The 144,179-nt window shown below is 36.3% G+C and overlaps 2 protein-coding genes across 5 annotated transcripts; one reads left to right on the forward strand and one right to left on the reverse strand.

Moving 5' to 3' along the window:
- Positions 1-768: 768 nt before the first annotated feature.
- On the forward strand, positions 769-14,641 carry LOC149076973 (mitochondrial amidoxime reducing component 2-like). The gene is made up of 8 exons (XM_089244703.1): positions 769-1,242; positions 2,681-2,906; positions 4,804-4,983; positions 7,554-7,725; positions 7,877-8,017; positions 9,938-10,002; positions 11,508-11,579; positions 13,621-14,641. Exons 2-8 carry the CDS (start codon positions 2,689-2,691, stop codon positions 13,775-13,777), a joined length of 1,005 nt encoding a protein of 334 aa, XP_089100829.1. The 5' UTR covers positions 769-1,242; positions 2,681-2,688; the 3' UTR covers positions 13,778-14,641.
- A 5,072-nt stretch (positions 14,642-19,713) lies between these two features.
- On the reverse strand, positions 19,714-80,088 carry LOC149076974 (uncharacterized). 4 transcript variants are annotated; one of them, XM_089244701.1, is made up of 16 exons: positions 78,838-80,088; positions 39,332-39,568; positions 39,094-39,159; positions 37,676-37,731; positions 35,485-35,560; positions 32,685-32,846; positions 32,456-32,588; positions 32,051-32,336; positions 31,764-31,922; positions 30,958-31,078; positions 28,416-28,938; positions 26,149-26,525; positions 24,163-24,562; positions 22,323-22,473; positions 22,075-22,213; positions 19,714-21,065 (listed from the first exon to the last, which is right to left on the reverse strand). In XM_089244701.1, exons 1-16 carry the CDS (start codon positions 78,914-78,916, stop codon positions 20,293-20,295), a joined length of 3,738 nt encoding a protein of 1,245 aa, XP_089100827.1. In that variant the 5' UTR covers positions 78,917-80,088; the 3' UTR covers positions 19,714-20,292. The 4 variants fall into 4 exon arrangements, with proteins under 4 accessions (XP_089100827.1, XP_089100826.1, XP_089100825.1 ...); XM_089244700.1 differs by having other exon boundaries at positions 20,202-21,065; positions 30,958-31,081; positions 39,332-39,565; positions 78,838-78,999; XM_089244699.1 differs by having other exon boundaries at positions 20,202-21,065; positions 30,958-31,081; positions 78,838-78,999.
- Positions 80,089-144,179: the final 64,091 nt, after the last annotated feature.

The following is a 144,179-nucleotide window of genomic DNA, read 5'->3' on the forward strand; positions in this document are numbered from 1 at the left end:
AACATTCATCTTTCTGTCAGATATTTGTCATTTTAAACGTTTTATTTCGTTGAATTTCATTTTAAACCACTGAAATCTGCTACAGTGCTTCATTTCCCGTCATTGAAGATATTCATGTTATAATAGCAATAGTTGGCAACTTCGCGAACTTTTCACGTCATTTTTGGCGATAATTGGTTATGTCCCGCATTGGAAACCCAAATATCCCATATTTCTCTCGGAAAATATGGTCAATATAGATGATGAAAATTACGTGGAAAAATTCCAGACCTATAGTCAGTCTAGCTTTAGGTGACCATACGTCCCGTATTTCCCGGGACAGACCCGGTATTTTCTGTTTTTTTTGGCCCTCCCGACTTTTTGGCAAAAGTGTCCTAGTTTTTCCCGTATTTCACACGAAGCCTACTTGAATTTTTATTCCTTATTGAAGTCAAAGATTGAAATTATTTTTCAACTCATAAATTATTTTATGATAATTACAACTATATATGGGAATATTAATCTCCCATATTTGCCTTGGTAAACTTTTTTATTTTCGTGGAATACATTTTAATCCACTGCAATTTGAAAGTAATGCATCATTTCCCGCCATTTGTGATTTTTCCGTAATTTCAACAATATTTGGCAACGGTGTTTGGTTTTGGCGATAATTGGCAATTTCCCGTATTTTCCCGTATTTGGAATCCCGGTGTCCCGTATTTCTCTTGAGAAAATATGGTCAGCTAATGCTAGCTGAACACCCAACAACAACAACTAAAATAATTCAATGATGATAAACAAACCGATTTTGAAAATTGGCAAAAGTCCTTGAGGTTGATAATGAGAGGACAGAGGAAAACACTTGATGGAAGCGTCGATAGAAATCGGCTTCTATCAAGAGTGTATTTCATTTGCTTATCTGTTGGTGAAGGAGAAGAAGAATAAAAAATTGATATCAAGGACATCTTGAATTAACATTTCTACTTCAAAGTTTAATTTGTTTTGTTGTTGATCTATGATCGCACCAATGATGTAAAGTATTGATCTACGCGTGCTGTACAAGTTATATTTGTGCAATTAATTACGAATACATGATGTAAAACTCAAGTGAAATGCTAGCAGCACACGTACTTGTCATTGTGTATTGCTCAAACATTAATAAGGAGTCTCTGAAGAAAGAACAAAAAACAACGTCCTTCTCTGTGGAAATTTGTTGATTGTTGTAAACATTGTTGTAAAATCCATCGTTAAAAAAAATAGCAGGTTGGTTGTTGCAAGCTCTGTTGTTAAAAGAGACAAAAAAAATATCATTATCATTGTTGTAAGCATTATTGCAAAATCCATTGTCAAAAGAAACATTGTTAGAAGAAGAGCAGTTTGACTGTTTTAAGCATCATTGTTGAAAGCAACAATGGTGGGGTAGGTGCCATTGTTGTTGCACCTACCCCACTATGATCACTCAACTACCACAGTGGTAGTCTGATCCACTGTAATCCACAAAAGTTCACAAATTTCATTCACCAATGATAAAATATTAAGAAATGGTCATGAGGTTAATTGAGATTGTTTAGAAGAGGGTGGAATGAACTTTGGCTTTCCTCACCCCCCCCCCCCCATATTCAAAAAGACCCTGTATTCCTTTATCGTCTACCAAACGATGTTGTGGTTGTAAAATTCATTGTTGAAAGAGGTTAGAAAAATAACAGGATTGTAGAAAAATAATTTCGTTGTTGTATGCTCTGTTGTTGAAAGAGGCAGAAAAATATTGGTGATTGTTGTAAGCATTATTATAAAATGCATTGTGTCAAAAGGGACATTGTTAGAAACCCATCAGGTTCACTGTAGCAAACATTGTTAAAAAAAACGAAGTTGATTGTATTAAGCTCGGTTGTTGAAAGAGACGTTAGAAAATATGAAGTTTATTGTTGCAAAAATTGGTATAAAATCTATTGTTGAAGAGACATTGTTAGAAAAATATGCGGTTGATTGTTGTGAGCTTTTACACATTCCTCTACAGAATTCCTAACAAATTTCTACATGGCAGAATGTGTGTGTACTTGGTGTGAACTTCACAATATGTGAATTTTGTTTCTGTGTAATGCTTGTTATGTGTAGTGCTGCCATAAATTTTTATAACCATGAGTGATGATCAGTTTGCACTGTTGTGGTGCCTGTTGTCCTCTGTAATGAGAATTTTTAACAGGGAGATCAGCTCGCATTTGACCTCGAAGTTGGGAACCACAGAAAACCAACTTCAGCCAACCCACCACTGTGGCAACAGTGGGTTCGAACCCGGGTCCTCGCTATCCAAGTCACTATGACCACCACTCAACTACCACAGTAGTGGTCTGATCCACTGTAATCCATGAAAATTCACAAATTTCTTTCATCAATAATGAAATATTAAGAAATGGATGATTGGTCATGAGGTTAATTGAGGTTGTTTAGAAGAGGGTGGAATGAACTTTGGCTTTTCTTATTGTGATGGTCCTTATTGTGTCCTTATTGGTCATTATTGTGATCCCTCCTCCCCCACATTCAAAAAGACCCTGTATTCCTTTATTGTCTACCAAACAAGCATGATCTTTTTAGGAATCTTACGCCAAATTAAACCACATCAGTGTTTTCATTCATGTTTCGAATAGGTATTTGTATGAGTAACACTTTTTTTTTCTTATTTGTGTACATTTAAATGTTGCAGGATCCATAATGGCTCACCGGACAGTCATTATTGTTTTAGCTGGTGCTGGAGCTCTATCCCTTGCTGCCACTGCCATTTACTTTCTGACAAGGAAGAAGAAAGTCTATGTGAAAGCTGCCAGAGTGAAGAAATTATATATTCATCCAATAAAGTCGATGAAAGGAATCGAAGTTCAAGAACTGAAGTGCGTTGCCATGGGTGTTGAAGCGAATGGCTGGTTTGATAGGTAATAGATATGATCTGCTCTCTTATTCTACAACAATTGTTTCCTTTCAATAAATTCAATGGTAAAAACTGTGAAACCTCACATAGTGATATTCTGTGGGCCCAGAAAAAATATTGTTGTGGAGAGGGATTATTGTTATATCGAGAGGCAACAGTGCCACCAAATTTATGCTTTTGTTGGTATCTTTCCTAAATCTGCATTGTTAGTACCATCAGAAAATGTGCTTTAAAGTATTTATTTGTGGTGAAAACGAATTAATTAGTTGATCAATGAAATTCATTCAAATGCATTGCTCCTGTAAAGAAAACATTTCACTTTTGTGTCTTTTAGAGAAAGTGGCGGCGCCAACACCTTCATCAACAACAATCACATGTGGTGCAAAACACTGACATTAGAGGCTCTTGGGGGAATGAAAACAAGTTGATGAGAAGTTAAAATTTAATTTAAGACGATTCGGAGCAGAATATAGAAAAATATTGTAGTGGTTTCACAATCTCTAAAAATACCATTATAGATGTATTCCTCGTAGTAGAGGATATTGTATCGAGTAACATTGTAGCAAGGTTTCACTGTATTATTCATTGGAACATACACTATCTACCATTAATTATTGGGATTTACACTTGTCAGCAGTGGGTAGTTTTTGTCTGAGGTGTTTTCTACTGGTCAGGGACTGCTGCGATGAGTACCCCTCTCCATATTTGCCTGTTGTCTATTTATCTCCAATCATAGTAGTATGAACCAAATGCAATGATCTAAGGCTGTTCCAGCCGAAAGTGTCGAAGGCAGATGACAGCATCCTCAGAAACTAACATAATGTTAGGTATAGAGCACATACACAACACAATGCAGTGTGCATTAGTTGATTAGAAGTTCCCGGTAAGTATGATATATTGGTTGTTACGCATGATCGACAATCGTCTCAGTAAGTCTGATAAATTTATCACTTTTACTGGCGGTTATGCATAATACCCCAAGCATTATCAGTAAATTTGGTAAATACTAAAAAAATATATTACTTTTATCATTGATTATGCATAATAACGAGGTATTATTGGTTGATTTGATAAATATGAAAAAAGTTTCCAAATGAGTCTCAGTCATACATTTGATAAATGCAGTCAAACTTCGATGTTACAAGCTCTCATTTAATGAATTTCACGATTTAACAACTTTTTTCAAATCCCATCCCTGTGTGAATCTGTTAAATGAGAACTTGTGAAAATTCATTAAATCACTTTCTTTTTTTTTAAATTTGTGGAATAGGAGTTTGTTGTGTCGAGGTCTGATTGTATGATTTGTCAAATAAAAGACATTATAGTTGGGCCCAATTGTAGAATTCAATAAGTATGAGTTTCTTATGGTGTCTGATTGTATATGAACAAAAACTTGTAAAAGTTTGGTTAATCAAATAAGTTGTTAAATGAGAGTTTGTTATATCAGGGTGTAACAGTAAAATTTGTTGAATAAGAGTTCATTAGATTGCGGTCCAATTTTAGAATATGTGAAGCAGGAGTTAATTGTGGGTTATTTTGGGGATGTTCAGAATAATTCGTTAAATCTGAGTTCGTATTTTATCCAGTTCAGACTCTGATTCACATGTAAGGGTCATCTAAATAATAAATCTTATGGCAATGGGATCAACTTATGCAAATTCTTGAACAGGGCACAGGAATGGCTAGTTACGGCACTGCATATACAGCAAAACCATGTTTTTATAAATTAAACAGGACTTTTTCATTCATTCTTGTAATATATATTGGCTTATATATTGAGGAAAACAGTTGACTTCGGGTTCTACTATATTATGCAAAAAAGTGTTTTTATATCAGAATTTTTTCACCCCCAGTTTAACGTTTGATTATGATTAATGTTATTTTTAAAATATGTGTTATAGGTCATTCATGTTGGTGTCCGATGAAAATGTCTTGGTGTCGCTGAGACAAGAGCCTAGTCTTATTAACATTGATGTATCATTTTCCGGTAAAGAACTTGTTTTATCTCACAGCTCATTGGAGCCATTGAAGATTGTCAAGAAAGCCCATGTTTCACCAGACGATGAAATTAGAACCTGCAGGTCAGTTGATTTTTCCTTCTGCTTCTTACAAGTTTATGATAGTATGTTAATGCAGTATATGAATAAGCGTGACTTAACCTGCATTTACCTTTATCACTGCCTATCAGATAAGCAGTTTGCAAAAAAAACCTTCAGCCTGCTGACGTTAATGCAGCATCTGAAAGAGTTTCATTCTGCCCATAAACATGTGTCTTCTAATATGGAAGCCAGATGGCAGCACCACCACTCTGACATGAAACACATAATACCTACCTACCATCACCAGAGTCCTCACTTGGTCAATAACAATCTCATTTCTGTATGTTGAGGTTCTACCAGAATATGCTTCATTTTCCATTGATGTCTGGCCATTGTTGGAGTTGTTGTACTATTCCTTTTTCTGGTGTAGGTGCCCATATCTTCATCTGCAAAGGTCTGTTGAATCTTGTGGATTGTTTCCACTTGGGAATTACCAAACCTCATACAAAATTTTATGCAGTAACATTGTTAAAGTTTTTCCTGCCATTTTGTCGAAAACAAAACATGACGACACTCGCACTTCTTCACTCATCGACTGTCTGCCAGCAATTGGTGGCTTTTACAGGCAGGTAAAAATTCAAGCATGAGCATTAGGATTGCCTACATACGTGCACCAAACAACAACTCCTTAGCTTCATTGGTTTAACAGACAAAAAATTATCATCAGATACTTTTTTAACAAGCCAGAAATGACAAAAACTGCTGTCCCTGAGATGCTGTCCTTGGCTGTATCATCAATATATACATATATATACACTAGCCTATTATCCCAAAAATATCAGGAGCAGTCCCTGCAATAAGATCGGATAGCCATTCAAGTATTTAGTATTTAGGCCATTCTAAACCCGCTGTCTGAAACGCAATGGCCAGAAGGATCAGGAGTATACTTGTATCTCACCCATCAATACCCATCTCCTGGGTAAAGGCCCACAACGACCAGTGGAAAAAAGAGCTACAGGGCCATCATTTAAACTTTTTCCGGGGGGAGGGGGCAAAGCACATGTACTCAATGTATGTATATATATATTTGTATATATATATATATACCATTTTTAGTGTATTTTCGAAAGTCAGCCCCCCCCCCCGCCCCCCTAAATGATGGGCCTGAAGAGCTAGCAGATGCGATGGCCAAGGAAGCGACCAATACCAGTATTTTGCTACAAACATTTATATACAGCTTCTTACGCCAAATCACTCCTCTGGAAGGACATGATAGCAAATTGGCAACTGAATTGGGATATGCCAGAGGCATCCGGAAGATCATCTCATGAAGTTATAAAGAAAGTATATACTAGGAGCAGGGGCTGATCACACGGGCTCTTCTTATTTGTCACTGGTCATGGGCATTTCCCAGCAACATTACATCGCTTTAAAGTAATTGCCAGCAATAAATGCTGTTGTTTTGGGCCTAGCATGCCCCTGCGCTACATCACATGCTGTCCAGAAACGATGCCCTTTCACTTCCGTTCGCCAGCTGCCCATTTACACAGACCATGGATGCTTGGCATACTACATCAAGAGGAATCAAAAGTAAAGGTAAGAAAAATGGTGAAATTTTCCTTGAAGAACATCCTGAGAAGATAAGGGATCCATCTCCTGCAGCTCCTGTAACTCTGGTATCAGCGCCTCCATTAAGGAGATTGCTGCGTCTCCACTCTGACAGTGTGCTGGTAGCACTGTTAGCAAGCGAGGATAAGAATGAATCCCAAACCTAATTAAGTCCCGGAGAAATTTTCAAGATCTTTAACAGTGATCAAGAATAAATTATACTGTTTGGATTAAACTGTCTCAGCGCAGTGGGGTGCTCTGCCCTTCTGTCATACAATCCTTGATCAATAAAACTTCTGATTGTGCATTTTGCAATATGATTTTATACAACTTTCTATAATTGTTTATTGTCAGTGCGCGTTACACTTTGACTTTAACTTCATTGATTTTATTCTTTGATTTACATAATTTTAATTACAATGCACTACATGTAATCTTTGACGTATTAATGAATTCTAGTTTTGCCAGAGATGCCCTGGTCCCCCCTGGGGGCGAGCAAAGTGCTTGTGTTGCTTCTTGCAACAGAGCCTGGGTGTCTCGCGGTTTCTCCAGGAGCAGTCCCTACACTGACCAGAAGTAGTCCATTCATCTTGTCAGAAACACTGTATATAACATTTATGAAATAGTATTAAATCTATTCATCCAATGGAAAAGATTTAGCAATTTTATTTATCACCAGATTTATTTATAATTTGAATAATTCATTAAATTTAATTTTTTTATTATACTGGAATCTCTTCCCCCCCCCCCCCCCAATTACAATCTTATCCACTAAATTCAACTCACTTTGCATGATTTCATCTTATGTGATTATTTTGCAGAACCGATTAATTGCATAAAGGATGCCTGTATTTGAGGTTTTGACATTCAATCCCTGGTTTAACCTCACCAACCCTGGGTTTAGTAATTGGTATATTTTGACATTACTCTGTAAATTCTAGAAGAGCAATGAATGTGAGGAAATTTATAAGTTTTATTAATGAAATATATTTTTGATTTTTAAGAGTGCATAAGAATGATGTGAAAGGTATCGATTGTGGAAATGAAATAGCTGAATGGTTTCAAAAATACTTGAATCGTGCTGATGTACGTTTAGTAGAATTTTTACCAGAACTGGGAGGAAGGAAATATGCATACCAAGATCCAAATTTTGTCAAAGCTACTAAAAACCATAAGGTACTTTTATCATTTGGGAGATTGAAATTTATGCAATGAACAGTAGGAACGAACGTTTTGTAGTTTTTACATTAATCATATTTAATCTGTGTGTGCCATAAAACTACTTTTTTTCTTCGAAAATTGTTGGAATTTATTTAAATTCACACAGATAGCTTTCCAAGATGAGTCTGCAGTCCACCTGCTTTCAGAATCATCTGTGAAAGAGCTGAATGAAAAATTAGAAGAGAAGGTCTCGGCATTGAATTTCAGGCCGTCTATATATGTAGAAGAATGTTCAGCATTCGAAGAAGTAATTATTGTTATTTTAAGTGTGATTTGATGAGATAATTTAATTTTCACATATATTTTTCTTCTGGTTGTGAGCGGAAATATCATTTATACATGGGCCTCCAGGGACCACCAGAAAAATGAGATCTGGTATTATGATTACTGAGAGTATAGTGGACGGTGAATAATTCGGCCGTGATCAGTAATCTGACATTTTTATGCCGGTTTTCTTTGCGAATAGATGAGGAAAATATGTCACTGCACTGTCAGGAAGTAAGCCCCAGAACATCATCTTTTCTCAGAGGCCCATGATGCTGTTAAGATGACCCTGGGTGTGAGAAAAATAGTACATTGTTCGCCATTGCGCTTTTAGCTGCTGTTGTCGTACTGTGCCATAAATGTATGCAGTGCAAAAATTAACCTTTTAAAAAAATCTCTTGACAAGACTACATTTTCTGTTTGCATTGAAGATGCTTGAATTCAGCATGAAGATCTTACACATCCATTAGCAACTACTTGTGAAACTCTGGGGCCAATGGCCGCATTTTGGAAACCACTGACTTTTCAGTGGTGGCTTCAGGGCTATGCGATTCACATGGTCACACCTTGTGCTGCTATAGAAGAGGGTGCCAAATAAGTGCTGAAAAAAAAATAATTGTAATTGTAGGAAATATTAAAACATTTTTGTCTGTAAAAATTTTAACTACAAATTTGTGTTAGATTCGTAGAGTAAACTAATTTTCTATGCATATCATCTTGTTGGAGGTTTTAATGGTCATTTCTTACTGATGCGGCTTATACAGGGTAATTCAGAAAAGATGGGAAAAACTTTAAGAGGTAATAGTACACACCAATACAAACAATTGTCATAGAAGAATTCATGGTCTAACATGAAATGCAAACACACTAGCACATTTCAAAATGATCGCTCTGCAAACATTAAAGCAGCATTCCTTTTGAAATTTATCAGGAGAAAAAGAACACCATGCATGCAAATGTAACCTGGGGAAGAAGAAAAACTATATGCAAATCTGTGTCACAGTGAATAAGCACGGACACCAGCCCTGTGAAATTATTCTGGCATGCTACTGTTCTAACAGTTGTAACATACGGGATAATATATGGCGCACTGTAGTAATGCTGAAAAAGCAGAGATGCATTTCATTTACGCAGCTGCAAAGGGAAGTACCACAGAGGCAACTTTTTTTGTGTGTGTGTGTACTACCACCTCTTAAAGTTTTTCTCATCTTTTCTGAATCACCCTGTATGTCAAAGGAATGCTGAAACTATGTCTTGAGCCTATATTTATTTTTATGTCCGTAGGGTTCAAAGAAGATAAACTCCTCCCGAGAAAAAAATTGTGAATAATTTTTCTTATGATATGTATCATTTTGCTTTTATTTTCATGTCCAAGAGGGAAAGTTGGAAATTCTCATTTGGAGCTTAATCTTAATGTTAATCCAATAAGATGCATTTTGTTCCAAGAAAATGTGGCAGCTGTGCAGAGGTTACACTTGTTCGAAGGTGACCGTTATGGGAGGTTTCACTGTATATGATTTATACTAAAAATGCTCATTGGGCATATATTTTCTTCCCAGTGATATTTGTATTTTTTTTGTCTTTGTAATTTTACCCTGTTTCCAGGTACAAGGCCCAATGTTGCACCTTGGAACATTTTAGCCCGCTCTTAAATCCATATCTCATGGGTATAGTAGAATATGAAGGTAATTTGAGTATCACCCGATATGTCTCATTCACTAGTACACAGATACTAAAAATTAATTTAGTGAAATTTTATGGTAATAATTGAGATACTTTTGAAAAATAATGTTCCAAAGTACAACTCTCCCCTACATAAGCCTAATTCCTTTCAAAAATAATTTAGGCTATGTATGTATTTATACATTTAATTGTATTAAGATTCCTTTTCAATATTTACTAGGATGATTGGCAATTCATACGCTTTCAGAGTGGAGCAGAAATTGCAACTGTATATCCATGTGGAAGGTAATTGTGAATTGTGTTACTGAAATTCCTGAACATACACACTAATAGTTTTATTGTTATTGAAAAACACAGGGTGTTTCAAAAAGAATCGTCCAATTTAAAAAAATTATAATTCAGGTTTTAATCCATTTTGATCGAATAATGTATAGGTGGAAAGAGGGAAATCTAGAGTTTCACGCAGTTGCCGATAGGTAGCGCTAACGCTCTTTCTTTGGCCGCCACTTCAGCGTTTGTCAAGATGGCGACTGCACAACAGAAATTGTTTTGTGTTCTAAGCTCTGCAAAGTGTGATTCCATAACAACTGTTCATCATGCTTTTCGTCGACAATATCCTGGTATTGAACTTCCTACTGCTCAGAGCATTAGACAATGGTATGAACAATTCTGAGATACAGGTTGTCTGTGTAAAGGGAATTTTCTGGCCATCTCCGCATGTCAGACGAACATGTGGAGTGCATCCGGCAGAGTTTTCCACGTAGTCCACAGAAATCCACTCGCAGTGGATGCAAACATGCTTGCAAAAGTTTGGAACGAATTCGACTACCGTATATAGACATATGCCGTGCATTCCAAGGTAGACATATTGAGCACCTTTGATTTGGTTTGTAAAAAAACTTTATGATCAGCCATGTAACATAAAATTAATGTTGAGTGTCTATGTTCAATATTTTTCATAATGTACACATTTCGAATCGAGCAATTCTTTTTAAAACACGTTGTATATTGAGAACTGTATCTAACTTATTTGCAAATCATGAAACAGTGTGATAAATAAATACGATTGTCTGAGGCTAAGACACTGTCATAAATGTGAGTTGCAACTAGGCATTTTACCAAGGGTTTGGCATCATCAGAACAACTGCAATGAACAGATGAGAATTGAAACTATTATTGCTTCCTTTGCAGATTCAATCATGGAGAAATGCTGCTGTTTTTAGGCTGACTCAGCTCGATTTTCTGGGATTTGGTCATTTACCATGTGTGCAGAATGCTCCTAATGGTTGGCAGTAGCAGTCATTTAATGTTAATGTTATGCAATCATTTAGTTTTAATGTTGTGTTACATTTAGTACCAATATGAAATCTTGATAAATAGAATAGGTTGCTGGTCACATTCTAATTCATCTATTTGTGATCTATTTATGAAAGAATGTTTTGTGAATTATTTATAATATTATATATATAGTAAAACCTCTTTAAAACAAACATTGTATGAAATGGAAACCTGTCTTAATCGAAATCAAAATATAGTTTGTTCAATGGTTAGTGCTTTTATTTGCACCTTTATGAATAGAAAAATCTGTCTTAAAACAGAATAATATTTCAGTCTATTGGCATTCATGCAGGTTTCACTGTATATTCATTTTTATTCCATCTATCAGAATGAAAACTTCAGATAGTAAGCAGTGATCTATAATCCACACCAAGAAATCTGGATGTTTTCTTCATTGTATAATAATCTGCTCATTATAGGCAAGAAATTATGGTTTTCTTTTCTTTCATTAGATGTGTCTTGACCACAGTCAACCCTATAAATGGAGTGAAAACCAATAAAGAGCCTTTGAACACTCTGAGAAAGTAAGAAATAGTTTTATGTTCATTTACTTTTCAGAAACCTAAAGTACAAACATGATTTCCTTTACCCTACATGCTAGGATAGTATAACACAGATGCGCATTTTGAATGAATTTTCACTGAGAAGCAATGTCATCACAGTTTTGTAGAACCATGTACAGCTGGCGTTCGTTGTGATGACACATCCTATTCTTCTTCCATGGAAAACGGAGGTTATTGTATCAAACATTTGAAAAAAATATTATCTTCTTAAGGCAATTCATATTCGAACTTGAATAAAACTATTATATTATTTATTTTGTTTTAAGCAGTTGAAATTAAAGTGCACCACAGGTTAGAGAATGGTAATGAAATTGTAATAATCACATGCATGAACCTCTGTCTTAAATTATCCAATATCAAAGGTCAAGGTTGAACACTAATCTGGCAAACGAAAAACACATTTTGAACATTTCTTTTCAAAAAAGAAGCTTGGAAGAGCTAAGTTTGGATGTTGCATTGGATTTAATGGTCTTTGTAGATCCTTACATTGGATGAATAAGAAAAAATTTGGGACTTATCATGCAGATTGTTATAATGAAATGGTCTCAATAACGCAGGGTCATTATAACCAGTGTCAACTGTATTAGTGAAATAGATAAATACAAATGCAGAAAGAATTAGCCTGCCACTTCTATTCTATGGCCAACTTTTTTTGCAAAAACTTTTTCTTGGAACGGACAATAGGCTCCATAACATGAAAACCACTCCTATTCTATGGCAACTTCAACATGCAGTCGATGGGCAACATGTCCATGACCATTTCTCGTAAATAAGAGAAGAAAAAACAAGTTTTTGTGCAATTATTATTATTTTTGTTATGCATTAAGACTTGATAGTTCTCCTTCATAACCTTTTTATCTAGCCTTATAATCTTTATACATCAACTTGAATACCTGTTAGGGTCAATCAGGTTTTCTGTTTGTGTGTGACACTATCACATCGAAAACATTTGTGAATAAGATGACAAAGGCTAATGCTATATGCTTAATTCTAGCTAATAACAGAGTGTAAAAAATTTGCTCCTGGGGTTGGGGAAGAAAGAGACTGGGTAAACTTATGATTTCCATTGAATAGGTGAAGGATGAAATTTTGGCTTTGTGGAAACTTTCATCACTTTTGAGCACATACAGTAAAATAGCAGTTAGAGAGTAAAAGAATGTGAGGAAAGAACATATACAGTGCTTACTAAAAGTAAAGAACATGTCTCTGATGGAAAGTTGCCCTTATGCAGGGTTCTCCAACTTTTTCCACACCCAGTTCCCCTTTCCCTGCTCAATGCTTATCCATAGCTCCCCAGAACAGTTTAACAAAGCATCTCTTTGAAAAAACCTTTGTCAGGATCACTGTTCCTTGGCATCCCTGACAAAGGTTGGTAGTTTACCAGGGCACCACAGTGCACAGTTTGAGAACCTCTGCCCTAATTTCTGGTATATACCTGGATCCCATTTATAATACGAGTATTAGTAAGTTCAGACTCTACAAAAATAAGTTGTACTAAGCGCAGGAAAACATTCTAAGTTGGAATGTTATAAACAGAATGCACTTTTTTTTTGGGGGGATGGGGGTTGTAAATAAATTGAGCGTAATATTTTAAGATATTGAAAACCATTATTTTTTGACAGAGACACCCCCTCCCAAATGTTTTCTTTCCCTTGTCTACCAGCGTAAAACTTCTATTCAGCAGTCACATCCACAGACGGCCACTTTTTTATGTAACACAGAGAGGCCATCTTAGAGAAGTTTCACTGTATGCCAAACTTTAACTAGAGAGAGTCATTTCATAAGTTTTTAGCAGCTTTTGAAAACTGATTATAAGGTTGCAGAATATTCTTACAAGTTATCAAGGTGCGTGTAGTTGTAAAAGTTGCTTCATGAACTTATATTTGGTGATTTAAATACCAATACCATTCACTTATGGTGAAATGAAATATGGTAGACAAATTATTTTCTTATTGCTATTATTATTATATTATTCTAATTGCCCATGTTCTTTATTTTGCAGGTTTAGAGTGGCCAAGGATCAGAATCTTGCGAAGGATATGAGTTATAGTCCATGCTTTGGCATTATTTGTAGAGTTGACAGAATTGGAATTATACGAGTTGGAGATGATGTTTCTGCTGTAGTGAAAAAAGGACAATATTGTATCAGCAAGAAATAATAAGGTTGAATTTGTTCAGATATATTTGGAAATAATTTGAATATAAGCAATATGTGTGAAAATATATTATTTTTTATGTAAAATATATTAGTGCCAAAGCCTGAAGTTTGCTACTTCGCAAACTGGCCAGTGTCCCAAATTCAGGATTTTGCTGGCTTCTATATATGGATCACTTTGATATGGGGTCATTTCTGCATTGGCATATTTTTTTGGGGGATAATTATGGTCATTTATAATTATGGTTAGCTATGACAACTTTTATGATCAAATTAGTCTGAATATGGATATCTTAGTGATCTACATGTAGGGATAGACATATATGGGCTGAGCAAAGCCTGGTGAAAGCCTGAATTTCGGACATTGGCCAGATTAACTGGACCGGCTGGTTTTCTAAGTGGCAAACTTTGGCTTTGGTAGAAACATATATAAAATGTTAAGGTAAAAATAATTTAGTGCTGTTATAAGGTTGGATGTGTGTACTTTCTCACCTCTTAACACGAGACGTGAATGTGTTCATGCTTTAAACCAGCGTTTTTTCAACCTTTTTTATCGTGCAGTACACGTGAACTTCCAGGCTACACGTAATACAAGATTTTTTTTTAAAGTAATTTTGATGATTTAATTATTACCAATCAATAAAATTATTGTAAAAAATAATTGAAGTTATTGAAACAAAATTTAATTATATATCTGAGCTGGCAAAATTTGTAGAATGTTTTTCTTTTTTGGACAGGAGCACTCTTAAACCTTCTTCCAAAGATTCTAACCATGCTCGGTTTTTATTTTCAATTTTCTTCATTGCAGAAAAACTGATTTCACAGTAATATGATGTCAAGAACAGGATTATTGCTCTTTTTTTTTTTTTTTTTTTTTTTTTTTTTTATAAAATTTCAAAATTTGTCATTAATCAATTCCCAAATCTATTACTTACCAAATTAAATCAAAATTTAATTGCTATTTTGAATGTTTTCATTCTGATCTGCTATCTCTCTCAGAATTTATTTTTACTGTAACCGCTTTCCATTTTCTGTAAAATTTTAATCTGCTGATACTTGCAAGGAATCTATGGTTCTCAGACCTTTTGACTCTTGAAGTCCTTCTTAAGAAAAAAATCCCTATATTGGAATCTCTTGGGCGTCTTTTTAATTTTTTCACTGAATTTATTGATAATTTTCATTTTACTGGAGTGACCACAGCTAATTCATTCAAGGGGCTCCATAGAGCACAGGTCGGGAACCACTCCTTTTTTAAATAAAATGTCTTGCCCAGTGTGGGCAAAATACTCATATATGTTGGCTGAAGCTGCATAAAAATACTTTTCCAAAATTTTGTGCAATAAATCAAACCTCTGAAAAATGTGTTTAATGAAGATCTCATCGACTTTACACCTCTGTGGTTCAAATGTTTCTATTGCATTTCTCTATTTTAACTCGCTTTCTCCAACAAATTTGATAGTCTCATCTAGGACTTGTTTTTAAATTGAGGCACTGTTGACACTTCTTTTTGTAGAAAGCAATGTGCGTAGAAACATTCTTCAGATTTTTATTTCTTGTTTTTTCATTTTTATTATGAAATCATATTACTTGTGTATAGTATCTCAATTTTGGTTGCTTTAGGAAACCACACTTACGATCCACTCAATGCACACTGGTGTGGCATACCAGTTAAAAAACTATGTTTTAAATTGTGAGTTTCAATATTATTAGCTCTCACGTAAATGTAAAATATATTAATAATATCTGAAGTCTTCCATGTATTTGTACAAGGTCCATCCTCAATAAAATAAATTAGACAAAATAATAATATGACTGATTACGAAGCATAACAGCGATCTCAAAATATTTTATTGGCACAAAATGATTCACGATGTACACATACTGAAAAAAAAGAAAGCAGCGATGAAAGATGAATGTTTTATGATATTTTGAACAAAGCTTTCATGAAAAAGAGAAAGAGAAAAAACAATGTATAGTTTTAGTATCAAATGCTAGCAACTCAACATAACTTTTAAGAAGCCAGAGTATAACAATGTAAATTAAGTAACGAGATTAACAATCATAGTGAATGTCAAACACATCATAGAAAATGGTAATAAAATTGTATTTGTGAGCTGCAAAAATTCAGCATTGTATCTTTCTTGTATTCTCTTGCAAATATTTTTGACACTACATGATAAAAAAAAAAAGGGGGGAATATATAGAGATGTTTTATCAGATCGAGCCTCTGACCACAGGCTCAGCTTTTTACCTATATAATTATCATGCTAGCTAATTCATTCATTCATTTTACTGAAGAAAAGAACAGAACTGATAATATATTAGAGGTACCCATAAGTAGTGTAGTTCTCCAAAGCAGAATGCACTTTGCATTGCTCTACAATGAACCCTCAGCTTACTGGAAATGTTCTGCAGTGAAAATTCACATAAGTGTTTTCTTAACTTTCACTTTTTCCAAGACTTTTTTTTAAAGTTTTTCCAGATTGTTCTGTGATGTGCGTCACAGATTTTGGCATATTCTGCTTTAGGGGGTGAAATTCTTGTGGGTATGTACTTTTGGGCTGTTTCTTAGCTTATTCCAGTTTTGCTTGTTGAGGTTTGCATGTGTTGTGCTTTCAGTTGAGACCTTTTAGTGTGATAAATACCATTTACAAATGAAGCAAAGCTAAGCTTGGAGAAACTCGTATGAAGCAATTTTTCTACAAATCACCAAGAAAAATAACAGAGTATCAACTGTGCCATCATGGGAAATAGATTCATCCCTCTGTATTTGCGGGAGATTATGCTCCATGGGATCAAAGTGGTGATGAAAAATCTGTGAATAACAGAAACCATAAAGTTTTGTTTCTTAGGCATCTAAACACAACACTTTCTACATGAGAGCTGTCTGGATCCAGGGCTTTAATTTTGAAAACACTAATGTTTCTTAAGTATTTCACCCGCACGATCGATCATGCTTGATCTTAAAGGGATATAGTAGCAGGTGAAGTTTCAGCAACGACAGATAGAATTTCAAGTTCTTTTTTCTTGATATCTGTTTGTAGATTCATTGGTGTCATAATAACAGGGAACTGCAACAATGAAGCCAACTGCTGTCAATATTTCAAATTTTTCTTTTAAAGTTCTCATTTCCAGGAACATTTAAACAACAGTCTTTTAGGCCGGTATTACACTATAAAAGTTTCATAAAACTTCATTTATAAAACGTGAAAAATTCAATCAATAAGGCTATCAGTTGCATTTTCTCAAATATAACTGACAACCTTATCGGTTAAATTATTCTTATTTTATAAATTAACTTTTATGAAACTTTTATACTGTAATCCCGGTCTTAGAAACATTTCCACAGAAGCACTAAAAGAACCTTTAAGAGAGGCTTTTTTAAAACATTTAACAAGCAAGTACAGTTTATATTTTGTTCCGATATGAGAATTGGCAGTGCAACAGTGTTTTCCACAAAACTGGGAAAGAGATCGCAATTGTGAAAACCGCAAAAATGAAATTTGTTAGTACTAGGGATAGACTGGAATAGAAAGCTATGATGGGTGCACTAAATTAAATGTATCTTCTTTTTTTAAATATATAAAATTTTCACAGAAGACGACAGAATATTACATTATTCATGGGTACCTCTTATACAAAAAAAGAGAAGGAGGAAGAATAATAAAAACTTTTTATAGAAACAATATAGAATCGACTGACTAAAGATGGAATTTTATTTCGTCGGTAGATTGACTTTGATTTGGGTTTTCAATCGTATATTTTTATTCAGTTTATTTGATAAAAAAAACAACCTAATAGATCAAAAGGGGAAAAAACAACTTATTAAACTATGAAGAAATCAATGAAAATTTACAGGAAAATAATTTTCTTCTTTATACACATAGAACACTCTTATACACATTTCTTTAAAGAATATAGTAAATCTATGAATTAAATATTATTTTCGAGCAAACAACACAAATAAATTAAATATGCAGTAATCGCATTCTCTGGAACAAAAATTTTTTTTTGTCTAAAACTGACGGAAAATAACTATCATTTAGACGACAATTAAAAGAAATCAAAATCTTTCCGACCTATCGCTAAGTCTACATTTATGCTGATGCAAAATACAAATGCTTTTTTTCACAATTGAAACAAACTTGCATGTTACATTTTAATTTACATATGGCAGAGTCATCCTAAGTTAGTTAATAGATACAAAATATTTCTAGGCACAACCACATACATATATTATATATAATAAATTACAAATCATTTGGTCATAGTAATGAAAAAAATGTGATCATGATACACATTTTTGTAAATGTTCAAGCTTATTCGAGTGATGAAATACTTATTGAGAATGAAAAAATATCTACTTTCAGACCGAGGAGTTTTTCCCAATATACAATTTTGAATATGCTATAGGAAAAAAAAGTACATCAGATACCATAATCATGGATGGTTCTTAGAGGCAGGGTTGGGTTTTTGACTTGACAAGCATCAAAAACTGGTTTAAACCATCAAAAACCTAGACGATGATTTTGGACTATATTTTGAACACAATAGGTTGATAACAAGATGAGTAACTTAATTTTTTGTGTATTACAGATTTTATTTTTAAACAATAATTTGTTCAAAATATTAATTATAATTTCCAATTTTGTATTTTTCGACAGAGTCTAGAGCAAATAATATATAATTTTATGGTCCATTTTATCTAAACTACTGATTTCCTGTGTTCAATTTAATAAGCGAAATAGAGTTGTTTATTCAAAATATGTGTGACCGGAGACCACAGGGTTAGGTTTCTTACCTCAGAAACTTAATCAGTATTAAAACAGTCAAAAACTTAATGTCAATGTTGTCAGTCTTACTTTTTCACTTAGAATAAGTTATAGGAGCTTTTCTTAAGCATCATATGCAATCAGCACTGCCAAATTAAAGGACATTTTAGTCCTACAATTTAATATTTTGATTGCTGGCTATATTCTAATGTTATGCATAATAAAGGTATCATTTTAAGTATCAGTGATTATTTAGATAATTTAATACTAACAGAAATCAACATTACATTTTTGGCATAAGAGAATTTTTAAACACCTATCTGTGATGAAAGGAGTACAGCAGATGTTATATCAATACACATACATAAGCAGTTGAAGAAATTTTTGAAGATCTAGAATCTGATCTTGAATTGAGGAATATCAAATAGTTCCAGCAGTGTTTCTCAATTGCTGGGCCACGGCCTGGTACTGGGCCCACGCATCATTCATACCGGGCAGCGAGTGATGGTCATTTAATTTCCCCTCATTCATTTGCCGTTAGTCGTGTGTTACCGGGCCTACTAACAAAAATAAATGAAGCTGGGCCACGGGCTTCCAAATGTTGAGAGCCACTGTTTTACATTATGTTCTATTCAAAGTGTATATTTTACATAAAAAAATAAACATATATTGACCAAAATAATTCTATAGAGAGCAGAAAATTATTTTATAATCATATTAAGTATTTTTTCTTTGTATAACATAGTCAATTTTAAACATTACATGTAATCAATGTGTATTTTCAACGGGAATTTTTATATTTAAAAGCAATGTTTAAGGTTTTTGAAAATTTTTGACAGAGGTTTGTGACGTGACAGTTTTAAACCATCACCAAACTGCCATGTATCAAAAACCTGCCAACCCTGTTAGAGGTAATTGATTTTTACGATATCACTTGAATTAGCGAAACAAAGACATGTCAAAAATTGTAAAATTATTTGGCCCAACACACGGAAACGTGTTAGCGAACACGTTCGATAACGACAGCATGAATGAAACTCACATAGATGCGTTAAAATCATGGTCTTCATGGCATGAAATCATGCGGCTGAAAATCTCAACAAAATAAAGTTCAATAAATTTCATTGATGCCAGAAAAAACACCTTTAAAAACTTTTTTTTTTTTTTTCAAAATGCATATTTATAAATTTCAATGCAGATAAATGTTCGAACAGGTACTTTACAGTCTAAACATACAAACATATAACATAAGGCACGATAATATATTTGTATATACACAAAAAAACACAAGAAATGGCTTCAGTCTTAACAATCCCTTGGGAGCGAAAGGGCTAAATTATGCATTACATACCAAAAACAGACATACAATGCCATTTTAAAATACTAGTCAAAAGCATATATATATATAAATATAATGCTTAATGGCAATATACGGACGTACACATGATATTACTCAATGCAACAAAATGAAAAATACAGTGGGAAACACAATACTTTTATTTATTCTCCGCCTCTTCTCCACCAACTCTGGTTGTGTTGTCAACCTTGGTCCATTATCTCCTAAGTTATGCAAGGATTATACTCTAAAAATACAACACGCATCCCGACACAACTTAGGAGGGAATCCTTGCTGGTCCTCTCCTTATTTCTGGATGATATGCTTCCGTTTCTAAAGGTTTGTCTTCTGCGAGACAAATTAGCCATAAATACATACAAAATCAAATGCCTACGCAAAAGTACAAATAGGCTATGTGGCGAAATCTACTTTCTCCCACGAAAGTATACTAGAATCACTAGGCTTAAAATCCATATCTTCTACGCTAAACAAATCTAATGAATCGTGAGTATTGGCCATGTTAGAAAACATCGGGTCATTGTCATTAGATATGCTATAAGAAGGGTTGTGGTAACTCGAATGGGAAGTGGCGCAAGAATTCACCTCATTACCGTTATTCTCGCCCAATAGTTCTAGCCACTCCAAGATGTCGGTGTCAACACCTCTAGTGCCGTAGTCTATCGAACCACTAGAGAGTAAATGGTTCGTGTTAACACTCGCCATGTTACTAGATTCCAAACTGTTTGTATGCTTCATCGTTTGCTTGGAGATTGGTTCGATAGGCGGAGATACGTTGTTGTGTTCACTGTTTGCGATGCCGCCAAAGTCCATCACGTCAATATCTTCCATATCGAGATGAAAGTCAAAGTCGAGGGACGGTGGTGTACTACTGCTGGTTTTGTTTGGCTCACCGAATCCCGCTGACGACGGCGGAGTCATATCGAGCACAGACTGCAACGAACTCATGTGGGCATTTAGGGAGTCCTGCTGGTCACTCTCACACGAGGAAGAGACTGGCGTGATTGTGGAGAATACTGGTGATGTGATATTTGTCATCATGGTGACAGCTGCTGGGGGTGATGAAGCCAGTGAGTTCTGATATGGAGGAAGTGACGTAAGTTCAGTTTTTGGTGTCACTGGCGCCGTGGGTGTCTGTGGTTCTTGTGCCGCACTTGGTGGTAATTCTATTGCGCAAAAGGAAAATTATACGATGAACAAAATTAAAATCAATCAAGTCTCAAAGTTGAAAAAATATATATATATTTGATTTCGTTCTCATTTTTAAAAGAAAAGTAATATATTCAGGGCCCTCATTTCAACTTTTTCCAGGGGGAGGCAAACATTTTCCAGGGGGGGGTGGGCAAAGCACATGTACTCAATGTATATATATATTTTTAGTATATTTTCAAAAGCCGGGGGGGGGGGGGCAACGGCCCCCATGCCCCCCCCCCCCCAAATGACGGGCCTGAATAAATTAATGAATTACTACATTAACAAAATTCAAGATGCAGCAACGGTGCTCAACATTTAAGAGAGTGCGGTCGTCTAAGTGTTTTGAAACTGTGCCGCGGGTCATTCAAGTGATCTGTAAATATATCGCAGCCACTTGAGGGATTTGATACTATATCACGGGTAACTTATATAGTGTGGAACTCTGTACACGTCACTTAAGTGATCTGTATATGGGACGCGGGTGCGCGCTTCTGTGCTAATGAACTGTCCCAACTATATATAAATAGGCCACAACTTAACTTCAAGAGATCTATAAATGTGCCTCTTGGTTCATTTTTACAAAATTACTTTTGATGTCGTGGGCCACATAAGATGATTCCGAGGGCCATGGGTTGAGCGCATTTGCTCTATAGAGGACGTTACGAAAACTCTAGATTGAATTTTTTTTTAATTTAATCATCTTTTAGCTCCCGCTTTTCAACAAATTTTTAGCTCCTCCCTTCTTAAACCAACCCACAGGGCTCTGTATCGAATGTGATCCTACTGCCCTCTTGATTTGTTCCAGTAATACGAAGCATATTTACGTCTTACCTTCCTAAAAGTATGCGCACCCCTGGTAAAGAACCCATAATCGTACCATTTCGTAATGAGAGGTGCATGAAATTCCATGGTTTTTACGCATTTTCAAGCTAGGAAAATAATTAAACAAGAAACTATGTGAAACGTTATATATATACGCACCTCCGTTTTTGATCAAGATCTCCAGCACATCATCAACATCCTGACATTTGACAGATGACTTGCGCTTCTTCACTTGATGTGTATTGTTGGTGTTGTTGCTGCTGCCGCCACCGTTGAAATCATGTGCTTGCAAGAATTGCTATAAAATCGGAACGAAAAGTCAGTTTTCCTCTCGCAGACATTGAAATCATGAGATAGGTAGGAATTCCGTTTTCACGAGCTTTGCACATTCAATTATTTCCACTTACCTGCTTAATTTTGCTCATCTGGCGAGTTGCTTCGTTATAGTTAGGTGGTGGTCGTGCCACTATGAATTGTGGGTCTGTATTACTTCTAACAGTCAGAAGCTTGTTATTATTATTATTAACGAGGGCAGAAAAACTGGGGAGTGAAGAGGTCCTAAAAAAAAGAATGTATGTTCAAGCGAGTGAAAAAATACTAGTCATACACATGATGATAAATTGAAACTAACTTCAGTAATGATGATAATTCTAACCACCACAGTGGATAACACATTGCAATCGAGTCACAAATCCAGCAACGTTTTGTTTGCGTGAGAGAGAGATGCGCTTTCTACCGTCACGTTTATGCAAGACGGAGCAATTAGTCCACTGATACTCCGGTCAAGGCACTCCTGATACAGACGTTCGGGGAAAACAAAATCATTAGCAGGTTCCTATGGCTTCCAGATTTGACACCGGCAGACTTCTGGTTATATGGATATTTGAAATCCCGTTTGTATCGATCCGGTCCATCCAATCTGTAGGAACTGAAAGATACGTTGCTGGATTTGTAACTCGCCTGCAATGTATTATCCTTTGTGGTGGTGGTGGTGGTAAAGTGGAACACAACTGCTGTAATAAACGATTTGAAGGCATTCTGTTCGTTATTTGCGTATATTTTGTTTGACTTGTGTACGTCAGCGCCACCTATCGGTGTTTTTTTAATTAATTTTTTTTTCCGTCTTAAAAAAATTCTCGTGACCTTTACGGATGCTAACCCTGCAAACCGTTTTTTATTTCGGTTCTTTTCCCGGTTTTTATGAATTTTTATATTTTCTACGGACTTTTTTGCCCACCCTGTATAAGATCGCATTTGCACGAATTTTAGGTCATAAAAATCTGAGCCCTGATAATATTATGTTAAAAGTATTTGTCACTGAAATACAATTTATTTACTTTATTGATCTTCCCTCAGAAAAAAAAAAATCTTATTTTAATTTAGTAAATGTGTCATCATATTAATAATGCACAGGGTGTCCCACAAATTCGTAAATAGTTTGAAAATTCATAAAAATTGAAAGAATTGGTATACAGTAAAAACCCTTTTAACGGTCACCCCTCTTTTGCGGTCAAATAATTTTCTATTGTATAAGGAAAGTTTGAATTTGAAACGCCTGATCAACGGTCACTCCTCTTTTACGGAAGAGCTTTTCTGTCCCGTTGGTGTCCGTGAAAGAGAGATTCCGCTGTATGTGAATGTGGTTTGCGAAAAGTAATTTATTTTCACGAAGAGGGATCGTTTCTTGGTACAGAAAAAAAGAGTGCAAAATTAAAATTAGTCCACATTTTTTGTCAATGAAGGGCGCTGCACGAGAGCAAATCACTAAAAATACGCAAATAAAAGCAATATAAAATGCAGGGCGTACAGTTAACAGCTCATTGCTGAATTTCCCTGTTACTGGCGCTTACAAAGGGTTTTAACTGTATACCGATTTCATTGTAATGTTGGCATTTGTGGATAAATCACTATTAAAAGTTGTTTTTGCTAAGCAATAAATTGGCGGCTAAAGCTTCACGAACGTTTCGGACACAGAAGATATTGAAGAAAGCTTTAGGTCACTACTGCCGGATTGGTTTAAAGTGCCCTCAATCGACCAAAATTTGAACTATTTTCTTTTTTACAAAAAGAAAAAATTCTTTTCGTTAGAATAATACCGATTTCTTCAATTTTTTATGAACTTTTGATTTATTTACTAATTCATGGGACATCTTGTATTCAATAAGAATAGAAACATTTAAAATGTTTCAAATACTTTAAATTGGCGATACTCGATTATACATAAGGAAGAAAAGTTATGATACTGACCTATTAGCAGCTGTCCTCGTTGATGTCAAATTCTTTGGAGCTTTGTTTTGATTAGCTGATTGAACTGGGGTCGCAGTCACCGCATCCATCAAAATTGGCTCCACTCCTGGAAATGGTTCATCTCCAGAAGTGACAACAGTAGGATATGTCTTCATGAAGTCGGCTGATGCGCAAGTCTTGCTCGTACTGCTGCTCTTCTTTTCAACTGCTTCGGGTAATACTATAGAATGGTACATGGTTGACGTTGAAACAGCTGTAGGTGCTGGTGAAGAAATGGACTTTGATGCTATGCCAAGATTTATCTCTACTGGAGGTCTTACTGGTTGACTCTCGAGGAGTGCAGTCAGTGTTGCATTTGATATGGCTGCAGATACTGAGGCAGTATTTTCATTTGATTGGCCTGGGGGAAAAAAATGGTATTTTTAATTGATTTATATCATGTTTATGGTCTAGATGTGTGTGCAGGGCCGGATTAACGTTCGATGGTGTCCTAGGTAATTGTGGGTAATGTGGACCGTTATACGTCCGACTAGAGCTGTCCTTATCCAAAAAATAACATTATGAGGCCATCTACCTACCTCGGGGCACTAGGCTGCAGCCTGTCTAGCCTATAAGGAAATCCCGTACTGTGTGTGTGGTGAATGTGAATGAAAAAATACAGGTTGTACTACTCTCTCCTGGACACATTTTAGAAATTTATAACAACCCAACCGATTGACATAAAAAAGGTGTGGTTTGCATTAAAATACTTATTATGGCCTAGTTTTTCTTTTAAATGTGAATTTAAAACAGTTCCAAATTCCATTCACAGGTGGCTCTGTAAAACGAAAAACTTAACATAGCACATAAAATGCAACGCAAGCAGTGTATTGCTAATGTTTTTGGCACTTTGGGTTACATGAAACTGGATAACATGCTACATTTAAATTTCAAAAATTTTTAAATTTAAAATTCAATTTTAAATAGGATTGAGTCAATGAAATCTCAACCTTTTGCTTCTCATTTGATGAACTGAACAGTCTCCTTTATTTTGAATCAATTTTTATTCAATTGCATTATGTCACGGTATTTTATCATGCGTGTAAGCTGTTTTTAATGCTTTTTTTTGGAAATTTACAAAAAAATTTCAAGTGTCAGAGATATGTAAAATTTTACACTGGCACATGAAATCAAGAGCATGCGTAAAAAATTTGAAATAAAGCAATGGTTAAATAATATTTCTAATGAGAGAGAGAAATATTTCTATATTAGGGCAATAAATAGTTTTCACCACATGCTAAAGGTATCAACTCCCCTTGAGCGTAGTTAGTTATATCTCACGAGAAAGTTTGTTCACACTGCTCGTATTAAATAATAAGGGATATAATAATGGAAGAGAAGCAAATATGTACACGGTGTCTCAGCACTAGGTTTACAAACTTCTAGGAGGATATAGGGTGCATCCGGACGACTCGGAATAACGTGATGCGGGGTCGGAAATGCTTTCCTGACGTGTTAGATGGCGTTGTACGAGAACGATGGTTCCGGGCGTTTGGTACATTGGCTTGCTGGATCGCCGGATCTATTGTGCCGGGGTCTCCAGACTGGAGTAACATCAAAACATTGGTGTATGACACCCCTGTGGACAGCACTGAGGAAATTATTGCCTACATTGCAGGGAAGTCCCAGACCCCCGGAATGTTCAGGATTCAATGCACCTGAGATGTGAGACCTGCATTACAGCTCATGGATGGCACTTTGAACACCTTTGACCTCTGTTACTTTTTTCGAAGCGCATTTATTATTAAAACCCGCGTTTTCACTTACGTAGGGTCCTTTCACTTCTTATGTTTTCTGTGTAACCTATCGCATCAGAAAAGCATTTCCAACCATGTATTGCTATGTGACTCCGAGCCATCTAGGCGTACCCTACCCCTCCTAGAAGTTTGTAGACCTGATGCTGAGACAACCTGTATATAGTAGTATAATTCTAATAGCTATACATACTTTGCTGTTGCAACTTTTTCAATTTTTGTTGTTGGGCTTGTTGACTCTGCTGATGGATTTTTTTATGCAGCTGTTGATAAATTAGTTGGCGTTGGTGGTATTTTTCTTCATTTGTTATTTGAGATGAAGAGGACGAAGACGAAGTTCTGGTGTGAATGATTTCCGATGATGGTGGTGGTGGTGGTGGAGGTGCTGCGGCTGCTGCTATTACAGCTTCTGTAGTTGCGCAAGATGTCTCTGGCGGGACTGGGGATGGCGGTGAGTTAGTGGTTGTCATCGGTTGGCAAGCCACAGGAATGGTTAGGTCAGCATCCATTGCAGCAGTTTCACTTGGAGTCTGCTGACCAATGTATGTTTGTTGAAGTTGAAGCTGCGACCTGAACAATTATGGAATAAATGATATTTAATTAATATAATTTATTTGAATCACCAAATCGCTAAATGCAAGTTTTTTATCAAAACAAGTTAAAATATTTTTCTTTTGCTGAAAATTTTGTCATAATGTATTAGTATTTTTGTTATGAATATTTAGTACATAGGCAGGCAGTAAACATTTCTGTGAATTTCTTTCGTTTTATAGAGATCTTATAAAATATTCACAGTTCTAAGCTTTTCCCTGTAGAGTATCAAAATATATTTACATAATCGCCCACCCCCACTTCTCAGAAATATTTCTTATCCATCGCCTCTCTGCTAAAGCTAGGACCACACTCGTGTCCAGCCTGGCTCAAGAGTCATTCGCAAATATTTGCTTCCAATATTTGCCCCCGCCCCACCACCGCCGCAATGAAGCATCAGCCCAGCCTGACCAAATGTTCCTTGGCGAATTTGCTTTCAAAACAATTTACTACGCCACCGCGTGTCGTGACTGTTGGCGTTCTTCGACCAATGTGTGGCCAGACTGACTAGACAGTCTAAAAGGAAAGCAGCTTTTTTTGATTTGGGCTGGAGGCCGGAAGGTCTTGGTCTTACGAGCCTTCTAGCCTCTAACATTTGACGATCATTGCCAATAGCGAAAAACGGCCTCAATACTCGCCCCTTACCAACCTTGTAATGTATTGAACCAGTCTGGGCACGCGTGTCGCCCAGCTTTAGCCACAATGCAAAAGATCCTATTTTATGTGTATATGAAGGTCCCCGTTGGAGGCACAGTGGTAGTCAGTTGAAGTTGGTTTTCGGCGGTTTTCCAAATTCGATGTGCAAATCTGAGCGTCTCACAGTTGAAAAAGTGTCTCGGCTGAAAGCAGGCAGACCTTCAACACGATACCTACATATTATGAAAATTCAAGCATTCACCATCTTCACTTCAAAATATTTAAGGCAGATTGCAGCACTAGCAAGAACATGAAAAAAAAGCACACCTCCGACAACATAAATACGTTGGGGCCACACATACACTCGGAAGTCACAGTCTGACATGTTTAAAAAACTGATGGCAGATGGCACTACTACACGTAACAAGAAGTACACAGAAACAAACAAACGTTAGGTTCATAACACATACACGCACAGCTTCCACCCTCCTGCAAGTGGTCTTCTTCGACCAAGTCTGTAGCGAGGGGGGACTTGGGGGTGTGGTCCCCCCGAAATGTGAGAAAATGACCGAAAAAAAACGGGAAAAGATGGCCAAATCTATTGTTCTATCACTTTGGTGCCCCACCCTCCCGAAATGAACGTGCCCACCCGAACGAAACTTCTGGCTACGGGCCTTTCTTCGATCACCTGCTTATATCCCTTCAATGAGACGGAGCGGCTGGCTATGATCTGGTTAAAAGGAGGAGTGGAGCAAAAATGTTTTTTTCTTCTTACAATGATGTATGAAAAATTCCCCCGAAAAGTTGGAAATCCCTGCTCTACAGCAATTTCGTAAAGAATTTTCTATGGATGCACACAAATACAGTCACTAGCATGTTTTCTGAAAAAAAAAAATCAAATGCTTAACCTGTGTATTTGAAATTTGTGAAAATATGCACTCACTTATCTGTTTCAATATCCTTAAGGCAGCAAAAAAACGGGGGGGGGGGGGAAATAATAAAATAAAAGAATTTATTTCCCAATAAAATTGTATAACTATTGAAAATCAAATAGTTGTGACATATCGGGAGGAAGCGATGGAAAATATATAAAATGGTTTGGATCTCTTTTCGAATGTCAGAAGTTAATTAGTTCTACTGGACGAGGTCAATTGTTTTCTTTGTTATAATTTAAAAAAAATAATAATAATCAGCATATATCACACACAACTACGAAAAGAAAATTGTATTTACTTTTGCAGCTCCATTTGCAGTTTCTCGATGCAACGCTGCTGCAGTTGAACAATCTCCTCGTTGGAAAATACAGCTGCAGAACTGTCGGAAACATCTGCACAGATGCCTATGTTCACAGAATCCACATCCATCGGTACCGTTGTAGCTGGTGTGGGTTGCGGCTGCTGCATTAGGGACGACGTCTGTTGATTTCCATTTTCTAAGTCACTCAGAAGTCCCATCACGCCGTCGCTGCTGATGTCAGCATCAGAGACATCGTTTAAATCTAGAGATGGCACTTCGATGTTGTTTTGAGTTGGAATGGTAGGTAAAGAGTCTAAGAGGGTATCTCCCAAATTCGCAGGCAACATATTGTTCGACGTAACTGAAGTAGCTTTTGTAGGAACAGTCAACGTGACCGTACTTGTCGTAGTTGGCTTGTTCTGTGAAGACTCTGCGTATGATTTGAGTCTCTCGATGAGCACCGGTTTCGGACCAGAAACGGGAAGGTTGCGTTTCTTGAGTTCAGCTTTCAAATCGCTGACTGAAAATGGAAAGATCGATTGTGTTATTAAATATTTAGTTGAATGAAAATAGTGCAGCATATTTTTTGAGCAAAAATAAGATAATTACCGTATTTCCCAGCATCAGCCAACATGCCGGGAATACACGGATTGTCTGGTATGCCAGGAAATTCGATTCCGGAAAATTCTTTAACATTTATACTTTAAGAATCGATTAAATTGGCTGATTTGAAGCTTGTGTAAAATGATTTCTTCATTTTAGGATCATCTCTGTTTTACGCACTACGTTAAAGATGATTCGAATTTTAAGTTTGCTTTTGCTACCATAAATCTTGGTTTATTGCAAATATTGGATACTAAACATATTCGTTCTCACAAATTAGAAAAAATTAGTTAGTAGACTTTGAAGTAATTTTATATTCTTTGATCATTTGTTTAAGATTTGAATTCGCAGAGCAAAAAATGTGAAAGAATTGCACTGCAAAACATGATACTGTAATACAAAAGTAAGAGCATATTTCTTCGATCTCTGAACATCCAAAAAAAAAAAAAAAAAAAAAAACACCATGTAAAATACAGTATGTGTATTTCGTATTAGGCTAACGATAATTAGGTTAGAGTGGTAAGTAAATGCATAATTTCCATTGTTATCGAATTACAGACAAAACACGTTTGCTACAGTGAAAACTATTATTTTCTCCGTTTCACGTATTCGTTCAGAATTTAATATATATTAATATCGGTCTTATATATGAATGTATAAAATGAACCTTATTGAACCTCGTTTTTCCCGGCGTGTCGGGAATCGACCAGACTCCATCATTCAAAAATCTGGTGTCCCTCCGATTTTTATGAGATGCTGGCTAATGCGCAGGAAATTACGGTGTATGCTGATTACTACACTTACTCATTGCTATTGACGTAATTTATATGTATAAATATTCTATATGACCTGTTATTTTATTTTTCAATATTATTCACTACTCCAATGTTTCTCACTCATCTTTTTTTTTTGCCAAAACACTCATTTATCCGGTCCCTCCACTCTCGCCTCATCCAGGACCGAAACACTTACTACTAAAATTTAATTTTTTTTCCATTAAATTTATAGTGAACAGAAATTTTATAAAGTTGGTTTCCGGACCCTTTAACTGGAATTCAGCGAGCTTTCAAAATTACTCTTGTTCTGGTTGTATGCAAGGCCGTTTCAAAATTATGGGATGAATGATGTTTTGGATTCATTAGGAAGTAACCAAAACCATAGTAATAGATCACATCGTGTGGATTTCTCGTATGGGCACGAGGTCCCTAGGCCATGCCGGGATGGGTTTCCATGCATTAGGATAGCCCGTTTTATATGGGCAGATGTGTCTGTATGGAAACTTCGATCCCCTACAATGGTTCTTTTTTTACTTTACACCTATGAAACCCATTAGAATATTCTAGCTTCCAGTTGGTAACCATTCCTCTAGGCCACTGGTATTTATTTATTACCGTTGCGGCTTTATTTTTTCACATCTAAATTATTTTTACAGCTCTCTGTGCCCCACCTCTCAACCACCTGTCATGGCTACCAAATAAGAATATGCCAGGACTACAAAACGGGGTGGGACATGAACCCATTGAGAACTGCACTACTCACTATTCATTTTTAGTATTATTATAATTCAGTAATTGTTTTTTTTTTTTCCCAATGCTTAGTAAACACAGCATTTCGTGAGTTATCTTCGACGTAAGTGTTAGACTTATTATTTTGGTTAGCAATGTTTTTTAATGTGATGTTCTTCCTCATCATAACTTAACAGCTCATTTTTTTCTTTTTCTTTGAAATGAAGAAGCGAATCCACAATAAACTTGTAAATTTTACAACATTTCTAGGAGGTAGAAAATAATAGTCTTGAATGGAAGATAAGTACTAAAGAGGTGCACACGAAGAGTCTTGGTTGATGCCTTTGGACCCGCAGTTGCTAAAAATTACTTTGGTTAAGCAGTAGCAGTTTCAAATTTATGTTTTTACAAAAACACTAAATTGTGTGTACCTTTCAAATCCTCCAACTTTGTGATGACTTTCTGCGGAGATGGAGGTGATTCAAAATTTGTGGTTTGACTCGGTGTATTCATTACAGGATTAGTATGAGTTGATTGGTCCCCAGCAGGCATCTGCTGATGAGAAACAAGAGGTTTATTTGCGATGTTTTACAGAATCCAACTGCTCTAATATAACATCTTGTTATGAAATGCATTGTACAGGGTGTCCCATAAATTTGTAAGTAGTTCAAAAATTCATAATAGCTGAAGGAATCGGTATATACTTTATAATGAGATTTGAGAAAAAGTTAATTCTCATGAACGGTTTTCTTTCGTACAGAAAGAAATTTAGTTCAAACATTTGTCGATGGAGGGCACTACACGAACATAAATCACTGGAAATATATGCAAATTATAGCTCTATAAAATACAGGGTGTACGCATGATTAACAGCCCATTTCTGAATATTCCTGTTATTGACACTTACATAAGATTTTCATTGTGGTTCTGACATTGGTGGATAAAGCACTATTGGTGAAGTTATTTTACCTCAGCCCCGAATCGTCGATTGAAGCTTTACGAACGTTTCAGACTCAGAAGAGATTGCAGAAAGGTTCTGCGAAGGAATTCTATGATTTACTTTCTTGCAGTGCTCGACAAACATTTGAACTTTTTCTGTACTGAAAAAATTCCCTTTCGTGAGCATTCCTTTTTCGCAAATCGCATTCAAACATACCGATTCTTTGAATTTTTATAAATTTTCAAATTATTTCCAAACATATGGGACACTCTGCATATGAAAGTTTCATCACACTACCTGCGTGTTTGTCGGCAACACACTCTGTGGATATTTTTGTTGCCATTCCAATTGCCACTGCAGGAAAAGTTGCTGCTGCTGTAATAACAAGTCATAGGATGTCTCTGTTGGAGCTGTACTCGAAGATGATTGGGCATTTTTTTGAGCATTCGGTGGACCCTGTGGAAAAATGCACGTGAATTACAATATTTATCAGGCTAAAAGAAAGTGAAATAAATTCCGTAAATCTATGTGTAGCAGCCCTAAATTAATTTTTTAGAATGGCCAAAAAGAAAAACTTAACGCACCTTGTATTCATGGAATTTTATTGTCCTCGCTTTGGGCTGTGTTTTTGGCTTTGATTTTTTCCGGTTCTTCGTGGGAGTCTCTTTGCTGTGTAAGATTAAGCCATTCAACACCAGATCAGGCACTTGGTCGGATTGAGTCTGAGGAGATACGACAGAAGGAATCACAGACAAAGGTGAAGATACCGAACTCGGAGGGGACATTGAAAACGAAGTCCTGGCTGAACTCGGAGAGCCATGGTTATTATTAGTGATGGGAGATGGCTCGCTGGCTTCCAAAGATGGAACACTAGCGTGAGAAACAATAAAATAGCGGAATAGTCAACCATTTATCTGATCTACTAAATACATATAAACATATATAAGATAAAGACCTTAAATACTATATCAAGAAAAAACAATTCGTACCTGCCCTGGGAATGTTCACTAAAGTTGAATGATGGTGAAGGTGATGCACCTTCACTGCAACTATCATCCTCTGGAGGGATTCTGGTTGCAGGCGATGGTACGTCACAAGAGTTTCGAAATGGTATGGAACCTTCTGAAATATATATTGTAAAATTACAAAATTTTCACTGTGAAGTGCACATGAATGACCTAAAGACAAAATAATTTGTTTCTTTTGATCGTTCCTTACCTTTCATAGCTTGAGCAATGAACTCGTCAGCCTGTAGCAAAGCCCCTTTCACAATATCCAAAGAACCGGGTCGATGAGAAATTTGGCTGCTTAAAACGTCTGCTATACGCGCTTTTTTCAGTTGCCTCTGTTTCTCCTGTAGATTCAGGTCTGAACTCACATCTGAATGAAGGAAGAAAAGATATAAAAAATTATATACATGAAGAAAATTACCCTTGCAAGAAACTAATCTTCATTTGCATCTGAAAGCTATACCCCCCCCCCTTTCCCTGCTCGTCGTTGCGTTATATTAACTATCAGCAGATTGTGTCAATTTAGAGCGAGCCAATTTAAATTTGACACTCATTTACACGTGTCACTACTTATTAAGAATTTAATTTGAGTAAATTCTCATACAAAAAGTGGTAGAACGTAGTACTCCTTGAAAGACGCCATCTTTTATTGGTATTTGGTTGGGAAAAAACGAAAATCGATTCAAACATCACTCTGATTCAATCATTTTTAGTCTAACACACCGCTAAGCGAAGGGCTTGACAAATCAAAAGAGAAATCTAGGCGCCAGAAAATTTTTTGATGAGCTAAAAACAATTTTTATCGAGAAAAACAGGTCAGAAAATAATGTTTTTCTAAACTTTTCTAGGACATAACAACCCCTAACAAGTTGGTGTGGTTACGCTTATATCAATTTCAAAAACTGTGTTGACCTGACTCAAATTTAGTAACGACATATAGAAAATTTTAGGAGCCAATTCCAATATTTTAATCATCATGGCGACCAGATGACTGGGATTTGTCACGCCCTCTGCTAAGCTAATTTTTTGTTATCTTACGATCAAATTTGAGCGTTGAGAACATATCACTCTGCCACCAACAGTCAATAGCAGGTACACGTTTGAGATATTATACTTAATTGCCCTACATAAAAGTTGAATATTCCGCTTTCACGAGTATGGGAAAAAGACTGCTATACCATGGAACATTATTTTTCAAACTTGTTTTTTTCAAATCAGTTTTTACCGTAGAATTTCATTAAATTCATTTTATGATTATTGATATAAAGTAACAATAATGGAATTAGGAACGTATTTATGTCGATGGAATGCATAACTATTCTACAATATAGTTGTAGAAAGGAAAATTAAACGCTTTTTAACCTTTGGCTCTGTCCGTTCTTTTGATGATAGGTGATTTTATTAGCGATACAACATCCGCGATCTCGCTATATATTGATGAACAATAAAATTTTTTCTCACTTCTTCTAAGGAAATTCACTTGGTAAAAGTTTTTGTTGAACGCATCCCGCACTGTAAACTTTTCCCAACAAATTTGACAAGGAAATGACCAAAGATGAATGGAAGAGAAGAAATGAGGTATATAATAATAGCTGAATATAAAAATAAGTTTTTTTTCAAGAAGTTTTTGTAGAAGTATAGAACTAAAATTTTTAAAAGCATAAATTGTATTTAAACGTTTGAAGAAAAAAATTAGTGTAAATTCAGTATTCCAAGCTAAACTAGGAGGATTTCAAGTTACAATGTACACGATCTTTTTTGTTTCAAGGTACACGAAGTTCCACCATTTGTTGAAAATATTAATAACTGTATCAACAGTGCTCGGTATGATAAAGCACTTGGGGTATGGTGAGCAGGTGTTTGCATAGATTATAATTACTAAATATAGCTCATTAAACTTGCAGTGTCGAGGAGAAACACTGCAAAAACAAGCAAACAATTTTGTTACTAAAACGTGCCACCTAGCAAAATCTATGTCATGGTCACAGACAAAGAACTGAATTACATTCCTTTGAGAGGTTATGCATTTTTAATCTCTTGCAATCCAGAAAGATCAGGTAGAGTGCAATACTATTGAAACTATTTCAAGTGTTTCAGGTTTACTATGCTCAAGATACAACAGTCTCCCTACCTCTGTTTTAGATCAGTGACAGTCGTAGGATTTTCGACGAGCCCCAGGTAACTATTTTTCGTGAGACTAACTATTATTTTAAGAGTGACTATTTGCTATCCCTGAAATGACGGCATCCGAAAGTGTATTTCTATCCTATTGTGTTCGAATTCGTCTTGTCTATTATTGACTTGATGCGATTTTTTCAGACCTATGTTTTCGTGCGCTGTTAACAGCTGATCTTTTCTCAGTTTTAACAAATTACTTATGGACATGAAAATACTGCATCACAGAGAAGAAAGATCCAACTATGACGTATAAAAGGAGTAAAAAAAATCGATTGTGTGGCTTAATATCGGAGTAACGAAAATTTTCGTTTTATTACAACCGCGAGACCAAGATGATGTTTTCGTAGTGTTAAAGACACTACTGATTGCAATGTATCAAGTCAGATCTTGTTTTACACATTACCGAGCGTATTTCACAGGTCAAGATAGATAAATGCGCTTGAAGAGCTTCCAATTAATAATACAAGAGAAATTTGATCTGGTATGCGAGGCCACGTGTTTCTATATTTGGTCTTCCTTCTATAACCGCACCAGTACATTAAATTAAAATTTTTTGGACAAGTCACTGTATGTTGATTCAAAGATTTTAATGTCGAATTACGGAAACTTGAATGTACTATTTCGTTCAATAGCGTGCAGTAGATTGAATACTCAAGGACCCTATTGGCCCTTCGTCGATCATCATATGCTTGTCAATTACTTTCTCACTGCACACAGTTCCCTTTCCCTTGAAGCACTCGTTGTTCTCCCTTCGAAAGAAATTTCTGGCTTCCGCCCTGGTAAAATCATATGTATAGAAGAAAACCATAAAAATGAAATTATATATATACCTTCCAAGGTATGCTGTTGAATGAGGGCTTGTCTGTCTGGTCGTTTTTGAATTTTACTCTTCAGTAGATCGCCCATCTGAGAAACATGAAAAAACATCCGAATCATATATAGGAATAATAACATTTTTATGCAAGAGAATTTTATTTTCACGTAAATAATCAATGCTATAAAAGTTTATCCTAAAAGAACATTTGAACCTATTTGATTATGCACATGAAAGGACTGGACAAATCTCAAAAAATTTGCATGCCCGGTCGAGCACGTAACTTGTAATAATAGATACCCGAATCAATATTTCTTCGGGTGCCTGAAAAATACCATTACTGGATTTACTTTGAAAATTTTAAAAACAAATTGATTTATTTACATAACAAATATCGAAAGGGTGTAATTTTTTTAAATCGAAATTTTGTAAGAAATAAAAAAAAATTCAAACTCACTGATTTAAAATCTTAAATCAGTCAAATCGCTAATTATAATTTTCCCTCGCTGTTGGCATAGGTCATCAGGTTACTATTCGCCTCGTTTATAGAATCAATCGATTTACGGCCCGGCCAGCAGACGCGGGCCTAAGATAGTTTGACAGGATCATGCGACTGAGAAACCGGGACAAATTATGATGAAAACCGAGATAACTTGAAGAAAAAAAAATTCAGATGGCATTAGTGTTGAATTGTACGGCAATGGAAGCCTGTTCCTGGTATGGTTATAAATGGGAGAAATAACTTGCTAAACGGTGAAAAGAAATTGAAATTAAATTTCCCAACCTTCCGACTTATTATATTTCATATTTTTATGCTTTGATATTATAAATACGAGAAACAACTTCAAGCCCGGACTTCTGCTGTCATCTATTGCATAAAATCAAAACTATCAGTTATAATCTTGAAAATGAAATCGCTGTTGGTTTTGAACTGATGTGCAGAATGAAGATGAACAAAATGTAGTATAAAGTGACTTGTTTGTTTTCGTGTACCAAAATACCGGTTACTATATTTTTAGAGTTTACAAATAATGATTGAGTCGCAAACAGATACATATTAACCGGTATTTTGGTGCATAAAATGTACACCGATATGCAGGATAAAAACAAATATTAAAAAGTACCACTGCATATTTTGTCCGTTTTCATGCTGCATATCGGAACCAAAAACCAACTTTACTCAAGTATAAGAGATGGTTCAATTTTTATTTGATAGGTGGCAGCAGGAACTTCGCATTTTGGTGATGTGTAGATATTTTTCCCGACATTTTTGTGTTAGAAACGGCATCAATATATTTTCTATAATTTTAGAAAAAAAAAACTCCAGAACTTTTAACCCTCACTTTATATGCTGTATCATAGAAAAAATATATTTTTACATTTCTATGCAAACTCTAAGAGTTTTAAGTTTTTCCCCTTCTTCTGACCATATAATATAATATTTCGCTGGAAGTGAAGTTTTCCAAAACAGCCCAGTTGCAGTATATGAGAGCCCTTAATCGTTCCGGGATATTACATTTTAGGGCTGTGAAAATAAATCAAAATACGTTGACTACAGAATTGCATCAGGGCTGCCAAAATAAGCATTCTGTGAAATTTCACGCATGTGTGAAGGAACGCTTCATCATCGAAGTTGAAAAAAATTAAAAAAACGAATATATATATATATATATATATATATATTCAAATTTTGTCTCTCTCTCTTTCTCTCTCTCTCTCACACACACACATATATATATATACGTATATATATATATGTCCGTGTCAAGCATGTGGTCGAAAAATAAATACGTGCCCTTTCAAAATTTTTCATGTCCTGAGCATGTCGGGCAATAGATTTGCCCAGCCCGGACCCATGATCAATTAATTTTCATATATAACGAGAAAATGTGAATAATCCGTAGCCTTCAGGGAAATTTGTTACGGCCCGTAACTTCGAACATCAATTCGATCATTTCTAATAAAAATTTGCACTAATAATGCTAATGTTTGGCCTCCCTCCATTATAATTCCTGACGTGGATGTAACACAACGGATCTTTCTCCCTCTCTGTGTTATCTGTGTTAGAAGTTGTGTCGAAATCCAACGACGATAGGTCCCATGAAACATTCAAAATCATGGGCTATTTCATTTTATTGTGGCCCATTACTGCCCTAAAAGGTTGATCACCTTCGTATATATACTCTACAATCACTACATTTACTTACTTTGGACCTTTCCAACTTCTGCCGTTGCTCATGGAATGCTGGTGGCGATCTCAGAGCTGTGAAGAAAAATCTAAATTAACGAATTTCATAGGATATATTTATATTATTACATTATATATCATAACCATGTTTATGTAGTTCAATATTTAAAAAATTATCGCTTTCACTAAAAAAAATCCAAAATAAAGTTTTCTGATGTTAATACACCGTAAACTGGGATGACATGGTGACTGGCGGGATGATTTGGGTACATACTCTAATTTCTTATTTCAGATGACGTTATAGCCATCGTAAATGAAATAGGGAGGTGATTCCAAGTCTAGCCGCCATAGTAAGCCCCCATGATTATATATATATAAAAACGGTTTCCAAATCTTTCATAATTATCTCGCCTACTTTTATCATAATCGTGTTTTAAGTTTTCATGAAATCATTTCAAAAAATTTGCTTACAGTGCTTAGTGGTTACATTTTATAGTGTTAATAGAGAAGTTTGCTTTTGTAAGTATACTTACTGTTTTAATCGAGGATGATAATTAATCTGATTAAATCAAATTTTTAAAATACTGATTGCTTTATTAGTGAAATTTATAATGTTTGACGGGTAAAGGACAATATTTTATATTCGTTACTGGCACACACACAAACACAGTTATACAGATGAGACGTACATATAAGAAAATGCCAAACTCCAGGCTCTACAGAAATTACATAGAAATCAGATAAATTTTTTAATTAATTCGAGAGATTAATACCACATTAAAGATCAACACAAAAACAGGCATCTTTGACTAGGCAGATTTATTTATATTCTAGATTAAAAGGATAATTCCTTGTATTTATGTTTGTAATAAAAACCAAATTTATGTATTTATACTTATTTTGTTTGTCCTTAATTAATTATTTACATCTGAGTGAGATGGAAACACGTGCTTCAAAAAGCGAAATATCAAGGCACTAGAGTAGTCAACGGGTAACGGCATTGCTTTTATTTTTCTCCATTGTATAATGATCTACAAACAATTTTCCTTGCGTAAACAAATAACTAAAAACGTCTTTTCTCGTGGTGCATTATGTTTATTTCTAAGACCACGATTGCACTATAAAAGTTCTTTTATAAAAATTGAAAATAAGTGCCAATGAGCCTATTGGTTATATTCGTTCGAACGCAACCGATACACTTATTAGTTGCATTTTTCAAGTTTTATAAAATAATTTTCATTAAACTTTTATAGTGTAATCCCGGTCTAAAGGAGATAATTCAAAAACTGTCCAAAATCTGTACCAAAGTCACCCAAGTTTACGGTGCTCGAGTTCGTTAATGCTTTGCGGTCATCACACAGTTTTTTTTTTTGGCTATTATAATACTGATCATGCAAGCAACAAGTTTTGTATAAGCAAAGCAATAATAATTCTTACGTGGTAAAATTCCCTGTTCTAAAAGCTCGTTAATTGGCCTACGGAGCATCAGTTTTACTTTCAGAGCTAAAGAAACAAAGAGAAGCAAAGCGTTGAATCACACACACACACAAAAACACATCATGCACCAGCAGCCGCAAAGCGCATTCTTGAATTAAATGAACTTAGCGAAGAGATTTCGGGAGACCCAGAGGAAAATGCGAAGAACGTTATGTATTATTTTATATGAGAAACTCACATTCTTTGCTCTTGTCCACGGGTTTGTCTTGCTGCTGATCTTCACCATCGGTTTTCGTCGTGTCTGGCGTGAGAGGTATGATGGTCGGTTTCGGATGCTCCGGATCAGTTGCGTCACCAGACGCTGCCAAGTTCATGTTACAGTCTTTGAACCACTCCGGATATATACCGACGATTGTATCGAGGAGATCTTGGTCCAGTTGTATGCCCCAATACAAACGATTATCTCCGCTTGCTGCTGCAAAACAAACGAAATATCTTATTTTAATGGTGACATATTTTGATTGAGCTTCGCATGTATCGTTTACCGCACCGAGATTTTTGCCGCAATAACTTTCCTCTGATATTTATCAGGAAGTCAATATTTCTTTCATGGGCATGAAGTTCACATTATTACTGTACATTCGAGAGCAACCCGTTTCCTGCGAGTTACCTGACCCGAGGAAGAGAATTCGTCTCGTTCATGTATTAATTCATTCATACAGTAATACTCCGTCTTACGCTACATCGAGTTGCGAGATTTTCTGCGAAAAATTAACATTTCTGATGAAAATTTACGAATTGTGAAGCTCAATTGATTTCGACTCACGGGTGACAGTTGTTTTCTTCTCTTCAAACATAAAAAACTCTTTTCTTTCGATGTGTCAAGTTGTAACCACAATACATTTAACGCGTTTAAACACTTCATTTTCATTTGCATAGATTTATTTTAGGGGGAAACAACATCATTTAACTAACTTATGGTTCACCCCCCCCCCCCATAAAAACGCATTTACTTTTACTTTTTTTCTTACAAATGCGGATGTAAATTGGTGCTGTCAGCCAGCATATTTTTAATTAAAACAATACATCAACACAACAATTTGATAAATTAGAGTCAATTTTTTAATTAGTTACAATAGAAAATGAAGTGTAAAATATTTAGTTTGCTTTTATTTTACACTGTCATCTATAAATTCATAAAGCTTTGCTTGACGGATTGTTTACCTTGGATTTTATTTCTGATTTCCTCAGTTTCGTGTGATTTTATAAAACTCTGAACACGTAAAATTTCAGCAGATCTCAAAAAATGACACCAACAAGGAATCAACTCTTAAAAGATCATAACTACATAATTTAGTACTTATTAATAAATTATAGTGAATATATATATTCACAATAAAGTAGGTATTGAAGTTATTAGTAGCAAAGAACGATTTTGGAAAAATGTCCCAGCATTTTGATTTTAGAAGTGAGTTTGAAAACTAAGACGTATTTGTCCCGCTGTTTTGATGTCGTTGCCTGGTCATCCTATTCACGTTAGAACCCTGTCAGCCAAAGAAAAATGACACATGTTTAGTATAACTAATTAACAGACACATCAACATATCGTGGAGAGCCACGATAATTCTCTCTGTGGCCTTTAAATACCCGCGAGCCTGAAATCTACGACAATTCAGCGCCCATGATTCAGCACAGGGACTGTCTTTTGTAAATAACAATTCCCTTCCCACTTTTTCCAGACTTAGGACTGGCGCACGTACTTTCAAAATGCTTTGAAATGATTTTGAAAATCAGGTGTGGTTAGAACTTTCTGGCACAAATATGTCATCGTCATTAAAATGTATTAAAGATATCGAAGTTTTCGTGAGAGTACTACAGAGGCAATGAAGAGGATTTACATGATATTATAAATTATTTCGAAGACACCCGGATTGGGAGGTCAACACGAGGAAATCGTGCGACAGATCCAAAATTTGCTATAGAACTATGGAATCAGTTCGACGTCACTATTGACGGCTTTAGAACCAATAACGTTATTGAGGGCTGGCATACTTCGTTTAGTAGCACTATTGAAGTCCATTATAAGGGCTCTGTAGATAGAGGAGAAGATAAAACCGATATAAAATTATGGAATTGTTATTTACCAAACACAATCGCTGCGCTGAATTGTTCGGCGCCGAACTGTCGTAACACCGCGGGAATGTCCTGCTCCCAGAACTTCACGATAATTACAAAAATTTCACGCGAAGAATGTCGTTCAGAATTCCAGAACCCTGCATAAAACAGAACTCTATTTACAGAAAACGACCCAAAGTTCTAAATAATTTTTACCCGGGGTAGTCACGGAAATGAATAGGCTCATTTTCCAGACGGATAACTTCCGCAAAAAAACCGAACAAGCTTAAAACCAGATGGAAAATCACAATATAGATGTAACATAGATGTACAAGTTGGGGGGGGGGGGGGACAAACAAAAAATAAGAGCAAATGAGAGAAAACAAGTTTATATCAATACCTCTTTTATTCGAGTGACACCTAAAACAAGAGTTAACGAATAATTTTTTTTATTATTATTTTCTTGGCACCGGGTCTAAATTTAGACGCCATTTTCACGCGCGGTGGATCTCACACGTCGAGATAGGAAAAAAATAAATAAAAAGAAAAATGGCAACGACAAGCGTCTTTTTCAAAAAATATGAAGAAATAATTTCGAAAGTACGCGATAATGATTCATTTAAAAGTATCCTAAAGGCGGAAGAAGAAGAAGAACAAATGCCTTGTTCGAAAAATTTTATTTTTAAATTTTGTATACAATTTTTTTTTTTTTTTTTTTTTTGGTTTCTACCATTGGATTCCGCCACAGAGGACGAGGGATAATGAATGGTTAGGGTCTCTCTCTCTCTCTCTCTCTCCTCTTCAATTTAGTTTTTGTTTTTCCTTACTTACTTTTGGGGGGAAAACCTGGAAGTTTTGCCAACAGGTTGAGGAAGGAACCATTGGCAACAAGAAAAAAAGTTTAAGAGACACATAGGGATCACAAGCAGAAGAGAGCTGTAGCAATGACGGTGGTTGGTGCGGAGGTTCAGATTGAAACAGACAACAAACGTGGCGACAAACGCTTGTCCAAGTTCATGCCTTTTTCTCTCTATTTTTTTTATTTTAAATAAAATAAATAAACGTATTTCTCTATCTATCTCCCGCTGCTACTGAGAGAGAGAGAGAGAGACAGAGATGCTTCTCCTTTCCTACCACGGAAGCCAACAGAATTTTACTGATGGCAAGTTGCCCGTAGTTACGCGGTCCCGTCGGAGATATATACATGCTACACAGACCTACTATTTTGCTTCCTAGGCTGTAGTCACCTCTAAGTTCCGAGTCCGGGATGAGAACAGGACAGAACGGGCCGAGTACAGCCAGGCGCTGTCGCTTACGCGGTATAAACTCACTGTCCCGAAGGACGTGGTCGTTCTAAAGAAAATTCTGAGGTACAAGGAGGGAGAAAAATAACTGGGGGTCCAAATTTTTTTTGATAATTTGAATTTTAGGAATTAAAATTTAAACGTTAAAATTACCTGTTTAATTTGATCTTTTTTGATGTTTTGGATAACTCAAAGTTTGATTCAGTTATGTCATTTGCAAAATGTCTATTTTCTGAGAATTTCTGGCTGAATTTTCTGGTCATCTCTTTCTTTATTAAGTAGTTTACTGATCTTTTCCAGAGTCTAACATGTAGCCAACATCGAAAGAATATATCAACTAACTCGTAAACATTTTTGTTGTGACTAAGCAAAAAGTAAGAAGCAATGTTTTCGTTACCAGTTCTACACACTAGAGTTGGCTTTTCCGCGGGCAGCTGGAGTTTGACCAGTTCTCCAATAGCTTCATTAGTAGCCTATCTGCTGAGAGCAGATGCCAATGCTACTACTCAGGAAATGCGAAAGTTGATCTCTACACAGATGGAATGTTTAAAAGCTGGAGTGCGGAAATCCCACTCACTTGTCTGGTATAATGTGTTTGAGATTCATGACGCTCTAACTTTATTGTTTGCTAATTTTACAATGTACATGTCACAACCTAGTTCAATTCTAGGGGAAAAAAATATGGTTGACTAATGAATGCAGACATTGGTGAAGAAATATAGAATAAAGTGATATATTGAATCTCTTTTCTCATGAAGGACGGAAATGAATAATGAATATGAGGAAGCAACAGAGGTCTCTTCAACGCTTGCAGCAGCTACGGATATGTTAGAAAAATTACGGCTGTTCGAGTTCAAAAATTGAATCTCTCGTTTTAAATTCACTTGAAAATTTTGTGTAATGTTTAACAGCATCCAAGGAAAAAAATAGATGAAAATTACAAATGAAATAGTTTTCGTGATCGTTTACGTTTTATACAGGCGTAATAAATGATAGCATTCAATACACTTTTATAATTATTGAGAGGTATGATTTTTTTTTGTGAAAGATGAATTTGATAATTGGAATTTAGGATAATTCGAACAGTCCCCTCGACCTTTGAATTAGCCAAGTTCGGCTGTAATACAGACTTTCAAAAGTTGAGTTTACTACCGATATCAGAATCTACTCAAACTGAATTGATTACGGTTTGAGTCTCTTCAAGCGAGGTATTACGTTATCTATGCTTAGAATTCTAAATTTTTACATAAATACTCAAGACATTATGCCGAGATTATCTTAACGTTGTCCACTTTATCTCAAAGAGGATTTTTTTTTTCAATATTTCCTTTTCATATTTTTGCTCAAAACAAATTTATAATTGTATAGCAAATAAAATAGCGGATTCAGTAATAGTATGAGGTTTCATTTTATTAAATTTGATTTCCTGGATTTTTTTTCTAAGTGGAAGACGTTTGAATTATATCACCATCTTATTGTAATAATATACATCTTATTACTCGTATAATCAATAATGATCTCAATTTTGGTTCATGCACTTACCGTTATAAATTTTAACTTATTATGTTTTGGACTTTTTTTAGAAAATAAGTTGACTATTTTCGTTTGAAATTTTTCGCGGGACATCTGTTATCCCTTCACGACACACCGGTTGAAAAACCCTGAAAAAAAGTAGTTTTTGTTTGCATCTATAGCGAATAAGTGTGTTGTTGAAATGAACAAAATATATTTTTATAGCATCAAATTAACATTATACAATTACCGATGCGTTTGATATAAATAGTGAGCAATGGAAACATCCGATTTAAATTCGATTAAGAATTTTTCACCAACCAGTTAAAATTTTTTATCGATTCCAAGTCTTAATTTTTCATAATGTGCGTGATAATCAGTAGATATCAGATTGAAGTTTCTCAGTTCAATGATGATAATTATGTTGCTGTTCAAGCAGAATTCCACAGCCACTATGCGATTTTTTATTGCAATTTCAAACGACGCTCAATTTCTTTAAGTTTGTAAGTTTAAGTGCAGACCAGGGGGTGTACGTGCACACAAAACCTCCAGCCTGCAGGACAAATATACGAGGGTTTTTAACAGCTGGCAGATGCGAAGATATATTAAGGAAAGAGAGAAAATTCAACTGTCCCTGCGGGGAATCGAACCCACGCCATTTCACTTTCCGGGTGAATGCCCTAGATTACGGAGGCAACTGAATGTCTCAATCTTTACTTCGAGCTTGTGTGCACTGAACGGGACCGTACATGGACGGTCGGACAATTCAGAACCAATGCTCACAATTGCTGACACTGCCACCAGATGGCGACTTATCCGAGAATGATGTCACTCTCCGATATCCATACAAGGGTTTTAACAGCTGGCTGATGATATATGAAGGAAAGAAAGATATTATATATATATATATATATATATATATATATATATATAGAGAGAGAGAGAGAGAGAGATTGTATCATTTTATTATATTTATTATATTATATACGGAGACATCATCTAGGACAAATATAGTCCACCACGGGTGCCATCCCGGCTTGCGAAAGTTGTTCCGGTATAAAAGTATTGATACACACAACATGATAAATACCTAGGCTGACCATAGAATAAAATATAATAAATACCTTTTGTTCCATAAAAATACGGAATATCGCCAAAAAAGTTGTCAAGGCAAGTAAAGTTGCTAACAATAGCCGAAACATATTGTCAAAAGCAAGTAAATTTGGCAGTTACAACCAAAAAAAATCGTCGAAGGAAAATAAAGTTCCCAACTATCACTAAAATTGCTGAAAATTCGCAAATTGCGAAAAATGATAAGTATGTAATTCAAGCCAAAATCTGATTCACCAAAAAATCTTATATGTTTGACATATAAATGAGACGAATTGATTTATTTCACCCTAATTAATTATTATAAAGTCATAATTATCATAATATGATTCATATATAAGTCATGAAAACCATTTTAATTCTGGGCTTCAAAAATTTAACTGAGCTTCTTTGAAAAATAATAAAAAAAAACGTAGCATTATATTTTAAAAAAAAATTGCGGCGAAACCAAAATTACGGGAATATCCCGTAAAATAAAGGTCCTGAGACCATTCTTTATATACAAGTTTCTGCAGTGATGTCGTAATGTTGAAGGAGAGAGAGTAAAGGGTGAAATTGGTACACCCTTGAATCCGACGCCCAGGGAAACAGATCTGCCTGTCTCCTTCAGCTGTGGCCCTGGTCTGAGCACCCACTGAATTGATTCAGAAATCAAAATTTTCTACGTAAAGATCGAGATGGGCACCCACAATTTCCAAACACTTCACACGCCCCCGAGTTTCTGGCCCGCGAGAGGAGGCAGAAATAACGCAAATCTGGCCCTCGGACTGAAAACGTTGTGCAACCCTGGTACAGAGGCTTGGTAAAATATTCGAATGATCCAATAACTAATTAGTTGATGATGTATAATATATCAACGGCGTGAATGTCGGCTGGAAAGTCAAACGTTCAGAGTAATATTTTCACTAGAAATTATTTCGGTTAGAGATGACGGACTGGGGGTGGGGTCTTTTCAAGATCGTGTCCCTTGGCTAAGTTTAGGAACATCTTTTCCAGCCAGATGATGATTCATCGGAAGAGCAGTTGCCACGTGGGCTACCGAGTTTATGTGTGTATGCATGTAGCCAGACAAGACTCTGCAGGAGCGAGGAAAAGAGAAGCGAAAGGGGTGCCCACAACTTCAACAAGAAAAAAAGGGTTTAAAAGAAAATTAACTGGAGCAATTTCTCGTGCTCCGTGACATCTTCCAAGCGAATCACCAACCTCCATTTTTTTTCTCTCTCAACGTCTCTTCTCCATAAGAGTTTTGCCTCTTTTTAAGTGAAAAATTTATGAGGTTTTGACTTTGCCAGACACACTCAAACGGAAATCACGTTCGTACTTTTGAAGGTCAAGGTTCGACTTGGAAACATAAAAATGAATTCTGGAGCATCCACTAAATATGAGATCGAGCTTCCCTCGTAATTTTTTCAAGAAGGGTGCACGTCACCAGTAGCGTAGGAGAGAACATTTCGAATAGGAAACAGACTCGCCGTATAAATTAAGTACGTATTCCGCAATTTAAAAACAATAATAATAATAATAATAAATGAACAGGGAATCCCCCACGAAAAATCGTGAAAGACATCTAACCTAAAATCTCTAGCATATGCTTGTTTGATAGGAAGAATGCGGCTACTGTCGTTTCTCGCGTCAGTATTACAGCGAAAGTCCGTCATAACGAGTAAGGCCTATAACGAGAATTCTCGCTATCACGAATGATTTACAAGTGATTCCAAAGAGTTAACACTGAAGATACAAAAAAATATTCGTTTACAGTGAGTTGCGAATTGGGAAACGTCCGTTATAACGTCGAAAAATTTTAAAAACGGCAAAGCTTTTCCATTTCTAAATTTACCCTGAAATTTAAACTAAAATTTACCCTGTTGCTTAGGGGGATCTGGGTTCATTTTGGTGACCCCTCCCCACAATTTTTAATAAAAAAAAGAGTAAACTAACCCTTCTTCGTTCAGAGCCCGGGCACCAGACCTCCCCCCCTTTCCCGCTCTCCCTAAGTTGAAACCCTGGTCAACTTTTCGATAAATATCTTCAACTGTGTAATCAAATACTCTTAAAATTTCAGGACTTTTACCGGATGATTGATGCTGGGGAAAAAGCTTAAATTAAAAAAGTACTATTTGATCATTTTTTGTGATGCCACTTTTCGCTTGATGCCGTAAGCGCGTGCTTATTTCGCTTAATGGCTAATCCGGTCTTCGTTGTTAAACGCAGCATTGCCTTAATCGAATCCGGGAGAAATCCGTCTGGAGCTGGACAACCAAAAGGGTTCGCATTACGAGGAATAGCCAAACAGCAGCCACCTTCTTCCCCCAAAATATCATTCTGTGTATGAGTCTTCATTTCTTCTTTCTTCACTGAAGATATCATTCTGATTCAACACCAGTATTCTATTTTGTTATTCACAATTGAATCAGTGGTTGTATAAAGGGACATCAGTCACGTTTTTTTTTTAGAAAATTAGTTATGAGTGTCCTTACGTAATGCAGGCTTAGATACTGGCCGTTTTGTTTGCAAAGGACACCAATCCAATGCTCAGCATGGCTCTATTAAGCAACTGAATTTAGTTGGTTTTTTTTTTTTAAAAGGGCATCAGCTCATAATGTAAATATTTTTTCTCCCCCCGAAAAATTAGCTTTTGTGAACTCACGTCTTTTTCAAAAACACTGATTTAATTCGAGTCGGTGTTTAATCGCTGAAAGACATCTTTTTTTTTACCGAATGTACAAAGAGGCCCTTCGAACTCATCAAGGCAGCATCCGTTAAACGAAATTACGAAGTCAGATTTTTGTCTTCCACAAAGAGATACCCACTGTCATAAAGTTCTAAAGAAAATCATGCTTAAAAATGAGTCCCGCGGTAATCCGAAATTTTTGGCTAATCAAAAAAACCTCACTCCCAATTAGCTAGAAATTAGCGAGTTTATACTGTGCCACATAAATGCTCAACATTTTGTCCGCGGGGCAAATGTAGCCCTCGGAGTCATCTAATGTCACTCGCGACAACAAACCTAATTTCATAAATATGAACTAGGCGGCGCATTTCTAAATAACTTAAGTAACACGCGGTGCAGTTCTAAATCACTAAGGCCTAAGTGGTCTGCGGCACATTCCCAGATCACTTTTTTGGTCCATGGCATATTTACAAATCACCGCGGAACAATTGTAGATCACTCAAGCGCCTGCGGCGCATCCTCAGATCACTTAAGTGACTCGCGTCACAGGTCCAGATTACTTAAATGGACACACTTCCATCTTTCAGTTAACCATGGCATACCCGCAGATCACTGAAGTGACCCTCGGGCTATTAACAGGCCGCCTAATTAAGTGGCTCGCGAAACGTTTCAAAATTAATAAAGTGGCCCGTGCTCCCTTAAAGTTTGAAACAGAAAAACAGATATTATTCAAAATATGCCGTGCTCATTTTTCTCTCCATTACGCTCCAAGAGCTCACGATATCGACAATTAAACATATAATTGCTCTATATTCCAGAGACAATGCGGCCTCGTTGCACACTGTATTGAAAACATTAGAAGAGATAGGAACGTAAAATAAAAAAAAAAAAAACTGATGACAAGTGAAACTGAAGGTACAAATGAATGAAGAAGACAGAAGTGTCTTGAGTCAAACAAAGAAATCATCAAGGAGAAGACAGAACAAAAAAAAGGAGAAATAAGACAGTCGAAGAACAGATGGATCTAAGCAGCCACAAGACTTTAAAAAAAAAAAAGACCCTTAAAAATGAACAGCGTTTGAGAAAAAAAAAATACATATAAATATTTTTTTTTCCTTTTATTTGTTTTAATTTTGGCAAAGTTCCTGGGACACAAAAAAAAGGATAAGACATAAAAAAAAAGGGTCTTTTCCTGACTAAGGTGCTAAGAATGTGGTCGCATCGAGAGATGACTTGATGCACGTCACGGTCTCTTTTTTGCGCTCTTCTTCTTCCCACCTTATGGCAAACGTCCAGGATCCCTACATATATCCGATTTTTTTTTTTTTCACTGTTTTTTCATTTGTATATACAATTTTCTGTTCTTAACCCCGTTGCGAATGATGTTCAATTATCGTCATTATTTTCCCTACAAAAAAATAATAATAATCGTGAAAATTTTTCTTGTTTTATTGTTGAAATCACCTGGAGATATACACATTAAGGGGGGGGGTCTCCTATCTTATTAAAACTATGCTCTAGTAGAAATATCATTAAATATGTTTTTTTAAACAGATAATGTCAAAAATATACCTTGAAGTGTTCTAAAAAGAAGAAAAAAAATATCCATACTTAGATAAGACAACCGTAATTATACATATTTTTTTGCACATTGTATTATATTTTATCATGTATGTATAGTCTTTAGTTTTATAATTGCATTTACAATTGGGTTGCTGTATTATAGAAATACATGACATCCATATTTGTTATGGAAATTTTTTTTCAATCACCTCGATGAGCATTTTACCTGCTGTGGTCTTGTATTTGTATTTGCATATATATATCAACGAAAAATATGAAAAAAAAAGGTTTTTTCCAGAGTCTACTTCTTGGCTATATTTCCAAGATGAAGGTACGTAATTTGGCCAGTGAAGTTATCAACGTACATATCCCAGCAAAATGACAGTCATTTTCACGAGAACTTATTTATTTGAAAAGTTATTCAACGAAGAAAATTTTTAATTCAAAATTAGAAACAAAAAAATACCTTCGTCCAGAAAATAAATTTCGTGAGTTTTAATTAAATTGAAATAATGAATCAACAATTGAAAATTTTCAATTTAATTTAGACACTCATTCTTTTTGGGATAGATGAATCTTTTTTCTTCTTTCTTAGTGAATAAAAATTGGGGGTACTTGGTCGCACGTGAAATTTCTGACAAAACGTTATATTCGCTATTGGAATTTACATATATATGAGCAAATATTCTCTAAAAATTCGAATACAATGGCAAATATTCTAAAGAAACCTACATGACAAACAGAATTTCATACAGAGGAGAAATAATGGATGCAGTTGAAACAGCATTAAAATCTGCGCATGTGATGATTAATAAACTAAAGTTTTGGGGGGGGGGAACTAATGGAAGCTGAGAAGAAATACAAACACATCCTAAGCAAATATAACGTGATTTTCCGACACTTCCGGCACAATATGGCGAACTGACATGAAATTAAATAGCGCCCAAGCGAAAAACAAAATTAGATCAAGCGTCCTAATAAATAGTTACACAACATAAGGACATCAAATTACGAATTTCGTTCGAAATAACAAAAATACAGAAAGTCGGATATATTACCATCAGGCGCCCTTTTATGCTATCCTATGTCGATAGACTGATTTACATACCGCCGCTATTTATTTTCACCCAAATTAAAACATTATTAACACCTCGCCGCGTGATAAATGTGATTGAACATAATTGATTTCGTAAGAGAGAGTTTTGTAAGGAGAAATTATTTACAAGTAAAACTTCGATTAACCGTCAGTTTCTGCTATCTGTCATCGCCAAAAAAAACAAAAAAACAAACATACAGCCCCAGATTTGAAGGTCCGAAAAGAGCGGATCACTGCTATGGTCAGTGAAATGCCACCAGCAATCATAGTTTATCCCTGCTTGTAATTCGTAAATCCAAAACACCACGTGCTTTCAAAAATTTAAGTATGAGTAGCGCATTGTGTGCCTGTGAACCATTACGCCCCAAAAAAGTGCTTGGATGGACCATACATTTTTTTTTTTTCAGAATGTTTCCACAACGTTTTCGTGCCTCAAGTTAGAGCTCATATGGCCGAAAAGCAGTTGCTGGAGGAAGCACTGCTGTTAATGGACAATGCCCCAACACACTTCCCTTGTGAACTAAAAAGTGATGATGGCAAAATAGCACATGCCTCTTTTTCCCAGCGAATAAAACTCCACTTATCCAGTCTATGGACCAGATCATAATTGAAAATATAAAGCGGCGTTACAGAAAAGCTTTTATCAAAGGCTTGCTTTCATCTGATGATGTCATGACTGTCTAAGAATTTCGGAAGATATACAACATAATGGACGTTATTTTCAATGTCGCTACTGCCAGGGCTGACCCTATATTGAAAAAGGATTTTATTTTCATCCCAAGCCCGCAGTGGAATCACGTTACTGTACATATGCATTCAGCAATTCCCGACATGGCTGTTAACGCCCCATGTTCCAGGGGTGGTAGAAGCTACGGGTATGACGTAGGATTCTACAGTTTAGATTGCGTTGGGAGAAAAAAATTCCTGAAGGGGACGATGGGTAACAGTCAGTGGAAGATTTACATTTTTTTGATGATAAACTGCTAACCAAAATATGATACTTACAAATACTTGACTTATAAAAACTTAATTTTATTTCCAATTTTAAAAACTCGATTCTGAATAAAATGGAGTTAATGAAATTTCAGTCTTTTCATCATTTTGCGATAAGAACAGTTTTCATTATTTTGAATTAATTTTTATTCAATTACATTGATGTCGCGATTTTGGATGCGATTTGCAAAAAATTATTCTCACGAAGGGAGATTCTTTTATCGCACGAAAAAAATATGTAGTTCAAATTTTTGTGGATAGGGGACGCTGCACTAATGCAAATCACAAGAAATATACAAATCAATCATAAAATGCAGGGTATACGATTAACAGCTCATTTTGGAATTTTCCTGTTACTGTCGTTCAAATAAGGTTTTCATTGTAGCTTTCACGTGGGTGGATAAAGCACTATTGGGAAGTTGTTTTACTTCAGCCACGAATTGCCCGTTAAAGCTTTACGAACATTCCGGACACAGAATGTATTGAAGAAATGGAATTCTCCAACATGTAATTCTGTGATTTGCTTCCGCACAGTGTCATCTATCGACGAATATGTGAATTAATTTTTTTTCTTTACCACAACAAAAAAATCCCCATTCGTGAGAATAACTTACGCACACCGCATTCAAAATAACCAATTCTTTCCACTTTTATGAATTTTAAAAACTATTTATATAAGAATTTATGGGCTACTCTGTAGGTAAATTCTGCAGAGATCAGGGATGATATTTATCTAAAACACTCGAAATCCTTGTCCGCGGTGGAGTGCTGTTTGACAACCACTTCTGTATGGCCTTCAAACTCACAGGTTTACTCATTAAAGTTTTCGGTCTAAGCTTCAATTAAAGAGTTAGGATTAAAAGTATGAACAAATATTTTATAGTATTTTTATCCGATATCATTGTAATAAAAATGATTAAATTTCTTAAATTATTAGCTAGTCATTACTAGAAATCACAGTTATAAAATTAAGGTATAGAAAAGAGGCATATAAAATTGGTTCTTTGAATATACTCTCGCAGAGAGACGTCACGATAATATATGATTCTTTAAAAAGACTAGTTTTTTTAGTTTTCTTTTTAAGCCTTGAGTCAATCGTTTTCAATTAATGCCAACCTCGCAATTCGAAATATATCGGTAAGAGCGTAGGTGAAGGCCTCGTATATATCAAACAAGCCGTGCAATTTTCAAATTGCGCGTCCGTATATTTTAAACAGTACTGAGTCATAAAGTCGGTAAATATGTATATAAATATAAGGATTTAAAGGGTAATGGAGGGTGGGGCGGGGTTTATTGCGTTAATGAATCCCTACTAATTTAATCTTTAACCTTGTGATAAACGCTCGGTTTAAAATTCGATCCTGCGCTGGCAGGAAACCAAACTCCGAGCTGATGGTTCGCCAAGAGTCTGCAAAATAAGAAGAGAATTAGGACTCGCAAAGAAAAGATGCGCTCTTCGGGAAAAGTATATTTATTTCCAGCAATCCAACTCAGCGCTACTTTGAATACATTAGCTCATTCTGGTGCTACTGGGGATTTTCCAGGCCAGATAAGTAGGAGAAATGAGTCTCCTGCGTTCATTAATCCTGCGGTGGATTATAAGAGAATGATTTTGGAGGAATAACCCCTGCAAATCATCAAGGGGAAAAAACAGAATACTTTCATATAATCCATCTTTAATATCCGATTTTTCAATACATTGCAATTCAATTTATATTCAAAAATTTTTTTTTTTAAATATTGAAAATTTTAAAATGTGTTATATATGGTTTTTAGAGCATCAGACACGTCTCGGTCTGATCATTTTGAATTCTCACAAATGTTTGATAAGTAACGGTGAATGTGATAAATAGATTATTATGCACACTTACCAATCGCCTTCGTTAGTTGGATAAATTTATCACTTTTACCGGTGAATATGCATATTACCGAAGCGTCGTTGGTAAATTTGATAAATACTTAAAATTTCTCGCCTTTATTTGTGATTATGAATAATATTGAGTATATTCGGTGAATTACATAAATATGAAAAACATCACCAATGAGTCTAGTATATGTGATGAATATAGTCGGTCTCCGATATAATGATAACCCAAATTTTACGATCCCAATATAATGATACAATACAAATAAATACAAATACAACGCCACAACAGGCAAAATGCCCAACGAGGTGGCTGGGAAAAGATGCCCATAAAATATGGATGTCATATATTTCAAAAATACAGCAACCCAATTAAAATTGCAATTAACAAAAATTATAAAACAATATATACACATGATAAAATATTATACAATGCTCATAAAGAATATTATGGTTGTGTTATTCTAAGTATGGACAGCTTCTATAAAAATCAAAAAATAATAATAATTTGTCTGGCTCTAAAGTATAGATATTATTAAATTTATGAAGTTCCTAAGTAAGTGTTTCTTTCTCATGTCCATGCGAAAATCATGTCCAAGAAGAGAGGTGTGGAATAAAATTAATTAGATTGAAATGACAAGCTTTGACCGATATCCTACTTATAACGGAAGGGGGGGGGGAACTCATGATATGCAAAGAGGGTATGACATATCGGAATATAAATTACCGGCTGTTTTCATAAGCAATCGGCAACCCGTTCTGGAAGCAAAATGTCAAAAAGAGATCTTAAAAAGGTAAGAAAAACAAGCATGATGTGCAAAAACAATTTCACCCTAGGCAAGACATACTGATATTTCGGCACAATGTTCCATGACAATGCTAGAAATGTAACGAAATAATTTAATGTAAAATTCTAAAAAAAAAAAAATAATTTCTCTGGCTTGTATCATATGTAAGGAAATTGTTAAATATATGAGGTTCCTAAGCAAATGCTTCTTTTTTTCCATGAGAAAATCATGCCCGAGAAACAGAGTTTCTATCAAATACATCGGGGGTTCTCAAAGTTTTTCCACTCGCGGGGCCCAACGCTCATTCGCGGCTCCCCAGCGCAGTTTAACAAAGAATCTCTTCGACGAACCATTGTCATGGCCCCGCCCCTCGACAAACTTTGGCAGCACACAGTTTGAGAACATTGAAATACATTACTTAGATTGAAATGACACGTTTTGATTGATATCTCACGTATAATAGAAGAAAGGGGGGGGGGGGACTCATGTTGTACAAAAAGAGCATGACGTATCGGAATATAAATTACCGGGAATTTTTTCATAAACAATCGGAAAAGAAACGGCACCCGTTCTGGAAGCAAAATGCCAAAAAGAGATCTTAAAAAGATAAGAAAAACATCATTTTCAAAAGGACTCTCCCACGCGCGTATATAAAAGAAGGATCTGATGCCAAGAACGCGAATCGTGTCGTTCTTTTACGATTCATCTTCTTAGTCATTCTTCTCCTTCTTCTTAATTCTTTCTTTATTTATTTATTTTAAAACTTCATCTCAATTTATTATTTTTTTTCTCGTTGTTCGTATTTCTGCCAATGCGTCCGCGATTTCGGTTTCCGTTAAGAACTGAGAAGTCAGTCTTAACTCAAGAAGTGCTTCTTCTTCTTGTGATTCGACTCGAAGGTACCACACGCTCTGCTGGGCAATGTCACCCTAGTTTCGAGAACGAGGAAAAGGTTTTTTCCCAGGTTTTTTACTACTGAAGGTAAAACAAATATATCTGTACATTTTTTTTTTCTCTTTATTTTCCAATTCTGTTCCAGTCAGAACGAGAGTGGGGGAAAAAAATGCACACAAATGAACACAACAAGGTAACTCAGCTCGTCTCAAAGAAGCAGCTGCTGCTTCTTTAAGGTTATATTTAGAGGTAATGGCGATGATAATTTATTAACACTGACACGTAACTCTTGGTGTAAAACAAAAGCAACCGCTCAATGAAATTATATACGTGAGAAGTTGAGTGGAAAAAAAAAAAATTACATTCGGACGAAAGAAACAAGGGTAATGTATTGAACTATAAAAGTTTTTTGTGGGGACCGAGTTTACGCGGACTTACTCTGGAAGAGTTGGCAAGAGCTGTTCCGCCTTGGCATTAGTATTTTGTTGTCTTGCCTTTGCCACAATTACGTGCTGTTCTGCCCGTAGGCAGTGACTAAATCATTTGAATGCAAAATAATACGTCCTATGGTAATTGAAAGACAAATGTATCAGCAAATGTGCTCAACGCGTTATGCTCGTAAATTATAGAAATAAATTTCTTTGCGTGATATTTTTCCCCCTTATGTAATTTGAATCGGTGACTTTTTTGTATAAAAGTTGAATTTAATGGGAATGTGGTTTGAAGGGATGCAAATTTCTAGAATGTTTAGAGTTATTTGAAATACGAATTGATGTGCAACAGCTGTGGTGAAAAGCGTGTCGCAACTGAAATACCGTATTTACTCACGTGTAGGACGAGGTTTTTTTTTATTAAATTTTCATTAGTTCAGAAACCTAGACTGTCCTATATGCGCGAGCGAATATGTAAACAAAAAAAATGTCTCTGAAGGACTAAAAAAAAAATAATTAAAAATAGAAATTAATTTAAGAAATAACTATGGAATTAATGAAAAAAGTGTCAGTGTTAAAAATTTTTGGAATTATTGATATTGAAAATATAATAATTCAGAATTTATTGAAAATTCAATGTTGAAGAAAGTCAGAATCAAAGAGTAACATAATTTAAAATTAATTAATAAAATAATCGAAAACTAATAAGAAAAGAAGTTCCGGAATTAATGAAAATCCAGAATTTATGACAGATATAATTTTCAGAATTTTTGAATGGTTTCAATGCTTTTGGGTCCTCTGTTTGATTAAAGGGCCCTGAGCAAAACACAGGAATCCTTACAGTAGCTACGGAGCTTGGGACGTAGTGAGTACTGAAGCACCTACCCCATTTTGTAACACCATTCTGAGCGGTACAAAATGTTGTCAGAAATCCCATATATAATAATACTCGTCACCTTGCATTTATGTCATCTCGCCCTAAAAATCTTATGTTCACTTTTTTTCGTGATTAATTTTCTTATTTAATGACTGCGATTGAATGATTTTAGAGAAAGTTATATTAGATTGCTTTTTGTGCATAAAGTACGCGCGCAAACCTTTAAATACAAAATAAAGTTAATTCTAGCATCAATCCCATGCTTGATTGATCATTAAGCTATTTTATTTTTAGATATCTGAACTTTACGCGTAATGATAATCAAATTGCCTAAATAATGTCACTTTTCATGCTTTGTGCTCTTATAAAACTTTGCAGCACAGTTACGACTGGATTTTGTGGATTTTCTAATTTAAGAATCGACACGTGTTTACGAACCAGTCTCTGGCCCCGAACAATACATCATTTCTTCGAACTTTTTTTTCGAGGGGGGGGGGGGTCGTAATGTCTTTCACATTTACGACCCCTAATTGTTCCACTCTAGTTCGTCGAGCAGCGTGGTGATTCCATAAATCACCACTCCACGATGATTCCACAACTCCCTTGCCGCAGTTTACTGGAAAACCGTTGATTCCAGAGGTATACTTCAAAATCGGAAAAAGTATCCAAATAACGTGTAGGACTGAGATACGTCATTCACGTTGCAAGGGGTTGTATAGTTATTGAGATATAAAAATTAAACTCTTCATAAGGACATTCGGTCTCCAGAAACTCAGTTAGAAAGTTGTTGCCCTCTCTCTCCCCTGAGACCAACAAAAGCAATTCCACGTTTCTAAATGCATTATCCGCAGAGATATTTGGATTCGAAACTCGGAAGAAAGTTAGGAAAAAATAGCATAAAAACTAAAAAGGACAACGCTTCTTTTCCCGATTTTCATACTGTTCTTTCCCAGCTTCCCTCCTCTTTTTAAATTCAAATATTTCAGCGAATATTGCACTTACAAACGTGGGATTTTCTTTGTCAGCATCAGGAGAGACAGGGCAACAACTTTCTAATTGGGTTTTTGAGAACAGAGTGTCTGTGTAAAAAGCTTTTTTTTTTTCCAATATAACTATACAACCCCTTGCAACATGAATAGCGTATCTGAGGTATACACGTTATTTGGATACTTTTTCCTAATTGGAAGTATGCCTCTGGGATCAACAGTTCGCCAATAAAATGTGGTAATTAAGTAATCACCCTGCATATGTAGGTTTATTAAAAATAATGGGTTTTTTTTCAGAAATGAAAGTTACTGATGTGTGGCATTTTATCATACTAATTGATATATAATTTTATAGCATCGGGGAAAATTTAAAAGTGAACTAGATGTCCAGTATACATGTTATTAAAATTATTATTAATTTTTACTACTTTTATATTACTCATTACTAATTACTACTACTAATACTAATTACTAATTACTACTACTAATAACTAATTACTACTATAATACTAATTACTACTAATAATACTAATTACTAATTACTACTAATACTAATTACTAATTACTACTAATACTAATACTAATACTGATTACTACTACTACTAATTACTAATTACTACTACTACTAATTACTAATTACTACTACTAATACTAATTACTAATTACTACTACTTTTATATTATTAGGCCTATATACTACTACTACTATATTGTATATGCAATATTCTCCGAGTGATTTCTAATATCATATTATTAAATGCTAAATAATTTTCTGAAAATATTATCAAATTATTTAGAGAAAGATGTCTTCTCCATTTGTTAATGCAAGGTATACTAAAAATTGGCTATATGTATAGAGGTGCTAATTTGTTTTAAAGTAAATGTCCCCCGTGAAGAACGGAGATGAATTTTGCTTTCTAAAAATTCAGCATTTCTCTATATATAGTCAGTTTTCCGTTTTTCTTGTATTATCAAATTATTCTGAAAATTTTTTTAAATTATTCAGAACATTATATTCTGAGTTCATAGGGCAGGAGAGATCGCAAGGAGTTAAGAACTCTTTCACTAGATATTAAAGTAGACTCTGTGCTATCCGGCCTAATTTTGTGGAAGGACAAACTGGATGATAAGAAAGCCGGATAGGAAGGAGTTCTACAAGTGTTCTCACTTCCTACCCCACACCCATACACTTAAACACTACACTTTTTGTACCTAAGCCCGCTCTTATTCATATGCTCTGACCTCTTAGTACAGGCCAGTACTTTATAAATGCTTGTTATGTAGGCCTACTGTACGTTTTAAATATTTATTGCAGAAGAAAAGGAGATTTTAAGAATAAAATATTGTACATATTTTTTAAGATGTATTTGATACTGAAATGAATTTTTACAGAAATTTTTCCAAAAAAAACTATTTTATACATTTTGAGATAAGTTTATACTGATAAACTTTATAATGTGTCTGGTAATTAATTAATTACACTATATATTAATTATAATGTCTCTTAATTGCAGGAAACATGAAATCATGTCCACTGTACAGTATGAATGCATACACTTTTAATACTCAGCGACATTTTTACGAGGGGTATCTCACTTCCTTAAAATACTATTATTTTAGCATTAGCAAGCCCAGATATTTTGTACTTTGCACCTGCTGAAAATCTGATAAAAACCTACTTTGTTAAAAAGATATGATCATTATTTTCGACAAATCAATGCGATTTTAAAATATTAACGTAAAACGTAAGCTTAATCCTTACAGGAAATATTTTAACATATTTCATTCGTAAATGATTAACAAAATTGATTACACAAGCAATGCCTTTCACATACAAAGTATATTATTCACAACTTTATTACAGAGAATCATAACCATTTTTTAATTAGGCTGTAAAGTACGTAGGTTGATTAGTCGCGACAGGTTAATTTAGAGTCTACTATATATATAAAAATTAATAAGTTCCGCAATAGTTTAGAAATTAATAAAAATTTATGGAATTGATTTATTTGAATGTGATTTGTGTGCATTCAATTATAACTAAAAAGTTATTCTCGCAAAGGAGGATTTTCTTTTTGGTCGTACTGAAAAAAATCAGTTCAAACTTTTGTCAATAGAATGCGCTGCACGAGAGATTGTAAATGATACAATATTCTGGCCCTGAGTCTTTCTTTAATCTCTACTGTGTCCGACACGTTCGTGCAGCATCAACCGGCGATTCTGGACTCAGGGAAAACAAACTATACTACTGGTGCTTTATGTACTAATGTCAAAATCACAATAGAAACCTTATGTAAGCGCCAGCAACAGGAAAATTCAGACATAAGATGATAATCGTACATCCAGCATTTTAGAGGACTCTGATTTGCATATTCCAATGATTTTTTTCGTTCAGCGTCATCTATTCACAAAAGTTTTTTAATCTTGTCAATAGTCTAATTATTAACTATTAATTACTAATAACTAAGATAATCAATGATAAATGATTTGATAAATTGAATTGATAATTAATTAAAATAATTTTGAATTAGTTATAAATCAATCTTTATACTATTTTTTATTAGAATAATAATTTGAATAAAATTTCTTGGTACCGAGGAAAATTTCTATTGTAAAGAATGTAAATCACTGAACATGTATCATGGAAGGTGATCTTTTTAAGTCCATGCATTTATATTAGCGGAATTGATTAAAATAAAGACACTAATGTAATAGAAATGCTCTGAAAAGTTTTTTTGTAACTTTTCACCATAGTTTATTTTTGTGTAATATATTTGTTCAACCTCATTCATACCTGAAGAGGGTAATATTGATATGTAATATTAAAAAATCACCGACATTTGTTTTATAAGCAACCATTTTGCCATTGGCTGATCAATATCTCTACCTAACTAGCAAAAATAAAATTTCGCCGTCGTGAGAATAACTTTTCCGCAAACCGCATTTAAATATACCAATTCGAACATCTTTTTTAGAACTTTTAAACTATTGATACATTTATGGGACACCCTGCGCCGACCATAAACGCTGTACCAAATAACTTCTTTCATGTCGTTCAAAATTATTTACGCAGAGAATCATTCGGTAATTCAATATTGTCAAAACCGGTGAATCTCTTGCCTTCGAAAAAGCCAAATTCTATAAGGATGCAATTTTTTTTAACTGAAAAAAAAAGCTCAAAGTTGGGAAAATAAAATGAAGTGTACTTTAAAAAATGTAAGTGAAGTTTTCTAACTTCCATTCACCGTTAAAACTTACGAGACACACAATATTAGCACTTAAGTTTCTTGAAAACCAATAATTTTCCTCGTAGACGTAAGTGTTATAGCTCATAAAATTCGTTCTAAATTTATATCATGAGCATCGATGAGAAAAATCTTGAAATTCACGGAATAGGTCGCGGGTTATTCCTCGGATGAAGACGATGGCCTCCATAAAACATCGTCAATACTCTAACGATGATGGTTAGTGGTGATGACGATGAGCAAAGAGCAGGGATGTCGGACCAGATGGGGCTACTACTTTACTTCTTCCTTTAGAAAGGCAAGGCAGTTGTGTATGTTTCTCTCTGCTGCATCCCATCAAAACCTTTTCAGCAAGAGCTGCATTTTTCCTTCCAAGGAATCTACATCCTCTCCTCCCCATTTTTTTTCTTTTTTAGCTATTTATAGGAACAGTCCGGCAGCGTCTTTCGGGCAGCAGCTGACTCAGCATCAAAAGGCAAAAGAGAAAAGGCAGCCTAGACTGTATATGTATACAGTATTTTGAGAAGAGGAAAAAAAAAGACCTTTTTATTGCAAAGCGCGAATGAAATTCAAAGTAAAAGAACAGGAGATGGTTCAGATCATCGCGAGGACGAGACAACATCTCACGAAAAAAGAAAGAATGAAAATGATCATAAGGTTTTGATCATTATGATGGAGGTAGGATCGTCTTAACGAGTTCGAAGGCCTTTCTTGAGCTCCACTTAAAGGAAAAAAATAAAATAAGGAGGGGGGGGGAGGGGGAATTTATCTCGTGGCTCTTCGTTGGAACCCTAAAAGTGTCTTGACACACAGGCTGGGAATTATACCCCGTGACTACGATCTTTCCAAGTTCATCACTAAAATAAAGTGGTTCTCAAACTTTTGTTACGTGTGTCTTCCTTTCCTTAGTCAACGTCTATCCGCGTCTCCCCAGAATAGTCTGACAAAGAACCGCTTCAGAATAGCACACACGCTCACATCAATATGGACACGACAGTTCATCGTGACGCCCTGAGAAAATCGCTCCTAGGAGCTGTACCGCATACTTTAACGCGCAAAGCGTCTTCAACCTTTCCGACATTGCGGGCCAAATAAAGCTTCCCAAGAAGCCCGCGGGGTCACCTAGTCATACTACGGTATTCTCAATTATTAAATATGGTTTCCTCAAATTATTGAACTTCTTCATTTACTCTGAATTTATTTATTTCATTAAATTATAATTTTTATTCATAATTTTTAAATCATTGATTAATCATTTCTTTAAAAAAAATAATTCTTTTTTTATTAACTAATTCTTTTATTAAACCTGAAATTTGCCCGATTATTCTGAATATATTTTTCGTTAATTTTAAATTACCATTAATTATGGTAATATTTTTTTTTCCCGAAAATTCTTAATATTTTTCATGAATAAATATTACTTTTAAATATTCTGAAATTACTCTTATTAATTCTAAAAATTGCTCTCAATAATTCTGAAGCTACTGTCAATAATTCTGAAATTATTTCAATCACTAGAATTCTGCGGTTATTTCTCTTTCAGTAATTCTGTAAATATTTTTTGTGTAAGGTATTTTTTCAATAATTCTCAAATTATTTCTTTCATTAATTACTTTTTTTAGCATATTTGTAAATTCTATAAATCCGGATGCCGAATTCGGCCTCTAGAAATATGTAGCCTATATAAAATTATAGGGCCTCAAAAACAGTTTTGACTCCGGGTCTCTTGACCAGGGTTATGACGGCACTTTTGCTGCATCAAATGCACAGCGTTACTATTGAATCTGGAATGTATTCACAGTTTTTAAATACAGATTCCACAGTCACCATAAAACTCTTTAACGAATTTAATTTTTGGAATTTGATCGTTTTTCTATGTAAATTAGTTATTTTTTGAAATAGGCGGCGGAGCACAGCGAAAAGTTTGGAGGTCCACATTTGGCCAGCAGGCCATGGATTGCTTTATTATTTTAACACGCAATGTTCCCAATTGGTTTTATTGCTCCATCGGTTTTATTAGTTATAAAAAAAATTTCTTACATGAAAATAGCTTATTTGATTTTTTATGAACATACGATAATCCAAACTTAGCTAACAAAACAAAAAATTTCATTTACTGTTTTGTTTTTAATTTTAATGCTGTTTCTATGGACATGGGCAAGTCCAGAAAACATACAGGGGGAAAAAATCATGAATTTTATGATTGATACGTCTAAACTGAAGGATCAAAAGGAGAAATGAAAAGAAAAAAATTAAGAAAATCAATTCAAATCTGAATTCGGTCAGTAAAAGGTTAAGAATCACTATTCAAATACCTTGATCCCACAGAAATCCCCCATCAAATCGCTGATCCCACGCCACGCCGTTTTGGAATCGCTACAATAGACCCTTTTTGGTAATATCTAGGATGTTTCATGAAGAGTTTCCAAATTGATAAAGTTTCTGGGGTCATTTCCAAAAATGGCGTAAAATATGAGAAAAAAATATTATCAAAAAGACGGAATTTTGTGTAGTGATTATACCACTTTCAAAAAAAAAAGTTATCTAGACAAATATGAGAAAATTTCGATTATTATAGGGTGTCCAATATGAAAAAAATGAAAATAAGTAAAATTTGAATGTCTTTTCGTTGAACTGAATTTTTTAATGAAAATTCACAAAGATATCGGTGATTAAAGTTCTAGAGCAGGGTTCAACATTCCAGACGCCACGGGCCAAATTGAATTTGCCACACACACACACACACTTCTTATTGAAGATTCCTGTTTATTCTGGAATTATTTATCATTATTTGTTTTATTAATTATCAATTTCGATTAGTTCTGAAATAAATTTTCTCCCCCAATTCTGGAAAAATGTCTGGTTGATTACTGATTAATTTAATTGTTTGTGATTAATTTTAATCTGAAATCACTAAAAATGACTCTTTAATCATTTATTTTAATAATTCTGAATTTATATTTTCTTCTCAATATATTTTGGAATCATTTCCGTCAAAAATTATGCAATTATTCACTTATTAATTGTGAAATATTTTCCACCAGAAATTACGAAGTTATTCATTTATTAATTGTGAAATATTTTCCACCAGAAATTACGAAGTTATTCATTTATTAATTGTGAAATATTTTCTATCAGAAATTACGAAATTATTTCTCTCATTGACTTACGTTATTTTTTCACTAATTCTGAAATGACTTCTTTCCAAAATTCTGAGTTTTCATCAGTTTTTTTTGTAATTATTTCTTTCATTAAATCCGAAGTTATTTCATTAATTTTAGAATTATTTCATTATAATTCTAGAATTATTTCTCTCAGCATTTCTGTAATTCTTTCTTTCATTAATTCCGGAAAATTACTTTTGTCATTGATTCCGAAATTATTTCTTTCATTATTCCTAGAACTATATCTTTCATTAATTTCGAAATTATTTCATTAATAATACAGTGAATGTGACTTATTAGAACCAATTGTTTGGAGATAAATGCAATGTAAAAAAAAAAAGCAATTAAATTTGCAATTTCTTCGATGATCATTTCATCTGTATAATTTTATAATTGACGATAGAATTTTCAATATTTTCGGACACTTTTCGTGAAACAAACACCCTTTGTGTATAACATAAAAAAAAAGCGTATTCATAAATAATTTTTGGTGAAATCGAAGTTAATTAATTACGACGAAAAATACGGACTCTCTCGACGAATGAATTTATTCCTGTGTAAATATTTTCCTTCATAAAATTTCTAAAAATAAAAAAATAATTGGAAATGCCATCTGTCGAACAAAATTATCTTTAAAATAATCTTTATCCTCTCGGAAAGTTTTTGGACTTTTTTCTCCTCTTTGAAATAAAATTAAAATATTTCATGATTGAAAGCTTCCCCTCCTCCCCGAAAGCCGAGCAAATTTTATTAACCATTAAAACCAACATGCAGATTTTAGTTTTGCGTCGTATAAGAGAGAGAGAGAGAGTTAATGGATTATCGAATCTCTCTTCTTTTTTCAATGACAGAAAATCTAATTATTTCATCCTGTCATTCCATATTTGGAAGAAAAAAAAAATTATTATAAGAAGTTTCGAGCAGGACTCGAAATTGAATAATAGTTGACAGGGCCGTAGCTAGCCATTCCTGTGCAAGAATTTGGTTCAGGCCCATTCTGGGCTCCCCTTCCAAATGAACCATGTACGGTTGCACCTGCCTAGTTGCGGCCGGCCCTGATAGCTGACCACAACTATTTCGAATCGATAATCTTTTAAAAATGAGCGAATTCAATGATATTTCAATTATATGATTATTACTATTTACTATTTACATTACTATTATTATTATTTACAGGGTGCCCCACAAATTCGCAAATAGTTTAAAAATTCCTAAAAATTTGAAGGAACTAGTAAATTTAATTATATAACGAAAAAGTTGTGTTCTCTCCAACGAGGTTTTTTTTCTGGCACGGAGGGGGGGGGGGGATAGTTCAAACTTTGTCTATAGAGGACACTGCACAAAAGCAAATCATAGTGATATAAAATCCAAGGTGCAGGATTAACAGCTTATTTCGGAATCGTCCTGTTGTTGGTGCTTGCAGAAGGTATCCATTGTGACGCTGACATTTTCGGTAAAATGGTTTTACACCAACCATGTATCGGTGGCTGAAGGTTTAAGAACGTTTAGGACACAAAATTTATTGAAGAAAGATTCGCTTTCGAAATTATGATTTACTTTGATTTAATGCCCTCTATCGTAAAAATTTGAGCTAATTTTTTTTATGTACCTAAAAAAAATTAGTTTACGATAGAGGGCACTAAATGAAAGTAAATTATAATTTCGAAAGTGATTCTTGAAGAATTTTGAGCGAAATTTGAAGGAATTGGATTATCTTTTATTTTTAGGATTATTATAATTATTTTTTAAATAATCCCTTTTTCGCTTTCATAAGAAAAACTCTTCCACAAACCGTAATCAAGTATGCTAATTCCTTAGGAATTGAAATTTTTAGGAATTTTTAAAGTATTTACAAATTTATGGGACAACCTGATATAATAAATAATTTTTAAATCATTAAACAAACGCCTCGGATAATAATACAACTCCCGAGGTAAAGATGTACTTCCAACCACATTTCTTAATTTTCCGTCATCTTAGAGATGGTGTGAGATGACACTTAAATTGTCAACATTCCTATTCTCTTATACCAACCATGGCTTCAATGCACTACTGTATTTAATTGGAAGGTCAATGATGACGGGGATATGAGCTGTTAAAGTCTCATCTACGGCACCAAGATATACGAGTGAAGGTTCAAGGTTAGTAATATTAAACGTAACTCTCATATTTTATTAAAATTGTGATTCCGGCATACAGAATACATGGAGAAAAACATGGAATACAATAATAATCGAATGGAGAAGAAATAACAGATGCTCAAAAGGTGTGCAGTGAGGTTACAGGGTGTTGTGAAATTGAGCAGAAGTGCTACGATTTCCAATGACGTCAGTTTAAACAACTAGTCGAAGTACTTCAAGATGAGAAATCATAAAAAATTTTAAATTCTTGAGAATGATACGAGACATCTGTCATTCCCAAAGAAAGCCAAGATGGTGAAAACTTTGGGGAATCCCTGCACACTGTCGTAACGGCACCGGCGGTGGCGGGTGCCGTTACAAGGCCACAACAAACAAAATTTCCAACGAAGTGGCTGATAAGAAGATGTCCATAACAAATATGGATGTCATATATATTTCTAAAATACAGCGACCCAATTAAAAAGGCTATTACAAACAATATATATATATATTAGAAGTGCCGTGAGATATTTTGGGCGTATAATTGAATTGTGAGCACACTAATAGGGCTGCGATTTCCAATGACGTCAGTTTAGGCAACCAGTGGAAGTAGTCCTTGCCTTCCTCGCATCGCGAAGATCCATCACAGTGGTGGTCGGTTGAAGTTAGGGTCATAGCACGGACACGCACATTCCAACATGAACTAATTCGTTAGAAGTTCCACAGAGGGATATGGACGATGTGCACGTGTGGTTTAGTAGCAGTAGTAGCCTTTGCCCTACCAGTGTTCGAACGTAAACCAACGCAGTCGAAGGACTACGAAACGGGTGTGGGTCATAATCCCGACAGACGAAATCCCGACAAGTCAAAATCCCGACAGGGTCGAAATCGCGACAAGTCAAAATCCCGACACGGTCAGAATCCCGACAGGGTCGAAATCCCGACAGGTCAAAATCCTGACAAGTCGAAATCCCGACAGGGTCAAATTCCCGACACGGTCGAATTTAAAAATTCAATTTCGCTGTATAAGCCGCACTTCGCGATTTCTGTCGGGATTTGAATTTCTCGCGGCGAGGGGCGTTGGGGCGCCGATGAGAATGATAAATTGCGATCAAATAAATTTTTCAAATTTTAATTTCGCCGTATAAGCCGCACTTCGCGATTTCTGTCGGGATTTCCGTTTGTCGCTGCAAGTGGTTTGTGGCGCATACCATGATCAATGGAGTTCAATAATTTGGAAATTCATTTACTTTTCCAACTTGGCGAAAAGCAAAGGATTCAGGGTTGCCTTTTTCTGGCATTTATCGATTTTTCTATCCTCCACAAATACTGCTATTCCTTATTATTTTCTTTGAGAATTTTTCGAAATTCTTTCTCGCTCAAGTTTCAAATAGACTTAAAATGTCAAATGATATTACACAAAGTTAGACCGTATCATGAAGATCTTAATTTAAAATTTTCAAGGTTTTCGAAAGCAATGTAATAGTAGAGAAATATTTTTATTCATATGTATAAAATTACATGTCTTGACAGCTTAATTCACTGATTCATCGCCGAGCCGCAACCACTGAAGGTCAGGCCCGTATCGAGAAATTCCATTCGGGGGGGGGACAAGGTGGTCAAATAATATATTTGGCCATGTTTTACCTTATTTCAATCATTTTCTCTCATTTCGAAGGGACCGGATCCCTAATTCCCCCCTTCTCACTACGAAGCTATAAACATAAAATTCTGTCAGTAGTTTTATTTTATACTGTTGAGACTCCCATAAAAATTTCTTAAAATTCTATCTCTAAGTTGGTCTTAAGGCTTTGAAGAGAGAATGCAAATTGTGTGGTAGTGTAGTTGCATACAGGGTGTCCTTTAAGAGTTAGTACGGCCATTGTCTTCTCAACCATCCGTGGTAGAGATGATTTCAGTTTGAAAAAATTCTCAAAAGGCGTTCAAAAATTACCCTGTACCAGTTTTGAGAGTGAAAACACAGTGTGTAACAAAATGAAAAAATATAAATTTTTAAAACTTTTAATTATAAAGTGACTGCACCGTATCTCCTGAAACCAACAAAAAAAATCTAAGTTGACAAGTACAATGTTCGCTGAGATATTTGAATTCAAAATTCGAAGGAAAGATGGAAAGGACAGCATAAACTTGGGGAAGGAGCGTTGTCGATTAGTTTTTGCTGTCTTTTCATAACTTTTCTCCAGTTTTCGAATTCAAATATCTTAGCGAATATTGCACTGAGAAACATGCAATTTTTCTGTTGGCATCAGGAGAGACAATGCAACAACTTTCTAATTGGAAGTTAAAGGACGGAAAATCAAAGAAAAATTTAGATTTTTTTGTTTTGAGCCACACACACTGTATTTTCCGAGGATGATATCACTTTCCGCTATCCATACGAAGGTTTCAACGATTGGCTGATGCGAGATGAAGTTAGGAAGGAAAAATTCAGCTGTGCTCTTGCTAGGAATCGAACCCACGTTCCCGAGCTTTCTGGGTGAGCCCACTAGACTACAAAGGCAAAGAATATCAATTTTTCCTTGGAACTTGTATGCGATGAACGGTCGGACCTAACTCAGGCCTCTGGAATCACGAAGTGCGGCTTATACGGCGAAATTAAAATTTGAAAATTTATTTGATAGCAATTTATCATTCTCATCGTCACCCTTACGCCCTTCATCGCGAGAAATTCAAATCCCGACAGAAATCGCGAAGTGCGGCTTATACGGCGAAATTGAAATTTGAAAATTTATTTGATAGCAATTTATCATTCTCATCGTCACCCCAACGCCCTTCATCGCGAGAAATTCAAATCCCGACAGAAATCGCGAAGTGCGGCTTATACGGCGAAATTAAAATTTGAAAAATTTATTTGATCGCAATTTATCATTCTCATCGTCACCCCAACGCCCTTCATCGCGAGAAATTCAAATCCCGACAGAAATCGCGAAGTGCGGCTTATACGGCGAAATTAAAATTTGAAAATTTATTTGATCGCAATTTATCATTCTCATCGGCGCCCGCACGCCCCTCACCGCGAGAAATTCAAATCCCGACAGAAATCGCGAAGTGCGTCTTATACGGCGAAATTGAAATGTGAAAATTTATTTGATCGCAATTTATCGCCCCAACGCCCCTTGCCGCAAGAAATTCAAATCCCGACAGAAATCGCGAAGTGCGGCTTATACGGCGAAATTAAAATTTGAAAAATTTATTTGATCGCAATTTATCATTCTCATCGGCGCCCGCACGCCCCTCACCGCGAGAAATTCAAATCCCGACAGAAATCGCGAAGTGCGGCTTATACGGCGAAATTAAAATTTGAAAAATTTATTTGATCGCAATTTATCATTCTCATCGTCACCCCAACGCCCTTCATCGCGAGAAATTCAAATCCCGACAGAAATCGCGAAGTGCGTCTTATACGGCGAAATTGAAATGTGAAAATTTATTTGATCGCAATTTATCATTCTCATCGGCGCCCCAACGCCCCTTGCCGCAAGAAATTCAAATCCCGACAGAAATCGCGAAGTGCGGCTTATACGGCGAAATTAAAATTTGAAAAATTTATTTGATCGCAATTTATCATTCTCATCGTCGCCCCAACGCCCCTCGCCGCGAGAAATTTAAATCCCGACAGAAATCGCGATGTGCGGCTTATACGGCGAAATTGAATTTTTAAATTCGACAGTGTCGGGATTTTGACCGTGTCGGGATTTCGACTTGTCGGGATTTTGACCCTGTCGGGATTCTGACCGTGTCGGGATTTTGACTTGTCGGGATTTCGACCCTGTCGGGATTTTGACCTGTCGGGATTTCGTCTGTCGGGATTGTGAACGGAACCACTACGAAACATCCACGCGCCTTTCCGACGGCAACGACGATGTTTCAAAGTTTGCACTCTCAGAGATTTGACTTCAGGCGACTGTTCGCAAAAGAATTTTACACTCAGATACACAGTCCCAAAGTAATTATCCGAGGAATTTTCGGTACGGTATTGTTCGAAGAATCAAAAGGGAAGAAGAAAAAAAAAAAGATCTCCTAGATGATGAGGTTTCTTCCACGGGGTACCTGGTGTAGTTACAATCCCAGGGATAAAGGAACACGCGCTCGTTTGAAGAAAAAGTAAAGGAATTCAAGGTCTCTTGAGCTGAACTTAAGAACACACACACGTACATATATATATATATATATATATATATATTTAAAGGGTTATAATCCATCATGGTCTTTCACGTGTTTTTAAGAAGCCCTTCAGCTTCAATCGAATTACTACAACTGTGGCATACCGTCGTCGTCCGTGTGTTGGGAGAAAGCAAGGAGCCGACCGAGACAAGATCTTGGAGAAAGACCAAGCCCTCTCTGTACATAATAATAATGCGGGATAAAAGAAAAAAAAAAACCCTTTCGCTTCGAGACAGATCATTTCTCCGAAGACCACGAATTAGATGTGATGCTAAAAACACGACAGTAAAATGGAAAGCTTATGGTGTGTCTTGTCTGTGGTTTTTTTTTTCGACCGTGTCTAGGGAGTCGCGTGAAAGACACACATTAGAAAAAAGTATACCTGAGTGTAGGTAATCAGTAACCAAAAAAAAGTTCCTGGATACATGGCAAACGTTTCAATCAAAAAAATTGGCTTTTATAACGGAGACACAAAAATAATGGATACTCTTCTGAAGAGACGATTTGATATTGTATTTTTCTTACAAGATAAACATAACATATACACCAGAGGTGCACATCTGCACAACCTTTTCAGTTCGCGGGTCAGATATGTGGTATTTCTGCTTCTCGCGGGCCAGAAATATATATATAAAGAGTGACTACATGACCCGTATTTTGTGGAACATTCCCATATTTATCAATGTAATTTTGCATTTAGTGATGTAAAATAGCAATTAGCGATGTGAAATAGCTTTTAGCAATTTCACAGGGTCTAGCATTTAGCAATGGGGTCTAGTATTTAGCAATGCAATATATCATTTAGCAATATAAAATAGCATTTAACAATGTAAAATGTTAAAATAGCATTTAACAATGTAAAATGTTAAAATAGCATTTAACAATGTAAAATGTTAAAATAGCATTTAACAATGTAAAATGTTAAAATAGCATTTAACAATGTAAAATGTTAAAATAGCATTTAGCAAGGTAATTTTGTATTTAGCAATTTAATTTTGTATTTAGCAATTTAATTTTGTATTTAGCAATTTAGCATTTAGCAATACAATTTAGCGACAGAATTAAGTATTTAACAATAGAATCCAGCATTTAGCAAATAGAATTTAGGCGATTCATTTAGCGGATTCATTTATCTGGTCACAAAACGTGTATGACTTTCTCACGGAAGAAGGTAAAAATAGTGGGGAGAAGTCAAAAATCCTTGAATTTTTTGACAGAAAATAATCTTTATTTATAATTAGTTTCATTTATATGAATATCATGTGCATACGTTTGTTTCTATAATACAGTATGAGCATCTGGTTTATTTCTAAATACCCTTGTTCAATAATTAGATATGATTGAATTAGACTATTTTTTTTGAATTTCTCCATCTTCAGTAGCTTGATATGTTTTTGGTATTACGATATTTGCAGATAATGCTGCTATTTAACAAAGTTTTCTTTTTCCTCACTCTGAAATAGGAGTTTCCGATAAGCCGAACTCGAAGATTTCCGTTGGCCGCTGCACATTCGAGTTATCGAGATATGACTACTTTTTCTGGTGAGTATCTTCGACTAACAGTGCTCACCATTTTCCGCGATTGACAATTTTTCAGAAATTGCCAAACTTCTGAAAAAAGCGATAGCTAGAAACTTAACTTGCTATTCACAATTTTCTGGCTGTAAATTGTAACTTTACTTGCAATGAAAAGGTTATTTTTTTGGAGATACCCCGTATTTTCACGAAAGCGCATCCGCTAGGGCCTGGTGCGAACGCATTCGGTTGTGAAAGGTGTATATTTTCGATAATTTGAAGGTACACTAAGACCCAGCTTACACGTACCCTGAGGAATGAAATGGTTCTTTGACATAAGATGTAATGAAAAAAAAATTTAGACATTATAGGTTATCGGGACTATTACTGTACAAGGAAATTATCTAAGAACTTCCAAGGGGCGTAAGTGGGATCGCTCCGTTCTATCGCGTTGAAGAAGTGGTTCCATTCTGAAGTGGCATGTACCCCGTTACTCACAGGGGGCACATTCAAGGCGTGGAACAAGAACTGATAAATTGGCCTACGCTATCGTTTGTGTCATTTCTTACAGGAAAATCGGTGATACCAGATGCCCAGAAAGAAAACCCAAAAGATAACACCTAAAAATACTATAAACTATTTACCAGGAAAAACAAAAGTTGAGAGCGACATCTTTTGTGGACGATGATCTAGCTTTCAATGATTTTTTTTCCTCTTCTGCGTGATGGGGGAAAAACTAAGTCCGGGGAAAAATGGCGATTAAAAAAAGTAACGGTCAGAATTTTTCATTTTTTTCTTCAGAAATTGAAATGGTGATGAGAAATAATATCTTGAAAGCTTATATTCGAAAATTTCCATTACTTTTTCAGTAAATATTGGTCGGGTTCATATTGCGTCGTTGAACAAGAGAGTTTCACACCAACACACGATGATTTTTTTGTGTCCAAAACAGAGATGAAGTCATCTCTAAATTTCGACATAGCAGGTTGGTGGTATTCCACGTTGAAGCAGACTGACACCTTCTCAAACCAAAATACCGATTTCTGTTCCAAGAAGGTAATTCAAGTAATAAGAATACATGTGTCGCAGATTTTGTTCCGCGTAATCTCATGGACATACAGGAGCACCAGGTTATGGTGCATGTGTGCATACTTTCACATCCGTAGGTCTGCTGATCCATGTGAAGCTAACCCATTTCGGCACCATCACGGGTTTACCCATTCCCTATAGTCAATAGGATCCACGCGACTGGCTTTTGGTACGCTTTCCATCCCGACAATAAAAGTCCTCTCAAAGTCTATCGGTACGAATAAATTTTTTGGGCATCTATTCGACTCGTTTTGCACCCACCGGTTGCCAAATCAGGAGTAAGGGATAAAAATAATTGCAGAAAAATGTAAAAAAAAATATTTTGTCTGTATAATCTGAGCTTTGGATGTAATGAATGGATTAATTTGCTAGAGAAACTGTAGTTTTTTTATGCATTGCATCCCTTAGCTGGCAACCAGATAAATAATAGATATGTATCAGTTTATGAAGTGGAGCCCAGGGTAAAATTTTAATGACTAAATTAAACGTTTTTCACCACATTACTAATGGTGGACACAAATCTGCGCGTTTTCTGGGTAATTTTACTGGTGCGGCTCATACACCGGAGTGGTCCCTGGTTCGGCCAGCTGACGTTGCAGCTGACCATTATGTTAACTCTTGAACAGTGAGAAGTTTGGCCACTACATTGTTTGTATGTATATAACAAACGAGTGTCGGCAGTGTTATCAACGGTCAAAAATTTTTCCAACTAGATTCTTCATCAAAAACTACTAGAAACTGGGCTTAAACAACCAGACGTAATATTAGCCATTTTTCACATGACCATACGTCCCGTATTGCCTGGGACATTAACGTGTTTTCACGCAATTTAATAATATATTACTATATAATAGATACTATAGATTAATAAATATTGTATAAATAGATTACTAGTAAATATGAAAATGTTGGAGTTTTTGGAAAATAACTTAAAAACAACTAGCAACTAGATGGGTATTTTTTCTAACTAAATGGCCAAAAAAAAGGACCTGATCTAATTGAACTAATGATCTAAAATAACTAATTTGGCTAGCTAACTTGGCTTAACTAACACACACACTGAGTGTCGGTATCCCCATTACAAGTGATAATCAGCACGTCTTAATGTCCCAACTTCTGTTTCCTCAGTTGGAATTCCCAGCGTGGGAGATTGATTGAGGATGAATCAAAAATCCAACTCCATCTTCCCATTTTCTCCTCACCCAATATCGAGATCAACCAATAATTCCTCAAGTAAAGAGATAAGACAATAACGAATAGTGATTCTGACCTCAGAGGGAAAAGATTCCAACGAGATCTAAAGAGAGCTAGAGAACGATTATTTTTTTTCTTTCGTCTATCTCTCGTATTTTATTTGCGCCAGCTGCATCCCTTCAGCTTTTTCAAGATGTCGTCTTCGGAGGAGGAGGAGGAGGATGAAGATGATGAGAGTTAAGAAAAAATAAGAAAAAGGTTGAAAAAAGAAGAACGTGTATAACAGGGAAGCGGAAGAGGAATGCTTCAGTACAAGGATGGCGAATCGGTTTTTGCACGTGCCGCGATCCTCAGATTATAAACAATGGGTCCCAGCGACGATGGGCAGGCAACAAATGCTCCTCAATGGGGTAGGTACGTACGTAATGTACATGGGCGTCACTCTTCCCAAAAAGCTCCAACCCGACCTTGACCCAGTTCGAGAGAAAGGGTGAAGTATATCTAGATTCTTCTAAGAAAAACCTAATAAATATGAGTCAATCGTTAAAGGAAAAACTACACGGTCACGGATTTTTAGAGATAACAATGTATGAGAGCCGCGGTTAGGTCAGAATTTCTACGTTATGATAATAATCTCGGTAACGAAAGTCTTACGTAGTGAATTGGGAGTAATAGTTATTATTAGTTGACCTTGGAAACGGAAAAAAAATATATAGGTATGATAATCTAATTAGTTGAGAAGATGAAACTGAGACGTTGCCGGATTTTAATTATTAGGGCTGGGATTTTTATATGACCTAAAGATGAAATGTTGTTACTGATAGGTTAGAAAACATTAATTTTCAAGTTTTTTAACTGATCAGCACTGACGTTACATCTTTAGGTCATAAAAATGTGAGCCCTAAGAATTAATAATAATAAAAACACGGAATAAAAGCAATAAAAACAATAAAATATTTAAATGTATGCAAAAATGTTGTCTTAGCCCTTTCCCGGCATAGCAGTAAACAATAAATGAATCACTAAATCACTACGAATTGAAAATTAATGAGGAAAAAATGGGAGAAATAACTGAAAATTGATGAAAATAATAAACTCAGAATTGATAAAAATTCAGAATTTATGAATTATTACCACGGGTTCTTGACTTACGGGTCGAGACCCAAACTTATATCACTGAGGCTCCTGAGATGGGTCATAGATATACACTCACAATTAATGAGAGAAATAATAGAGAATTAATGAGAAAATGAATTGAAAATTGATGAGAAAAATAATCTCAGAGTTAAGGAAAATTCAGAATTTATAAAAGAAATAATTTCAGAATCAATGAAAGCTTGCAATAATTTCTTTTTGGGAGGGTCCTATTTGATTCAACGACCAGGGCTTCGAAACTGTTGCCCATTCGTTAAGAATGGTTTAACAGATTTTAAAAATCAAGCATTTTGTGTTATTTGTGAATATTTAACAAGAATTTTTTTAAATTTTTGTCACGAAGTTGATCGTATGGTTGATTTTGGATAAAATATATCAATACTTTTTCTATGAAGTACTCTTCCAATTTCCAGCAGGTACAAAGAGGGAGGATAGGAAAATGCGTTCAATTGAGAAATCAGCTCTACAAAATATCTGAACTTGTGATTGCTGAAATAAAGAGCTTTCAAGAAAGCGAGATAACTCGTCGATTTCGATCAGAGGGTTAACAAGATCCGAATGAGGCGAAAATATTTCGGGTTTCATTTTTAACTTCAAAAGAAGAAAATGCCATCAGTGAAAGACACTGTGCCGAATTTCCGAAACCAAAATACCGTAAAACCTACGATAACGATAACTGTAGGGACCTAGAAAAAATATTGCTATAGACAAGTTATCGTTGCAGGCAGTTTGACCATTTGCGCTATTTGCTATTGAATAGGAATTTTGCCGGAACCGAAGAAAATATCGTTATAGGCAGGTTTATCGTTATAGTCAGTATCTTTATACACTGATTTCACTGTAAAATGAAATATTGGAGTAAGGAAAAAATAATAATTATACAAATAAAATCTTACATTCAATGATTTTTTGGAAGTGTAGTTTGACTTGAGATTCCATCTAATAACCTGTTAATGACGTCACTAGTGACGATTTCATTACAGTTTTTGCCATTTGGAATTTTTTTCTATCCTTTGCACTTTCTGTACATTTCTGCCACAACTCTCAGTCTCCTCCCACAGTAAAGATTTCGGAAGTAAATTGTCTCAACAACGCAATAGTCAGGGTGTTGTGAGCTGTTTGAAAGACAACTGGTGAGGATTTTCTTATCGCAATCAGATTGATTATTTCTCAGTAATCAACATCACAAAATCCAGAATCAATAAAACTCTCCGCCCTCAACCTGGAATATCGTAACCAATTTAAATATCTATTAAAATTATTTATCCCGATAGATTTTTCAGTCAAGATTTTTTCAGTTTTGATTTTGTATCTCGATAGCATCCGGTTCAGGGTCACCGAAAGTTTTTCTGATCAACAGCAATAACATATACAATAACTACATAAAAGTTATTACTGGTTTACAAATCAAATCATCATTGTTTTGCTAGAGAGATTATACTCTTGTTACCAAATTGATGTACAGTCGAATCCCGTTATAACGAATTCCAAGAGACCGGAAAATCACTTCATTATAACGAAATTTCATTGTAAAGGAATTCCAGGTTTCTGCATTGTTCCTATGTAAATTTTTCTGGGGGAATAAAATAGTGCTCGTTAAAACGAGATTTTCGCTATAACGGTAGTCGTTAAAACGGGACTCGACTGTATTTTTAGAAAATGTTAGAGTTGTTTATTATAAACACGTTTTTCTTTCACGTTTGTGGCACCCTTTGAAGCAAAACTTGGATTTTAAATATCTTTAAGGTTTTTCAGACAATATTAATGACACATTAAAATGATATGGCAACATACGGGTTAGGACTCTCTATCGTAATTAAACCTTTTAAATTACAAATTTATTCCAAAAACGATCAACGAGATCAACGAGAAGTGCTGGACACATTTTAATAAAAGAATAAAAAAATCAACCAATTGACATACAAAAGGTGCGGTTTTGAAATAAAATCCTTACATCATGGCCTAGATATCTTTTTTTTTTTGATAAATTAGGAAAAAAGTTCAATTTTTTCACTCACATGTGGCACTGTAAAACGAAAAACTCGATGTGACACACACAAAATGCAACACAAACGCTGCATAACTAACGTTTATGCGTTACATGAAACAATCACATTCCAACATGAGGGCCCTTTTTCGCTGGGGCTGCATCTAAACGGATGAAAGGGTGCTTGCTCATGCTAAAATATGCAAATACAGAGGCAAACAAACAAATTGCCCAACGAGGTGGCTGATAAAAGATGCCCATAAAAAATATGGATGTCAAATAAATAATCCAAACTATATCAAAAATACAGCGACCCATTAAGAGCAATAAAAAACTAATAATCATGATAAAATATAACTGCCCGTGAAAAATTATAGGTGTCTCATCTAAGTATGGGTAGCTTTTCGATTTATCCCAATATATTTATCATATTTCTTTTTAAACGTATCAATTGCGTTAGAATTTACTTCCCCCGGGGGTAAGCTATTCCATTTATTAACCACTCTATTAGAGAAAACTTCCCTGCAACACCATAATCTAGAATTGTCCCTTACCAAACGATACTGGTGTACCCTTGCCGAAGCAGTTGATTGACGATTTTTTTAATAGTTCAATGAAAAGCAAATTTCCATAAATATTAATTATGCTCTCTTTGTGTTTTTGCAGCGTCACCTGTGAGTAAAATTTAAACTTTTTTTTTATTTATCCAAAAAAACAAAAAAACTCTAGCCCATGATAAGTATTTTAGTGCAAACCACACCTTTTTTTAATGTCAATTGGTTGATTTTTTATTAAATTTTAAAATGTGTCCAGGACTTCTCATCCACCCTGTATATCTATTCGTTTTCAGGGAGAGTAAGGACAGTATAGAAATACTGTAGAACCATCAGCCCTTTTGCAGGATTTCTGTAACTTTGTGTTCAGTTGCAACTGCTTTAACTACCACTGCCCCCTCTGTGGCAGGCGTTGTACCACGGATTTTTTTACATTTCTTTTGTACCTGTCCGATGTTAATTTCCCTACGTGATGTCTCTTAAATGAAGCAGAAATTGATAAATCCTATTCAAATTCTGAAAAAAAACCCCGTGGCAGTTATAACTATACCACGTTTTCCAGATAACTTAGTTGGTCAGTTTGTTTAGACAATTTCCATTGAATATCATGAATTTTCTCAAGTAAAAATACTTAAATTAAGTAGTTTATCCAGAAATAATGAATCCAAGAAAAATTTTGAATGAAATATGAGTAATTCGATTGACACATTAATCTGAGATTATCTCACTTGGCATAATGGTAATGATAAGCTGGATAATTTAGAACAGTATTTTTGAATCAGCGTATTGCAGATGGCTTCTTGGTAACACAGGAGGGGACCAGATCCCTACAATATGCCCCATAGCCACTCAGTATGTTTTCATTCCGACTTTTACTCTGCTGTGAAACACATCCCGTGGACCACTTTGGAACCACCTTCTGAAAATGGTAAACAAATAAATTTCAAGCTAATATGGTCTGGAACGACATATTTATTTGAAAACTAAACGGCCAAAGTCCATTAATTCTTTCAGGTGATCTTGAACTAATCAGACATTGAATCAAAAGTTATTTATAAACACTTTTTTTATAAACGTGAGCTAAAATTAGATCTGAAAAATCAAGTTAAACTTTTTCTTTCGACAGGAACTTTTTATACAGGCCAATTTTACAGAAAAAAAATTAGCCTAGTAAACAAAACCAAAGTCTCTTAAGCAATTGATTGACCACTATATAGAGTTCTCGCGCACTAAGCTTAACTTAAGGCAAGTGTGACTGTACATGCCAAGTAACTCTATTGGTACCGAAAATTCAGCTCGAAATATCTGTGAATTAAGAAGTTGGATTACTTACTGTGACAATGAGTACAGTTGTCTCCTTCCTTGTCACTGTCCTGGCAGTCTAACATGGTGATAGCACGCCGCTGCAGCATACAAAATCAAGTCCGTGTAATAGCGAATCGTGGAAAAATAAAATATATGTATATATAAAATCAAAACGGAATTAATATAGTTTCGATATTGTGGCCCCTTATCCTGGGAATGTGCACAGACTAACAACTCCTCTCTCTCTCTCTTGTTTTTTTATTTCAGTTTGCGAAGCAGCAACGGCTCATGTCACAAAGTTTTCAGTAACATCCAGGATGAACTGTATGAACTGCTATTCGTAAGTACATAGTAGGTACCATTCCTCCATAGAGTTTGGAATTCGTTTCACATTGAGCAGAACACGATTCACAGACAGTAACGGTCACATGATTGTTTGTATAGCAATAACAACAACAGCACGGCGTCACATGTACAACGCTCATCATCATCATAACCGTCCAAAGGACCAGAACATTCCTCAGGAATCCGACGGAGGACATCCAGACCGATATATCAGACTGCCGAGGACCGTCGAAAGAGCGTTTTTTTTGTCTTTGTGAAGAATGCAGTCCACGAAAGAAAACGTCAGGGATCCTACAGCAATATTAGACATAGTTTCTGGACAAGAACTTCCGGTATTCTTCTCTTAACTGCACATTATAATAGAGATGAATTCCAAGAATCCCAAACTTGCACTAGACAAAGCGATCTCGGCGTGCTTACATTGTATATACATGAGTGTTTGTATGTAAATATACGCTTGCGGTTAGATACAAGGTGTCTACAGATAACTTAGCAGTGATTCACTATGGATAAAGATAACGCGATATGATTAAAAAAAAACAACAGTGAATGATCGATTATTAACTGATCACCATCATGAAGTCCACTCTGAAGTGTCGCGAAGAATCTTCCGAATAAATGTTCTGGAGTAAAAAACTAAAAATTCAATGACGATATTCACAGTTTTTCCACGTTTGATGTACACATGAACCGTGTTTGATCCCGTTGATGGGCGTGGGTAGGTCGATGGTCAAGGACAAGCGTTTGGGAACTATGGCTGCTTGATACTTTCATAACGGCAAAATATCATCATCGTGAACACTATGAATGAGACGCACAGCTAAGAATAAGAAGAACAAGATGATGATGCTAGCACCGATTCTTTTTGGTGGGGATGTTGTTGGTTGGTTGTTTAGCCTAGGCGCCTACCACCACTACAGTCGAGCATCAATGTCCCAGCCAGCTGGCGAAGAGGGATGCTCCAGAGCAGAGTACGGGTGACGCCAATGCTGGGAGAAGTAGACCGAGTTTTCCTCCGCCAAATATTCTGTTCTACCAGTGTACTTACTTACTCTTCATCGCCGAAAGCACCCCTACACCTTCTTCTGCTGCTGGCAGTTTAAAAATAATCCCAAGACCCAACATCTATTCCAGAGAGAGATGCAGTCATCCTCTTCCGACTCCCTCTTCTTTTTTATTCGTCTTATCACTAGTTTTTCTTTTCTCCATAACTGTTCCTCTTTCTTCATTCTCTTAGATCCTTCGGCACCCATCTTGAATAAATCCCGAGACGTCGGTCAGTCACTGGACAGTGAAATTTCAACATTTTGCACCACAAGTGAGCTAAAATTCCGTGAATCGAGGTGGAACCAACAAAAAATTGATGTTCGAATATTTCTCTTCTCTACTGTTGCTGATCAAGGCTTTTTTTTTGGATATAGTAACGACAGGTTTTGATATTCATCAGAAAAGAATTCGTGCACAAAGATTCATAGCGGACTCGTTAGACTTTAAAAAAAAATGGTAACACAAAAGCCAACTTGTCGTTGAAATTCATGACGTGAGGCTAATGGGGGTAGTCGGGAATCCAAGTGATAAAGAGATGCTCCAGATGACACTTGATAAATATGATTGCAACATGAGCTAATGAATGAAGCATGATCTTTGGTGTGGATAAATGCATGGTCGCTCATTTTGGTTCGAACAGTCCACGTTTTACTTACGAGTTGACCCCCATAGGAAAAAGTTCCACTGACTAAGATCCGGCGAACGTGTAGGCCAACTCCACCTCCTTGGGTATGTAACATCGAGGTAATTACGCAAATTACCGCAATAGCTCAAATTTACGTCGCGCGGCACGTGATCCTACCCCAACACATGCGTTCCACGACGCTGCTTACGTCAGATATGGTGAGTGAACCCACGAACGCATTCACGAACTGACATCCACCTTTCGTCTCCTCTGGACTCAGAGCCTGCGTGCGTTTTTCGCGATTTTCACCCTCTCAACGTGGTTTGCGACACCATGTTCCATTGCGATTTTTGTTCCTCTTGATGTGTACTAACAACCCTCTGAGTTTGTCGGTCCAATAACAGAACACTCTGCATGAGATTCTAGGGCATGCAAGGGAGGAGTGAATGTGGTGTGGGTTGAGCATTCATCAATTATTAGACTCCTTCCCTCAATTTTCCTTAGGAGTTGGTGACCGGAGACCACCTCCAAGTTGCGGTACGTTCATATAAAATTCGGGATTTTTCATATCACCGAGACCATCTCATGCTCAAGAAGATTTAGACTGAATCTTTGGTTAAATTGGAAAACAATTGCGTCCGACTAGAAAATATATAATTCCGAGTAGTTTTGAACTGCTGAAAGCGAATATCACCATGGAAAGGCTTTGTTGGTTCTCATTTTGAGAGCCATGTTAATGTAATGATCTCTATGTTAAATGTTAAAAATTGCTTCATGAGCGACCATAGAACAACTTTACCAGGGAAAATGGTCAACGTCGATGCTGGCTGACTACTCTTGGGCAATTAACTGTAAGAGATGCTTGCTCCTCATGTCTGTACAAGCGCAATACAGAACGAAATACATGTCAGACGCCGATAAATGAAGTATTGTGCAGTAATACATTTGCGTTTCTATGTATTTTCGGTGTGTTTCTAGGTATTTGTGTTGTATTTTTACGTATATTAATGTCGCGCCCCTATATGTACTGGTGAAGTTTTTATATGTATTTGTGTGTGTGTTTTTTTTTTTGCACATTTATTTTGTTTTCTATACACTTACGTCTTTAAATGCATTATATTGTTTTCCAATCCAACTTTTTAATGGTTAAATTCGCATTCATCTCACCGAATTTGAATAAGAAATGACTATTTCCGTTTCAGACGCAAAAACTTTGTCAAAACTTGTTGCTCGCTTAGCCAATCCCGAATATCAGGCGAAGCTCATGACTTACCGACCAGCTCCCTCCACACCTGCATGTTTATGTTCAACTACCAGTTCATGTACGATTTTTTTTGCATGGCTTCCTTTTGCATAGCCAGAGTCGGCTATAAATTAAATGGGATTCTTAACCTTTTCAGCCGTGACCCAAAATCAGCAACAAGAGCAGCTTCACGACCGATGTGATAGTGTTTTTCGAAATTAGCGAAACCAGTAACGCGATAAGTGAAGGACTGTTAATGGATTTGTACGGCACATCTTGGAAGCCCCTGCACAGCAACTTTGGGACATGATCCATAGCTCAAGATCCCCTGGCTGTTAGCGGATGTTTATGACTCATTCCTGTAGCCCCAGCGAATGAAGGTTGGATCGTGATCCATATGGAATCACGCTCACGAATCCCTGGCTGTAAGTGGATTCAGAAGCCCCTGCGAATTGGGCCCTGCGAAGCCCCGACACGTTTGTGTCTGGACCCCATAGTTAGGAGTCCGTGATTGTTCCTGACCCATCTCGAGAGCCCCAGCGACCCAAATTTGGGTCGCGACCCATAGGTTAAGAACTCCTAGCCTAATGGCCCATTACAAAGTTTTGCATTTCATGATCAAGTATGTGAAAATATCATCACAAAATATGCCTTCAGTCTATTCGTTGATAGAATAAAAAAAAAAAAGGAATCTATTTTTTATATGTAAGCTAATTCATTCAAATTTATAAGAATCCAGATCATAACATTACCAAAATTTAGCTCTACAGATCTCTGGATAAAACAGACATTATAGGCCTCACACGACTAGGGTTGATAGATGTTAGGTGAATCAGTAAATATATGTTTTGTTTGTAATTTTATTTAGGCCACCGAATTATATATATGAAGGCCCTGGGCGAATTCCCCATTTGCCAAGGCGAAAATCCACTCCTTTAATGTATAAATCGAAAAAATCAAGAGATGAGATGAAAAAAATTGAGGAGAATCACCAGCACATGTGTATAAAGTTGTTTATGAAAGGAGGGAAAAATTAATGAGCCAAATCCACGCGGGATTAATTCAACGATTATTAGATTACAAACTGATAATTAAACCTAAATGAGTGATAAATTAAGGGCAGGATTTATTTGCGAACTGTCACGATGACAAAGACACGCTTAATATCTTGGAAGAAGCCCTCGAGGGAGGAAATGAATCTTCTTAGCGTAAGCACGCACCGAGAGATACGAGTTTTATTAATTAGACCTCCTTTAATTGAATCAACAGGCTATTAGCTCGGTCTAATTAATGCCTTATTCATCAGAGCTCAGAAGAAGAAAAAAATCACTACTGTGTGTGCGTTAAGGCATAGATAATGGGTATATAGGGTTAATAAACGTAATTTCGATATATTTTCGAGTACGAAAAAAGAATCAATATTAATTTATCATCGATCGATTATCAGGAAAGTTATTTGTTTTTAAACGTAATGATGTTATAAGTGGTTGTAGGGATTTGGCCAGCGGTTATGTTGGTCATTGAACTGATAATTAAGAACATTTTGTTGTTCGGCAATATATAATAAATTGGATGTTCTATCATAAATATAATTCACCCGTTTCAAAAAAATCTCTAAAGGGGGAATTAAAATTCAATAAATCAAAATTCAGATTCTCCCGGGGTTTTGAACAGTTCTTCTTTTGTAAATTGCATTCATCTTACTCGTTCTAATTATTTGTTCTGTATATAAATTACAGATGATTCGAATTTTAGGAATTCCCTTTAAGTTTCCCACATAACTTAATGTTAAAATTGCCTCTTTAATGCGATCTTTTTCCCCCTCATATTTTGGAGGATTCGAAATTTGATTCACATATTTCATCGGCAAAATGTAAATTTTCTCGGAATTTCATTTTAAATTTTGGTCATCCCTTTCTGTATTCCATGGTTTCCTGATCTTTTCCAGAGTATGACATGTAGCCTACATTGAAATAATTACGATCAACAAAATCTAAACTTTTTTGTTGTGACTCTCAGCAATAAGTAAGAAGCAATGTTTTCGTTACCATCTTCTTCAATGACTTCGTTAGCAATTACTACGTAACTACTCAAGAAATACGAAAGTTGATATGTATGAGTGGCAATCTCTACATAGACCGAGTTTTTATAAGCAGGAGTACTGAAATCCCAGTCACTTGTCCGGCAAAATGTGTTGGAAGTTCACTTCTGTATAACGTTAATGTTCGTTTATTTTGGAATATCCATGTAACAACGAAACATTTGTACCTAGTCCAACTACAGCTAATTCGATTGTTCAACAACCTTAGTTACCTTACGGGGGTGCGGATATTTATGAAGAAGTAGGGATTAAAGACACACACACACACACACACACACTGAATCGTCTCACGAAGAGGACGAAAACGATTACGTATAATATTTAATACATTTTTATAATTATTGAGAGTTGGAATTAACAATTCCAGGTTGTGGTGTCGCAGGTCGTTTTTCCCTAATAGGGTTATTAAATGAAATAGGGGTCGTGAACACTAACACAAATGATACGTTTAAAAAGAAGTACGATAAATATAGTGAGATAAATCGAGAAGGTATCCATGCACTTAGATAAGACAATCATAATATTTTTTATGGGCAGTTACGGTATGTAGTATTATTATTAGTTGGTTTTTTTTTCTTCTGTGATGCACGCTTTTATATTGATCGCTGTATTTTGGTTATATTTGGCGTCGACATTTTTTATGGGCATCTTCTTTCAGCCACCTCCTCGCTGGGCAATTTGTCTGTTGTGGTCTTTGTATTTGAGTATGACGTCTATAGCCACATCATAACTTTCAGCATTAAATAATTAAAGTGTGTCCGGATGAGTAGTTAAGGGTATCATTAATTTATGCAATGTGTTATTAAAAATATATATATTATAATAACATATATATTTTTTTCTTTACGCATTAAAAATGTGCATGGAACATGAAATAAAAAATTCAAAGAAGTTTGTGCCTTTTCCTTTAGGTTTCTAGAAATAGATATAAGGGGCCGTTCAAGTATTACGTCAGCAAAGTTTTGGCCATTTTTGACCCCCCCTCCACCTCCTGTCAGCAAAATTTTGTCAGCACTGCCCCCTACCTCCTAACGCATATTCGTGGGATCAGAAACGTACGCGGGATCAGAAACGTACATAGGAGGCTCGTGCGCCTCCCCCAGACGAAAAAAAAATATTTTTTTTAATGCAAGCATTTTTTTTTTAATTAAAATTTCGGAAGAAAATGCCTTTATATGTTATTATAATCAAGTTCTGTTAATTTCAATGCTATTTGAAAGGTAAGAACTCAAAATTTCTCTTTGAGAAATTCATTGCGTCCCACCTTCTAAGCCATATATGATAAACCCTTGAACCACGGAACAAATGTGGCCCCGAAGGTTATGTGATGTGTCTTACCCCCCATCAAACCCAATTTTGTGAAAATGAACTAAGCGGTACATTTAAAGATCGCTTAACTGACCCGTGGCATATTTCCAGAGCACTTAATTGGGGCCCGTACACATTTCCTTAGACTTGAGCAGCCAGGACACATTTCCTGAGCACTTGAAGGATCCGTGAAACATTTAGATTACTGAAGTGGCTCTGTAAGGGATTTATCATTAGGGAGAATGTAAGTTCAGGTGACCACACATTAGTGAAAGATTTTTCTCGTTTTTGGCGTACCGAGTAAGATGCCATTAAGAATATTTCATATTTTTATAAAGGGTGATTTATGACTTAACCATCATCCCTCCCCCTTGTCATCAAAAGTCAGTAAATCGGAACCCCCCATCGGTGCTGACGTAATACTTGAATAACTCCTAAGAAACGGTCTTTTTTAAAAAAAAAATAATAATAATTTCGGCTCAAGAAAAAATAACTGGCAAGGTTCGAATTCACTAAAAGCTGGACATAAATTAGACAGAGTCTCTTCTAAAACCCGAGCAACTGTACATTAAGCCTGATATTATTATTTCATTATTATTGTGGAAAAACAGTGTATATATTTGACATGAATTAGAATGATGTTTTGCCAAAACCCCATACGAAATATATCACGACGATGTCTAAAACCGAACCCAACCTAAACTATCACTAAGAAGTTAATCGTTGAGTCTGTCCTCGGTGGCTGTCGAAACATAAGAAACATTCGTCACAACGCTAGGCAAATCTCCAAAAATCTTCGTTCCCGGTCGGTGTTATATAAATGCGAAGACTTTCGCGAAAATCGCCATAAATGGGAGAAATATTACGAGAAAAAAATTTCCTATAATCATGTGACTTTTTTTATGTTTCGCATTTCACTTTGTAAGTATAAATACGAGAAACCGCGTTAAGCAGCTAGGACCGACCCCCGTTGACACTTATTGAATAGAATCAAAACTACCTGTTATAATTCTTAAAATATGGTTATACTGAATATTAATATAATATTATAATATTAATATTCAGTATAACCATATTTAAAGAATTATATAATTATATTATATATTAATATAATTATATTATATATTAATATAATTATATTATATATTAATATAATTATATTATATATTAATATAATTATATTATATATTAATATAATTATATTATATATTAATATAATTATATTATATATTAATATAATTATATTATATATTAATATAATTATATTATATATTAATATAATTATATAATTCTTAATGGTTATACTGAAAATAGGACCGTATTATATATATTTTTGGAAAAAAATATTTCTAAGTTTTTGCACACGCACACCAAGAAGTCTTTTCTGTTTTTCCATGACTACCATCGGAATACACTTTTCCACTGGAAGTGAGATTTTCTGTTGTAGTATACAAGGGCCCATGATCGCACCGGGCTGCTAAATGTTAGGACTGTGAAAATAGATCAAAATCCGTTGACTACAGAATTGCATCAGGGTTGTCAAACAAAGAATTTCTGTGGAATTCCACGCGTGTGTAGGAACACTTGCATCATCCCCAATAACAAAAATCGGGAAAAGATAGTTAAATTTTTTTGTGTGTTTTTATATGCCCGTGTCGGACATGTCGTCGAAAAAAATACATGCCCCATAAAATTTTTCCTTGCCCCGGCCATGTCGGGCAATAGATTTTCGTGCTCGTTTCGTTGGGGTGTGCAAACCACAATCAAACTAACCAACTTCATATCCTTCATTCATGAATATGATTGGTCATTATTCGGTCTTCGGTATGGGTGAATAAATTTCTGGTGGAGGATAAATCTTTCTGAAATCCATGTACTACTAGTTGATATTAATCACGCAAAGCTACTATTTCGATATTCCAACACGTACAGAATTATGTAATTCCATCCTGACGTCATCAACCTTCTTACATCCATGATCTAATTTTTACCGTTGCCACCGAGTTAAAAATACGTATGTTATAAGCAATCACACATACAGTATATACAGAGGTGCGAGACAAGTCGAGAGAATCATTAATCCGCTACAGGGCGTGGTTAGACCTCATCAAGGGAGATGGATACTCGCGGGGTCGTTCAGACACGTAGGCGGTTTATTCCAGAGTTCGAAAGGCGACAAAAAAAATCAACGTAAAAAAAGGATCCAAATTTAAAATTTTGTCTTTCTTAGGGTTCAATGGCAGCAAATTGGATGCAAGTGGTACATGGGGCAGTGATTTATGAGTGGTGACTGGAGATGTTTCGGGCCGAATGCGACAGATTTCGCACGAATGTTAAGTGACAAAGAATGAACGTGACATCTTGAGTCCGGGCCAAATTAGCTCCAACTCTCCAGACATTTTTTTTTTTTTTAAACCAGGGGTTGAAGGCACATGTTTGAATGGCTGTGATGAACCGTGCGTTTCTATATATCACTGGTGATACAGATTGATGTCCAAAAAAGAAAAGAAAAATTGCCCCAAGGAAAAACTAGAAGAGTTTGGATGAGACAGAGAGAGTCAGTTGGCGTGGATTTTCTATTTACTCAGTGACATACGAGTATCAGTCATGACCTTGACAATGGGAAAAGGACGATTATGCGGTGATCAGAGCCATTGTTCCTTAGCATTAGATCTAAAATTGTGATCGAAGGGTGAACAGAAAAAGAACAATAACGACGACTGTTATTTATAGAGACGTCAGAGTGTAAAGCCAACACAAGCTGACAATTCTGAAATATTGGCTGTGTAATAGATTTTACTTGAAAGACACGTGTTCAACCGATGAGCACCAACGATTTTACCATCAGTTACATAATTCAAGAGGTTCGGGAATCCATTCCTGAGCCAGCAAGGATTGAGGACATGGCACGCTTTATAGAATAAAGCAGGGGGTGCACAGCCTTTTCAGTCCGCGGGCCATATATGCGGTATTTATGACGCTCGCGGGTCAGAAACTTGTACTGTATGTGTGACAATATGACTCATACTTCACGGGACATGCTCGTAATTTCTGCTCTCCCAACATTTTTCTTTTATGAAATGTCCCCCGTTTCCCCCCCCCCCCTAATTTTAACAAGGTTTACTACGAATTGAGATTGTTATCATCACTTATAAATTACATTATGATAATTATTACTCTATGATAATTAATTTTATTCATATAAATATATTCATCTCACATATTTGGCACAGTTTACGGTTTTGTTTTTTATTTTTTGGTGAATTACTTTACCATTTTTTTACCCATTGTGACTTGTTGCCAACCATTCCATTCCATTTTACAGCTGCTTTAGTCTTTTAGCAACTTTTGTTGACTGAAAATTTTGTTTTGGCTGTAGTTAGAAATTTTACTTGCCTTTGACAATTTGACAATTTTTTTGGCTTTAATTGACAACTGTACTTGACTTTCACTCACTAATTTTTTGAATTAAATCGACAACTTTACTTGCCGGAGAGAATGTGTTTCGCGATAACTGTCGATATCAGTTATACCCGGGCTCTGACCGGGATGTCCATTCGTCAGGACGGTGCTGCCAACTGGACAGCATTTGCGAAAATGTATCAAGTAAAGAACTTTCTTAAAGCAATACTTATAAACAAATATTTCCACAATTTTCTTACGAGATGTCTTGAAATAAGAAAGAAAACTTGAAACATCCCAATTATAATGTGCATATGTTTGCACGCACTAAAATTTATAGCTCAATTACCATTTTGGGGTCCTCCACTTTTAGTCTGATGCAAATGATTTCTTGGCCATAAAAAACATTTTCAATGCGTGTATTGTCCGCGAGGAGATGCAATATTTCAACGAGATTCGCCTACGTGTTGTACTGCAGGCTCTCCTGTAAAATAATTTGGACGAATCAACCTTGAATTATATTTCCGTGAGTTTTTTGATTCTTCCAAGAACATCCAGTCGAGGATTTGAAGTGAATTCGCACCGCCGAGATTTCTAAAAGATTCTTCGGCAGCAATTCCGACCGAGCTTTGTCACAGTTGCTTAAAAAAGCACATCAAGTCATGCCGAGCTTTACGCAGACAGAATAGGACCCAGAAAATGCTGTTGGATATTTAAATTCAAGTGCGTGCATGTTTATGGAAATTGGAATGTTTCTTGTTTTTTGACTCGTATCAAAGCATTTTTCAAGAAAATTTTAAAAATATTTATGATCAAATGCTTCTCTAAGAATGTGCTTCATCTGGCAAATTTGCTTATTTTTTACAAATGTTGTCCATTGGCATTACAAGAAGTATAACATTCATTTCCAGGGTGAGCGTGAAACGTGGACTTGTGCAATATAGTAGGTAATAAACATCCCCTATGATCCGTTTATTCACCGATGCAGCGGTTGGCGAATTAGCCTGTTAAGCTTTATTCGACATGAAGAGCACGATATAATAATGATGGATAATATAGCCCATGGGGGGTCAGTTTGATTGACATTCCGGAATTTAGATTCATGTTGTGAAACCTAAACTCGGTATTTGACTTGCTATCCGTCCGGACAGTGGAAAGTTAACATTCGAGGTTCTTATCAAATAGCTGAAGTCAGCAGTAACCTATCGTAACTCGAAAATCCTCTTAATTAGCATTCCAAAGAGAATCGGAATATGCAAACAAAACTCGGCTAACGTTTTCTTAGTCTGGAGGCTCTATATTATTGAAAGATTTCACTAATTCTGAAACTATTTCGTTCATGAATTACGAGTTTTCAATAATTCTTGAATTATATATTCCTTTCATTAATTTCAAATTCTCATCAATTAGGAATTTTCATGAATTTCTTAATGTATTTTTTGTATTTTTCTACAGATATTTTTCAGATTTCCTATAAATATCTGTTATAATGTTATGCCTTTTTATATGAAGATGATGGCCCTGAGAGCGCTCCCCTCCCTAAAAAAAGGTCTCTGGCGTCCCCAGGCCGTCGGAATCGTTAACCCCAGTATCGTGATAGATAGATTTATAACCTGATTATGAAGTGGATTTGTACGATCAAAGAAAGAAAACCCCTAAGTATGGCGACTGAAACAAGGATCTAGTATCTGGCTATATATAATAAGGATCTGGCTATGTCTAGTGGCTATACCCCTGAGTACTAGTATTCTGGTGGCTCAGTGGTAGAGCCCGCCTTACTGCAGTGTGCATGATTGAAGGCTATACCCCCTGAGCTATAAGAAGCGGATTTTTATTGAAAATGAATTTGAATATGTATACATATATTACATTACATGCAGGTACATAGGGAAAGTTTATTCATTCTAAGTTATCCTAGGCGGGCGGATATGAGTGGGGGGAGGGAATATGGGCATTTTGCACCCCCCCCCCTCCCGTCCACAACGTGAAAAGTGAAGCAAACTGATTTCATGTATATGCATATATATGAATTGCATCATCATCATCATCACCATGCCCTCCCAGACTTTCACGTCTATCTCCACCTATGGGATAACTCAGGAATCGTTGATCTGAGAAACATACTTCCAACTAAGAAAAATTATCCAAATAACGTGTATAGACCTCAGATACGTCATTCATGTTGCAAGGGATTGTTTAGTTATTAAAATATAATAATTTTTTTTTTTTATGCGGACACTGTCCTCTAAACCCAGTTAGAAGTTGTTACCCTATCTCCCCTGAAGCCAACTAAAAAACTTTTACGTTTCTAAGTGAAATATTGCTTGAGACATTCGAATTCGAAAATCAATTTAAATGAGGGGTAAGAACAGCATATGAATGAGCTTGTCAGTTAGTTTTTGCGGTTCTTTCCTTTCCTTTTTCAGCGATTTTCGAATCCAAATATATGTTAGCAAATATATATGTTATCAGCGAATATTACCCTTAAAAACATGGAACGTTGGAAAGACAATGCAACAACTTTCTGACTGGATTTTTTATGACACGGTGACCAAAAACAAAGTTGATTTTTTATTTAAATTTTAATAACTATACTAATACTATACCTTGCAATATGAATGGAGTATCCTGAGGTCTACACGTTATTTGGATAACTTTTTTTTCAATTGGAATTATGCTTCTAGGATAACGATTATTAATATGGTTATTCCGGGATGAAGGGACTCTCCTATGCAACCTGTACAATCAGTGACGTTGCTTCAATTAATAGCGTGATTCTGAGACAAAAGTTTTTGGGGGCCAATGAAAAAAAATTCCCAAAAAACATTAAACGGATAGCTGTTAGAAAAATCCCATCCAATGTTCGGTAGAAGAACAAGAAGAAAAATCACCGATTGTCACTGTGCAAGAGTTTGTTTGAGTAGCCTTAAATAAACATATTTTTGTCAAACTGTATCAAGAGGAGGAAAAAAACCCAACAAAACAACAAGAAGACCGCACGCTCAGCCCCACTCTATAGTGATACGTGTGAATGAACTACCGAGGAATTGGGATAACATCCAGAAGTTTCTTCTTTTGACTTTTTAAAACGACTCAAAACAATTTTCTTCTGAAACTTTAATAGAAAGAAGCGCGAGCAAAGCAAAAAGCGAGGGAGGAGAGGAACAAGCCAAAGGAAAAAGACTAAATAGCGATTCAGGAAGTCATTAGAAATCTTCGAGAAAAGAAACACTCTGAAAAACACCTTTTCATTTTCTTTTTGCAGGCGCATGTCAACACATCAGTTGCATCTATTCATTCGAATGAAGTGTTTGTCTTGAATTGATTTCTTTTCCCCTTTTATATCAGCGGATGACTGATAATGTGCTATTGTCGGATAATTCTGAGGAATGTAAGATATACATATTAACTTTCGTTAATTTTACCGCGATCAATACTTATTATTTGTCTATTTGTTGTTCAGTGATGTAATAGATAGCAATGAAGATGTGACAAAATGTTTTAGTCACTCCTTTCATACGGGATGTTTCAATCCTCCGGTTCCACATAGAACCTACCGGTGATAATGTAATGAAATTCTCTATAGACAAACTTTGAAGAGAGAGGAGCTAATTTTCAATAGGGAACATTTACACTTATTTCCGAAATGAACTTTTTAACGGTTTAAGAATCTTTGGGATAGCACTGTCAGATTATGCAACCGGGAATTATTCACAGGGAATATTTTTGGTAGAAATTACTGTGTAAGTACGCTGACTTACACAGAAAAAAATACGTGACGGGAAAATACTGGTCATTGCCAATTATTGCCAAAAGTATGCAAAGTTGTCAACTCCTGTTTAACTCACAGAAAAGTCGCCAACCGAGGGAAATGAAGCACCACTTTAAATCGCAGTGAATTAAAAAGAAATATGACAAATATGCAAAATAAATTTTCTTATTCGTAGTCGTAATTATCGCAAAACGTTCTCATTTGGGATTTTAATTGTTGATTTGAGGAATAAAAGTAAAGTTGGCTTCGTTGAAAATACGTGAAAAAACGGGACATTCTTGCAAAAATATTGGAAAACAGCCAGAAAAAAACCGGGACTGTCTCAGCACATAAGGGACGTATGGTCAACACTAAATGTAAAGTTAGTCGTTTTCATCGAAAGGGAACAACATATCCAATTTTTTCATACTTCGGTATTTTTCATCTCTCGATAACGGTTACCCGTGGGACGTAAAATTTTGTCCGCCAACGAGAAGTTTTCGTTAATGGATAGTAAGAGACATCGCGTCCCGTCGATGGAATTCAAAATTGTATCTGTCAGTGCCCGTTATGCGAGGTGCCACTATATATTGAACATGTTTCTTATGTTAATCACGAAAGTGCAGTAAGGGTACGTTCCCGGGGTTAGTTAAAAACTTCAGGAACCAACAGGTGATGCAGAAGTTTCCAATGTTTTAGACTTGACCAGCTTAAATTTTAATCAAAAGGTAACATTTTTCCACTGATTTTCTTTCAAAACGGAACATTCCCAAAATTCAAATGCGGATAACTGTCTTGAATGTTGATCAATAAAAGTAGTATTCAAATATATTCTTTTACCATTCCTACATTCTACCTCTTGGGCTATTTTCTCCTTTTGTAAAGCAAACGTATTCCGGAGGAAATGTAATGGTGCGTATCTGAAACACACCATTCCGACCATGATCCGATATAACGCTAAACTCGTTATAGCGTCAAAATACTTCGGGTTGGAAGGTCGCGTTAAATCCGGGTTCGACTGTACTGGTGGTTGGAATAAGATTCCAATTTTCATAAAAATCCACAGTTATTATTCTCACCGGAGGCACGGCTGTCAGCGCCGTCTCATTGCATGGGCAAACCTGCGTAAGGCCCGGGGGGGGGGGACCTGAAGAGAAGAGGGGGCGAGACTCAGAAAAATGAGAAGTAATTGAATTTTTTAAAGAATTTTCCATGTGGGAAAAAAAGAAAAATCATTCCGCCCGGGGGCCCATAATGCTCTTAAGACGGCCCTGAGAGCTGTGGGAAAAGTAATGAAAGAAATAGAATTTTCATATGAATTCAATCACTAAATGGAATCAGCTATCTGTGGTTTGAAAAAAAGGTAAGTTTTTTTTAAGATCAAGAGATGAAGGTATGAAAAACTGATCTCTATTATATTTCGAGTAAACATATTGTAACCAATTCTTTCCAGATCGAAACGCAAGGAAAAAGCATACGTGTCGGAAGAGCTTGGTTCGACTACCGAAGGTACTAGAACAGCTGATGAGCAGAATTAGAAACACGGTGAGGTCACGTGATATTAATTAGTCACAGAGCTTGGATGAAGAAAAAGAAAGGAATGAGTGCACAGCAGAGAGGGTTGTTAAGTGTTCGATGCCAGGACACCATCCACATAAACAGACCTCAGACTCCACTTTATCTTATTCTTCTTTTTTTTCTTTTAAGGAAATTAAGGCAAAAACATATATAAATAAATTAAAAGAAAAATTTCGTGGCGAAAACAGAAAAACTTTTATGTTGGGCGCATGTTATGCTGTCTGAGAAAATACCAAGAAATTCTTGTTTAGATTTACGGTATAAAGAATCGTGTCCAATTCCCAAGGTTGTGTTTTAAAAGGAGTAACTACATGTGTGTGATGCAGGTGAAGAAACATCAAAGCGAAAGCATCAACCGTGTGTGAATGTAGGGGTAAATATAACCGAGAAAATGTATTTGTAGGACACACGTCAAAATGAAAGAGTTAGAAAATGGATTCGCACAGTAACGGTAGTCTTAAGCAACGTTGATTAATGTTTATCGGGGTGCAAGAACTACCAACTACCTAACCTAGGGGTAGGCAAGAACTACCTACTACCTAGAGATATGGGGCCATTCAAATATTACGTAAGCAGGTTTACAGCCATTTTTGACCCCCCCCCTGTCAAAAAAAAGTCAGCAAAACACTGACCCCCTTCCCTCGGTCAGCAAAATTTCGTCAGCAGCTTAGAATATTTCATATCTTCAAAAAGGGGTGGTTGATGACGTAAGCAACCTTCAAACCCCCTTCCCTCCCTTGTCATCAAAAGTCAGCAAATCCGAACCCCCCACCCCCCGTCGATGCTGACGTAGTATTTGAATGACCCCTATTTAACGAATCGATACATGCCGGAACGTGTGTCCGGAGTTTATTGCGTGGCCTTCACGTATTTAAGTTGTTGTGCATCTTTCGTGTTCCAGTACTCATCTACCACCACGAAGACGGTCGTCAGGTTGGTGGATTCAATCTTGAGGAAGGACACGGAAAGGAAATCTTTCCCTAACTCCTTCGCCTAATCACATCATGACCCACCCGCCGGCGTAATTACAATCCCTACTTTCTTAGTAACACAGGAAGCATTAGCAGGACGGTAATTGGTTACTGCGAGCAAAAAAAGCTAGCAAGACGTCACGAGAGGCGGAGTTTTGGGTGAAACTGAATTTCAAAGTTCATTAAAGAAAAGTGAAAGGATTTATTGAATCAGTAAATGATAGCTGGGCCCAGCTTCGTGAGTCGTTATTATTGTGTTCCCGATACACGTGAACCACATTTGATTTATTCAGAAACAAAAATGGAAACATTTTTTTAGTAAATCAGTAAATTACAGCAAAGATGGAAGGATGGGGGGGGGGGAATTTTTTTTGAGGTGTTTTTCAGACTGAATCGAACACACAACCTTCGGTACGGAGTCTATTAACCATTACTCCAACAGTGGATGTCGGATTCAAGTACAATTAAATGTATTCATTGTTAAACGTCGCCAGCAAAAATTTCACCGTGAGTGACGTAATGGTTCATCATTCATTTCGGCCAATCACGATCCGCTAAATTTCTGCAATGTAGCTAGAAATGTAGGGATTGTTTATAAAAACGGTCCGCCGCTCCGTCTCAATGAAGAGATAAAAGCAGGTGGTCAAACACTACCTGTTGCCATCCTGGAAGCTTTACGTGAATGTGTTTTCCCAGCTCTGACGAATTTTCAAAATAGCCGAGAATATACGCGCGTACACACAAATACACAGATTGATTTTCTGTGTGTGCGTGTAATTTATAGAAATATACAACTTTTGACCGATCTCCGCCAAATTTTGTATACAGGGTGTCCTGTAAATCCTATAAAAAAACTGTCGGTCAACAATGGTTCGTAGGACTCAACAATGACTTTTGGAATGTTTGCTTTGATTACAGTGATTCCCCAGCGGAATGCTTTTCGCAAAAAAACTGTCGGCCAACAATGGTTCGTAGGACTGAACAATGACTTTTGGAATGTTTACTTTGGTTATCGTGGTTCCACAGCGGAATGCTTTTCACAAACATGTTTACTTTTAAAATTACTTGTCACTTCTTCTATACTCCCAGTATTTTCTTGCAACCCAGCAGCGCCGGGTATTATAGCTAGAGCGTAACATTTTCTGAGAAAACTATTGAAAACTAGTAAAAGTCGGAGTTTGTGTCCCGTTTTTGAAATGATACATTTATATTCCATATTTTTGTGGTATTTAGTACTTTTTGGATCGTGGATGGAAAGCCTAAAGGGATGAATGCCGTGCTGAAAAGGATGCGTTATTTTCTGCCTTGAAGTTGCCTGAGACTAGACGTGAGGCGCTTTTCCTTTTTTCGCGAATTGTTTTGGCAAACAAGAAAGTGTCTTTCTTTTCTTCCTTTTGCCCGATTGTAGTCTCGGCGATGTTTTGTTCGTCAACATCATTCTACGCTACTGCAAGTAACCCCATAGTTATTCTCCACCTGGATGGAGTGAGTGGAGTAAGATGTTTTTGCTAGAGAACACAGCGATCGATTGTGCTACAGACACCGCCGAGGCAGTGTTCCAGGATTCGATTCCGAAGGACCCCCCGAATCCTTTTCTTCGTGCTACCGAAAATAATCAGGTTACATAGCATTTTATTTTGTGAGAGGACGTTACTAAAAATTTGTTCTTCTTTTTGTTTTCCTCACTGCAGAGGGAGCGGTGGCTTTTTCAACTCCCGACAGCCCAAGTATATCTCGATCATATGCCTCAAACGGATCGTATTCATCGGTTCAAACAGAACGTTTAATAATACATCGTCGTCATTCTAGTCCAGTTTTGACACATTGCCAATTTATACTTTAGATTCGTTATGACAGATAGTAAAAATTATTTTAAAGATTTCTAACTCCCCTGTAGTAGGTTTACTTATGTTTAGCTAACTGGTTCGTGGTTCATAACTGTTTGTAGGCATCATTCGATAATGTATCATGGAATAATGTATCATGGCAATTTCTAATCAACTGCAATAGTCCATCAAAAAGTTTTTGGTGGACTTATTGATTTTTGTTTGAACGTCGATGAGAGAGAGAGAGAGAGAGATATGACCTCTATTGTCGCACCATGGTCATTTTACCCTGTATGGTCTGGTAAAAATCCCATTACACCAATTCGTTTTCTCAAGTTTTTTTTTTTGTTTTTTTTTTGCTATTTTAGAAAGTGCATCTTGTACGCATGTGCAGGTGTAATTGTAAAGTACTCCCCCATATGAGGATTTCCTCCATATGAGGAGCGCTAACATGGCCAAAGTCCATGATGAATCTTTTATTTTGAACATTATAAATTTGCGAGATCGAGATGATTTTTTCCTCAGTGTATGAAGGAAAGACTTTTTCTGGATATTACGCCGAGGTGTGAACTCTAGAAGATGAAAAGTCTACTACTCTTCGCCGAGAATCGAACCTAATCGTCTTGCAATTCGGGCAAGAGCGGGTCTATATACAACGGGAGAGACATGACCATTATCTCCTTATTTACGCTCTGTAGCGAGACGCGAAGTAGAAAATAATCTAATACATTGGACTGAGAAAAACAAATCACCTCATTCTCGCTACTGCCGCCACCTGGGGCTATTCCTTGAAGTTCAGAGAGACTACTATGCATCTGCATAGCTTCTACTTCAGCGACATGCGCTGATCCAGAGTTGGGGGTGATCGCCCCTCCTAAGGGCCAAAAAATGAGGGGGGGGGAATTATGTTTCATAGAATACGCGGGACGATTTAACGAACCTAATGGTGTCTTCAACCACTACATTCGCAGCTGATGGTGTCTGCCTCGGCTTCATTCGCAGCCGATGATGGCAGCCTCCACTCAGTTCGAAGTTGGATATGTCTTCCTATGCTCCATTCGCAGCTGATGATATCTTCCTACGTTCCATTTACTGCGAAGATGTCTGCCTCCACTCCATTTTCAGCTATATCGCCTCGGCATTATTCGCCACTTATGGTGTCTGCCTCGGCTCCATGCGTATCTGAAAATATCTGCCGAAGCTTTATTATAATCTGGAGATATCTGCCTCGGCTCATGCGTGGATCCGGGGGGGGGGGGGGGTGACGATCACCCCTCCAGAGTGCCAAAAATGATGGAAAAGTTTATTTGTCCCACTAAATATGGGACGATTCAATGAACCTGAATAACAATCGCCCCTTCCAACACATCGCCTTAGATCCGATATTTAAGCTCTGTAGCGTAGCGCGACACGCTACAGAGCTTAACTAAGGAGGAAATGGCCATTGCATCTCTCCAGTAGTGTATATGGATAGCGTACTTGCCCGGATTGCAAGAGAACTAGGTTCGATTCCCGGCGGAGACTAGTTGAGTTTTCTTTCCGAGTTCACACCTCAGCATATTATCGAGAAAAAAAAACGTCTTCCATTCATTATAAATTTACTTTTGAAAAATCATGGCCTGGGGGCCCTGTCAAGATGTTGGGGGGGGGGGGGGCTGCTCTCTCCCACATCAGCGATATCATCATTCTATTAAAATCTGCACATCCAGCACAATGGAAATAATACTAATTTCACGCGCGCGCGGAAGTGTCTCTTCTTCATAATAAAGATGAGCCAGCAAGATAGGAAAAGAAAAACTGTCCAATGACAAAGATTTACTTCCACAATGTCAACGAAATAAAAAATTTTCAGGATCATCAGATGTTGAAACATACCGGAGTGGGAAGATTACAAGCTATTAAGCTCTATATCGCCACACTAAGTCTCTCTATTACACGCCACGAAGATAAATTACCGTGATTTCTGCGTATGGACTCGGGAAATAAAATAAAACACTAAACTTTGTCATTTAAAATCGTTCAGAGGTAATCAACGCGACTTCATACGTCATATACGTCGGATCGAAATAGAAGGCCCGCGAGATGCACTGAGGTACCTCGCATCATTAAAAAACAATGAGAGGTTGACATGCCGCTTTCTCTTATCACGGTATCGATCAATGGCCGAGATGCATCTGACACATACGTTTTGCGAAGACTGATCTGTAAGCTTACAGGTGCTATGAGAGCACTTCCGTACACAAAGTTCTTCTTCTGGTGGGGGCAACATCAATGATCTTGGCTTTGAAGATGAATTCTTAATTAGAAGCAGCGACATCAGCTAGAAAGAATGACGTCATCCAGAAGAATCATCAACAGAAACACTGACTGGAGCTTGATTTTGCTGCGTATACTACACTGCCTTTCGTAGAGTGAAATGACCCGAACGGTTTTGTTTGTGTCAGAGAAATACACTTTGTGACCTTTGAAGATCAGACACTCCGCGTTTCTCATCTCGGAGAGATATCTAAGCGTTCCCGAAGGATGGGTGTATCCGGAAAGTTTTATTAAAAACAGCAAAACATAGCCGCCACGCACGAAGGCAAGAAAACATAATTGATACAACCATCTTGGAACGTCAGCAATCGTCAATCTGTGTGTCTGATACATGTCATGTTTATAATCAAAATTATGAGAATGATCATAAAATGATGGAGTATAGCCGTCCATCCCACAAGAATCTAGTAATTGTCAATTAATCGAATGATTGTCGATTATCATTCGATAATCTTTGGATATAAAATTTCGAATCACAGTGAATCAGAAAATCACAGTCATGCATGTTGTTATAATATAGTCCAGCTTCCACATATCAGTTCGGGTGTCGTAATCAGGGTCTTCAGTAGTTATAGGTCCTTCTTTATGGTCATGTCCAGTTGTCGTGATAACTGATTGTTTATTCCAGATCACCGTCGTCTTGGTAGCAAGTTGTACACCCTCACCTGACTTCTGCACTCTAACGAGGGTGCGTATGTGGCGTCAGAAACTCCTCCCGGTCTTGGCCGCAAGTCGTACTTCCTTACCTGACTGCTGCACTTCCTTACCTGACTGCTGCAGGGCACATACGTGGGGTCGGTACCTCCTCCCGGTTTTTGCATGCTCCCACCAGTCTTGTCATGCAGCAAATTCTGCTCTAGAAACCTAACGAGACCTACCAGGCGGCAGAAGTTCATAGGGTCCTTATCTTTCAGGCTAAGGTATGAGACTCTTTCATCTTACCAAAGTGAAACTGGGTCGTCTTTGGACACCATGTTACATAATACCAGAAAGATCCAAATGATCCACAATTACAAGCACAATTACAAGCGCTTAAACCATTCCAAACAGACTGGAAATGTTCCGTGCTCTCTATGACCACTATTGTATTTTCTCTAGGAGAAAACTACACTACTTGATGAAGTAAAAAAATAAATTGTTCTATTGCACCTAACTGTGCAAGCCTAAAGAAGAAGTATTGTAAGTTCTGGGTTGTTTCTGTTGCTGTCGACTAGGTTCAGCCGTTTATCGAGGTGTCGCAGGTGAGAAAATAATACGTCATATCCAATCACCACCGCTCTGCCAATTAAATGCAGTAATGCATTGAAGCAATGGTTACTATAAGGGAAAAAGGATGATGGCAATTAAAGAGTCATCTCACACCATCTCTAATAAGATGGAGAAAATTTTAGAAAAAAATGCGGCTCAAAATGCATCTTTACCCCAGGAGTTACCAGCCACCTCAACAGAAACCAATGGACAACATATGTTGATGACACTTTACCTACCTTGTCAAGCTCAATGTCCTTCGGACTCATGGGGGAGTACTATGGTGGCGCTGTTGGAAAGTGTACGATTACGATGGCATTATTATTATCGTATACCCGTCAACACATCGTTCACGCACGCGCAGTTTTCTTATCTCTCGACCGCTGTTCGGGAAACGGCTTTCGTCTGTTATAGAGTCAAGTTGTTATTTCTATTTGTTCGTACACTCGTTTTTTATGTGTAACGCATCGTGTCTTATTTCAAATTAATAAATGTTAACGAACGTTTCGGACACTGAAAGAATTTTGTCTTAATCTATGAACAAAAATTTGAACTACAGTTTTTTCCCCGTACTTAAAAAAAAATCCACTTCGTGAGAATAACTTTCTCGAAAGTACATTTAAATATGCCAATTCCTCCAATCTTTATGAATTTTTAAACTATTCACGAATTTCTGGGACGCCCTGTATTTAATTAATGCTTTCTGATCGGCTAATTAGTTTGAATTTTATTATTTGGATGGATATGCCTGGACGTGATCATTCATGCCAAACGTCACATCATAAAAATCTAAGTTATTACTTGATCTTAAGATTGATATAGGTAATTTAACCCTTTAATTTGCAATGTTGCTCTCAAGCACGATATGAATTATATTTTTTCAAATAAAGGCATTTTATATTCTGAGATCGTTTCGGCATTGATGCTTTTAAGCAACCCCCCTAAACATGTGATATTTACCCGTGAGCTGTTCATGAGCTTTCCATAATTACCAGTTGATTGGCTCAGGGCGGTATTCACCGACATGGTTTAAACCTGTAGTTACAATTTTTGGATAAGAGATCAACATAGATTGGTTAAAACCCTGAATTTAACCAATCCGTGTCGATCTCTTATCAAAAAATTGTGACTATAGCTTAAACCATGTCGGTGAATACCGTCCTCAAAGGATACGTCTCCTATTTCTCGACAAGCCAAGCAAGATTGATTTTGGCCTTTGCAATTTTGGCGGAAAATACCATGTGTTGAAGGGACATATTGCTATGCATTCTTCAACAATGATAGAAAAGTAAGGTGGCGAGCAATAAATGACATTTTTTATGGTATTCAAATATACGTAAATCATGTAAATATAGTGTATGGACATTGAAGTGCAACATCCCATATTTTTTGTAGGCATTTTTTTTTTGTCACATAATAGCATTCAGTGTACCTCATTTGCTCAATATATAAAACTGCTCAATAAATAAAATGTACAGCCCCTTGATAATATTTCTCCTCTGGATACTTCAATACTCGCCAATTAAAGAGTTACTATATACTAATACTATATAATATTAAATTATACTTTTGTCCTTGGACTTGAAATGTGACGAGTAATTCATAGTGCGTATCGGCCACCAAAATTGATGGCCATCTAAAAATTCATACCAAAATTCTTGGATCAAAAATTATTGTGGCTTAAATAATTTTAGCAGCGGCATGAAGGACACGTCACAAGGCTCCAACATGCGATCTTCCGACGATAGAAAGAAAAAGTCTGTAAACGAATACCAAACGCTAAAAAAGTGATCGACTTGAAAGAAGAATCGAAACAAATAGAAAACATCGGTCTTTCTCTCTCTCTGTCTCTCTTGTTCTTAGTCCAAATACTCTTTTGAGCTGCTGAAGGGAGATTGAGCTACTGATAAGATTAAACAGTAGGTAAGGAAAGACTATTAACAAAGGCAAATGTAGGTCAGATGTGCGCAAGTTTTGCCATGAACAAAAGGATTGGATGGGAACATGTGTCAATTGATATGTCGCAACACGAAGAAGAAGAACAGGGGCAATGGCGCTCGTGCATGAAGTTCTTAGTCATGGAGACGCATCATGGAGAACGCAAATCACCAGCACAGCATCGAGATATATTTTTCAAATTTATTTCTTTTCAGCAGTACAATACTACGAGCGGAGCCGTATCAAAAACATCCTGGGGCCCCCGGAGAAAGTGATGCTCTGAAGCTTGCTACTTGGCTGGATGTAGGAGCCTACCACTTTAAACAGGGTGCATAGGAAAGTCCGTTTATCCTAGAACAACTCGCGAACGGTTGATCCTAGAACAGTGTTTCTCCACCTATGGTCCGCGAACCAGAGGTGGCCTGCATGCGGGACTTGATAAAATTACTCACCCGTTGCAATTGATGTTAATAATATTCGTATGAGTTGAAATAAAATTATACTTTCATAATTAGGTTCACCATAGATTATCGAGGGGGTTGCCGGAAATCTTGATCCTAAATACACTCAGGTTATCACTAAATTTTGCAAAAAAAAATGTAATTCATTGTTTTACATGAATTTTGCTAATTACTGTTAAATTTGCTGAAGGGGCGAAAATAAAGGGCTGCTACAAATCATAGTAAACAAAAATGAATTTCACGAAAAAAATTATCAAATGATGTGATGACCATATTTCATTAAGAAAAATAAAATTCAGTTAACAGGGATCTTAAATAATAATCCGTAAAATACGGGACATCACCAATTGTTTTCAAAAATCCTTGTCAGAATTAGGCGCTATCAGCAATCGTAATTAAAATTCCAAAAAAAAAAAAAAATTGTGGACAGAATGTTAAACCTAACAAACATGCGAGATATGAATATTATTTGTAAGTTTTGCCATAATTATTATAATATAATTTATATTATGAAAACGTTGCGTATATTCTGACTTTAGTAACTATTGCAAATTCATATAAATATCGTTGTAAAAACGAGAAAAAATACACACAAAAAAATCGAAATTACGAAAAGTACAGGAATGTCCCGTAATACGGGACACAAGTGGTCCGTTAACCTGTTTCAGACATTTCGCTGGTTCTTGTTTTCAAAAAGGTTGAGAAACATTGCCCTAGAAGCATACCTCCAATTTGAAAGAGAAAGTATCCAAATAATGTGTAGACCTCAGATACGCCATTCATATTCCAAGGGGTTTTATAGTTGTATAGAATTCAAAAATCATTGAAAAAATGAAGTAAAGAACAGCATAAACTAACCGAGAAGCTCATTCTATGCTTCATATGCTGTTCTTTCCCTCATTTTCAGCGATTCTTGCAAATTAAAACGTTGAAAAACTTCTGAACGAGAAACATCATGCAATGAAAATATGAAAAAAAATTGAATGGATCGAAAAAAACACTGAAGTTTGATGCTCGTACAATACATTGATTGTTAATTATCGAAAATGAGCAATTTTCAAAAAATTGTTAACTTATATTTTCGCCTGTATGTTTGTTTTCTTTGCGATACAATGTACTTTACTGGAAAACGGCACATCGCATGTTAAGGAGGATGACAAATTGCGTCTAGGAATCTTCACGTACAAAGAATTTAAATTACATTTACAAATCATTTTGCGTATTATTTTGGATTATATTAACCACTGGAATAATTCGGTATTTTGATGATAGAACTGTACACTTCGCGCGGAAGTTCTAGTCGATACGTCAATGGTGTCTGTGAGAAAGATATCTAATACAGCCAAATCCCGCTATAACGAACTTCAAGGGACTGAAGAAATTCGTTGTAACTAAATTTCGTTAAATAGAAATTTACGATTTTACGAATTTTAATATTTGTTAAAAAACCTCGTTGTAGCGGAACTTGATTCTAAGAAAAAAATTAATTGTTTACGTTCAAGATAATAAAAAAGAATGAAGTTACATTTAAAAAAATAACTCAGATAACTCAAATTAGTTAGGCATTGAATTTATTTGGATGAATTTTACAGCTAAAAATTTGAAAGCCTTGTCTTTTTTTCTATGGGATCCTATAACTGCTGTTTGAATTTCAAATTTTGTCCGATTTTTCAAAAATGTTGAAAAAGTAGACGTGGATATGCAGTATTTTTCAATGCCTCATTTATTTTATTCACTCCAGCGTCAACTTCAGAGAGATGGTCTTTTTAAAAGTTTTCCTTCAATAGAAAAATTTTAGTTTTGAGGGCAGTCATTTTGGGAAAGAAAAAATATGAAACATTTCTCTAACGCATAGAACTGCTTCTCACCACAGATTTGATTCATTTTTGATGCACCGTATTGGTAAATTCGTAATTTGAATAATTTTTTCACAAGCCATAGAACAACTCTCCAAAACCAGTCACACGGTTAATTCTCTGAAACCAATTGAACGGGATCATTTTTTGGGACTTTCGGACCCCTTTGTTGATTTTCTGAAACTTGTTTGCCAAATGTGTAACTCAATACGTTACAACTAGAGCCCGGAAGTTCAGGCAAAATGTCACAAATGCCTTTTTTTTGCCTATTTTCAAACTTTTTCGATTAACTTTTTTAAAAATGCCTTTTTCGAAGTTTTTTTCTGCCATAAATGCTTATTTTTACATATTTTTAAGTTTATTAGTTACTTTCAGTGTCCAAATAATCTATTGATTTTGAGCATTGAGAACAAAAAATAATTGCTGTGTTTTTAAAATTTTCCAAAACTCTCGGTACGAATTATCATCAGAAAGCCCCGCCCCAATCCCTTCAGCGTCTGTTAAACGTGAATAAGTGATCTGAGAGATAGAGAAGTTTGTGTTGCCGTGCATAAACTTTGTTTTGACCGGATAGTATTAGACGTGAATGATTTTGTTTTAGATGAACGCAACCCATGTTAGAAAAGCAGAGAAAAATTATAATTTTTTGTGCTTAAATCAAATGCTTCACATAAAAATGTTCACTCAGGCATTGGACTGCATTGTATATGTATAGCTGACCGATGACTGTCCCAAGAGGTCATTAAAGGACGTCGTCATGGCTCACACAAGGATGGACAGGAACAGACAGGGCTCTGGGTCCCATGTTGTTCTGCTGATTTTGCTTTTTACTCCATAATGCACTGCAAAAAAACCGAGGCTATTAATTTTACATATATATTTAGTATTCGATTAAATTTACCAGTCGCCCTCAGGTGTTTGTGACAGATGCGACCATACAGGGGTCCCGCGCTTGAAGGGGTCCCGCATACGTGGTAATATTTTTAAAAAAAACTAAATTTTTTTTTACTACATTAGAACAAGGTAGCTGTGTTTCACCTCTAGAAATTATAATGATCATTCCAAATAATACAACAAATAAACGAGAATTATTCGCAACTTGAAGGAGTCCCACGGGTAATTTTTTTCTACGGCTCCGCGTCTAGTAATTGTGATCCTGGAATTGACCTAATAATTAGGGTCTACTGGCATTTGGCTTGAAATTAGTTTAACTTGCATTATAACGCAGTTATTATAAATCTTAATTAAAGCAGTAAATGGGATTGAATGCAATCAATTTTTTAGCTAGTTTTTAGACCCACCTTTAATACCTTAGTTTTAGTTGTTTTTTTGCATAAATAGTTAATCCCTTTTTTTAGTGCCTATTTTAGGCAATTTCAGTGTTTTTTTGCCTGCTTATTCCGGGCTCTAGTTATAACGAATTTTTTATTTCGTATAATCGGAATTTTCAATATGTTGTTTCTTTTTAAACTTATTTAAAAGGATTAGAAACGTTTTCCTTACAACGAGATTTTTTTGCTGTTGATTCGTTAAAACAAGATTTGACTGAATTACATAAACTTTTCGTAGATACATTTACATGTACGCTGTGTTTAAGAAAAGCTCTAAAATATCATTTATCTGTGTATCACTATGTGTGTCTAAGATCCTCTTGTTCTCTTCATGCTACATAAATACACATGGACTCTCTCTCTTTCTGACTGCTGTTTGAAAATTCAAAGCCAAACATAAATACGAGAGACCGCAGCTGCCTCATGTCCTGTATCTGATCATCTCTGTTTCTTCTGAGAGGGAATTCTCTAGCATTATTTTCGGACAAGCGAGCGCTGACCCCGGCTAAACAAAGTGGGTTAACAAAACATCTCTTGGGGAAACAAAAGGAAAAAAAAAATTAAAGAAAATCATTGGAAAAAGCTTCATCATACGCTAAGGAAAAGTGAAAGGGTAGACAGACATGAACCCAGATCAGTCAACATTTGGAATTTAACGGGGGGAAAAAATGACTCTTTAAATCAATACGAGGAGTTGATGTGTTTTTAAAGCGGAACGACGTAAATGAATAATGGGAATCATGAAGGGTGCAGACTTCGTGTTCCTCGAGATATTCACCAAATATTTACCTAATGTGTAAAGCAAGGGTGCTCAATCGGTATCAAAACGTTCTTATGTCCGAAAACACTAGAGGCATTCCGCCTTACATCAAATTAATATAGTTAATGTAATAGTATAAATCAAATTTTTTTTTATACAACGAATATGGTGTAAATATTTGAGCCTCCTCATGCACTAAAAAAGCGTCTCTTGAAACAAGACCCTTGTGAACACCGTATCATGTCTGATAGGATCCCAAGTCACGTCATAGACTTTATCATGACGTGACTTGGAACATGCATCGGAACGTTCATTGCGCTACGCTAGGTCAAGCATTGTGATCTTCGATATAGTCCTTGACGTCCGTCGGTCCATATACTGGACCTTAGTGAGGAACGGTCTTGTCCTTGATTTTTCGCGATAGCAATAGATGTATTCCACGTTGATCAAAGTTTATAGTCACCGTGATTATACTTGATCAGAAATCGTCATCATCTTGAAATGATAATGAACTTACACGACCGCGCTGGATCATACTGACTTGCGGGCCGCTTAAGTGATCTATAAATTCTCCACGGGTCACTTAACTATGTGTCGTGGGCCGCTTGAATGATGTGAAACTGTGTCGTGGGTCACTAAAGTGATTTAAAAATATTCCGTGGGTCACAAGTGATCTGGATATGTGTCGGGGCTGCTAGGATTGCTTGGAACTTGGCTGTGGGTCACTTAATTGATCTAGAAATGTGCCGCTGGGCTACTTAAGTAATCTGAAATTGCACTCAACTGATCTGTGAATATGCTGCTGGTCTTTTTCAAATGATCAGAAAAAGTGCCGCCGAGCACTTAAGTGATGTGGAACTGCACCACGGGTCACTGAAGTGACCCGTGGCGTGGTGGTAAGATGCTCGTCTACCACCGTGACTCACGGTGGTTGCCGTAACGGTCCTTTAAATCTCAGGAAGGATGCAGATATTTTCCTTTTGACGAGCTTGAGGCGACCACCGATAGATAGATAGCGCCTTCGTTTCCAAACCCATCTCATTAATGGCAATAAATAGCGATATGGCCAGAGTTGGTGTTTGGTGAAGTAAAAGTAGTGATCCAGAAATGTGGCTGTTAATTCATTTTTGCAAACTTAGGTTTGAGGTCACCAGCCACATCAGATGAGTCCATGTTGCCCGCGATTCATGGGTTGAGCATGTATGGTTTTATGGTGTAAAGAAGTTAGAAATAGAAGATATTTTTTCAGAAAATAAACACAAGCATAGAGTATATATGCACCGCATTTGGATCTGAAATCGACGTCTAGACCTTAAAAGTATGCTGATTATGGTTTCAGTTCATTTATATTGTATATATATTATCAGTTCATTTATTATACATTCGTCATTTTTATAACAAAATGCTTGTTGATGAAAATAGATTCAAACAAACTAATATCTCCGCACTCACCTATAGCAGCAGCCAACAATGTTTCTTCAATGGAAAAGACGTCAATGAGTCGAAATATTTTTTGGAATGTTTAGAAATTTTCACCATCGCCACGAAAATACGGGACATTACGCCAAACATTCTAGAAATAAAGAAAAAAAACTTTTAAGCAACGGAATGCACATGAAAATATTATGTCACTCATTTATTCATAAACTTCATTCCAGCCCACGAAATTTGGAAATTTAGAAAAAATTTCATTATTTCAAAATGTGCTTCAGGTGAAAAGTTGCAAAGTTGAATGTAGAATTATGATATGTACAGGTTGTCCCGTAAAAATTCGTAAATAGTTTAAAAATTCATAAAAAAAAAGAAGGAAATTGGTATATTTACCAATTTCCTTCTTTTTTTATTTAAATATTTTAATATTTAAATGCAGTTTGCGAAAAAGTTATTTTCACGAAGCGGAATTTTTTTTTTGGAACAGAAAAAAACCAGTTCAAATTTTTGTCGATAGAGGGCCAAAAAACTACTCCGGCAGGAGTGATCGTGCCTGAATTGGGTGAGTGACCAATTGAGTGTGTGAGTGACTAATTAAGGTGTGAATGTTCGTATGAATATCGAAGTGAGTAAATGAGTGACCGTTTGAGTGATCGTAAGGGATCGTATTAGTAAGTATGAGTGACTGTATGGAAAAATGAATGACCAAGAGAGAGACTGTATGAGTAAGTTAGTGACCCTATTAGTGAGTGAGTGACCCTATGAGTGACCAAGATGGAGATCATATGAGTGACCAAGATGGAGATCATATGAGTGACCAAGATGGAGAACATATGAGTGACCAAGTCGGTGACCGTATGAGTGACAACACTAATTTGGTCTCCCATACAGTCACATACTATCATTCACTCATACAGTCACCCACCAACTTACTTGTTAGCTCATACGGTCACTCACACCTTCACTTGATCACTCACCCACTCATTTAGTCACACATGTGTTCACATAGTCACTCATTTGATCAGGGCAGACGAAATGGCGGGGGGCGAAATTTCCGTAAACCTTTCCCCTAACATACCTTTCTGATGGAAACGCCGAATTTCTCAAATTCAAGCAAATGTTGGTTTTTTGCGTCTGCCTAGTGGAGATACGTCATGATACACCTGACCAGAATTGCAGAAGTAACTTCAATAATTGATTTGACTTTATTTCATATATATTTTTTTTTACAATCGTGTATTTTTAGCAATTTCAGGAGACGAAAAAAAATTTGTTCTAAAAATGCCCAACTTATCTGAAGATCAAATTAAAAAATTGCTTTATTTTTTTAATGGTGTGTTGTGAAGTTTTTTAAATGTTTTATATCGACATTCAATTTGTTTTTTGAATTGCTATCATGTATATAATTGCACGCCATCCCTGCAGGGGTCTGGCAGGCAAATATGCTAATAAATCATCATCATCATTATCACTATTTTTACAATAGAGGGTGAACGAAAACAAATCACTGGAAATATGCAGATCAGATTCCTATAAAATGCAGAGTGCACGATCAACAGCGCATTTCTGAATTTTCCCGTTACTGGCGCTTGCATAAAGTGTTCATTGTGATGTTGACATTGGTGGATGAAGCACCATGGGAGTAGTTGTTTCATTTCAGCCACAAATGACAGGCTGAAGCTTTACGAATGTTTCGGACAAAGAAAAGTTGAAGTTAAATCCCTCTTGATTGGATCTCATAGAGTTCTCTCTATCCACAGAATTTGTCAATTATTTATATATACAGTAAAGTATGTCGTCACGCTAATAAGTCGTCACTCCGGTTAAGTCGTCACTTTAGTTAGGTCTAGTCTGGCTTCCATAGATAACAATGTTATTAAACCCTCGGTTCGGTTACTCGTCACTAATTTCGGTTAACTCGTCACTATGGAAAAGTTTGAGAGAGAGGAATGGAATGATTTATATGGTTTCCTTCGGAGAAAAAAACTTGATATACATCACTATTATATGTTCGAAAGTGACCATATAAAAGCCTTTATAAACCGAAACGGAACAGCTCAAACAAAGAAAGTGACACCGACGAAGTTCATTTTCCGACTAAAAACACAGAAGTTCTTGAAACGTTAGGGGGACTGTTTGAGCTAGACATAATTCTTGCATGGGTCCCCATTAATTTAGGGCTTCAGTTTAAACAAAATATCTTTGTTGATAAACCAGATATTTTTTTCCCCAGTTGAGAAGACTCTAATATCTGTTTTGCCCTGCCCAGGGACCCCTCAAGTCGAAATTTGGCCCTGTGTTCGAAATTACTTCATATTTGCACCATGAACTACTGATAAAAAATTCAAAATCACTGAAATTAAATGTATCGTGCACATATAAAACTAATGTGCATTAAATTGTGTTGTAGAGAACTATTCTAATATTTGCTCTGATTAGTGTAAATCAAAAAAAAATGTATCCGTAAAAATCATAAATTTACCAGTGTATTTGACTATAATACGGTGAGTTAAACGCTTAAAAAGTTCAAAAATTCGTTTTATGTCTTTTATTATCTGTAATATTTTTTTAATATATTGTAGTTTTAATTCATATTTTGATAAATGGTGCATTATTTTAAATTTATAATAATATTTTTTAAATCTACAAACATTGAAACTGACGGCACTCCGTCTAAGTCGTCACTCTGCTTAAACCGTCATAATTTCTGTTACGACTTATCAAGGTTTACTGTATGTATTTCATTTTGTTGCTGTACCAAAAAAAAAGGAAAAGCAAAAGATCCCCTTCGTGAGAATAACGTTTCAATATACCGCGTTCAAATATACCTATTCCTTAAATTTTTATGAATTTCTATTTATTGGAGAACATGTAATAGTTATCTAGAATAGATTCTTGGTAAATCAATAAATTTTACGATTACGAGATGTATATAAATTTGTCATAAACTAATCCGAGTTTAATTCGGTTCTAATGATGTTCATTTAACATCCTTTTGACATAAGCTGGCGGATATTTCTGAATAACAAACTCCGAGAGAACAAATTAGTTCAGCACCTTTAGGAAAACGACGACGTCCTTGAGGACGCACTGCTGAATGTTCTCGTTGAATTGTGTGTGTGTGTGTTTCACCTTATTTTTTATTTTCCTCCCGGAGTTGTTTATTAATGACGAACCTGGTAGAAAATAACAAGGGGGTCTTCACTGCCATTCTTCTCTCTTCCGTGCAAGTTGGGATGCCAAAGTCAACACACGTGTCTGTCAGGCGTAAGAAGAATTTCATTAGTAGGTTACTTCAAATTCCTCTGCATCCGTACAATAAATCCAACCGAAGTCCGTTCATATCTCATTCATATTTGTCGTAGGCGGGTGGAACCATTTTTTTAATGCTTCGAGAATTCAGTTTATTAGTATATGCACTTTCGTATAATCCCTGGATGACAAAACCTAGGAAAAAGTGTGAGGGCAATTAAAAACTACGTTAAAAAAACACTTTCTTCCGTTATAATCTTTATGAATCGGGATGTGATTGATGGAGGTACGCCATAATAACTAGTTGTGAAACCGTTTTCTATGCTTATTCGACGACTACTTAATGCACCTCGTACACATTCCTCTACGTAATTTCTAACGAATCGGCACATGTGTGTTCTGAGTGTATGCTTGTCCCTAACGTATTTATGTTGTCCAGTTGCGTTTGTTTCGTGTTCATGCTGCCATCTGGCTTCCATTTTCTGAAGTAAAGATGGAAATGCTTGTATTTTCATGTTTTGTCGGTATCGTGTTGTAGGCCTGCCTGCTCTCTGCGAAGAAACTTTTTTCAAATAGGAGACCTACTAACATTCGTGCCTGGAAGCTGGAAAACCGCAGAAAACAGACTTCAGCCGACTACCACTGTGCCGTCAACGGGGTTTGAATCTGAATCCTCAGGACGACAGTTCAGCACAATGCCCACACGACCGTACAGCGGCCTTATTCGATGACTGCAAGATTATGTTTGTTTTCGTACTGTGTACCATTTCTATACTCTTCATGAGTCAAAATGCAACACATGTGTCCAACAGGATTAAGAAAAGGACTTCTCGATGGTCACTAGATAAGTTCCACCTGAACTGGCTTCAAACCAACACCTTTTAGACCTTGAAGTATGTGCAGGAGCGTTGCTCTGTTGGAACAAAAACAAACTAAAAGTTGTGGGAGGTGCTCTCATACTTTTAGAAATTAGAAATTCTGCTGAAATGGATGAATGAAATGAATTACGATTTTATCAAGTCATTCCGAAATGCTTTTCTCATCAAAGGAAACATCCTCGTCCCACCTGGTAACGAAAGGTACATACTCTTTGTTCAATTCACATCGCTCTTCTCTGTGCTGTTTTAAAAGGAGAGGTTGTACTTTGGTTGCTCAACCAGACTTTTCGTGAATAATCCATCAGTTCCAAAACTGTGAATAATCATTTTTGACCGAATGGTAAAAGAAAGAAACCTACTTGTGCAAATTTTCAGTCCATAACATTTGAGTACATTTATGAAACTTTTACCAACGGTCTCCATTCTTTTAATTCTTCCTGAAGTTTCATGACTATGCATCACCGTTTCTCTGAGAGCAAGTATTTTTCCTTTTCGATGTCCAATAAACACATTGTTTTTAGCCATCTTCACACTTTCAGAATAAAATTCCATTCCACAGCACATGACTGATCAAAGCAGTCTCAGCTGTTACGCCAATATGAGGAAAATGCAAATTTTTCCCCCAACATCGGAAAACACGCCTGTGTGTGTGTGTGTTTTGACCTTTGCTATAATTTAAACATTTTTCTTCTCGAGCAGTGCAGCAGCACTCATCAAAATTATTTTCTTTGGGAAATGTTTAGTTCCACTTGTAATTATCACTCTAAAGTTTCCATATATATTTACATCAAAAAGTTTTCGAGACATGACGACGATCGGTTGACCTTAAGCTTTTAACACCACCTTAACAGCACAAGTGTGGGACACTGTTTACTAAATATTTAAATCAATAAAATTAAGTCAGATGTTTCGCCCAGGTAAAAGTGTTTTTTCACTGCATTTCACTTCCGTGTGATGCAGTAAAACATTGCTTTTACAAAATGTTCCCCAACAAATGTATAAAATAAATTGTGTGGATTCCTTAGTGATAAAATAAATAAATATTCACTTTTATGTATTACTTAACATGTTTGTGAACTTGTGTTTTTTATTGTAAGCATATATATTACATATTATTTGGAGCGTTCTTTTTTCCCCTTTCCTTCCGAGAGGTCGGAATAGACGTAAATGTTTAAAAATTATTTTATAAAAAATGAATTTTTTTAAAGATTTATAGATGTGAGTGTAGGAAAAAAATTGGCCTTTTTTTTCTATAAAAACATGATATGATCTCCTTTCCATTCCCTATGATTTCATTATTGGCAATTTCACCTGACGCTGCACACTATACGATGGTATTTTTTCTCAACCAGAAAAGTAATGAAATTTTACACTTGTGGAATGTACTCGGGGAATTACAGTCAAGTAGTTTGGAACACAAAACAGTGGGAATGTTCCCTTCCAGCAGCGTGCAGACATCAGATTGTTGCATGGAATCATTAAACGATTCCTTCGTGGAGATGCCGTGTATTTTTCTTACGATTCTCTCTGTCTCTGTGTGTAAGTGTGTCTCTCACTCTCATTCTCACTTATGTGTGTATTTATGTTTATTTCTGTCGCAGTGTCGTTGACCCATTACGCGTTTTCTCATGTCATTTGGACTTGTCTTATCTTGACGCACCCAACCCTCGGCCCTAATTTTCGTCTTTTTCTATCTCCACTCACTCTGTCACTCACTCTATCACACCTATTTTTTTTTTCAGTTCTTACTTCTCTTTCCTCGGTATATAGCTGGTTATCCTCTCTGAGGTCTTTCTCTCCTTCAATTTTGCACCTATTCTTACGATATTTTTCTTTCTTTTTCTGCACTGTGGGGGCAATGAAGTTGACACAACCCATAACATAACAATCGTTCTCGTTACTCCGCAGCCCAATTAGCACCCGAAGATTCCGTGGAAGTGTATGTGTATTTATTTTCGTACTCCCGCACAAATTGTCGTTTTGAATTGATTGAACGCTGAGGAAAATCGAAGTCTTGAATTTAAGTACCGTATACGGAACAATATCATTGATTACAAAAACAACAAGAACCCATTACCAATTTTCGTGCAAGTATTTCACATTATACAAGGATTACTTGATTCCTCTTGCCACATTTTACTGGTGAACCATTGATCCTATAAGCATACTTCCAATTAGAAAAATTTTCTAAACAACGTGTAGAACTCAGATACGTCATTCATGCCGCAAGGGAGTTGCATATAGTTATTAAAATATAAAAATTAACTTTTTATATGGACGCCTGTCAAAAATCCAACTAGAAAGTTGTAAAGCCTCCTAGATACTATTATCTAAGAGGGTTTGGTTGTTGCCCTGTCTTTTCTGAGAACAGCATTGGATATTGAAGAATCGAACACACCTCATTTACCATCTGAGAGAGATATTGAAAAATTTCCAAAGGATTGATGTAATTCGGAAAGTTACCAATTTATGTGAAAATAACAATGACATTTCATACACAGGGTGTCCCATCAAGACCACCCAAACTCTGCACAGCCAGATTCCTCGCTTGGAATACATAAAAAATGCCCAAAGAACTGTACCTGCGACCCATCGTTTTCGAGGAAAATTCGAAAGAAAAGTATGACGTCATATCCGGTGTAAGGGGAAATAACTTTATTGGAAACATTAGCATTTGCATGTGTTTACATAGAAAGATGTTCAAAATGCCCACCACGCATACCGAGGCATGCATGCGCGCGTCGTGCATGTATTATATGTTTCCCATGCAGTTATTTTTCCCTTGCACCGGATATGATGTAATACCCACATGGGTAAAAGGCTTATATCAGGGGAGGGACAGAGCCTGGGTCGTGTTTGGTCTGTCGGATATGACATCATACTTTACTTTCGCATTTTTCTCGAAAACTATAGGTCGTGAAGGTACAGTTCTCTGGGCATTTTTTATGTATTCCAAGCGAGGAATATGGCTGTGCAGAGTTTGGGCGGTCTCGATGGGGGAAACCCTGAATACATATATACAATAAGGAATCTAGAATAAAAATTGTAATCGTTCACAGTTAATCAGCCCGTAATCATACCATTGTCTTTTGTCTTTATGTAGATCATAGTTTCCCAACCTTTTTTTGCCCCATCGCCCCCTTCTTCAGAAACTTTTTTCTCCCATCGCCTCCCAACAAAATCTAACCCATAGGATCCAATGTTATACCCGTAGCTAATACTGCCCCCCCCCCCGGATCATTCCTTCGCCGACCCCAAGGGGGCGTTAAACCCGACGTTAGGAATCACTGATGCATATAGTAGCACAATAAACTTGACTTGTATATGATAGCATCTGGGATTCAGTTTATCCAATCCAGAATATACCAATGTCATCGATTTTCAGTATAAGCAATCACGCGGAACAAGATATAACTTGTAGTGTACATGGCCGGCGCCTACATTTCATTCACACCCGCCAGTAGTAGATGAAACAGTTGGCCGTAAATTATATTTTTTTATTAAGCCGGGTTTTCTTAAGAGTAGAATTTCTGCGCCGTGTGCAGCGTGAAAATGCTGATGGTTAAAAACCCGAAATTCAAGTTTTTTGACCAATCAGTGTTTTCACGCTGCGCCGCACGCACTGTAGAAGCCTGCTTTTAGGAAAACCTATCTTTAGGTGTCGGTGAAACAGCCGATGTTTGGCTTCTTAGTCGTAAATAGGTATCCGTACTATCTGTGTTGTTGGCTCATAAGATGGGTCTTCTGAGCGTGAATGTCAACCACTTAATCCTACAGCTCGCGTTTTATTGTGGAGTAGATGTAGGTTACAGCCCAGGAATTGAATCAATTTCTGAAAAATACGAAAGTTCAGAAGGCTGTCTAGAATTCTTATCTTCCAAGCCAGAATTCTGGACTAAAGCCGTTGGTCAAAGTGGAATCTGAGAACGACAAAAAAAACTTCAACAAAAATGTCTATGTTTCCAAGTGCAATATTCACTGAGATATTTGATTTCAAAAATCGGAGGAAAGTTGGGAAACGGACAACGCCTCTTTCCCTGATTTACGCTGCTCTTTCCAACTTTGCCTCCGTTTCTTGAATTCAAATATCTCAGTAATTGTTGCCTTTGGAAACGTGGATTATTTTTATTTATTTTTTATTTTTACTTATTTTTTGCTTCAGGAGAAACAGGGAAACAACTTTCTAATTGGATTTTTGAGCAAAAAACGTCTGTATAAAAAGTGAATTTTTATATTTTAATGCTAATTGTACGATGGGTCTTCTGAGCGTGAATGTCGAGTGTGAATTATATTGGCGGTCTACACGTTATTTGAATAATTTTTCTGATTGGAAGCATGCCTCTAGAATCAACGGATCGTCAGCAAAATGCGACAAAGTGAATTATAGTATCACCTTGAATAACCATAAATTATAATTATGCGATTTAGTGAGCCCCCCCCCCGCCTCTTTTTGTCGAGGTTGTATGCAAGGCATCTTAACATAGTTGTGCCCCTACAATAGGTGATGTTCTAGGGTCCCCGTACTTAGCTGGAAGTAACAACTTCATAAATTTTCATGCTTACTCTAGAAAGTCATAGAACCAGACCTTGTAGTGTATACCCTTATGGACCTGAAGTTCCCGGTGCCTTGTCCGGACGAGCCTCAAGTTTAACCATATTTCTAACTCAAAGCTTTCATAGTCCTTCAAGTCAGGGCTTAACTCCCTCAATTCTACAGTGAGAGGAAAGCAACCCCACATTTGTGGCACATGGGTCTGAAAGGGATAAATTGCAGGTCAGCTCATTTCTGAATTTTCCCGTTACTGACAACTGCATGAGGTTTTAATACTGATGTTGACATTGGTGAACATAATACTATTGGTGAAGTTGTTTTACCTCCGCCACAAACTAACGGCTGAAGCTTCGCGAACTTTTTGGGCACAGAAAGGATTGAAGAAAGATTCGGGTCCAATCGCTCCTGCCGGACTTTCGTGCGGCGCTTTCTTATTTACCAAAAAATGTCCGGCTCCGTGAGAAATAAGTTTTCCGCTAATCGCGTTCAAATATACAAATTCCTTTAATTTTCAACGAATTTTTAACAAATCCATTGTATTTTTTTCCTATGTCCAACCGGATGAATTCCACGGACTCTTCGAGATCCAATCAAGATAACGGACTATAATCGAGCATATAGGCGGCACGCGACAGACCAAAAAGATCACGGACGAGACAAAAGTACCACCAGAGGATAAATATATGGGACGCAACCTCTGATTCGATAAGGAAAACTAGAGTGGCGAATTCCTCTCTTCATATGCTCTCCTGTGACTCTTTTCCCTTGTACCTTATTCAAGTTGGTCGGCCATTCATTCATCAGACAGGAGAAGCGCGTCAAGAAAAAGATTCCCCGCTTCAACAGAATCCGTTATATTCTGGCACAATGCCCTACCTGGCATGGAACTTCACCTACTCGGTCTGTGTCACAAAAACCATTTCGGTTCGATCATTCTTCAAAAAGACAAACACGCCGCGACAGCAGCAGCAGCAGTGGTGGTAGGACGTGTATATATACTCTCTCTTAATACAGACACCAGACTTTTATATATACTCTTACCTTCTCCATTCACTACTACTACTATGCACCACTCTTTCTTCTGACAGAGGCTGCGGATCAAAAAGAGACACGTTGTGTGTGTGTAGGTATATAAATGCAGGACAATATATTCATTTCAAGGACTAAAAATAAAGACATATTATGAAGATGTCCCAGATTCTGTTCAAGGGGAAATTCAAGTTGTCTCGGATAAATACGGTAAAGGTGCTAAATCCGGTTATTAGACATAATAGTAAAAAATAACCGGTTGGTTATTACATATAATAACCGGATAATCGCACCGACCATTTCGATAAATTTCCCTAAGTTAATCACTTTTACCGACGATTATGCACGTTACCCTAGGGTCGCGTCGTTGGTAAACATCATAAATCGTACTACTACATGATATACAAAACATGATAATTCATACATGTGCTGCATCATTATATCGGGGTCCGATTACGTTCATCACACATAGCACACTTGGATTTCTTTCTTTTTTTTCATATTTCGAAAACTCACCAATTACTCTAGGGTATTATTCATAATCGCAAACAAAGACCATAAATTTCAAGTATTCATTAAATTTACCAACGATACTTCGTTATTATGCATAATCACCGGTAAAAAGTGATAATGTTTTCAGTAGTTATCAAATTTACCATCGAAGCTTGGATATATTATGCATATTCATCGGTAAAAATGTTAAATTTATCAAACTTAACAAGATGATTGGTAAGTATGCATAATAACCGATTTGTCACGTTTACTGTAACAGCTATATCAAAGTTGTTGGACGTCGAGGAATGGGATATAGAGTCTTGTCTACGTGTTTCGAAGAGGAATTACTAATGTATTTTCCTTTCTACGTGGTCCCTCATCCTGGAGCAGAGCCCCTAGGCCATACTTTTTACGGGGGCCCCTCTATAGTTAATTTGTGACGTGAAAAAAAACAAAAATTGGTGAATATCGTCCCTCGCTCCAGGGCTGGACCCCTGTCAGCCCCATCCTTGACGAGGCCATGCCTATCCAGAAATGAGAAATATGGAAATCAGAGTCCTATAAAGTGCAGGGTGTACGATTAATAGCTCATTTCTGAATTTTCCTTTTACTGGTGGTTTTTCATTGTGATATTGACAGTGGTGGATAAAGCATAATTGGTGAAATTGTTCTATCTCAACCCCCGAATCACTGACTGAAGCTTTATAAACGTTTCGGACAGGTTCAGAAAAGATTGAAGGAAAATTTAAGTTTTCAATCACTTCGGCCAAATTTCGATGCAGCGTCCTTTATTGACAAAAATTTAAACTATTTTTTTCTTGTGTAAAAAACAAAAAGAAATCGCCTTTATAAAGATAAATTTCTGCGCGCCGCATCTCAAAAAATTTCTTTGATTTTTATTAATTTTTGAACTATTTAAGAATTTATGAAATACCTTTGAAATAAATAATAGGTAATAAAGTTGATGAATAGCATAAACATTAATATTTGGTTAAAGATTTTGAACTGCCATAGTTTATAACTCTTACAACCTTAGAGGTGGTGCGAAAGAATATCATCATCCATCGACTTCGGATGCCACATCTAATTTTGTTCATATGCAATAAACGGCACATGTGCAGATCAATTAAGGGAGCTGTACAGTTCCACATCACTTGAGCGACCTGTTACATATTCCCAGATCTCTTAAGTCGCCCATGGCACATTGAGTAACGCGTGCCACAGTTGCAGAGCAAGTGGCTTGTGGTGCATTTTCACATTACTTAAGTGACCCGCAAGACCGCGACACATTTCCTACTCGCTCGAGTGAACTGTGGTTCATTTTTACACAGCTTAATTGGCGTGTGGTATATTCCCAGATCCCTTAAGTGGCCCTCTACACACAGTTGCATATCGCTTGAGTAACGTGTGAAACAGTTGCAGAGCACTTAAGTGACCCGCAGTTCCACATCATTTACGTGGCCCGTGGCAAATTCCCAGATCACTTCTATGACCCGTGCCAGGCATACTTCAGAATAGCCCAAGCAGCTAGAGGCATACTTACAGATTACTTGAATGACCCGCAGGGCATTCCCAGATCATTTAAATTGGCCGTGATACAGTCCCAGATGACTCAAGAGGCCCACGGAACGTTTAGAGATTACGTGAATGACAAGCAGCGCAGTTAAAGATAATTTAATTAAATGGTTTTCAAATGGATGAAGTTGCCCACACTCCCCCAATGATTGAGCACCCTTGTCTTCAATGATGCCAACCATGGCTTCAATTTTTATTGAGCGATAATGTGGAGGGGGGGAGGGGGTGGTGTATGACGTGTTATGATCTAATCTATGTGGCACGGCACCCCGATAAACACTTGGAGGTTCAAGGGTAGCTAACTTTGGAATAATTCCCAGGGGCTCCTCAGAATAGTGGTTTTCCAGATGGAACTCCGCTAGAGGTTAGCCATACGTTTACGGGATGTGTTTGAGAACGAAGCAGAACTTCATACAGTGGAAATATAGTGTACGGCTCTAACATACATTCTTGTCTTTCGGTTTTCTTAATGTTTCATAAAGGATTGTTCTGCAGTAAACCGATTACACGGGGTCTTCGACGAAAAAGCTTTTTTTAATAAAACTAATTGGTGTTTCTTTAAATAGTTTTTTGTATGATAATTATTGGAAAATTAATTTAAAAATTACATCCAGGACTAGTTTTGAGTAAAGTGAAACTTAAATTTTAATATAGTGATGCATAAGCAGCATACAAATCACAGTGAAACTGTACGCTATAAACAAACACAGTAAATCATTGCCAAATATATTCCAGTGATTTTAGGGCAAATCACTATACTGACAGAGCTAGGATATAAATGTGAATTATGTATTTATGAGGTGGTATATCTTATATAGAAATGTGAAAGTATGTATGTTCTTTATACAAATCTACAATTTTAGACCGATCGTCGCCAAATTTTGCATATATACCAAACAGGACCGGGATTGAACCAAAGGATACTTTAAAAGTTCGTCAGAGCTGGGCGAATGCCCGAAATGGGCGAAAAACCGGAATGCAACAATTGTTCCTGGACCCCAACAATCACTTTCGGAATCTTTACATTGGTTACCGTGGTTCCCAAACAATGTGTTTCAGACATGTTGCATATGCCTTGTCACTTCTTCGATGCTGCCAGTATTATGTATAATAGTTTATTGCTTGATAATGGTTTGTCACTTTCTCAATCCTCCTAGCAATTGAAGAAAACCCGGGAAGCGCCGCTTATTTTTGCTAGTCTAAAATATTTGCCTGGGTAAATGTTTTTTTGAAGAAATGGAAGGTTTTCCTCTTCAGCAAGGACAGGTTCTACCAGAACGTGCGCTGCATAAATCGGAGTAGTCATAGTGTACTGAAACTTCTCTCAGAACTATATAATGCCCGTTCTGGACGTTCATAGACGTATTTCATAGAAACTTTGTGCACACGTTATATGGCGCATGGGAAAAAAAGAAAATTTAATAAAAGAGCGCACTTTTTTTTTCACCTGGTGATCTTAAATTGAACTATATTTTTTCTTATATTTATATTTATATTATTTATATTTATATTATTTATATTTATATTATTTATATTTATATTATTTATATTTATATTATTTATATTTATATTATTTATATTTATATTATTTATATTTATATTATTTATATTATTTTTCATAAATCTCTCTCCTATGGTCTCAGTAAGATATCCTATAAATTTGGCTGTATTCAGATAAGTAGTTTTTGAGAAAAACTACTCAGAGTACGACAACTATAATTATAAATCACCCTGTGTATAGTTTTGTCATCTATGGGCTACACAAATTCTCCCATTCTGATCCAATTTTCTTGACCACTAATATTTCAAATTCACCGCCCTAGTCTGAATTCGCCCTCTTAGCCTCAGCCCCTGTAAATGCAGGTTACTTTTTTTGGTCTTTCCCATTTCTTAAACACTTCCTTCCTTATTTTTTGGTCACTCTTTTGATTGTTCACTAACCTGGTTTCACGCTCCGTAGGTCTCTCCTAAGCTTACACACGCTCTATGTCACTCTTTTGGTTGCTGACTAATCTGGTCATGATCTAACTCACTTTTTTTATTAAAATCAAATGCTTGCACACTGCTATGGTCACTCACATGCTGTCACACTGTTTTGGTAGCTCAAATGCTTGCACACGCTTTTGGTCACTATTTTGGTCATTCGTTGACTTGGATCCCTTGCTTTCTAGGTCATGCCACTGCTTACACTCTCTTTAAGTCATACTTTTGGTCACTCGTGGATATGGTTCCTCACTCTCCAGGTCACTCGCATGCTTTCAAACTGTTTCCATTGCTCTCATGTTTGCACAAACTCTAGGTCACTCTTTCGGTCGCTTATTGACCTGTCCCCTCGCCACTTAGGCCAACCTTTAGGTCACTCATATGCCTGCGCATACTCTGGGTTACTCTTCTCGTCATTCACAATCTTGCATATTTTATTGGTCAGCTTTTAAATGACTCTACCGTTTCGTTCACTAACTTTCTAGGCAGAGGTGGATTTTTGGTTTCACCAACTGCGACCTATAAAAAACATTTTCTCCCATTCTACTAATTTTCTCGACTATTCATTCCACAAATCTGCCTCCCCTCCGAATTTGCTGCCCTGTGCTATAGCCCGCTAAGCCGACCTGTAAATACGTTTTTGTGTACCACAAACATTGCCCAAGGGTTGTTTGCAAGCCTTGTTTCCCTCGGTGTTGGGCCAAAGAGTAATCGGATAAATGTTAGTTAAATCGGATCTGCAGCACAAATTCAATATGGAAATTAATGAAAACAAATAGTGTGAGACATATACAGAGTTATTTTTGCTTCAAAGAGCCTCAGTTATTTCTTTAGGCAGGTAAACAGGTAATAGGGCAAACATTTTGTAAGGTGAAAAGAGGCCCATTTGGAACAGTTCGTTCTCTTTGGAGCAAGATAAACAGGATTAACTGCCTTTAAACACCGTTATTTTCCATCGGGGATTCTTTTATATCCTCCTTTGAGAAGAACCACAGAAATTTCGACGCTTTGCCTTAATCTATGAAAACATCTAAGCCCTTGGAAATGCACACGTTTAACCTCAGTTGTTTTTTCAACTCTTAGCGTTGTTTTCTTCGAGCTTATGTCATTTGAAGTTATTTTTAAGTGCCGCCCACCGGAAAGAACAAACAGCAAACAACATTCGGGTTCATTTTTTTCTCTCTCTTATTTTATTATTATTTTCATTATTTTAAGTCACTTATCACTCGATACACGGAAATGTTGAATGAATGTATACTTAAAGCTATCATTCTTCTTAGATCGCTCTTAAGATTTCACCTCTTGTCGATTTTAGTAAATCTCAGGGACTATAATATGTGCATTGTATCATTAATTTTTCGTCTCGAGATCCTTAGTGTGAATGAAAAACCAAGAGGTGAAACTCCCTTCCCGCATGTCACCTCATATTTTGCTTAATCTTTTCAAGGAATAATAACGTCCGAATGATATGATATATATTTTTCACATCGTTACACTTGAAAAACGTATATCGATAGATTTTCGTAATATTCTTCGATCAATCGCTTTCGTACATTCTGTCACTGGCCAATACTGATGGACATTTCCCATATGACGGGATTCCGAAGAACACGTAAGGGGGATTCCTAGACTATAAATATGTCCTACGTAAGGTGACTTCTAGATCATAGACATTTCCTGCTTAAATTAAGAAAACGTGAACATTTTCTGTGTGATTCCTCGATCATGGACATTTTCTGTGTGATTCCTCGATCATGGACATTTTCTTCGTGATTCATAGACCATGGAAATTTTTCCCGTGACGTGATTCCCAGGCCATAGAATTTTCTCACGTGATTCGTAGATAATGGACATTTTCCACATGTGATTATCAGATAATGGACATTTTCCACATGTGATTATCAGATAATGGACATTTTCCACATGTGATTATCAGATAATGGACATTTTCCACATGTGATTATCAGATAATGGACATTTTCCACATGTGATTATCAGATAATGGACATTTTCCACATGTGATTATCAGATAATGGACATTTTCCACATGTGATTATCAGATAATGGACATTTTCCACATGTGATTATCAGATAATGGACATTTTCCACATGTGATTATCAGATAATGGACATTTCCCATACGATGCGATTCCTAGACCATGTATATTTCCCATGTGACCTGATTCTTTAAGGCTATCGACATTTCCCACACAATTCCTAGGCCATGAACATTTCCACACGATTTCCTGAAATTTTTTACGTGATTCCTAGCCCATGGATAAACATGAATGTTTCTCCAATGCGATATATTCATTTAAAAACTCAAGAAACATTTTATTGCGTTGATACTGCGGAACCCCTGAAGTGATCTTGTGGAACCAAAACCTCAGTTTTTGGACACGTAGGCAACTTCAGATATTTCTTAGAACAAGGATATTGTGGGTGAGCTTCAAGTATTATGTAGAATATGCAAATTGTTGTGAAGGTTTCAAGGATTCGCACGGAGAAAAGGTTTGAGAAATGCTACTATGTGGTGTTTATCGGTAAAGCCTTTGTCCATTAGAAGGATCAAATTGCTACTGTGACATAGTTATCTTTCAAGGAGAGTTTATGGTCCTAATATTAGTCATTTTCACCGTAAAATCCAACATCGCTATGAAACCCAAACGATAATGGAGCAGGGAGTTTCACATGTTTGAAATTTTTCTCTTACATCTTTCAAGCAAATCAACCCAGAACGTGTTTCGTGAAATTGCTTTTCTCACGCTTACGTATCACAGAAACTTGGCTATTCACACTATAACAAGCACTCTCTATCCAGGATCCGGGAACTGATGATTCTCAATTATCACCTAGACATAAGAGCAACGGTAGACCCTGTTTATCCGTGGTATATTATACTCTAACGATTATCTTGTATCGAGAACTCTCCATGCAAATGGAAGGGAGCCCCACAAAACGCTATTATTCTTTCACGAAAATAATCTTGGAAAAATAGTCGGGTCCCTAATGTCTGTACAAGTCACTTCGGGACATTACAGAGGCACTGTTTAGGTGTTTCGCGACTGCTTATGGGCGGAAGACTACAGCACTTGTGGACATACCTCACGGTAGTGGGAGGAGGGTGACAAGATATCACAGAGTTGTCGACGCCTGATCGTATATTTTCCTCTCTCTTAAACGCCTTTTTACCAGTGACTTGTGGTTCCGGGAGGAGGAAAACCTTCAAGGTGCCTACCAGCCGTGAGAATCACTGTTTTTCAGGGGAAATACTCAAATACAAAATGGCTATTCCCTGGTACGATAACATCTGCGGAAAGAGAACTTTGAAAAGACATCCTAAATTGTTTTCAGTAGCCATAACCTGAAAATATTTTTTTAATCAAAATTATTATTCCAATTTATTTGACTTGATTCGGAACAAAATTTCATCTTACAGTGTGCTTCATTTAAAAATTTTGTCTCCTCATATTGACGAATATTCAACTATATATACACAAGGTGTCCGATAAATTCGTAAATACAGTCGAAGCTTGTTATAATGACCCCCTTCGTTTCACGTAAAACGTGGTAGGTCGTTACATCGAACGTTTTAAAAAGTTATAAAATTTAGCTGCTCCGGAAGGTTGTTTATTTTATCGATGGAATTGAAAAAAAAAATTCTTTCATTTCGTTGCAACATTGCAATAAAAATGTGTAAAACAAAACACAATTTAAATACAAAATGCAGTATGTGCCTGAATTTATTTAAAAAATAAATTTAGGTTTTGACAATAATATAGTATTTTCTTAAGTGAAAAAATGCACACATGTGCTACTTGTGGTGAAGTAGTATGTGCATTCCACTTACGAAAATAGTATATTGTGGCCAAAACATGCATTCGTTTTTTACGACATGCTGCACAAAATAAGTTAACTCTTGCCTGTACATGTATATTCTTTTTCTCTTGTTTTTTTTTAATGAGAAATTAAGTGATATATTTTGCAATATAAAATTCAGAATAATGTAAGAAAATTAACCACGAGGGAAGTCGTAGTTAGCCACCGTATGAGAAAATAAAACAAATTAGTAAACAAAGTTTGAAGTGATGGCGTTTGTTGACCACTGAGGTTTCCGTAGAAGTGACAACTCCTCACCTTTATACCATCTACGTTTCATGACCTTTCTTTTTCAAACATCAAAGATCAAAGACGGGTTTTGTTCATTTCTTTGGGGAGAAAACAAGAACAAACGGGGTAATGGATTGAATGATATTTACCGGCAATGGGGAATTTTTTCCCATTTCCCCGGAAATGTAGACTTTCCTATGTGAAAATGAGTCTCCATTCACACATAGGAATTCAGATTTATGTATCGTCCCCTATTGTAGTCCAAATGAGTGGAGAAGTTCGCTTAATGAAGATCTCTCATATAACACACATAAGATCCCTTTAAATAAAAAAAATATGAAATTCATCCTGATAATATTTTCATAATATGCAATGAAAATGAAATAGAGATATGGCAAATTATTATTATTTTCTTGTGCTAATTTACGATGGCTTAGGATATTTTCTCGGACTCGCTGAGACGAATAAGGATTTATTTGATTTTCTAAAACCATTCAATGTTATTGATTTTCAAAAACAGCCTTCAATATTAACATTGCAGAAATTTGTATACCTTTCTTATCAAAAGTTTGAATATAAGATATTTTTGCTTAATTTCATAATTTTTTCCCCCAAAAATGCATTGCAGATTTAAAAATCTCGCTTAATTTACTCTTTATCCTCATGGTGCATTCATTTTTTTGTGATTTCATATTATACCTCTCATATTGTCAGAAAAAACCTCTTTTCGACTTCGTTTTTTGACCTCTCAAGTCAGAAAAAACAGCGAAACTATTCGTTATACGCAAGCTTCGTTATATCCGTACTGGTTTGAAAAATAATGCGTTTAAGCAAAATGAAACATTTTTTTTACACGATACGCATTTTTCAGTAAACTGAGCATTCTCAAAATGAAAAAAATTTAAATAAAAATTTCATAAATATTAGTCTTTTTTTTTTCTTGATATTTAGTGGGAACGTTTCGTGTTTAAATCATTTTTGCCAAATAAGCATGCAAAACTTAATACTTTGTTCATAAAGGAGCAGTTAGACTTTCAAACAATTGTATAGTTACGTTTTTTGTGGTAATGGGAATAGCGTTTTCCACTTAGGCATTCTCAAAATTAAATTTCACACGATAAAACCACCACAATCAGCGTCCGAATCGAACTTCAGGATGGCAAATATGCAATAAAGGTGGTTTGGAGGTTAGGAGCCATTCAAGTATTACATAAGCAGATTTTTAGCCATTTTTGACCCCCCCCAGCAAAATTTCGTCAGCAGCTTAGAATATTTCATATCTTCAAAAAGGATGCCTGATGACGTAAGCAACCTGCAAACCCCCTCCCCCTCGATGCCGACGTAATACTTGAATGACCCCCTTAGATTTTTGGGAATAAATAACGTGAATTATTTCTTTTTAATGAGACTTTTGCAAGCAAAATAAGATTTAACAGAGAAAAGTATAAAAAAAGGAAGCAAAAAATAGAATTTTACAGTACCGAAACAGCCCTACTAGAATATATCTTTCAAGAAAGAAAGAAGACATTGTCCGTTGCAGAAAGGTAAATTTACAGATAAAAAGATTCAAATAACATTGCAAAGGAAATTCGTCGCAGTTCCATGTTTGAAACTCGGCCGAAAACTCGTTACAGACGTACTTCGTTGAAACACTCGTTCGTTATAAGCAATCAATCAATATAGCATTGATATTGAAATTCCCTGAACAGATCGTAATGATCTCTTGGGAATACGTGATGATCACGTAATTTAAAAATTAAAAAAATATACATTACGAAATTCACGCGAACAAAACTGCGTTATGTGTAAGAATTTGTAACATTCGTGTTTGTTATAAGTGAGTCCGACTGTATTTCATGTCGGTAGGGAATTCACAATATGAGATTCCAGATTTCGCATTTTGGAATTTAGATTTATGTATTGTTCCCTGTCGAGGGATGGGTGGAGAAGTTCATCTTTTATTCCATACGACACATATCAAGGGGAGAACTTCTTGACATGTTGAGGGAAACAAGAGCCACGAAAAACGAGGCAGTTTTTGATGGAGTTTTAAGTGAGAGAAAATGCCTAATTTTTTTTTATCTCTCTCTCTCTCCTCCAGGTTTTTATTATCTCTCTAAAAACATTTCCCCTCTAACTCTAAAACAGAAAAATCCCTCCGAGATTTCTCTCTTCCCCTATATTATCCATCTATTTACGTAAGGTACCACGTCCTCCACATCCATTGCATACACCATCATCTATCCGGGTATATATTTTTGTTTGTTTCCATATATATAAATACTTTTTTTTATTATTATTTCGGCTCAGATTTTTATGTGTCCGTTGCCCCCTGGATGTAGGAGCCCGAAGGAAAAAAAAAAAAGGTTCTGTTATTTGGAAAATACTAAGAGAGTGTTTTGTACGAAGAGGTTTTATTTTGGAAACTTTCGCTCAAAGCTAGTTAGCACATGACGCTAAGCATCGTAAATGATGATCCCACACCGAGAGAAAAAAAATAAAAATGGGCGTTTATATGGGCTCCTGCAACAGCGACAAACAACGCTGTATGTAATCCCGTGTGTTTTGAGCTCTCTCTCTCTGATAACGGGCATTTCTGGGTATCCGTCAAAGCTAGTGTGGGAGGTTCTTAAGAGAATTACCAAGAAAAATCAGTTTTCTTTGGTCTGACACCAAACCTCGTTGAAAAAGAAACTGCATCCTGATTATGTTTGTTTTTTCTAGAAGAGGAGTTCTACATAATGGGATTCTTCAAAGCATTTTGCTCATTTGTCCGATTAGCTCGGTGTGAACTTGGCTTTACAATAGAACCATAAAAATAATGGAGACTTTCGCGGTCAGCGTCAAGATTGCAGGAATTCGGAGATGATGCAGATTGATCGCTCTCAGCCATCCCTGGACAGCTGAGAAAACCTCATCGATTCTACATTTCCACTGTGGTTCTCAACTTAAATGTAAATGAAACGTATTGCTTCTTTAATTTGTCTGAGTTTTGCTGAAGTATTTCTTTCTTCGGAGTTAGGAACCTCTGTGGTGTATATAGTAATCATCCTTTGTGTTAAAATTATACTTCGAACATTTGGTTTTTTAATAGAGATGAAAATAAGTTAAAATTTCGGAATAGAATGTATATTAGCTGGATACAGCGATGTCTTGATTATAGAGAGTGTTCTCTCACCATGTGTCACCATATCTCTGTGGAAAAATCCCGATAGCACTAGAACTATAGCGCAAACTTTAGTCTCGCCATTTCCAACTGTATTTTTCAAAATTTGAAAACTTTCCCCTCTTTGACTTTTTTTTTAATTCGTACAAAGGAATCCTTCGGTGAAAGACGGTTATCTATCAGGGCTGAGATCTTCATAGAAGATAAAAGTTACTGTACGAACTCGTTTAATCATTCGGCGAGGCCCTTTCTTAGCAGATAGAAGGTTTTTATACGACATTCAGCATCTTCGGGGATACACGAAATGATGCTCCAGACAGAAGCTCCCGTATTATCCAACTTCTGTATATACAGAGTATCCTGTAAGTTCTAATTCGGCTTTTATTTCATCAATCGTTCGTTGTATATAGGTATCATTCTAAACTAAAACACATCTATACTATTTTTGAGAGTGAAAATACGGTGTGTTAAAATAAAAATCTAAATATTTATACGGTTCCCTTCCTTTCTTTCTTCTAATTAGAAAGCTGTTGCCCTGTCTCTCCCGAGGCCAATAAAAGTGTTCCACGTTTTTAAGTGCAATATCCGCTGAGATATATGAATAGTGACTTGTCTCAGATAATCAGAATTTTTACATACCAGTACGTGTGGTATCAGCTTTCTTTCGAACCGAGCACATCTCAGGTCCATCACCACGTGTAATTCACTACGTAGTGAGTTGTGCCAGAAGAGTAAGTGTGTGCACCTAACAGTCTGAATGCGTATCTAGTGTTGTCTGGTCTTTCAGTGTTGCCGTCTACATGAAGTGAAATGTAATGTTGAAATATTTGTACCGTTTTGTAGGCCTGTTGCTCTCTGTGGCTAGACTTTTTAACGGGGAGATCGGTTCGTGGTCTCGAAGTTGAGAATCACAGAAAACCAACTTCAGTCGACCACCACTGTGGTGCCGGTGGGGTTCGAACCCGGGTCCTCGAGATGAGAGCCCGTCACTATGACCACCAGAGCGGCCTATGGTATTAGCTAATATTCAGCGTATCAATGAGTGGCTTTGTCACGGGAGAGAGAGAGAGAGAAGAGGGAGTTCTCTCACGGGTAATCGCTGGAAAATTTCGGTTAACGAGGGTAACACGAAAAAGAGAGAAGTGGCCATTTAACAGTACTTGCATGTACCAAAACGACAACGGCAATATTTTTACTTTCTAACCTAGTTTCTCGTCTTTCCCGTGAATTATGTGGGTAATTACGCATGACACATTGGCATCTCGCCTCCCCTTGCTCGCTTTGCGCACTAGCAACTGAAGACGAGCACTTTGCTGGTTTCACCTCGCGGCGGGAAGATATGTTTGTATCTCTTTCTACTTCTCGCTCTCTCTTCCCTCATCTTTATATCTCGGTTTTTCTCCCCCTCTTTCTTTCTGGTGTTTCTTACTTATCATCTTTTTCATTTTTCTTCAGTTTGCCAAAGAAACCGCAAGTTCCCTCCGTCGACTCCGAGGAGAGAGAGAGGTCTTTGACCCGCCTCGATCACCATTATTTCACTTGGCGAAAAAGAAAGTTATATCATACGTGGCTAGTTTGGACGAAGATGAAAGGATTGAGATTACACTAGAAAAATATTGGTCGACCGTCGTGTAGTCACTTGATGACTCTATCGTTTTTCATGACGTCCGTCACTATCGATGACGATACTTACTGATTGATTTAAATCGATCGTGGATGGTTCGTTTGAGACGTGACTTCTCGATTTCTGAGTAGAGATTGGTGATCAGGTTTATGAGGAACATGAAGTTCATTGAACGGCAAGTTGAACATCAGAACCGCAATCACTGAGATGAAGAGCTTAAAAATATTGAAGAAAGAAGTTTTTATAGAATATTCTCTTGAAGAAATTGTTTCCAACAGGTATTACCATAATCATGAAGGATAAACTATGTTCTATACTCGGAACAATTCGTAAGGGGCCTTCAAATCACAAAATTATTAAGAGGAGCATCCACTTCCAAATATTCTTAATGAACATTCACTTGACATATATCGGTCGGAGCATCTACTTAATGGACTTCATATAGGAAGCATTTACGGAATTCATGCAGGGTTTTCGCGGAATTCTCATGAAACCTTTACCACACAAAATTCTTCTCAAGCAATTCACTTCACAAAATTTCTAAGATGCATTCACACAGCAGAATTCCTACTGAGCAATTCTTTTGAAGTCTTCACTTTATGGAATCCATGCGGAGATTTTATTACTTTAGATAATGATTCTTAAGGAGGCTTCAGTTCACAAAATTATCAAGAGATTTCACTTTGCAGAAATCGTTCACAAAATACTTAAGGAGCACTTTACAGATATCTATCGGAGCTTTTACTGAAAGAAATTCGTACGGAGCCTTCAGTTTATGGAATTCGTATGGAGTATTCGCTTTGATTAATTCTTAAGGAAAATTTACCTATACAAAATTCTTCACTTTACATAAATCTGTCTGAACTTTTACTTTGAGGATTCCGTACGAAGTCTTTACGGATTTCATACAAGGCCTTACAGAAATTCAAGGAGGAGCCTTTACATTGAGTAGTTAGAATAAAAAGGTTTTATTTCACAGAATCCGCGCGGAACCTTCACTTTATAGAAACAAGCGTCCACACAATCGTAGATAGGTTGTACAAATAATATAGAAATGGACGCTGGCGTGTTTTATTTTTATTAAAAAGTGGGCGCTCTCATGATACATTTCTTTATCATCATTTTTCTTGAATATTACAACGTAAAAGCTTCTTCAGATTGTTATTCGCCGATTGCCATCACTTTTTTTAAAAATGAACAAGGAAAGTTGGCAGTAGTAGTGCTATGGGTCACCGTATGTTCATGAGCCGTATTGATAAAGAAATGTATCATGAGAGCGCCCATTTCTATACTTACTCGTACAGAAAATTAAACATCACATCTATATTAAAAATAGTCAAATGTTTTTATCTGGACCTCCCCCTTCCCCTCCCAAGAAAGAGTATATCAATGCAAACATGTGGTTCCAAAATTTTAGAACACTCTGAAAAATTACATCGTCGCACACACGTGCACACATAAAATCACGATAGATTTTCTTAGAAGAAATCGCAAAAACGAATGCATAAAGTTCACGTTCAAGTAAACACGTGTCGTGTATCACTCATGTTTTTCGATGATTCACATGCACAAAAACTCTGATGACTCCCGTTCTCATTTCTGTTATATCTTTTTCTCGCTTATTCGTTAGTTTTTTGCAGAACTAGACAGTAGCGAACGAAAAAAAAAAAAAAAAAGAAATAAATAGCAAAGTGAGAATCCACATCAAGAGCGGAATCCCGGAAGCAATTATTCGTCAGCTTTCCTCCGTCCTGCCTCGTAACGTTATGCAACTTTGCGGTTTAGTATTTCCCGGTAAGAAAGATAAAAAAAGAAATATCCAGAAAATTTAACACATCGGTAAAAGAGGAGATTATTTTTTTTTTCTTCTCATCTTTAAGGAACACGATTTCAGCTGATGTGGCTCCTGCCCCGAAACATTTTTATCGCCGACTACAAGGAACACTTTTTTTCTAGGGCTTCAAATCTCTTTCGTGTTAGTGTTTTTTTCTTTTATATATCACTCAGCGACTAATTTCAGTTTTGAAGCCAACAAGTCATTTTCATTTTAGTAGGTTTTTATTTAATGGAGTTTTCGATTCTCTGAAAGCAGTAACGTTATGGAAAGAGGTCAATTTCATATTAACGTGATTGTAAAATATTGAATACTCAAAATTTTTTTGTCATCCAACTCGTCACTTTTCCATCTTTGGAATTTCATAGAACTGTGAAAATCCCTCAAAACTTGATTGAATAAATACAAATGCAAGGCCACAACAAATAGAATGCGAAATGTCTATCGAGGTGACTGAAGAAAAAGATTCTCATAACAAATATGTGGATGTCATATATTTCTAAAATGCATCAACCCTGAAAAAACTATATATGCATGATTAAAATATAATGCGCTGCCAATAAAAAGATTATGGTTGTCTTATAGTCTGAGTATGGATAGCTTCTCGATTTATCCCATAATGCCTATCGTACTTCTTTTTAAAAGTATCAACTGCGTTAGAATTTGCAACCCCTGTAGGTAAGCTATTGCATTTATTGACAACCATACAAGAGATAAACACCCTACGATACCACAACCTGATTGTCCCCTTATCGAAGCGATCGATTAACAGCGTATTAATCACACGTGGTTCATCCTATCCATCCCGTTGAAAAATTTAAACGCTTCGATCATATTCCCCCGACACCTGCGTTCTTCCAATGTAAACAAATTAAAGAAATCAAGTCTTTCTTTATAGCACAAGCCTTGCGGGCGATCCGCCCGGGCTCCTTGGCGGCCGACGGGGGTTTCCGGGTATTTTGGGGTATGATTGCCTCGAGTCGGAGGCGATGGGGGCCCTCAACGGGGTTGGGTCCTGTGGCTAACGGGCCGGGGATGCTTGCCGGGCCCGGACATCAAGAGAGTTTTTCCAGCATGGCCCAACCGCTAGGTAATCTGCTTCAGAGCTGAGCCAGGTTTGGTGTTGGTGTTTGTAGTCCTTTGCGTGGGTCGGAGGTCGGCCCGTGGCCTTGATGGCTAGCGGGGCTTTTTCTTTTTTCCAGCATGGCCCAGACGCAAGGCCTGCTTATATCCCCAAGGGACAGCGGGGGCCATGTTTGGTGTTTGCATAGCTCAAGCCTTGCGTACAAACAAGAGCACGCGTAGCTCTTCTCTGCAACCGTCTCAACCAAGTCTATATCTCTCTCTATAGCAGTGTTTCCCAACCGCGGGTGCGGGAAAGTATTTTTGGGGGTGCGAGATGGAAAAAAAAAAAGGATTATAACGTGACACTGATTATTCAGGAAAATTAAAGTGATAATAAAAATTGAATTTTTCAATTCCTAAAAAAATATGAATCATACCAATTCTAATAAATACCAATCAATCATTTTGACGCCTCATCTTCTGACTCCTCGCTGAAATGTACCATACAAATTTTGCGTTGTGAAAGTTACTTTTTCGATTATCGATCGTCTTTGTTTTACATTTCAATTGAGAAAAAATACCATTATTTACGTAAACTATTTCGTGGTTTGTTACCTCGAATTGGTACCGAGTGTTATTAGCATGTTGTGCTTAGATTTGATACTGTCGTGAACACACGACTCAGGGAAAACGTCAGAAAATTCAGTCAATTGTCGAAGAAACATTAATTTTTATTTGTTGCGGCTGCAATTAATAAGTAAAGAACTATTCGATGAATCTTTTTTGTTCCAAACCTCACAAAAATGTTTTTTTTCTTAGTTCCGTTTCTGAGTTAATTTCAAGAAAAAACAATTAATCCAAAATTATTCGCCATAGTCGAAACGCCATTAAACAATAAGTGAAAGAATTCGTAGCAATTAATCATTGGATAAATAATACAATCACTCAATTAATTAACTGCAATTAATACAGTTAGTTAATTAACTAACTAAAATTAATTAATCACCTAAAATTAATGCAGTTAATTAATTAACTAACTAAAAGTTATTAATTAACTACAATTAATTAAGTAACTACAATTAATTAATTAGCTCAGATTAATGCAATTAACTGCAATTAACATAATTAATTAACTAACTGCAATTAATGCAGTTATTTATTAATTAATTAACAATACTTAATACAAGGAAACAGTTATTTTCCGGATATTATGCTGCTGCCCGGTATGCAAGAGGGCCTGGGTTCGAGTCCCGGCGGAGACGTGATGACTTTTCTTTCCGAGCTCACCTCAGCATAATATCCGGAAAATAACTGTTTCCTTGATATCTCCGGCTGAGAAAAAAGCCATCTATATCTCTCTAATACTTAATACAGTTAAGTAATTATCTACAGTCGATACATTTAATTAATTAATTACAATTGATGCAATTATTAATTAAATAATTAATTAATTAATTACAACTAATGCAGTTAATTAATTAGTTCCAGTTAATGCAATTAATTAATTACAATTAATGCAATTAATTAATTACAATCAATACAATTAATTAATTAATTACAGGGGAAAAAAGAATTTTATAACAGGTAAGAAACGTATTATCCATTGCGGGAAGGTAAGTCGCTTTGCTTTTGGGATACAGGAATTAAAAAAGGTTGGGAACCACACTGCTTTATATAGGTATGGTGTCCAAAACCTTACCACATACCCGAATCCAGGACAAACTAATCCCCGAAAAGTGGAAGAATCCCTTTATGAGAACGTTGTCATGTTTTTACCAATGTCTCGTTTACCGTACGTCTAGGCTGACCATAATTGCTCGAGTAAAATACGGGAAATTGACCTTCGAAGTATGGGAAAATACGGGACATGGTCAATTACCACCAAAAATGATGCCAAAAAAGCAAAGGCGCCACCTCATGCTAAAATCACAGAAAAGTTACCAATTACGGGAAATGAAACACCACTTGAAATTGCAGTTAATTACAAAAAAAACACCGATAAATATTTCAGATGAATAATCGGTAATGTTCATAGTTGTAATAATCGTAATGTAATTTCTGAGTAACAAAGATAATTTTAGTCGTTGATTTGAAGAATAAAAAGTCATTGGATTCGTTGAAAATACGTGAAAAACCGGGACTCTCCCGGGAAATACGGGACGTATGATCACTCTACGTACTTCCCATTTGACCGAACGGGATATATTGTCACCGTACTTGCAAGCGGGATTTTTTTTTTATACATGGTTATCATTCGGTTATTGTTATCAGAATCCCCGAGTCCCGATGTGATCACATCAAGTGGCATCGACTGTTTTTCGAATTATTCGATGTGATACAGCACCGAAGAACACAATCCGAACAAAATAATTTATCTTTTTTAGACAGAGAAAAGCTTTTCTTTGTTGAAGTGTCACAAAAGAGAATAAATGGATGATCTCGTAAGGAATACTGCAAGGAAAACAAATAGTCCAAATTTGCCACGGTGTACTCTTGTTATTTTAAAAAGGCGTTGATCATTTCATGGTATAAGTACGCACTCTCTCTCTCTCTCTCTCTCTCTCTCTCTCTCTCTCTCTCTCTCTCTCTCTCTATCTATCTTTCTTTCCTCTCTTTGAGAACTTTTAAGAATTCATTTACGAGGTACAGACTGGTGCTGTTTGGAATTCCTTTCGCCCCCTTAAGACCAGGAATTCTTCCATCCTTAAGGCCATTTTTCAAGTTTGTTTTTTCATCCTCTAGTCTTTTTTTTTTTTTTTTTTTGTGTGTGTGTGTATACCTTTAGTTTCTCTTTCTCTCTATATATGAAATCTTTATTATCCTTTTTATTTTTATTTTCCAGGTAAGTTCGAAAAACAAAAAATGAACAGCAGCATCCGCTGTTCTTGATGCGAGGGGGGAATTCTAAACTATTCGAAAAAGTGAGGGCGTTGGTGTGACACATACAGTAAGGGAGAAGAGAGAGAGAGGTTCTGAAACAGCGTTCGGTGGAGGATTGTAGAGATCCATCAAAGTGTCACTTTGCGTTTCCTCTCCACCGCTTAAGTCACCAGGAAATAAAAACAAAGAAGCACGTGTCGCAAATGAAGTAGTTGGAGAAATAGTTAGAGAAATCTTAAGTTTTTGAAAAATTACACCAACTTTAGGATTTCGAAGAATCTAAACTATCCACTGAAATAATACATTCACAGATGATAACGACGGAACGAGAGGAACGGGAAGTTTTCCGGATGAGAAACCTTACACGGTACTCTAACACAGTAGTTCTCAATCTTGGAGCTGTATAGTACCCTTGTGGTCCTTGGTCCTGGAGATATTCTAAGGGAGTCTAAGGTGAGAATTAGATGAAACGGTAGCCACGACAAGTGGTGAAGGGAGCCATAGAGAGCAGTGGAGCTCTATGGTGGGAGAAAATGTTACCACAGTCCATGCCGCTTAATATGATCACATCAGTATTTTGATAACAATATACGAATGATAACTATATCCGAACAAAATCCGATTGTCAAGTACGGTGCTCACACATCCCATTTGGCCAAACGGGAAGAATGGTAAACGGATATGGTAAAACTGCCACAATACTCCGTTTATCTCTTACATAACTTATGTTTCCTGCATAACCGGTTGAAAAATATTCAATTGTTCCATTTTTTTTTCAAAATTCTAAAACGGGACTTCTTTTCCATTAAGCTAAAATCATGCATTTTCGTTATTCAACCGTTGTGAGGTGTTAGAATGGAACTGTCTAATGTATATCATGAATTACGATATATTTTTTTTAAGGTATACAATACGTTTCCCGGAAAACGAAATTTGAATCTGGTCAACTGATCAAGAACTGAAAAAAGAGCTTTTTTTTTCGTCATATATTTGTCTTCACTATAGGAAGGCATAGCAAAAGAGCAGCTTCACACGTACATGAGCCACAGGGAACACTACGGACCGATTACGACATTAAATACCGAAATGTTTGTCAACAAGGATTGAGAAAACCAAGGTGAGAAAACACTTTCTAGTGAACAGTTTCTCGCCGAACCCTAAATGTTATAAGGCTGTTCAGTGGAATTATTGATGATAATGAGGCTTTTCTACGGAATTCAAACAAATTTTGGAATTTTTATTCCAAAAAAAGCGTGTCCTTATATTGCCATCTCAACAGCATCATAGCCCATCAGAAAAAAATGAAAGAGGGCTTCTTCACTACCTCCTCTTAACAAGGGGCGTACGCAGGATCGACCTTTGGAGGGGGCACAAAAAAAAAAGCTTGGGGGTACAACAGTTGTTTTCCCGAGAAATACCCACGTATTACCGTGAGTTACCACCGTTGAAAAAGCATTAAAATTATCAGAAATTAGTTAAAATATCATGAGAGGTATTTTCTTTCGATATTTAAATTTTTTTAACGAAATATTGAACTTTTTTCCTTTTTTGGTCGCAAATCCCCCCCCCCCCCCCGTGTAGATCTCTGCTCTTAACCCCTTTAAGCGAATTTTAAAATTTTCCTGATCCAAATTATAACTGCCACATTGGAAATACAAGTATTTTAATATTTTAAGAACTCGAGACATTTCGGGGTGACCGAAATAAAACAAATATAGTTTGGCGAGCAATCTCGGGATTATTACTGTAAAGGTTGATATGCATATTATTACCATAAATCATTGTGTCAGATCTTAGTGTGAAATCCCCTATTTAACTGAGATCCCCTCATCCCTCCCACAAGCGGTGGAGTTGACAGGGTTCCACCATTTTTGTTTTCCACGCTATAGTGGCACCTATGGCAGAATGTGGGGGCATTCGTCTTCGTGCCGTGCCCGGTTGAACTCTTGGTTGGAACTCACGAGGTTGGAGCCCTGTCATCCTATTGAGAGGAATATTTACGGATCAATAGCTTTGAACCCAGTGCCATCTTAACGCATGGGCTCACCTGGGCATGCCCGGGGGGGGGGGAGCTCAAGAGAAGAAGGAACCTCACAAAAATGAGACCTGGGTGAAATTTTCAAGAATTTGCTAGTTAGGGTATCAGAAAAATCACTTGGCCCGCGGGCACGCGATGCTCATGAGACGGCTTTGTTATAACCATGCCCTGCTCTAACCATCACTAGAATAAGAGATCCCGTACAAGAAATCTGACATATGCTTTAACTGAAATAATAATGATGAATCAAAATGAATCATTGAATCTTAGGGTGTGTATCTGAGTTGTCGGTGAATATCTTCTATGTACAAAATGAAGCATCCATTCTCAATAGTTTAAGTGCGAGCAGCACCATGACTTCAAAAAGCGGAAGGGGGGGTTTAGTAGGGCTCTAGCACGAGCTCCCGGGAAAAATCTCATTATAATTTTCATACTAGAAATTCACTATAGAGGAGGCCCCACTAAACATCTCAATCTGGGGGGAGCTCACTCCTCCAAATGAGCCATCCTGGACCACAACCAGCTTGGACCCTCCCCCCTCACCGTAAATATGCCTCTGTGTCTAAATCACTCTGTCGTGGTCGATCACAAGCTTTCACAACCCTCTAGCTCGCTGACTTTGTCCCTCGCCCACCAGGTGGTTCTTTTGGTCACTCATATATTTGCAAACTGTTTTAGTCACATATCAGTAACAAGAAAGTTTTCTTCTCTGAAAGCTCTTTCCAGAATCCGTTATTTTTAAGAGTGCTGTGGCGTTTGATCAAGCGGACACCCCCCCCCCCCCGCTCCGTTTTTTTGCGAAGATGATAACACTACACAAATGATAACATCATCCGTGATTTTAATAAAAAGCGTCGACTGTACTTTGTAAATAGAACGACGTCAAATTAAATGTGACAACTGTTATTTCCAGCTAAGTATTGCTCATCTGTTTAAATGAGCAGCGCTATCGACAGCAAACGTGTTGGACGGACAATCATCTAGAAACTGATGGCAAAGTAAGAATTTCACGTGGAAAAAAATCTTAAAAACCGTATTCCTAACATAAAATGTTATCACTCATTATTCAAAAAATACTCGTAATATATTAACGCAGCTGCAATAACCTATTTTATTTCCTTTTTCAAGAACGTTTGGCAATCAAAATCCCCCGTATTGATTACTTTTGGAATAAATCCGTGATAATCTTCAGGTATTTACATTAATTACCATTACAATCCTAATCACCTCAATGAATGACATATAATGCAGTGAAAGCGTAATTCTAAGCCTCATTTAAACAGTTCTGATTCTCTCTTGATAACAAACAGAAAAAAAACTGACCACCGATATGACAGCTATGACTGCTATATAACAAGCCCTAAAAACATACTAATCTAATCAAAAGAAAGGGAACAAAAAAAAAATTCCCAAAATCCAGTCAATCCTCAACTCAATTTAAGATGCACGCAACATACCAACATCGAAAGCAAACAGAATCACAGACGCAATCACGAGTTATTCCGAAAACATTAGAGTTTTTTGAATGAATGAATATATCCATGAGCCGCCAGGCAAACATTATTAAGCAATTCGATTGAGTACAACGGAAATCGAAAATGGAAACCAAGCTTTTTTGTACACATAGGATGAGTATATGAAGGATAGAGAGAGAGAGAGTCTATTCAAAGAGAATAACAGCGCTATTTAGAAGTCTAACTAGCCATGACGTGACCAATGAGTGGACCACATACAGTTGTTATGAAGGCAATTACCCAAGACACGCGCAACGATAAGACTTTGAAATCGGGTGTATCGAAATAGAAAGACGTGGAAACGTCAATCAAATTACCCGTTCTTCGTTTTTATTAGGCTTTTTTTTTATTGATAATATAAGAAAATTCCGCGAAATGATTGAGTACAAATGATAATCACACATTTTTATCTTTCACTTGAAGGGAAATAGAAAAATTGACATGATGTTTCTTCGTTTTTCGGACATTTTCGTGATTCTTTCTGGATACTGATAAATTTGTTCATGCATCGTTATTCAAATAGTAAAACTGACGCATTTATCCCGAATATAAATAATAAGATCCCAAGGATTATAAAGACCTCTATAATAGAATCGATTATTATATTATTATATTCCACTTAAGGTTTGAAAAATACTTTACAAAAATTACATGAAATTCAAAATGGATAAAAAATTAGAAAACGTAATCTCTCAATGAAATGTGTTTATGTACAGGGTGTCCCATAAATTCGTAAATAGGTACAAAATTAATGAAAATGAAAGGGATAGATTTATTTTAATGCGGTTTGCAAAAAGTTATTCTAACAAAGGGGATTTGTTTTAGTACAGCAAAAATATACAGTCCATATCTTTGTTTATAGAGGGCATTGCAAAAAAAAAAAAAAAAAAATGAATCACAGAATTCCACGCAAAACGATTTCTTCAGTTCCTTCTGTGTCCGAAACATTCGTAAAGCTTCAGCGGGTGATTCGTGGTTGAAGTTCGCCAGTGCTTTATCCACAAATTTCAACATCACAATGAAAATCTCATGCAAGTACCATTGACAGGACAGTGACCGTGACCGTGAACAAGTGATACAGAGCGCCAGATCAAAAAATATTTAAATTTTCAATTGACAGGAATACTCAGGCATCATCTCATAATACCTTGCATTTTATAGGACTCTGATATACATATTTCCAATAATTTGCTTGTGCAGTGCTCTCTATCGACAAAAATAATAACTATTTTTTTTATTAGAAAAAAAAAACTCCGTGAGAATTTTTTTTTTCACACACACACACGCGAATCCCATTCAAATATTCCAATTGTTTTTTTTCTTTTTTTGCATTTTTAAATGATTTAGGAATTTATGGGATATTTTTATTTAAACATTGAAAAGATAAATAATTTCAAATTTTATATAAACAGATAAATTGATAAAGCTTCTAGTTGCTCATAGTTGAAATGAATACTCACTCCTTTCTCAGGAGTGGCAATGACAGAGATTGGGGCGCTGTGTTTCGGTACTGCGAACGACGGCAACGAAGAATTGAATCTTAAAGAGATTGGTTATATTAAATGTTCAAAATTTACCATTCTGAACACAGTGAAACGTTTGAATATTATTTTAGTCTGTAAACAAAATTTATCGACCGAATCGATTCAAGCTGATCTCAGCAACCCTTGTGGAAACATTTGGAAGTTAACAAATTTATTTGTTTTCTTCTTCAACAAAAAATAATTCCACGTTTGCAAGCGCAACTGAGATATTTGAATTCAAAACTTGGGGAAAAACGGCACAACTAAGGGACACAAGCATTGACCGTTAGTATCTGCTGTTCTTTCCCAATTTTTGAATTCAAATATCTCTGAATATTTGGACGGATTTTTTTTTTTTTTTTTTTTTGTCCTGAGGAGAGACAAAGTGCGCGCGTAGAAAAAGTTAATTTTCGTTTTTTTAATAATTATACAGTTTCTTTCAATATGAATGGCGTAACTGAGATCTGCACGTTGTTTGGATACTTTTTGTAATTGGAAGTATACCTGTAGGACGATTCGCCTGTAAAATGTGGTCTAGGGACTTCTCTTTCTGTCCCGTACTCTCAATGTAGTATGCGGTGAATTAAGAATTCACAAAATTAGTTTTCAAGAATCCCTCGCACATAACCTCAAAGTACTGAAGACTGGATACGATGCGAGATAATTTTTGGAAAGGAAATTTTCGCAGGCCTTCATGATTGGGTGTGTGAGAATACATTAATTCTTTACTTTCAGAAATAGCTCACACATACACAACATGTTTTTGATTCCCAATCATAAATTGCACAGGGTGTATTACTTAAATATCTGTAGCTTTCTTGCGGGTGGGTTTGAATCCAGGTTCTTTCAATCACTGACCTCACGACTTACAAATACAACGCCACAACAGGCAAAATGCCCAACGAGGTGGCTGATAAAAAGATGCCCATAAAAATATGGATGTCATATATTTAAGAAAAAAAAACAGCAACCCAATTAAAAATGCAATTAACACAAATTATAAACAATATATACACATGATAAAATACTATTCAATGCCCATAAAGAATATTATGGTTGTCTTATTCTAAGAATGGATAGCTTCTCGATTTACCCCAACATGTTCATCGTATTTCTTTTTAAACGTGTCAATTGTGTTACAACCAACCCACCACATCATCACTTATTTCATTCCGCGAGACCACCATTATTTATTTCTCTATATGAATTCATAATAAGCAACGATGCATTTTTTGACTAGTGTTTCAAGATCTTCTCTTTTTGGTAAAAAGCGGAAGCAGGCTATCCTTCAGAGGATTTTCGGATAACTCACTAAATAACAATTCACCACCACGCAATTTGCTGATAGGAAAATTCGCCGACAAAAAAGCACCGCTGGGAAAACTCACCAAAAACAGTTCGTCACCAGCTAGTAAGTGACCGAATGATTGAGCAAATGAGTGAATGTATTAGCAAGTTAGTGAGAGGATGAGTAGGTGAATGAGCAAGTTAGTGAGAGAATGAGTAGGTGAATGAGGAAGTGAGTGAGTAGTGAATGAGCAAGTGAGTGAGTACATGAGTGACTTATTCACTCGCTCACTTGCGCACTCACTCGTTCATTTGCTCACCTCTCACTCACTCGCTCATTTGCTCACCTCTCACTCACTCGCTCATTTGCTCACCTCTCACTCACTCGCTCACTTGCGCACTCACTCGTTCATTTGCTCACCTCTCACTCACTCGCTCATTTGCTCACCTCTCACTCACTCGCTCATTTGCTCACCTCTCACTCACTCGCTCATTTGCTCACCTTTCACTCACTCGCTCATTTGCTCACCTGCTCACTCACTCGCTCATTTGCTCACCTGCTCACTCACTCGCTCATTTGCTCACTCATTCGATAACTTTCTCACCTGCCTACTCTGACTAATCCATTCACTTTCTTTCTCAGTCGCTAACTCCTCCACTCACTTGCTCACTCGCTTGCTTATTCATAAACTCACTTGCTCAGTCGCTAACTTACTCGTTTACTCACTTGCTCGGTCGCTAACTTGCTCGTTTACTCACTTGCTCGGTCGCTAACTCCCTCACTCGCTAACTTACTCACTAACTATTTGCTCATTTGCTCACCTCTCACTCACTCGCTCATTTGCTCACCTCTCACTCACTCGCTCACTTGCGCACTCACTCGTTCATTTGCTCACCTCTCACTCACTCGCTCATTTGCTCACCTCTCACTCACTCGCTCATTTGCTCACCTCTCACTCACTCGCTCATTTGCTCACCTCTCACTCACTCGCTCATTTGCTCACCTGCTCACTCACTCGCTCATTTG

Source organism: Pholcus phalangioides, unplaced genomic scaffold (genome assembly GCF_987345545.1).
Source record: "Pholcus phalangioides strain wild (caught in Gottingen) unplaced genomic scaffold, Ppha-v1.0 ptg000015l_1, whole genome shotgun sequence".
In the NCBI taxonomy this organism is placed as follows: Eukaryota; Metazoa; Arthropoda; class Arachnida; order Araneae; family Pholcidae; genus Pholcus; species Pholcus phalangioides.

Coding starts and splice junctions, on each gene's coding strand:
- LOC149076973 (XM_089244703.1), top strand. CDS start 2,689: ATGGCTCACCGGACAGTCATTATTGTTTTAGCTGGTGCTGGAGCTCTA. Junction 2,907..4,803: donor GCGAATGGCTGGTTTGATAG/GTAATAGATATG, acceptor TATGTGTTATAG/GTCATTCATGTTGGTGTCCG. Junction 7,726..7,876: donor AAGCTACTAAAAACCATAAG/GTACTTTTATCA, acceptor AAATTCACACAG/ATAGCTTTCCAAGATGAGTC.
- LOC149076974 (XM_089244699.1), bottom strand. CDS start 78,916: ATGCTGCAGCGGCGTGCTATCACCATGTTAGACTGCCAGGACAGTGAC. Junction 32,589..32,684: donor CATTGCTCAAGCTATGAAAG/GTAAGGAACGAT, acceptor TATATATTTCAG/AAGGTTCCATACCATTTCGA. Junction 31,082..31,763: donor TGTTGCCGACAAACACGCAG/GTAGTGTGATGA, acceptor GTTTCTCATCAG/CAGATGCCTGCTGGGGACCA.